Consider the following 137,510-nt stretch of genomic DNA (forward strand, 5'->3'; position numbering starts at 1 on the left):
CAGTCTCCACTTTCAAAGTCCAAATGCATCCTAACATCCACTCTGAACTAATTAAGAACTTTCTGCTCATTACCACCTAACAGAGTGAAACCTTCCTCTTGAGTGGTGCATGATCTTACAGATGGTGCAGTGTTTATACGCCTTCCCACAATTTTCATTCGCCTCCCCGATTCATTTTCTTAACTTTAATAAGCAACACAGTATCAGTGCCATTTCTGTACAAGTGCTGGTAGCAGAAAGTGAAAAATCATTTAGAAATAAACACACATTAAGATTAAATGATCACTTAACTCTGGGATGCAACTGAAATTGCTAATATAAAAATAATAATTAGAAATTCTACTCTAACAAAGTGTTCATAAGAAGGCAGTAACTGACAATTTCAAAAGCCTAAACATCTAATGTATGAAATTCAATACATTATTTTAAGCACTAGACAATTGGAAAGATGTGAAAACAAGTCCAACTCAAATCCAGCCTTATCCAAAAATGAATGCAATGTATAGACACAGGTGCCTTGTTTGCTGACCACGTGACATTAAGGATTTTCTACCACTGCAAGTCTGGACATGAAGAATTCCTTTCCCAAACAATACCACAGGGGTTTACTTACCCATCTCTCTCTCTTCCCCTCCTCACTTTCTCTCTGCCTCACTTTTCACAATTCTGTAAGACAGCTTCCTTTTCCTTTCATCAACCCCGAGCCCCAAGTCCAAATGATGGAAATGGGAGGGACAGGCACCAACCCAAAGGCAAAGTAGCAACAAAAAGCATTTTTCTTTTTCAGACAATCAGGTGTCTAGATATTCACACCTGCTTTCATCAAAACATTCAACCATTTTTGCAGGAAGAATGACAAGCTAGCACTGCACAGAGAATTTCACTGCCACAAGATAACACAAGTGTTCAAGACACAGCACATAGCACAGGGCAGGGAACTATAGAGAAGAGCTGGCTTTCCACACTATGAAAACATGACCTTTACAGTTGACTAGATCTTGTCCGGTGGTTTACACAGTGAATAAGCCCATTAAAGCAGAATTGTATTACCTTTGTTTTTTGCTAGTGGAGATGGGGGCTGTTCTGTAAACACATCAGGGGAAGGGGATTCTGGGTGGTCAAAGTCTTTTTCCATAGTTTCTATGAGCCCAGTGAGATCTGAATCCTCGGAGCTGTGCCTTCTGCTGCTGGCACATTCACTGTGAGGTGGGCTGAGCAGCGGGAGCTGTGGCAAAGCACTTTCAGTCTGTTGCTCTTGCTGCTGGGGCACGGCTGCTGGGGGTTGCTGGAGGGGCTGCTCTGCCAAAGCTGGTGCCTGCTGCTGTATCAGCTGCTGGTTCTGCCTCGTCCCCTTGGCTCTTTTGCCTGCGGCATGAGTCTGAGCTGTGGCACCTGAATCCAAGCTAAAGGAGCCCGTTCTGTTCACTGACTGCATGGAAGCGGCTTGTGCTGAAGTCCTGTTAGGTATACTTGAATTGGTTTTGGATTTGATGTTTTCAACATCAGGTGCATTTCTATTGCTGTGAAGGTGTGCTGTTGCATTGCATTGCTTATGATTCCCTGCACCGGATCGTGAAGATGAACTGCCTGCTCCATAAATTCCTCTGGATGAACTGTGATTAGAATCCGATCCAAGTGTATTCAAGCTGGAAGAATAACACATGTTTAAGCATACTCTACAATGTTTCCATTCTTCACTATGAAAAGAGAATTACTATATTCAAAAGAAGCCTTGAACTATACTATTCTTGGCATACAACCAGCAAAAATGCCTAAAACTTGTTTGGCAAGTCAGCAGACTTCATCATTTCCTGTACTCATGCACTGTACATAGGAACAAAAAACATAGTAAAAGGACTGTTGATATATATGATGGAGGCAACACTGAAAGGAGATGAGCTTTAGTTAACTTTAGACACCTAAGGTAGGCCTGCAATTTTTTTAGAGTCTCTACTTTTTGAGAATATTAAGAGGAAACTTGGCAGGGTTTGGTTTTTGGTAGATTTCTTTCTTTTTCCCTTTTTTTTTTTTCCCAGAAGAAGAATATTCCTCACAATCCCAAAATTCATCTTTTCATCCAAACTACCTTTTTATAAGCAACTGTGAGGATATCTTTAATCATTGACCTGTTCTAGTGAGCAGTACTGTTTTTTTACTGGCCTGATAACTAAAGAAGAAATAAATGAGAAAAGTACTACAAGAACATTTACTTACTTTCCGTCAGATGAAATTCCAACTATTCTCCTGAGATCAAGTGGCCTTCCCATATCAAAGGGAGGATTTGAGGCCTCAAAGGACAAGCGTCTTCTAAATGGCTCCCAAATTCCTTGAGCTTCTAGATAGGCTGTTCCAATTACCAAGAGAAAGAGTACACTGCAGAGAAGAAAGGCATTCATCTAAGAATTTATTAGTTTTGAGCATTCTAAAGCTAATGACTCTAATGATACAGGACAAAAAGCTAGTATCTTGTACTGAAAATACTTAAAATTGCATCCAAACATAACATATACAAGACTGGCATGATATGCAGTTGCCAGGTGTATTAATCCAAAAGAAAAAATGTTGGACTTCAAGAAGCTGGAGCCACAAGCAGGTGATTATTCAAACCTGCGATTTAGGGATTTAGGGAAGGCAAAAATAAATACCATTGTATCAAATTTAAAAACATGGACTATACAAACTTCTGGTGTTCTTCCCTAGAAATTATGGCTAGCTTTGCAATGATATGGAAGAGTTATTTTAGTGGCAACTAGCAAACCCATGCATGATGGCGTCCTAAAAGTTAGAGGCAGTTTATAAACAGAAATCTTGGAATATTATGACATGTATTAGGATTCTTCTCTAGTTTGCTGCTAAGAAGGATGTTTATACTTTTAAGAAAAAGACACAGTAAGGGAAGGGATTAGTATTCTCTATTCTTTGTAAAGTCTAATTAACAATACAGTACATATAAAATTTCCCAAACTACATTTATGAGCTGACAACCATTACTTACTTTGTCAAAGAACTAAAAACAAACTCAGCCTATACACTTCTAGCAAATATATAGAAGAAATTTACCTAAGTACTCACTCAGCACTCTAAGTAATGCATTGTCAGTGACAACACAAAATTTCTTAAGTAAGAGAAATTTTCCTCTTACTTTGGAAAATGGAGTTTTCTCACTAAACACTGCATTGCTTAGGAAAATACTGAAGAGTCAAAAAAGAAAATTAAGTGGGCTGTAACTTAATCATCTCTATTTCTTTTGTTAATTCCTACAAGAAAAAACAGCCTAAGTGAACTTTTGTAAAACAGAAGAACCAATAACTTACTGCGAGGGAAAAAAAGGTAATATGACAAGTACAATAATGCCTTGGATTTGCAGCACACATAAGGACCTCTTTTTCTTCAGAGACATCTACAGCACCAATAATTTCACACAAAGATATAAGCTTAACACTAATGAAAAGAAAACTAGCATTTACTGCTACTGATAAGTAAAAACTCATACTGGTAAGTTTCCATGCTAGGGTTTTCCCTGCACGAAAGACTCACAAAAGAGTCTCACATCCAAGAGGTGAGCAGGGCAATAGGGTTTATAACTTCTGATTGCAAATAAATAAAGACAGGTAGAGGTTAGACTATGAAAACAGTGGCATTTTCAACCCATAATTCAGCCAGATATAATTAACAGATATCTGTTTGCTGAAGAAAAAAGTGCATTAATACCCTACTACGTAACCTGTGTGTATGCAGTGTTGCAAACAATGTCCTTCAGGTTCTCAGAAATCCCATTATTAGTATCAGCAGTTGWCTGTCACATAACAAGTGGCAGCAAAGTTAAATTCATCCAAGGCATCTGCTAAGCTCATTACTGTCACTGCCTCATATCTCTCTAAAGCACAATACTCCAGAAGGATACTTACATTTCTACAGGAATTCACTACCAGCAGTACTTTAATACGTAATATGTTTAAAATTTGGCTTATCTATCATAAACCCCTACAGATCACCAGGGCTAGCAGGAGTATGTATCTCACTTAAGGAAATAGGTTCAAGCAAGAAGTGTATTATTTTGTCCTTGGTTTGAGCAGAAAGTCAGTACTTCTCAGCCTTAAACACTACATGCTCAATATACAGGAGTGTTTATTAATTCAGTCCCCTTTATGATCTCACACTATTTATTTTACAACAATTACAGCATGTGCTGAATACACGTGCTGCTCTGTAACCCGTATTTGAGCAGTGGTAGTTCATGCCCATACAGCAGTAAGAACAAACACACACACACACCCCACACACACACTACCTCATTATTCCTGAGATGATTATGTACAGTGCCAGTTCCCAGTTGGGCCTGGGGAGCGCTTCTGCACACGTTGCCAACATGTGATATGGAAGCGATGCGTTCAAGATAAATACAAATTCAGAGCCTCCCGCAGTGATGAATTTTAATTCACGTATAACTCTGGAAGCAGTGAAATCTGGTGTAAACCTGGAAACAGCGTAAAGCACATTAGAACTTTTCATATGAACAGCACAAATGTTTGAGGTGATTTTTATAACTCATAAATTACAAATAAAAAAAAGCCACAACTCAACTCCATCAATTACAATACAACCTAAAAGCACTTGTGAATCTTTYAAATACCTCAAGATGTGTTTGACTACATTCATTAACACCTATGCTTAACACATCTGATACTAGATTTCTCCAGGTAATATATGAGGTTATAACYGAGAATAAGTTTTTACCACATCTGTTAATAAATGCTATGAATGCAGTAAAAATTTCACAGCAGGTCTAATTACTAGGTAAGCTATAAWTTTTTTAAACACTCCACCTTTAAGTCACAAATGTGGCTTTTCAAAAGCATCACCACTTCATCACAACCTCATCACAAGCTAAGATTGTACAGAAGTACTAGTGAAATACTATTTCACTGCAGCAATATTTCATACATCCATCCATTTGCAGAAAGAAGCAACTTTTGAATTTTTTAGATACCATTTTCTGAATAGCTAACTTTACAACAATGCACTGTTAAAACACCAGTGTTTGATGCAGAGATTTTTTTATAATAAAAACTGACAGAATGACACAGTCATTATCATTAAGACAACAGGCAAAATATTCAAGACAAAAATACTGTGCATTACAATAACAATGCTTAGACCAAAGGCTCTATTCTACATACTGCAATGCACCAAAACCATTTGTAGGTCTAGATCCCATGAGCATTCACAAGTCAAATGAGGGCAATTTATAAAATCCCATATAGTAACATTATTCCAACTCAGCAAGTTATACTCACTGGATAGTAACAGATGTAATACTATAGTCAGTCACAAGAACACAGTGTCATGAAAACTCAAATAATGTTTGCAAAAAGAGAGAAAAATGTCATAATTATGTAACACTGTATAATACGCACTGTATAATACATGCAACACTTCAGTAAAAAGCCCTCAGAATTTAACCAAGAGAGTTTTCCCCTGAAACAGTATTAAAATTCCAAATGTAAGACCCCATTTAGATGTAAGAAAAACCACTTACAATATGACAATGTCTTTAGAGGCATTGGCACTTAGTGCAAATTCTTGACAGTTAACTACTTTGAATCCATATCCTTCACATGTGTAGCCACTGATTTCCATTGTTTTCACATTAATCTGCAGCTGCCCTGTATTTTCCACTTTAAATGTTCTTCTCAGTGTGAAATTCGGTTCTTTGTATTTCATTTCTAGAAACAAACAGCAGTGGTGAGTGGTATGCTGAGCAGATACCCTTCGCTGTATTAATATTCTACAGCAGAAGAGAGTTCTGTCAGTGTTACAGCATAAGGGGAACTAGCAAGACCCATGGAAATTACCTTTAGGCAACTTGTAGGAACATATCTCTACAGCCAGATTCTCATCACTGTCAAGGTAGGGCACTCGTACAATTCCAGAGCCCTCTAACTCATTAGGGAAACAATACAAACCTCCTAACCTCTGACAGCACAACTGCCTCACAAAGAAATCACCTAAGCTGCAAAGTTCTTTGACATACTGCATGTCTTATATATACTGCATGTCTTATATATACTTCACAGCATATCACTGATGCTGTGATATTCTCTGAACAGTTCCAGCAAGAGAAGAATTAAAATGCTGGGGTTTTTTTTTGTCTTAAAAATAAAACTGCGTGGCTTAACTACATATATCTTATTAGAAAAAAAAAAAAAAAAAATTCCCTAACCACAACAGGTAAAAGGCAAAGACTAAGCTTCACTTCAAGGTTTCTTACTCCTCAAAAAAAGCAGAATAGTCTCGGATAATAATTAACATGGCACCTGAGAAATGTCTGGAAAGCTGCTAAGTAGCAAAGCAGATTTTAATATCAGATAAAACTAAAAACCTTTTACCAGTTCCTTTAGTAATATAGGAACTCTTAGCTCTTCTCTCAGAAGCAAGCCTGGGGCCACAGAGCAGAAAACCTCTGCTCTCTGGCTGGGATTTAATTTTCATTAAGTAATATAGCCATTGGAGAAGAAAGACTGGGGTATGTGTTTAAAGATTATGAAGGTGTGAGGAACAGAAGCATACAGAAAGTTGTATCCATGATCCAATCKGTATTAAATTTAGGAATTAACAGATTTTGCTAGTAAATATGCCAGGGTCTTTACCTCCTCTCTCTTGAATTAGTGGACAAAGAGCTTCTGTTTTATCTTTCCTAGTTTTCATGTTAAAATGAAAAACATAATGTATTTTGTACTCTGACTACATAATGTAGCAATTTTAATGTATTTAAAGGAATTTAATTTCTGGGGCACTAGAAGCAGGGAAAAATATTTCCACATATTTCAAGTTTCACACATAAAACATGATTTCTTTTCTGTTCAGCATATTGGCTCAAGAAGTACTCACTTTCTGAACAGTCTTTTAATAATGCTTCTGTGATTTTAAAGCGTAAAGAACTTCCTGGACCAGGAGGTTTGCCTGCAACCTTCAAGCTCTCAGTTGTTCCTTGTCCTTGTACCATTATGGCATCTACTACAGTCAAGTTATTTCTGTGTAAAAAAAAAATAAAGCAGGGGGGAAGATTACATTACAGGGGGGTTGGACAAATGACTTTTACAAACCCCTTCCAAACCAAACCCTTCAGTGATTTTGTGGTAACAGAGGATTATGTATTTCTATTATTGAATATGTACTAAATACAGTCAAAATACTGTAAAACATGTCACAATTACATTTAAATGAAATCTTTCTGCAGACAGACAGGATATTATGATTTTCCTTGTAAAAGCAATAGTTTCTTGACAGCTGATCACAAATATGATTTTACAGATAAATAGAGAAAAACACAGAAAAACCTCACACTTATTTCAGAAACATCTATCTTACCTGATAACAATCAGTGATGAAACAGTTTTATTAAGAAGTGGAGTGAACTTTACTTTGACAGACTTTCTCTCACCAGGTTTTAATGTTAGACTTAAAATGGAATGGCGAGCCAAGCCCTTTGTAAGTCCCACAGTGCTATGTAGTGGTTGGACCTTAAGAAGATGGGGAAAACAAAGCAACACTTTAAAAAACAGGACATTTTTACATGCACTTGATAGAAATGGTACCATTTTAGCTAGAAAATTGGTCTTGTCATAAAAAAGGATACGAYTCATTGACATAATCCATTTTTTTAACCAGAAATTTTGATAGCACAAGAATTTYCCTACTGATTAGTAAACTGCTTATGTTTCTGGAGAAGCAGAACAACACAATAAAATAGAACTGAGCTAAACTTCAGCCATGTAGATTCATGAAGTTCCAGCAGAAGAAAGAGATCTGAAGTTCTTACACATATATTTTGAACACCAAATTAGTAAGAAGCCATTATAGAGTACTTTTTTCTCCTCAGAATTTTCCGCTGTTAAGAAAGCAAAATAGAAGAACTACTCAAAAAAGGGTATTTTGCTAAGCTTGCCATTTGTCTTCAGACACTGAACAAGCATCAAATGTTAATCTAAACCAAAATGCAAATGGAGGGGAAAAGTCAGATGAAAAAAGAAGTGCTTAGGATGTAGCATGCTCTWTATGAAAAAGCACACACCTAAAAGTAGTCCACAAAACTCAAATCACTTAAAAGAACCAACAAAGCAATGGAAAAAGCAATACTTTACTAATTTTAGTACTAATAACCACTATGCTGAAGAAAATAATCCTGTCAGTAAGGGAATGAGCAAATGTAGTTTTCCTGTAACTTCCACAGTTGTGTCATAATGTAAGCAAGTAGAAAAAGTGGTATTTCATTAGTTTCATTTGAAAAAAATATTTCTTTTCCCAATTTCCTGGTATCCATAAGAGGCATCACATTTTTCAGACTAATATCTAAACTTAAAGACATGTATGGCTGAACTCTTATTAAAACATTAAAATATCTGAATTTAAAATTACCAARATTGTATTGAAATACTTACACAATTTCTGAAGACCTGGAACTCTAGAGTCCTCTGATTGAAATTAGTTGGTTTACTCAAATTAAACCTGAAATGAAATTGCAGGTTTTTTTTCTTTCTCATAGATCASGGAAGGTAACGGTATCAATTACTTGCATTAATGGATTTTAGCACAAATCAAATATCTAAGGTAGAGCTCAACATGCAGCTGGAAGCATCACTTGATTTTTTTTTTTAATTTACTCTCCTTGTACATCAAGTTAAAGAAGAAATGTAAACACATTTTAGCTCAGTAAAAAATAAAGATGTGCATTCAGTGGCAATAGATTCAGTTCTCAACTGGCCTAATGATTCAAATTCTAGAAGTGGCCAACACAGCTACCATATCATGTATTTATTCCTTGTAAAATGCATTTTTTTGGCCAAGTGGTAACACCCCAAGGATTCCCCAGYACTTACCGTTCTAACAGCTTATCAACAAAAGTGGATGGGTTGGAATACAGAGCTACTGGAAGAAACTGAATATACACAGGAACATCAGCTGGATTTTCTAGAAAAATTTCTTCTTCCTATTCAGAAAGAGAATTTTTTAAAAGTTTACATTACCATTAGTCCAATTAGAAACATCTGTTAAAATGATACTATCACTAAAATAACTTACTGATGAGCTATTTGTGTTGGTAAGAGGAAAGTTTAGATGGCGTGGTGAACTAAGGATGGAAGGCCAGGCCATTTCTGCTGTAATTTTCAACCGGACATCCTTCTGAAGATCTGTGTCTACTTCAAATACAGCATTCAATCTGGAGAAACAGTTATACTTTAACATTCACTTTTCCATTTTGCAGAAACTAATTTTGAGAATATAAYTGATATTCAAATCAGTAAGAAAAATAACCCAAAATGGATTTGATGATTTGCAAAGGCACAAACAGCAAAAAGGAAAAATTCCAATACAGCATCCACAATCCAGAAAATGTATTTTGCCTGCACATGTGTAATGTACCGTAAATCAGTACATCTACTCTAAATGCAATGGATATGCAGACCATGTGCCTGCAATCCTGTCTAAAAAACCTAAAGCAAATCTGAACTAGTCACACTCGGTGCCAGCCACTATTTCCATCAGTGAATGAAGCTCTCTGCTATTAACCAGCCTCCATAACAGACAYGGTCCCATTCTCCAACAATCTCCAGTATGAACTGAAACAAAACTAACAGCACTGAGCTCTCCAATCAGCAAAACAGATGACATWCTAGATTTCAAGAGAAGTATTTTGGAGAGACTGCAAATGTCAAAACCCTTCTGTATTCAGAAGYCATCGTCTCTCCTTTCCCTGAATGATCTTTTGGATGGCTGGGTAATTTTAACTCTCTTTAAAAGTATTAAATACTCTAGAATATATTATAATAAAACATATTAAAGYATATATTCAAGCCAGAACTACTACTTATTCAGAGCTAATCTTTAGTAGAATTCTCCTTTACTGCTCTCTTACTGTAGGGGATAGGACATTCTTGAAAGTTACTGGTGTGGCTAAATGGAGGATTCTGTTTAGATCAGATTTTCTCAGGAGTTATTACTATATCAGCATTATAACACAGAAGTGATCAAGGGGGAATGCTTTCATTATTCTGTTCAGTTGCATACAGACATTTTGTTTCTTCACATACCTTTTTTGAAAGGGTAGTCTGGATGCTATCAACACAAGAGACAAACCCACTTGTTTATGTTAACTTGTGTCTCTTGGAGATTAAATCAACTTTATGTATGTGAGGGCAGATGTTTAAAAGGTATGTAGCAGTCTACAGAGTTTGACTTTTTCTAAATATTAAGTAGCAACCATTAATCTCAAGGTAAAAGACAAGAAAACTTTGCAATTCACTCAAATGCRATAGTCTTGGTCCACTGACAACAGAAAACCTTACGAAATCTTTAGAGGCATATTGAGGATACCATTTTAAAACACTTTAAGCAGGGATACTAAACAAACAGTATAATCTGGTTTGGGAAATTTTTGTASAGTACAGGTGGGATTGCTGTTATAATCTTTTCAAGAACTCCAGCAACTCCAGTGAATAGTAACTTCAAGCGTTTTATTTAGTTTGAGGAAATGATAATTGTTTTTTAACCCTTTAAAATGCTCTCTTTAAGGGTTTTGCAGAGAAGGCCACGCAATTCCTTCTTGCCCCCCTCTCYAAGAGTTCAGAAATATTAACAAGCTTTATATTCTGTAGGTGCATACATATCACAGAACTATTACTGATTTAAGGCCTGARAACACAATATGATTAAAACAATTACCTATGGCTTGAGTTCTCCTTTATTTCTGTCCATTCTTTAAATAAACTCTCATGCAAATCCCAGTCAGAATCCCATGCATCTTCTTGCATTGCTACACTGTGCTGAACTTTAGATTCCGCTGTAAGAAATAATGTGGTTTTTTAAATCTTCATGTAAAATCATTACTTAAGGAGAAAACTGATTTTAAATTATTTTCATTATGAAGTTGAACATTACTTACATTTAGATAGAAAAGGCAGTCCTACATAACAGTGATCTCCRCATTGTAAACCAGGATCAAAATAAATATTTGCAATCTGCAAAACAGGTAAGACCAGCTCAGTTAAACAAGCACAGTGAAGCTCATGACCAAAGAAAAAAGAAAGAAGATTTCTGTTGAATACTGAAACTTAACATATACTATATAGAAGAGARAACTTATAAATATTTAGAAAAATGCATAAACATACCTTTGATTTTTTTCCTGGCTCTAAATCTTCTTTATTACTTCTAAGCCTCTTATAATAAAACCTTATATCTTCTGACAGGGACCGTATGTGTTGTATTTTCACTTTCTGAGAAAAGGAGTTCATAATGTTCAGGCTCTGGTGAACTACTTTCCCCTAAAGAAAATAAAAGGAAAAACGTCTGCAGGATATGCATTTTTCCCTAGCATATGTGTCTATGCAGGCTGGCAAAGACCACAGCTCTGCTGAAATGTTAAACTGAGACTTTAAAGTATGCTATCTTACAGAAATGCCACTTGTAACACTTCCAGGTAGTAAGTTTCTCCATCTGCTTCCAAGCACAGTTCAAGCTTCTTTGAAAATGAAGAACACCTGAAGTATCTTGGAARAGCTAGTGCAACAGCCCTCCTTAATCAAATAATCATCAAAAAGTACCAAAAGAGGAAAGTCAAGAGAAAATTTTAGTTTTCTGAGCCTCTTATGACCAAAGGGAAACTATCTTTTTGTAAGAGATCAYTGCTAGCAATAAGAAATAGTAATTATTAGTTATTAATTAGAAATAATCTGAAAAGAACAGTAAGGGGAAGCTATGATTACAAACACTGCAGGTGATGGAGGGCATTTAAACCCCTCCTTCCTGCTTCTAAATGCAATTAAAACATCAAGACACCCAAACTGCTTTTAGGAAGAAAACAGAAAGACTTTTCCCCACACCTTTACACCCTGCCTCCTTTTCTGAGTCAAACATTATTTTAATGTTTATATTTTCATGATCAAAATCCTTACAATGCTCAAGTTTTACCCCCACCTTCAGCTGTAAATCAACAATTCTGTTTTACACCCTACCTCAACACCCAACCCTGACRTGTATAGACAAACAATTAAGAAAAAGAATAACAGGCAATAGAAAAGTGCAACTTAGGGAAAAGAAAACCCATATGAACAAATATAGATAGCCAAGACTATCTTTTAATGATCATGTTTCTCACATTCCTGCTAAATCAATACTTAAGCCTTTTTAAAAAATTCTCTAAGTTTAAGTGGAGACATGGGAGAGGTCTTTTGCAGGTTCAAAATGTGACTGTGCCTCAGGAAAGAGTCACATATTGCAACAATCTCAAMAGCAGTAATTGCAGAGGGAAAGAAACTACAAGAATAAAGCCTTAACCATACAGTCCTGTTAAACTGAACAGGAGGTATGTCTGAGCTGCATCTGTGGATTCCTATGAGTACCAAACTCATCAGCTGGACAATATACAGGTTTGTTAAAGTCTCTAGAACAAATAAATAGGATTTAACTAAGACTTTTGCATAGCACTTCGACAGGAAAYGACAAGGGACAAAATTTTCTTCATCAGTAATGAGAAAGCAGAACACCATTTAGCATATGGGTTCTCAATGTTGAGCTTTGATCAGGGAAGAGTTGAGAGGCAGCACTGGGAATTAAAGATGACACTAAGGAGCAGAAGTCAATGCAGCGAAGATTTGTTTAAATCAAAACACTGACCTTTAAAAGGCATGTATGCGCTGTCAGTGTATTGCTGACAAACTTCAACAGAATACCAGAAATCACACTTAGGTGCAAACACACTAAAATTCTAAACAGACAGACAGCTCTGGGAACCAGGCAGCTGCAGGAGAATTACATCTTAAATACGAACTGAAAAGCATGTGTTACTAAAATAGTAGCACCTAGTTATTCCTGGTATAGCTGTCAAGTTTCTCTACCAAACATTGACACAAAAAGAACTGATACTATTTTAGGCTTATTTTCGTAAGTAATAGAGGCATTACAGAATAACTAAATGCAAGAGTAACATGAATTCCATGAGTACAAGTTTAGTTTGAAATGAATCCAAGAAAAACCAAAAGCAAGCTTRCTGTTAATGTTCTCAAATAAAGAAAGACCTAAGTGATAAACTAATGAAAATAGTAAGTGAAGCTGACTGCTCTGAAAACTTTAGGGCTTGAACACAGTAAATAGTCCATAATCTTGTCAAAGGTGACAATTAATCTATAATCCCAAACAAAATGCAGGAGKCCAAAGTTCCCCTGAATGAATAATTGACTGGAAACATAACTAGAAAAACCATGAAGACAATAAAAATCACAGCAATTTGGGGAAGCCAAAGAATAATGACAGCAAGGAAGCTATGCTTGAGAAAAACTGTTAGAAATAGTATCTCCCAAAACAAAATAAAGCAAATAAAAACAAACAAAAAACTCCAAAACRAAACAAAAATCCACAATCAACAAACTAACAAAATATTCCCCGAAAAATATCAAGCTGACCAAATAAGTTGTGGGCTTATTACTATGAAATACTGAGAAATTCTTTAGTCATTTCAGCTAGAACAAACGCAAAGGATATTAAAAAATATTACTTCTTTATGGTCCAACATGGAAGAAAATATTTTAATGTGGTACTCAAAAGGGACATTCTTGACAGGAATTCCTCTGCATAGTAATAGTAATTTCTAATAATTCTAGTTGATCAAGATATAGAATATAGAAATTGCTTTATCTTGAGTGAAAGAAAGCGAAGCGGACCATTAAGCAGTTCATAGACGTAGTTCTAGATATGGCACTCAGTGTAATAAATATCCATATTATGGTGAGGCTGTACAGTAAATTAAAAAATAGATCTTAAAGATAGAAACAACTAATGATCTTYGCAATTGTAGGTATGACTGCTTGACCTCAAGAGTAGCAAAAGACTTTCTGTGACATAGAAGATCAGAAGGAAGACTGAATATGTTGCAATTGCAGCAAATATTCACTGAAGTCCCGCTGACTGACCTATCTTCCGCTGATGAGACCTATTCCATTACATCAACATTCCAAGATCTCATTTAAGTGGGCTGTAGAGGAGATGTAGGGACAACTCATGCTTGGAACACGTGCTAGGAGGGAAAGAAATCCCCAACCACCCCCAAAATAAWGACAAATTGATCATAACAGTTCAGTAGCACAACCTCTACAGCAATTTGASATATAACAATTCAGGACAGTGGTCTCCCTTGAAAAGAGCATATTAAAAAAAACACAGCAAGTAAACATTTAATCCCCCCAACTCTCTTACCGGAAAGGAAGGTGGAAGAAAAACATGTTTTGGGGAGCAGGTCAGTGAGCCTACAGCAATCACAGCCTTCACAGGTATAGTTAAAATCTGTACCAAAAAAACCCAAGAAAAATTTAGAAAAAAACCTTAAATTTCAGCCTTTAAGTGTTCCATCCACTTTTACATTGCATAGAATAACAAAACCCTGAAATTCTACAATTAATGTAGTCTAGGACTATATGCACATTTAAAACATGTAGACATGAATTAAGATTTCAACAYATCATGGTATTCTGAACAGTCACTTCATACTGTCAGGAAGCACACCTTTACTCAGCCATCCTTGGTTCTACTCTACATGGAACAGAAAAGCATACTGAAAACATAAGCTCCCCAAAGGGGTATTACATAGGTCTCACTTGAATATGGCTTACTTKGTTGGAAAACAGGAGGGTAATATCTTTAAAGTAAATGAGAGAAGATGATACACCCAACTTCTCAAAAAACTAAGATGTCATTGTAATACCTCAAAACACATATAGAAAAAGCAGAGTGGATGGGATGGCAATGAGATTCAAACAGTGTAACACGTAACAAGAAAATRAGAACATTTCAGAATCTGTAACTGAAAAATTACAGATTAAAAAWTTTTTTAAAAGCTTAAAATCTCAAATAACTAATAGAAATTGGGAATTTTCTGTAGAACCATCAAAACCACTCAATAAATGCTATAATTTTGTGACTTCCTAAGCACAGAGTCACATTTCTTTTTTTTTTTTTCCATATATCACACTAAGATTGCAATATTCATTAGACTCTGTCTCCTGCAAAAACAAGGCATATGCAGTTGAGGCAACTGGTTGTTCCCTCCATAATAATCAGTGTAAGGATTCTGTTTCATCAACTGCCATCAACTGTGGTGAACTGCAATATGSTTTAGTGGGCATGGTGGTRCCCACTCTTTTCCAACTTCAATGATTCTATGACTCGCCAAAACAGCTTTCACATTGTGTTTTGACAAGAAAAGTCTGATAATATAGCTCAATTTCAGTAACTGATAATTAACCACRAAGCACACTGTCAGTACACCCCAAGATCCAGCACTGATGCCTTGAGGATGTGCCACCTCATTGAAGAACCCAAACTGCAAAGCATTAGGTCAGATTTAAATAGACATTTCTGAAAGCTGGATGAAAATCATGATAAAAGCGTAAGTAGCATTACTATTGTATGATGCAAGGTTAACATGCAAAGATAACCTGACCTCCAGAGTTCCCTTCCAACCCCAACTTCTCCATCATACTACAGTCTGTCCACTAATACAACACTTAAAGACTGAGCATAACTTTTGGGCAATACCCATTTATTTTACGATAAATATACCTCATAATCCGTCGTGATTTGTACAGCTCCATCATGAATTCCTTCAAGATCCTTCGCTATTAGATTTACTCTGAACACTGCATAATAGCCTGATGCTAGGATCACCTRTAAATGGTAGAAAAAGTCACCACTGTATTCCTTTACACAAAAAGAAATTTCACTAAAAACRGACTCAAAATCCATTTAAAACCACTGACAGTGAAAAACAAAGAGTTCACATACATAAGTGATTAACACAGTGTATTCCTTATGGTGATAAATTTCCACTCATCCCAGACTAATAATAAGCATCATCTGAGGGTTACATTTTGAAAGGGTAAATTTCAGAAACAGCAATTTGAATTTGAATACAATGCTGCTCTTTAATATTAGGAAGTTTACATTCTTTATCATACTCAAATTCAGACAAAAATTAAGAATTCTTATCTCTCCTCTCCYAAAATGAAACTGAAAGAAGTTGCAGAGGTTTCTCCCTCCTAAATCTAGCTTTAAGCAATGGATTCAAAGGATTACTTACAGAAGATTGATCAGATGCAGTAGCATTTTGTAGTTCATGSTGATTTGCTATTATTGTTGTTCTGTTTCCCTTTTCAGCTGTTAGAAGTTCTACAGCCAAACCATCCCCTATAATATGCCAACYTTTTATAGCCAGCTTAAAAAGAACAAAAGGTACTGTTTTCAGTAACAACGYTGATGTAAATTTTTTAAAAGATAAACTAAAAATAAATGCATCCTTACCTCTATTGGATTGCTGTTGATKACTGCAAATAAAATGCTGGTAGCTTCTGTTGCACTCAATATGCCGAAATCTATAAATCGTTCCTCAGCTTTTGGAGACAGTAMAAAGTACTAGAAAGATAGATAAAAGTGTTTTAGCATAAGTGAAATATAACGTGTGCTCAAACTCTAAACTCATTAGAAAATGCATTAATAACTTTAATATAACATTACCATGACAATCTCAAAATTCCASATGATTATATTTCCTATGTAAAACTAAAGCTTTTGGAGGGAACAAAAAATAATTTTTCAGCAGACACCAAAACAGAATAAAGAATTAAAGAGTCTGATGAAGTCTGCCTCTAATTAGACAGAAAAAAAAAGGAAAATACTTACATCTAGAAATCCTGTGTAAGCTCGGACAGGTAGGTGAAATTTAGAAGCATTGGTGATAAGTAGAATATTGTTATCTATATGAACAGCTGATGTGGAAGGCATAAAATGAAGTGTAAAAATATATCTGGATTCATTAGGTGGAATTAAGACTGGTTTGCTGAAGTTCTGGACCTAGATCAGTGAACAACGAAGACCAAGGTTACAAATAAACAAAGTCCAACACATTTAAGCATTTATTAATAGGTAAAAGCATTTACTGGAATGGGACTTACTTTAAACATTGGTTTTGCTTCTTCTGGTAACACAACATCATGTATAAGGACTGCAAAACTGAAGGTGTTTGTTAGATAGATCAGTCTTTCCACGGAATCAGCAGCACTGTCACGGATGTGAAAGAGTGTGGCAGCATGATCAAATCCTAAATATCTATTGAAAGAAAACAGTGTAAGGAAATAGAGATTTTCCTCAAAGTGTTTTCCTTACACAAAGACTGGAATTCATGATTTCAAACAGCAAAAAAAGTACATACCCCCCTGCATGCTAAAACGACATTATTAGCACTATATGGATGTTAATAACTAAGTAATTCAAATAAGATGAGAAAACAYGTAAATCAGAATAATAGGAGGACTAAAAGAAAGTGTTGTAGTATTAAAGATAATTTGCAAATCATGCATAYATCTTATTAACTAATCATGTGTCTGCAGCATAAAAGTTCTGATAGGTAAGRTTTAGTTTGTTTGCCTTTAAAATACTCTGCCAGTGATAAAGTAGCAYCTCATTCAAAATTTTTTTTAAGTCAACTTAGCCATACTTTGTAAATAACTAACAAAGCCCAAGGAAACACRGAGAGTTCTTCCACAATTTTGCCTAAAATATTTTCTCTACTCTTACTTCATACAGCAATAGAACAGCAAATGCAAAACCAAAAGATTTCCAATACTGCATTTTCAAAATGTCTCATCTACAGTCCTTAGCTGCTCTAAAAAACAACTCACTAAGGTCAATTYAAACTCAAGTCTCGAAACCAGCTTATGAATGGCTAAGACAACCTCATCCATGTTTAAAAACAGGAATATTCCCTGCTGATTTACAGCATTTAGTTTTTTAATTACTTTCAGTTACTGGAAGCTTACCCATCCAACACTTCTGCTTGATACGGTATTTCAAGTTTTGAATAGCTCTTCTCTTTTGCTTTAACAGTTATTTTCCCAGAAGACTGTGACGCTTTTTTTGCTTTTGATGCTGTATACACAAGAATATAAGTAGTTTGTTAAAGCTGACCAAAATTGATCCATTAAGTTAGAYAAGAATGAGTGGAAGAATAAAACCACAGAGCTAGCCCAGAAAATATCATGGAAGGAAAAAAAGTGGAGCTTAAGGGACTTTCAGTAAGCAAACTGACACGGTGTAAAGTCTGTGAAGCAAGAGATCCCAATTTGGAACTCCTCCCATTTAACACCAGACAGATCACCTGCCTGAATTAGAAAGCTTATCTACAACAGGGAAGCCTGATTATTCCTGTCATATAAGTAACTTGAAATGTCCAAAGGATAATTTGGATCTCAGAAGAGTTGAACTCCCCACTAAGAGTATGGAACATATCTATCCCTCCTCTAACATAAAAAAAAAAGCCTGAGATTGCTGGGCCCCTCACTTGGAGATACCAGTTGAGAGGAGCTTTGGACCWGAAACACAACAACTTCTTAATAATGAAGAAATGAAATACAAGCTAGGCTTCACAAAAATTGAAGCAGAATCCATGTAAGAATCAAACCACACAAGCACCAAGAGTGATGCTCACAGGTCTGCTCCAAGACCACAGAACAATGAATGTTAGCCTGGTAGCAATAGTGCCAAAAAAAACCAACCAAACAAACAAACAAAAAAAAAAAAACCAAAAAACAACCCCAACCAAACAAGGGATTCAAATACTAATTAAGAGAAACCACCAAGCCCCTAAAGCCCCTCCATGTAATTAGGACAATTGAAACTGCAAATATTTAGGGCTGGCTGCTTCACTGACATGAGTTCAATCAAGTCAATTCTTTAAACACATTAAGCAGCTTAACAGGGTATTTTTCCCAGGAACTACCATTTCTTCTAAGCTGTACCATATGTTAACAAGTACATCGTCATATAACAATTCCCACCAGCTTCAAAATCTGAATGCATTACCAACCTCAGGTTGACAGAATTAATCTATTTCTGAAATTATAAGCTACAATACTTCACTTGTCTTAGAAACCAAGAGTTATCAAATTTCTGAAGTGCTAATTAATAAACGATAATAAAAATTAATCCTTTCTCTTCATACATGCAAGTTCTAAAATTATGCCTACCACAAGTATTGTATCTGTAATGTTCCATTTTTAAGCAATCCAAGCAGAAGGACTTACAGCACCAACTAGTATCTTAAATCAGTAATATCTGAGTAGTCACCACCATTCTAACAGTTGATTAAAATCTTTATAAACACAGAAGTGCCTTTCTACTAAATGTTAACATAGTATTTAAAGTCACACTATGTAGGAGAAAATTCACAGAATACCAGGCTGGAAGGAGATCTCAAGGATCACTCAGTCCAACCTTTCCTGGCAGAAGTCCAGTTTAAACAAGATGTCTCAGATTGATCTTAAGTGCCCAACATTGCAGAATCCACTCCTTCCTGAGGAGATTATTGGCTGATTGTGAAAATTTTTCTTCATTGTAATTGAAACTTCCCCAGGAGAAACTCGTACCTGTTACTTCATTTATTAGGACTTCTCAAAAGCAGATTTTAGACTAAAAATACATTTTAATTAACCAGTGCCTTAACATAAGGATACTCCTATGTTTATTAGAAAAATTAGAMATACCTTCTCTTGTCATCTGTATTTACCAGTCTAAGATACTTGCTGATCATGAACAAAGACAATCCCTCCAGAAATAACAGAAGTTCAGAAGAATTGTAAGCCTTTTCAGGTAGGAAAATTCCATTCCCCTTCTCAAAATTACAAATAGCATATTCTTGAGCRTGAAAATAACTAATAAAACTTCAGTAAGATTTCAGAAGCACGTGACAAATTCTAAAAAGACAGGAGCAATACTTACCATCAAAGCTAATACTTGCAACTTTGGTATATTTACTTTCAGAGGCTTTTAACGTAACGGGCTTGAAATGTACTGTTATAGCTTCGTTCTGTGGTGTAGGTTTAACACTCTGCAAATAATCAAAACATGAAACACCTGTAAATTTATAATCACTAACATGCTGTGAAATCTTCAATGTGTCTTTCACAGTTGATACAACTGCAACTAGTTTTGGCCAAGCTCTTACAAGTCTCTCTTTCCTATAACAAACCAGCATTACAAGCGGTTTTAGAATTTTTTTCAGATCCTACAAATTACTCAGTCAATATACAGGAAAGTAGGTATCAGAGAGTTCTCCATAGGGATGTTGAATTAAGTGACAGGATGGCCAGAAACATATGAATAAATTAGAAAACAAGCTTCATTTAAATTAATATTTAATTTTTATTCTTAATGCTGCAGGGTTAAAATAGTTAGGCTATTTTTTTCTGGTGCACTCACTAGCCAAGCTGTTAACAGACTCGTGCAACTACCASTGATGATACAGATATCTCCCTTGTCTCTAATCCCATGCTAAATTTGCAGAGAAAAAACTAACTGTATAGAGGAACATTTTGTAGATCTGAGATGACACTTGTTCTACACTAAATTCTATGTAGTCACCTTTTACATCTGAAGATTACTGTTTTAAACTAAATGGAAAACGTAAACAGGAAGAGCTATCATGYCAATTGTCAGCCAGGGCTGATTTGYAGAGGTACTCATTGCTATGCAGCAGGATAAGGGATTCCATGCCACCTGAAGACTCTTATGTAAGATTGCTAGCACGCTGTGTATCTACATTCCATGCAGAGAAACTGGGCATGAAGCATTTAAACACCCTTATTCTTGTTTTGCTTAAAATTAGGATGGCTGCCATGGYTCTTCCTCCCCAGCTGTCTTCTGCTTTAAGAAAAGCTCAGCTGCTCACATAGCAGCTGTTAAGCCACCAATTACAGGGGCCTGTATTAGGGAAACTGAAATGAGGGCTGCCTTACCTTATGCTGGGTGCAGAGGTTTAGCACCTGCTTCATAAGCAGCTGAGCCTTTCTTGGCCAGGGAGGAACAAGGCAGACAGCTARTGGTACAAACCAATTACAGTTCTTCCAAGCCAAGCTGTCCTTGATTGTAAATTAAAGCCATAAAAATCTGCATACATAACTAAGTTCTGCAGACCACATGATCCTTAGAGGGAACAAGCWGCACTACTCCTGTAGTGAATGATCTCCATTAGCTCAACCAGAAGTTTTCTATTTTGGATTTATAGTATTGACCTTTGTCCACCATCTGCATGCATGGGGTGCAGATATTTGGTATTTCCCTTCGTAGGTCAATTAAAAACTATCTCAGTTTTTGCCTAATGAAATTCACACTACAAAACTGCAATCTTGACAGGTCTTTAAAAAAAGCCCTCTTAAAGCAGCTGATACCAAAGTTGCGATGAAGTTCAACTTTTGCGTGACAGAGAGGACAACCCTTTTTAGAAGCTCTTTTCTTGTAAAATGCTTTCTTTAATTCCTAGTTTACAAGTTTAAATAATACTGATTTAATTTAGTAAATCAAACTGGTAATATTCAAAAGAACAGCCTGTTGCCAGAAAAATGGCAGGCTTCAGAGGTGCATATTTTAAATCACAAGTGTAACAAACCTACATGTATTTACTCAAAATGTCTACAGATGGTGAATTCAGTTAAGGAAGGAATTTACACTGTTTTGTTGAAAATTTCTGAACTACATAATGCACATTTCTCATGTGTTGCTTGATTTATGCTATAAAGGGAAATATAGAATTAAGACTACTAAAGAAAAAAAAAACCCTTAAGAATCCTTCCAACTTCACTTTCCTCAAATTTCAACCTATTTCACATAAAGCTCAAGCAAAAGCTGTCCTGAAATATTCATAAAAAATAATCAGATATGTACAGGTCCTGAAAATACACACAAAGTAAGTTCCAGCAAGAATATAATACCACCAATTTTCTCAGAAAATTTCCTAACAACAACTTCTGCMGGGAAGAATAATTTTAAATAGACATGCTTCAGTAACACATGGCTCTCCCACAGAATGTCCCACTCAAGATTCCTGAACCTGCTCTGTGAAGACACATTCAATATTTAGCATAACTGCAGAAAATTAAGACCTTAAACGTTCGAAAAGGCACAAAGTGGGGCTAAAATTTTGCACTTTTGCAGCTGTTCTTGAGAAAGACTTTGAAGGTTTAAGGACTCTCAGACAACATTATTCTAATAAACTAAAGAGTACGGTTGAAAGACGGGCAAACATCCATACTGTTCACCAGTCAGAAGGCACCTGAACTWAGTTCTGTCTTGCCCACCTAGCACAGACAAAAAAGCCCTTTGGCTACAGGTGGCAGATTAAGGCTGGTTCCATTAGTGTCAGAACCACTTCTGTACTGTTTTATCCRCCTTTACACGACTGGCAGTAATTACTTGGTCTTCTGTTTCAACAGAGAAACACCTAACTAACTAAAGTCCACTTCCTCCATAAAGAAYGATCCAGAACAGCTGTGGAATAAACTATTACTAAATTGTAATCCCTCATAACTCTGAGATGCATGCACTCAAACATGCAGATGAAACCATAACACAGAAGCAAACTACTTCTTGCAGCTTGCTACAGGAAATTAACCCCTATTCTAAAGTTTAGACAGAACTAAATACTTCCTTATACAAACACTTTCATTTTCTAACTGATGTAACTCAGCTTCACTAAAGCTACCCTGAAGTTCCTGGTTCTTTACGCATCAAACATGATCAGGAGCTCAAGTTTGGAAGTATCCCTTTGCTTTTAGCAGTCAAATAKGCATTAAGTGCCTTAAGGAAACACAAAATTTTCAATACAGARAAAGGATAAAAGGAAATGTTCAACAATCTACATTTACCAGATGTTTGACAGCATGGCTTAAGTCTTGCAGTATGACTAGTTCATCCAGTCGTGAAATAAGCATTGTTCTCCCTAATAATGGAACAAATCCTATAAAATGAGTGAGTTTTTATAAGGAGTTTTAAACCCAAAAAAGAAAGTGACTTGCTCTTATTTTCCTCAACCAATTTGTTGGACCACAGCATGACTAAGTACTTGTAGGCACACAACTACAACTCTGGCAACAGTGTAAGCGGTCTCTCACACACTGATGACCTGAAGATATTTAGTTCCTCCAGCACCCAGCTTAAACATAYGCTAAATATAGCCTTGGCCTTTTCTTCTGACATTAAGATGAAATTTGTCACACAGCTCCGCCTCACTACTTTTAAACCCTAGCTCTAAAGGGTCAGAAGTCTATTTGTCAAACTTTCCTAGAAGTAAGCTATTCACCATGTTCCTTCTAAAATTTCCCTACTCTTGCTCACCACTTTGAAATTCCTTAACCGGCACAGCAGCAGAAATTCACACAGTGCTTCAAAAGCTAGAAAAGTTACAAACTTCCCAACAAAGTTGTTACATAATAAAAAGAACAATGGAGTTGATGTGCATGTGATACATTGAAAAACACATCATGCCTCGATCTATGTGGTAACTTTTTCATTCCAAAGGCTTTAAAAATACCAAATCAACTGCTTTGATACACAGTAAAAAAAAAAAATTATCTGGAAAAGTTTTGTCATGACACGTATAATGGTTATCAAGTGACAGCCTTCCATTAGATCRATATTTATGGTTTACAGCCTATAGTCCAAAGACCACAGACTTAAAAAAAAGATAGGCTTGGGGTTTTTTTTTAAATTGAGGAGTATGAACTAGGCACTACACTACCAGGTATTAAAAGTGATACTGATGGTCTGAAAATATGACTACTTGCATTTTTCTCAGCAACTATATCACACACTTAAAAAAAAAAAAAAAAAAACTGATGGTCTGAAAATATGACTACTTGCATTTTTCTCAGCAACTATATCACACACTTAAAAAAAAAAAGAAAACCTGTCAAATCTAAGAAGACAAACATGCATATTTAGCTGGAGAAATAATTTAACACATTTAGCAACCCTCTCAGTGCAAAAATCATATACAGGTCTTTTTGGTTTTTAAAGTCCTCTATGCAAGTTGTGTTACAGTTTACAAAGCAATGATTCCTATAGGATCACCTGATCTCGTTAATGAAATAAGCATTAGCACCTCAATGAATTAAAATATGTCTGCACTATACTATAAGTTTCTTTTGTTTGCAGTACACTGTAAGTTTCTCTTGACTTGAAAATTATTAGTGAAAAATAGCTTAGCAAGAACTGCAATGGACTATTGTCACTGTGAAAACTTATCTTCATCACTAAAAATGTGTCCTGTTTCTACTTTAAGTTCATCTAGCCTCAGTTTCCAGTATCCTAAGATTTTGCTAGATCTCTTCTATTAAAACACTGTTCCTCATAGTTACAGCTTCAAGCTTTATAAACACAGAACTGCTCTCCAAGATCTCAGTAAGGAACCTTTGCCAATCCTTCAGTCATTCTTCTGGCTCCTCTGGTTTCTTTTCAACACTTCAACACTTTTTGAAGTGCACTGGGACAAGATATAGCTAGCTACACAACTAAATCTGGAAAAGAAGAATACAGGAAGGGGAGAAGGAAGAAGTGAGAAAAATAGTGGGCAATGAGAAAAATCACACAGGAAAAAGGCATGAATGAACAAAGGTGGACTACCAGACTAGAGCCAAAATTCTGTAATAAAAACAGAAAGTAGAAAATCCAAATGCTAGAATTCTGAAGCTGGCTGCACTTCACATTCCGCTGCAGTGATCTTACTGCAAAGGGCCCTAGAGTGTTTGGATTCTTTTCTTATTTCAAGCAACAAAGCAGATAAGCTCAAGAAAATAAGGGTCATTTTACAGTCAGCTCTTGAAAGCTACTCTTTGCTTATCTTAAGAAATTATGTTGGCCAACCACTTTTTTTGCTGATGTGTAAATGTGTGTATGATGAGGACAAAGCATCTCACAGACTCTGTATTAATCTCTCATTTACTGAACGCGAATTACTGTTCTCAAGTACAAAAGTTTCCAAAAGTTCAGATATTGCAGGCACAGCCTAAAAATTCTGTTCAGAGCATTTGAAGGAGGCTATTAAGCAAATTAATTTTACCATGCATAAAAACTGTGYGCCCTGCTATTAAACTACATTTTCATTCATACATCACTTGGTTTCTAATTCTGAACACTACATGGTGAACCTGTGAATGATCAATCTTTATGAGAGAAAGTAAATCCAAGTAGAATGTTTCAAACTGAAAGGAAAGAAAATAAAACTTACTGTAATTGGCACATCTTTTGTTCCTGAATTTAATAAATGCAAATTTAAAATTTTTGGCAGATCTGTTAAAGAACAAAAAACACACCCGTCTATTAGGCTATTTCAACATGTAAATCTTACAAAAATTTACAACATGTAAATTACTTACAAAGTAATTTATCCTGGCTTCTCCCATAACTCCGCTGTTCAGTGTTAAAAAGTTATACTAACATGACAGAACAGCCAGTCAAAATAGCTAGTCCCAAGAATATGACATACAAACAGCATTTTTGTGTATTAGTAGGTATTACATGGTTCAGCTTACCACTCATATTTCTAACACATTAGGAAATGAACAGGCTACAAATGTGACAATGTATGACTTTGTCCGATGCACCAATGTTCAGAAATTAGTCTTACTTGAAAACTTTTACATGTTAAGGAAGTTGCAAGGAAAAGTCCTTCAAAAGATAACTTTTTTTAGTTGAAAGAGAGATAAACTGTTTTTCTTCAGCAATAAATCCCCCTTACAGTTTCAAAAAGTACCTCTGGTTTTACTACTTTTTGATAYGTATGTTTTATTTCATTAAACAATATTCATGTAAGTGTAAATTGTGAAGAACAAATATGTAAGTGGCACTTAAAAATCCTATCATAAAACATTTGATCAAGTTTGCACACTTTCCCCCATATCTGAAAATTATTAAAACTTCCCAGATATAAAGCAATCTTTCCAAGTAAGTTTACAAATGAAATGAACCAAAATGCTTTTCAGACTAAGCCATGTGCAACTGTATAAAACGTTATTACGAATATCATTATATCATTATATAACATTATGAACTTATAACCTGGTGTGCAAACTACTGCTTGCCTGTGCACCTTCCAAGTATTCTTGCATCTGTGCACTGTTGTAACACGCTGTTATCTGTCTTTTTAAAAGCATCATTCCATGAGCAACCCTGAACAGTACAAAGGTAACTGAGCTTTCCTCTCCCCACCCTGTTCCTGATAAATACTTTGAGAACTGAAGAATGGTTTACCTTGTGTTCGTAGTGTACCGAAATCTAGCATTTCTGTTGATGAATAGATTCCTGGTGCTTTAAGAAGAAAAAAAAGTTACAATTTTCTTATCATACTAAGAGCTAACTAATTTGAACAACTGAAAAAAACCCTAATCAAAACACAAAACAAAACCAAAAATCAACAAAAACACAACTACTCTTTTACAAACCTGTTGTAACTTCTACTTCAACAGGGAGAATAATAAATTCTGTGTTGTCTGAGGCATTTGTTTTTATTCTAATGAAGGCTGTATGATTATCTGCTTCTCTTGAAGAAAAGCTGGCTCTCATCACTCCTTTTGTTTCATAGGGAGGTATTTCCTGAGAAATAACCAAAGCACATCTATGAGAGCACAGTAATTACAAAAAAAAGCTGTCATACCAAATAATAATAGAAGCATTACGTGTAATTGTGTTAAGAAAAAAGCTGCAATAGCAGAAAGAGATAGGCTTCATGTAATTAAAATTACTATTAAATTTATAAAGGATAGTTGTAATCAACTAATACGACACTGATTAAAAATAGGTATATGCAAAAGAACTTTCATGTTCCATTTAATTAAGCTGACGATTGTATGATTCTAAGTTTTTACCACAAATTGAATACACAAAAGACAGTAGACTAAATTAACAGAATCTGRCAATAAACAAAAGATATTCAGAAAAAATGTTGACAGTAACATCAAATATTGACTTTGCATGTTCTACTTGTTTTTTCTCCAAAGCAGACACAAGCGATACAGTTTCAGTGCTAAACACTAACTAAAACAGTGCACAGCTCCATGTAGCCAGAAGCTTGTGGAGCTCCAGGCTTATTAGTCACCATGTAATTTACAGGGAAAAGTAAAAATGCATTTTAGTTTCTGTACCATGCCTATTTTAACAGTTCTAATCTGCATTCAGGGTTTGAAAGACAACCCTTTCTGTATTTGCTGGACATAGCTGCAGCACAAGACTAAACTGCAGCACCATAGCTGAAATACTAACATTGGATTTTTTTCCCCTCATCACCTTGCAGAAGGTTTCAGGATTGGATTTTTGGTTGGTTGCTTGGTTTTTGTTTTAAAATAAATGAAAACCTTGATTGGAAATTTTCTAAGGCACAACAACTGCAGATGTATTCTTTAAAAACTGCTGAATATCAAAGTAAGAAGATTTCAAGTTCTGTTTTCACACTTATTTGCAGACCCAACATAATGCAGCCATTCAATAATGTTTCAAAGGATGTGATCTGACTCTTCCATATGAGAAACTATGGATACAAAGTTGGTCAGATCCCTGAAGTAGCTCTGAAGAGTGATCCCAAAAATACTCCTGCATGTGCAAGCTGCTTCAYCCAATCATTCAAGCATTTGGCATCAAAACAATTGTATATAATTATSTATATCCATATGTCAAAGTATCATCACCATACTGCAAATATCTTCTACTTTGATGCTTTTCTAACTGCAGCTCTTGATATAACCAATACAATGATGTGTCTGTGTGTTTCCTGCTTCTAGTTTGATTTCTTCAAGTTGCCTTATTGTTTTGAAATACCAATGGTTATATGAAAATGCATACTAGTGGATATGAAAATGGATGGATAAGAACCAAGAGAAGATTGGTCCATGCAAAACATTGGAAACTTTCACATGTGAGTCATCACTGCTTTAACTGGCAACCTGGCTTAGTGAAGCTGAAAAGCTACATGCCCTGAAAAACATCCCCCTTGACCTCTCCTTACAACTAGGAAGGGGCTATCTTTAGAAGCAATGCAATTTGACTAAAGCAGTGACAAAACATTAGGACACTTATTTTTAAAATCCCTTTTCATGCGAACATCTAACCCTCAGCATCTGTTTCCACTGCATATTTGTAATGTTGTGATCGGTGTTAATACTTAATTAATTTTTGTCTCTAAAACTAAAACACAGCCATTCTAATGGACTTTCTCCAGAAAAGACAGGAATTAAGTATTGGGATTGTCCTTTGTAACTCACTTGGAAATACCCTGTCTTACTTTGCCTTGGAAATGACTTCTTGCAACAAAYACAGCTGTCACATGACTGTAATGATACACTTGAACAACAGACAAGCTCAGGAACCCAATGGCTCCGAAGTCTGCAAGACCTCCCGGACCAAAAAACAGTCATCAAAACATMAAATAATTCTAACTGAAAATGAAAATATGTTCTGTATCTAGGTGGACATTACCAATGGTGTGATACACAGCATGGAGCCAAGTACAGTACCTTTGGGATGCTTCTAAATTTTATTTCACTTAAAGTTATCAGTATGTATTACTTCAAATCAGATTTAATGTGCCAGACCACAAGTCCATCCAATCCACTACCTTGTCTCCAGCATCAGACATGAGGAGTAGGGAGTAGCTGCAGGGCATGCATACAGGAATATTTTCCAGAACAGTTTCCAGCCACTCTTAACTCATGATCTAGAGATTTACTTCAGCTAGACACAGTGCTGTTTTATTTAGTACTCCTTAACAGATTTTTTTTTCTTCCCTAACTTGTTCAACTTCATTTTCAACCAATGTGTGCACTCATAACAATTTGCAGAAAGCACTTTCCGAGTTAAAAAGCCCTACCAACAACAAAAAAGCCAACACAAAAACACCCCTCCTAACCAACAAAYCAAACAAAAAACACGTATACTTTTTGGGCTAGATCCAGCTCACAGGCCTCCAGGACTGAAAGCTCAGGTAGCTGTAAATTCATTCTASTGGGAATCATTTTATTCTTCACATTTCAAAAAGCACAGCTCAATACATATGGCTTATCTTAATTAAACCTTTCATTCAAATCCTACTCCCATAACATTAACAGACCCTGATATTGTTTCTATTTTTAGGGGTATTTTAATGATTACATGACAAGAAACAAAGCTAGTTAAAAAAAACCCCAAAGCTTAAGCTCATATGAAAATAAAACCTCCCCAAACAAGTACAATGAGTGYTGCAAGACACGACTACTCACCCATAGCTTTCTTGTACCTCCCTGCTGACCTGTTGGAAGCTCTAAATGGAGATCACCTCCACTGGAATACATTTCTACCACCTGAGGTGGATAACAGCAAAATGTTAGCACTCAGCTTTAAGGGGATCCTGCTTTAGTTATCAGGTATAATCATATGAAATGGCATAGGTTAGTGACCATTTGACCACTGGAACATCTTRTAAATTCACCTGAATGCTGATATAGCCATCTGCTAGTGCTTTGCTTCAACTGCTCTCTAGAACATTTTGCAATTTGTGAACCACTTAACAGAATCAGAATTTGGTTAAGTAAAGACATCAATCYTGCCTGAACATAAGAATGTTTTCAACATTACGTACAGGGGTATACTAAATCAACACCTTATGTTGTGCAAACCAGACAGAATTAATCTAAGGGGCATCACTGGATTAAAAGTACAAGATCTGTTTAACTTTGTTTGCTTCAGTATTCTTCCTAATTACCAGAGAGGTTGAAATCCTTATTTTCCAGTAATCCCAACCATTTTAAAAACAAAAATTGCACTGCAAAACCTCTGTTTAGGAAATTAAGAAATCTATGACCATAATCTACGATGCCTACAACTGATCTGCAGTTGAGCAGAAAAAAAAGTCATATAATATGAAAGCCATGACCACAACTAGCTCTAAAGTTCAATCAGCATTTTAAGGAGTACCAAAATAAACAAAATTTCAGTTTAATACTGTAAACAAGCATTTAATGATTTTTCTCTTAGGCTCACCTGCAAAGGTTCACTGTGAGGGTTATGTATATTTATTATAGGAGAGAAACTGCTATTTACAGGAACTCGTGCCCCAATAAATGGGCGCAATCGATAGGGATTCGGAACTCCAATGCCAAACACCTGGGTCAGAAAAAGAAACCACAAACTTAAGTAGCTGTATGTAATTGCTGCAGAGTCCAACGTGTTCACCCATTTAAGCAATCCACCAAGTATTCTTTGATTAATTTTAGAGTATACTTCAAACCTTTAAAACCAGTATCATACTAAAGCTCTGAAATAAAGAAACTAGTTTCGCTTGCAGTTAAAGGCAGTTCCTTGTATCTACTATTTACTTACATGTATATTGAAAAAACAGAAAAGCAAAAAACACCTTTTTTTTCTGACACTCTGCAATACTAGGTATCAGCTAAAGGTTAATGAAATATGAAATGTTCCTTTAATTATATCATWATGAAACTATCCGTATGGGAAGTATTTTCGTTGTTCACAAAACATTGTCATGGTAAGAATCATGCTTTCAACAACAGGATTTCTCTCATTTTATACTTTTCATTTTCTCTCATCTGCCTGGTTTATCTTTCTGAATCTCCAGTGAGACTTTTTTTGCCTGTTTAATGAAAAACATTGTCTTGGCACTTGATCAGATGAGTAAAGAGCTAAAGGATGAGTTAGATCACTACAATGAGCCACTAAAATAACACACATAAAAAGGTGTTGGGAGGATTTTAAATCCTATATAATTTCATTGATCTGGCTTACAGTACTGCCCTACATATCTTTACAATGGTATATCTGTGTTACAACAAACAGCAGGGATGGAAACTTCTTCAACTGGGTTGGGCTGATGAAAGAAAATAACAAATCAATAACCCACCACTATTGTGTAAATTTTCTTGGATGATTAAGCATCCCATAATAGATACTACTTTGGCTGATTCACACTTCACTTTTTCGGAAAGAGTGTAATTCTCTTACCTGATAAGTAAATACCCCATGATTAGAAGTGTTAATAAATAAAGTGTTCTCTACATTTCCCACTACTCTTGCGAGGAAAACTACATCGAAGGACGTATTCCCTCCTGGAAGAATTTTCTGGAAAAAATAAAAGCAGGCAAGTATAGGATTAAGTAAAACTGTTTTCTGAATAAATTGCATCATGCAAATGAATGAAAAATCCTTATGTGYTCTTTCTGGAAATACTGAAGTTAGAAAGTCAACTACAGATTTCAAAAGAAAAAAAGTAGAACTTTCAGACAAATGACTGTGCAACAAATAAAAATATTAACAATTTAAAACTTACATAATTGAGGATCATATTTAATTGAACTTTCTAGAAGAGAATTCTGAATTTAGAGCTCAGCTTACCACAAAAATATTTCAGACTGACAGTTCACAGATCACTGGAGAAATGCAATTGCTACAAGGCTTCCATAAATGCAAAARGTTGCTGATTACTGACAGCTTTTCTGATTTTTTTTTCCATGTTTATATGGCTCTCGCTAAGCCACAGACCCCGCAGACAAAACTGAAACTAGAGGACTCTGTCTGACAGGAATGTGGTTAGGGGTTAACGCTGCTGACACCACACTTTTGAATGTGCAAGTTCCTGCAGCAAAATTACTAACAGCTCTAAGTGCATTGGAGCAACTACTGCTCATAACACCACTTCATGTGACTCTAGAATTTTCAGAGAAATTATAGGAACAGTTTGTAGGTGCTTGAAGGAAATGTAGTCATTYCAGCAACAAAGGAGATCTGCTGTTAAACCATCAATCACAGTATACATTTTCAACATAGTGAGAACTAGTGTTTCCGTATTCAGCTCAAATTTGCTCTGATATGAGATAAACTACAGTATCTTAACATTTCTAGGTAKGTAATTATTGTAGTAAGTCACTCTTTAAAAGAAGCTTCCATTCAGATTGGAGAGGGGGAAGAAAACATCATTTTGAGAAAGCAAAGAAACTTACCCTATTTTGGAAAAACGATGCATGAAAATGTGATGTTGTAGCAGATATTGATACTAATGTAATTGTTTCTTCTGAGCTAGGGTTATGTAGGTAAACTTTTTCCATTTTTGGCATTCCAACTGGCCTGTCAAAATAGAGGAGAAAATATTTTCAAAGTGTCAGAAATCTAGACATAGAGCACTGATCTTTTACCCATTACACCAGACAGGAGCATAAAAATGATGAACACTGACAACAGCGCTTTGCATTTAATGTTTTGGTTTTTTTTTCAAGTAATATATGTAACCTGGACCTATAAGAATTAGTTAGCATCTTTTCCATTATTTTATTGCTTACTTTTCCTGAAGGCTTACCTAATGTTGCATCATACTCATGAAATTCTATTGTTGGGTTTTTACCTCAGAATCAAAAGAGGCAAAGTTTTCTATTCCTATGCTAAAACCTCTAAATAATTATCTTCAGACTGTATGGAACAACTGAAAATAAACAGAACACACTCTAAACAAAAGCTTAAATGTCAATTTTTTCCATAACAGATTGTAAATAGTCTTACTCAGAATCCAAAATTTTTCTGGTATATTTTATAATATGCCCTACGGAATTAATGCAGATATTACAGAAAGAACKATTTTATTTCTATACTGTATTTGAATTCATACCTTAAGTAAAAAAAAAAAAATAAAGGCTTGAGATAAATTCTAGAATTTAAGAACTGAAAAACATGGAAGTCACACARTCAGACAACTGCACAATTATGAGTAACAAGACACGCTAACAAATTTATTTGACACAAGCTTTAGGCTTGTTTCCTCTTGCTTACAACAGCTGAGGTGACAACAGATCTCCAGTTTCAGCAATTATTTTTCAGACATTAACGTCTCGTCAAAATTTTTTCATGCCTTTTAACTCATACATTTAAAGTATCAGCATCAAAGCACTAATAAAGTGTGCAAATTACAAACTGCTCCATTTTGAATTCTGAAATTCAAAATAGTTAACTCTTAATTCTCAGGCTACATGTACTCCATGTAACACTCTCTCCCATGTCACTTACTCCAAACATTGGAAAGACCAAAACTACTGATAAGAATTACTACCTGTAGTACCAGAGTTGATGATAAGTTGATGATGGCAGCTGTTCTGCCATCCTCAATTAACCTTAACAGACCAAATTMATACGTGCTATTGCGGTCACATTTTTTTCAGTTTAGAAGGAGGTGTGGAGTATCTCAACAGATGATGCAACATAACTTTGCTGTAAATTAAAGGCTACATTGAATGGAGAATTTAGTGACAATAAACAAACTTTGCCACAATTTACAAAATGATTGTGGTTTCAGAACTTCCTACACACAAAATGTGGGCTAAAGAAGCAGACGCTAAAGACCACATTATTAATGCAAAGACACAATTATTAACTATCAATAAGTGACACCATCACTAACAGGAAAATATATCTGCAATCTTCTACTGCACATCTCTCTGCTTGCTGAGTCCACCMAATTTCATGCCTCCATCAGCACACACTTGTCCTTGATCCTTCCTTCACTGTCAAAAAATCTCATTTTGACTCCTCTAACTTCACCAGTAACAAAGACCACAATTTCTGGCTAAAACCAAACATCCAGATTAAGCCCTAACAGAMAATATTTCTATCTCTTGCCAGCATACATGGAGATGTCAGAAAGGGAAATGATTTATCAGTCGTGACGCTTTGCTTTAACTGTTACACTGCTATCAACAGAATCAAACAGTAAACCTAYACACCTATTCTTTTGCTAGGAAAAAGCCTACCAGACCAGAGGAAGGTAAGTGAGAGCTTAAATTTCTTCATTTCTACCCCCATCCCCACAAGAAAGCCCACCATAACAACAAACATGCAAATCCACAACCACAGAGGTGCCGATAGGGAGTTACCAAGCATCCCTGAATTCTGAACACACTGCTTCAAACACTCTTTCACTGATATCACTACAGATGGCCTTGAGYATTTKATCTGAGAYGCTTCTMTCTATAGCAGTCAACACTTTTGCAGCAAATTCCTTGTTTAGACAAAGTGGTCAAGCCTTTAACCAGTACTCTGAATCTACCAAAACCAAAATGACAAAAAAAAAGGGCAGAAATAAAACAATCAAGTCCTCCAACAATGAAGAAAGCTCTTTCAGCCTAAGGATGAGCTGCCTGTAACTTAGTTCTCACTACAATTTTTCACTCTCCTTAGTAGAAGGCATGCTCCCAGCACCTTAACACAACTCTTTTGCTTGCCACAGTGCAGTTTTTGGATACTTCTCTTCCCCACAGCACATTCAACAKCTCATCAAGAGGAAAAATCTTTCTCCTCCTTTGTAACAAAGCACTCTAACCACTCTACACATGAAGAGCTTAACAGCAGCAAGTAGAATCAAACAGAACAGCTCCRTTAAAGACCAACAGCAGGAAGGGAAGAGATGAGTAGATTTTAATCAGATTTTCAAGTACTACATGTAAGCAAAAGACATGACTAATGTATCATCTGGGGTCCCTAAAGAGAAATAGCTACGTACTGAAAACTTCAGATCAGAGCTGACTTCAGTKACACTTTTTATGATGCATCATGTGTGAAACATCACAAAGCCAAGAAAACGATGTTGAATGAACTGGCAATTGCGAAGGTCCRGTCTGCTCACGTCAGAAAGATAGTTTGGAAATAAAACTCATTAGCTCAGAATTACTACAAATATTAAAAATCTTTAAGACGTTCTTGCTTTTCCTGTTCTGAAAAGGATTCTACATCTGTTTGAGAGAATAAAGTCTATAAAAACAAACTGCCATGACTAATACCACACCTCACTCATTTCATATTCCAGAATAAATTACTACAGTATAATTCTAGGTAATAAAGGCAGAAGGCACTAAAAAGGAAATCTGATTAGGTTAGGACTTTGTTTTACTTTACTGTTTTGCTGATCATTCTGATTTTGAAACAATGAGTCTGATATTACATTTGGCAGAGATACAGCTTTTCTTATATTCTTTAAGCTTCATGTTAGCCAAATATACAGAAACAGGACCTCATAAAGCTCACCTGTTTTTAATGCCATCAGACATGGTAAAATCCAGGTAGGGCAGTGTGCACCAGACATCTCTAATGAACSTGCCTCTCAAGCCATAATCTCATAAGGGATGCTCTCCAAGCTGCAGATTATCAAACCACAATGATACGCACATGTATAGCTGTAACTGATGCCAAATTTTAGAGCAGATTTTCCCAGAGCAGTCCCAGCCAGCACTTTTCATTGAGAGAAGCTGGTACAGACACAGACCTTCTGGCAAACATGAATTACCAAAGCATGTAAGATTTTGCTCCTGATCCTTTATCCCCTTCATAATGCTAGGTCCACCTACACTGATAAAAAACCTGATACCATAACCTAGATGAGAAGATGYTAATTAAAAAGGGTGAGGTGCTGGGTCAAATGGGCATAGAAGCCTGTGTTCATGTTCTTTACTGCTGCAACTCAAGTCTTTCCAAAGTCTAAATTGGTATCTGCAGTGTATTGTAAGCACGTCCTTGTAATGGAATTCATTGATGTTGCAGGGATCAAAAGGTAGATTCTTGTAAAAATGGAAACCAGCCTTTGAAAGTTTTGGGGAGCTGGGTTCTTGAGTTATTGGCTCAAAATTTACTTGCAAAAATATCTAGCTACTCATTGTAAAGCAAACACAAATTGAGAGAATGCCCTTTCAAAAGAGCAATTAATTTTTTTATTACTGCTCATAGCCTAAACACCTCTGTAAAATGCTCACTTGATTCATTTACAAGTCTATTACTTGTAGATGATACAAATGTTTCACTGAAAAGAAAAATATATTAATTCAGCAGATACATTCTTCCTCTTCCATCTCTTATTCTTTCTAAAGAGAATGGAGAGAGAAATGAAGACAACCAAAAGCTTCCCAGTTACATTTTAAAATGCTGTGAATGTAAGTAAATATACTCAGTATTCAATTCCAGTAAATTCCTCGTGAATTTGAGAATTTTACATGTTGTCCCACATGTATTTTTTTCATTTAGCATCTTTGGCAACTGCGGAAACAATTGTAAAACCAGTTGCCACACAACATATCAGAAGTTTCACAAGGGTTAAATCAGTATCCTGTCATACAGTATCCTATTAGATAGGGGTGAATAACAGATGCCTAGAAGGCAGAAGAGTAATGTAGAAACCATACAAAGTCAGGTGCCCAAGACACTCTCTTAAGCTCYGCAACTTCCTGAACCAATGAAGACAGTTCTCCAACCAGAAGATCAGACTGCGCAAGCTCCAACAACAGGAACTTGGGTGTTGACTTGTAACTTATCCAACTACTTTTAATTAAAAGAAACAAAATGAGCTGGTCTTACAAGGCTACCTCTAGAACCTGAAAGGGAATGCCTTTCATGCCCCATTCTGAAGAAAATGCTAGTTTCCTTACACAAGGGAAGCCTGCATGATGTACAAAACTAGAGAATTAGTGAGCAGAACATTCTTCCTGATTCGAACAAAATGGGCAAGCAGCTTCTTTGCCTGAAGTTAAGAGTAGCTGAAGCACATACATTTGCATTCTCAAACRTGTCTCCAACTCAGAAAAGCAGAAAGGTTTTCATTTTGTATAWGTACTAACCTACAAATCAGTTGTTTCTTAGCTTCTACATTTCCYTAGCTTTTAACAACCAGAGAAAGTTCTTTGACATAAGACTTGACAAAAGTTGGTGTCTACGTAACATACTAAATAGAGCACGTGCCCCATTTCATATGAGGAATCTTAGATGCCATACAACAAAGTCCAAACTGTTTTCCAAACAGTTATCAAAATCACATATACAAGTAGCAGAGTTTATCCAACCATACCATCAAGTGTGATTGGAATGAATCTAAGAGTGTAATGAACTTTCAACAGCACTGYGCAGTCTAGCATGATATGTGAACAAAACCTGAGGTAGATCTTGACGAAATGTCAGTTTACTGTCAACAATTTCTCACATTCAACAAACTCCAAGGGAAATGAAGTTTCCTTTTACAACATTTCTTCAAACTCTCACACATTAGAAGTGCACCAAAGGAACTGGGTAAACATATGGATGTACATAGTAGGCAACTTAGAGGTACTTTCACCAGTTGTAAATGCACTTAAAATGTAGGAAAAATAGCAATCTTATGAAATTTTCTAGTTGCTAAAATTCTTAACTATTTATTGTACAAGAAATTAGAGTTCTTGAAGAAAACAGACCATTTTGCTAAACTTATATAAACCTTACTTTACTTGAAGTAACTCCCATGGCTTTAAGGACATTTATACCTACTGTATATCTAGAAGATGCAAGTATTTTATTTATAGCTCAGGAAAACTCCCAATAGCTAAACTGTTAACAATGTAATTTCTCCATTCCCTTACCGTGCTAGCCCTACCCAAAGTTTTACAGCAGTCACATCTTACACATCTTAAGGGTGTAAATCACTGAAGTATTACAATTACTCTGCAGTATAAAACATTTGTGATATGTCTTGACCTTCAAATGCCCCCTTTTAATTTGTCTTCTTGTTCTCAGTTCATGTAATTAAAAGTATAACTGTAGGCAGGGCAGTCTAGATTCAAAGGGAGGTATATTAAGACACGTTTAGTGTGGCTGTATAGTCCAGATTTTTACCCATTCTGACAGKGGGTAAAGTATGTCCCTTACATTACTTAAAGTAATATAAGTTCTCCACACCTGCAAGATCTCARTATTTGAACACAGCCAACAAATTGCTGTCAAGCCCAGCTCAAGCTTTTACAGAATATCCTGCCAAACACTAGACCTCAAAAACAAGAAACATAAAAACATTACAAAAATCCCCTAATGAAAATACTTCAAAGAAAATGCAAAATGAGATTATCAACATAAAAGTGAAAGACAGAACATCAGAATACTGTCCTACCAATGAGAAAGTTTTGTCTGAGAATAGGACCCTGTTTAAATTGAGTGAATCTCCACTCACCACAGAAGAATACGTTGGTCAAGGATTAAAATATTACTGTAACCAAAAGTATAATTTCATATACTACCAACCATTTCTATGAAACAGGGGTAGGATGTCAACTTCATCTAAAATAATTCCATATTTAATTTTTTTTTTATAAGCAGTTCTAGCTTATATTGTGGTAGTATCCTAAAATTACTTCTACCAAAAAGCTTAGTTGTGAATAACTTAAACTTTACTTTTGATASAGTCAGAGTTGAATTAACAAGGATGAAGGCAATGTATTGAGATCTGTGAAGCTGCATATTCTCCCATAAAGCAGGTGCAAGAACTGAATATAAACTGCCCTGCAGAAGTGTTCTTCAGCCTTTACCCCAGGTGGCCACTTGTAAGACCTCTAACATGAACACCTATCTTAAACACAGAAAGTCATATAGATAATGACTGCTCTGCCAAAATAACCTCTGAGCAACCAACTCCCAAAGCTATGGAGGATACATAATGGTTACTGTTTGTAGGTTAGAACGCCTCAGTTATTCCCTTTCAACAACAGGGTAGAGGAACACTTTAAAAGTAAAAAACCAGAAGAATTCAAGTTAAAATAAAGTCAGCTAGTTGTGGAGCTGGTTTTAGGTGAGAGTTTTCCTTCTTGTTTTCTTTAAAGCCCTGAATCTCCATACCCAAGATGTTGCAGATTTGTTCCAGAAAAAGACTGGTGTTGCTTCAGAAATACAAGAAAAGGCTTACATATTAAATAACCAAATGAGTATTCCATACTTAGTCCAAGCATTCCTCTGGCAAAGTGATATGGGAGAACCTGCCTCAGTACTATCCCATTCCCAGAGGCTTAATGTATACACAGAACATCTGGGATCTCTTTAAGTGAGCTGAAGATTTGCATATACTTTTGCATATCCTAACATAYAGCATACATTTCTTTTGATAAATTTGAGATTACCTGGACTGCCTTCAAAGTGGTAGAATATAGCAGTGTTTGTTTTATATTAAAACGGCATTAAAAAAACCTCCAACTGTTATAAACCAGAAGTAGAATGCTATTGTAATCGCACCTCCAGGTGGAACACAGGGAGTATATCTATAGTATATATTTATCAACTTAATACTGGTTTTGATTTTCTGACATCCTTAGATAAAGTAACTTTTATTAAATATTATTCCTGCTTAAATTGTCATGTTCTTTGAAACATCTGATTAAACCCACACTCTCTTAGCAGACCAAAAATGTCACAGGAAAAATGGCTTGACTTACATCTGAAAATAAAYACTAAAACTTTCTTTAGACTAGCTATGACACATGTTGATAGCTCAGCACAAACATGAACTTTGAACAAGTTTGCTTTACTAAATGCTACATGCTACCTATTAACAAAATRCCCTTCGGGTAGAGTACTTATTCAGAAACTAAATATGCCTTTTATTCCCTTTCTAAAATCCCTTAATAACAAACACAGAAAAGATTGAATTTGAATGTGAAAACCCTGTCTGTTTTAAAAGGCAAAAACCTCAAAAGCTTAAATCTGCATTATGTGACCTCCAAGGTGCTTGGCACCTGCAGCTTGTTCCCACCATAAGACTGGGTTCTCAGCATTTCTTAGAGTTGGTTCAGAGATTTTAAATTAAACTTCAGGGCTCCATATCTAAATCTTTTCTAGAACTGCTTTTGAAAACTTAAGTTTTAATAAATCAGAAGCGAATTTCTGCCTGAGACTATGACCTAAATCACAACAGATAAATTAATGATATACTCCTACCAAAAAAAGCACCCAAACAAAAAAATTAATCAGATCTGACACACAGGTTCCTTATTTTAATTGGCAGAAGGCAGMAATCCCCCAGTGCAGTTTTGCATGTATTGTACAGAACCATTCCCAAGTAAGAGATCTGTGTTACTTTTAACACGATACTAGACCTATACTATTTCTTCAGCACTTTTAGCTTTCACAAGAACAGCTTACACAAAAAGCTGAAATATAAAGAAGAACAACCTAAAGTATTTATGACACTGTCTTGAATCTACTTGTAGCAATGGGAAAAATCATMTTTGGAATCCACAAAACAAAGAAGCACATGCAGCTTTCCTCAGATAAGCATGCAAATTCCAGATAACCTTTAAAAGGTATTACAGAGAACATCAACTTTATTCGTAGTGGTAAAAGGTGCAACAAAACACTTTTACAATATCAAAGTCTGGAATTATTATGAACTGAAAACTTCTAAAATTTTTAAAAGAAAAAAACTTGAATGCAAATCAATAGGTAAATTTACAGTAAGCCTAACAAAGAGCACACTCCTCTACAAGTTTGAATTCGTACTGCACTCACTGGTATAATTTATTAACTATAACCTTATTTTCAGGTAGAAAAGATACAGTACTGTAGGGCTTACCAAGGTATTTTGCTATTCAATTTAGAAACTCAGTATCYTCTTACCTAGGACCAGTTACTGACATTAGGAACAAAAACACACAACATCAAAAGCAAAAGGAAATTTTGAAGGAAAAAAGAAGAGAGGGCAGAGTGACTTATTCTGTCTTCRTTCAGAATTAACGCCACAATTTTGTTAGACTGAACACAAATAAGTTCTGTAAAATGAGGCATTTTCATATAACTTCATTATTTAGTGACATTGGCATTGGGGTTTTTTGTATAGATACTATTTCTGCAAAGCTACTCTGTGCAAACAACACAGAGTTATGGCTTCTCAACTTTCAGAAAGAGAAGTACACACAATGTCAATACACAGGAGCTTCCTTGCACACCTCTGTAGTTACCACACTGTGTAACAGCCTTTCTAATAGAAAAGGGTACTGCATTTTTATTAATAATCTGTGGCTTATCTGTAAACAAAACAGCCTTTCATCCAGCAGCAGTACTGGCTGAGGATGGGGGAAACAAYGCTGTGCACTAAGGCACACCTGGGCTGTTTTCATTTTTCCAGGCTGAACTGGTAACAAAATGTTTGAAATGCATTCATTCCTGTTTACATTGTCAAATCATCAATCATGTACAGAGGYTGCATCCATGAAAACCAACTCCGGAATCAATTTTGACTGTTGGGAAGAAGAGGGACTGGAACTACCTATACACAATAACCAGTTAATGGTAAGACAAGTTAAGAGTAAAGCAGTCTCAGAGGAACCAATTACAGCTACATTGATGAAATTTTTAATTCTTTCCTCCTCCCTTTTGTTTAATGGAAACAGCAATCAGCTGCAAGGTAGAGCACATGGTGCTAGGTTCCTGGAGGCTGTTTGTTCTCCTTGAGGCTGTATTTTCATAACTCAACATTATGTTTCAGTAATTGCAGATCCACTGTCAGTTTTTTTGCCATCAAAGCAATAGTAAAGTTGATAAGCTTGGGTACATGCTCCCTGATGTGGGTTATCTTCAAGCAGAAAGATAATCTCACCTCAAGACATTAARTTCTAGACTTAAAACTGTCCACTCTGCAGAACAGCTGTACAAGTACTAAAAAGTACAAGTACCTACATCATCAAAACCATGGCAGCTGACAAGTTGCTACACGATGTGTAAGGCAGTACAGCAGCTCTCTGTAACATGTAGGTAAATTACACTTACAAACTATTAAGGAAATCTACGTAGAACCTTCTCTATCAGCTTTAAATGTTCTTTTTATTTGTTTTCTGGGTTTGTTTTGTTGTTTTTGTTTAGCTGTCTCTTGTTTGGTTTTGGGGTTTTTGGGGGGGTTGTTTTGAGGGTTTTATTTCTTGGGTTGTTTTTTTTTTGGTTGTTGTTTGGTTGGTTGGTTTTGGTTTTTTTTTTAGACTTGTATAATTAAACAGATCAAAGACTTTTCAACTTACTGTTCATGGAAGTCCAGCATTGGTGGCTCAAACCGGAGAGGTCGGCAATTTCCCCGATACAGGGATACACTGCAAGAAAAATTGAAATGTTGTAAAAGATACTATCAAATGACACATTTTTGCTTCCTACCCATGCCCTTTCTTAGCAAAACATTCATTAATACTAAYAAAGCAACTAATTCAAAAGAAGAAACAAACAAAACAAACTTGTCCAGTCAGAATACCATAATTTTACAACATGATTATGTGGTGTCTCCAACAAAGATTATGCAAGAGCACATATCTTGAAAATGGACATAATTGAAGGGCAAACCTCTCCTCKATATAATGATGGCTGAGTGAAACAACACACTAAATAGATTTATATCATCTTTCACAGCAATGCTATGAAATTGTTATGAAAGATGKTTTGGATATTGTCCAGTGTGTAACAGTAATTCACACATCATGAGTTTCTCCATCTACTTCTATACTAGTACATAAACAATCCTGGACCCATTTGATGGCACTGAGGTCACATATGAGAAAACAACCAATACTGTTCAATACTTGCAATATCCMGAAGACAATGACTCTGCTCTGGAAACACTTCTTAGCTTGGCCTATACTAACCTCCCACTAGAAACTCTTTAGGAAAATTCTAGTAGATGAAGACCAAAACTTCACTCAAACAACCCAGCAATAAAGTCAACAAAGTACCTGGAAACATTCTCTACTACTACTCATTTTATCAGTACAGTTACACAGAGCACAAGCAGTAACCCTTAAAAAAATTCTAAGTAAAARATACAAAATAGTTTCATTCACTGAAACAATTTTTTATTATTCAGAATCATGTGACTATGATGTGACAGCTAAACATCTCTGTAACTCTAACACTTTATTTTGGGCTGAGTAAAAATCCTGTTCATATAAAAAACGAAACAGAAAGACAACAACATAAAAAAAAAAAACAGGGAAGACTGAAGTATAGATGAAGATCAATATCTCCTGAATGGCAAGACTGACAGCTTCTTGTTTTAGATCTTTGTTTTCTGACTTTGCATCAATCCCAGATGCCCAAAGAGTGAGCTGGAGCCACTTGTCCTGGGAGAGGAAAGCTACTCCATAAACCCAGTTCTACCCAGAACTACGCAATTATCCCTCAACAAGAAGGAGCAGCCAGGAAATGGGACAGACACATGTGGCTCATCTTATGAAAGCTATGGCCTTGAACAAAAATTAATCCAATTCCATCCAGCACAGTTCCAGGAAAACTAATTGTTGATCAAATTCAGGTATGTTTCCATACTCCAGAACCACTTCAAGAAGGAAGGTATTTACAGGAGTAAACATTTAAGAAGAGGTTAGGAAATCCTAATTTCCTTTAATCCTTTAATCAAAAATCAAAATCCTTTAATCTAAATCAAATCAAAAGCCTTTTAAATAAAATTACAATATCTCAATGACTCACTCTAAAACTCCATGACTGAATCTTCACACTTCAAAGATAATACAGAGCATGCTAATCAATTTCCAACTCTATGTTTGGATGTCAGAGCACCTTCAATGCTACAGAGCCTAGTCACTAAAAATAGCTTTGTCCACATAGAAGTAATAAAACACTATCAGGGCTTAGTACATCCAATCAACCTTAGTATGTATATACTTAAGTACATATGTGTGTGTGCACGTGTGTGTGTAGCAGATATGCTACATGTGTGCAGATCACAGTACAACAAAAGTGAAGATAGAAGACACTAATAGGAAAAATAGTATTCAGATCAACAAGAAAAAAATTAAAATTCTTGCTACTATTAAGTGTGGCTGTGACACATAACAGTTGTCAAATAAGAGAGTGCTTGGGTACACCTTCTCAGACTAAAGTCAAACCTTGTAGAACAAATGTTCAACAAAATAAAGTTTACAGAGACACTAGACATAGGAAAATTCAACTGGAAAATTACACCAGCAGTTATGTTTCAAAAGCAGACAGTATGTCTTCAGAGTTCACAGTCCAAGTTTAACACTATTTAGAGTGCATTTCTAAATGAAACAGGTCAAAAAGGTCATCTACCTCCATTGTCAAGATAACACTAAACAGAAAGTACTCATCCTAAAGTGATCTTAAAAATAATTCTGTCCATTTCTTCCAAAATTAAAACTCTGATCAGACAGCCCCTCTTTTGTATTGATAATTATTGGAAGAATGACATAGCAATTCCTTTTATGGAAAAAAAATATTTACAGTATTTGAAAAAGCRATAATTAATATCTTTATTTCAAATGATTGGAAATGCTGTCAAAACTAACTTGGACTGACTTGAACAATCAGGATATATTAAAACCTCCACATATACGTAAAGTTTAGCCAACATTTTCTCAGACCATAGAGCTATATTATCCTGGAAAGCCAGTTGGACAACACAGAATTTTTAAATGGGTAAAGTTTGGTAAAGGCAATGACATCATAATGAATGCCAAATATTATAATAAAAGTAACAACTGTAATAAGATTCAAATGGGAACAAGTAATATTAAGATACACAAACTCTGCCTATTGAAAGGTCCAACATGAGTCAACTTGCACCAGACTAGAAAATGATGATAATGTCTGCTCCACTAGGCACTTGCTCACCAAAGGCTGGATACGCCCATGGGTAGGGCAACTTTACAGCATAATGACATGAAGTTAATTACTATTGTATACATGTAGAAATATGGCTCCCGGTCTTATATCACAATTTAAATGTTTTTCCTTCCCTACCCCTCCAAGTTTTCTAACTTTTAAAGACAAGAACAAAAAGAAAAAGATGCATCTGGAAGAGAGGACTGCTGATACCTGCCAATAATCACCAGAAGGCTCAGAATCAGCTTAGAGTCATCTSAATCCACGATTTAAATATTCTCACCATCTCTTTCCTGCTGCAAGATTTTGATATTAAAATGAGATGTGAGAGTGAACGACACATAGTCCCCAGCAGGATCATTACCCTCCCCGTTCCATCTATGATATATCTGAGTGGGTWTTTATCTCAACTAAAAACCTCAACTACAACTAAGGTACTGCTGCTACCCAGAAGCAACCTACTACCAGATGCAATTCACTGAAGTGCGGCTTCATGTCTCAGTCACAGATGCTGTCAYGAAAATGGTCAAAATAGCAATGCCTGCAAACATTGTAGCTGATATGGGCGTCCATCTGTGCTGAACCACAATATTCTTCTGTCTTAAGCACAATCTGCAGCACTTCTACAATGTTTTGCTGTTTATCACAGAGTACTAGGCMCTCAATTTTAGATAATCAATGCACATCTTTGCATTTGGAGATGGAAGAAAATGCTTGTCACATACAGTATTTAAAGATTTCTGCAAGTTGGGCAGCAACAGTGTCTCAGTATCCTCACTTTACCTTTTTAGCTGTTCTGTGATTTCTGGAGGAGTTCTGTGCACTGTGGAATCTTATCTGTAACATCTTTAATTGCTACTGTAGAAAATTAAAATCTAAGCATACTTCACATGTATTTTTCCCACATTACTTAAGCAGTTGTTTAAAGGGTTTTATTTCCTCTCTTGTGCCATAAATTTTAAAGAAATAAAGACAGAAGCATTAAGCTGTGAAACAGAAAAATCTCATTATTTTATTTAACAACATGAACTCTTGGAAATAAAGTAGAGGCTTTCTATTACCACAAAATCAAATAAAAGTGTATCTAAAAATAACTACGAGAACCTTTAAAATGACAAATTGGCAAACGCTTTACAGTGGGTACTTTTTGTGCCAGAATCCTCGAAAGAGCCACTGCAGACTTCTTGAGCTAAAAATGTTCTGTAAGTAACCCTAGAGCATCCACAACAAGGAACATTTYTTTTTCATAAACTACCCAGGTAGTAGCTGGCTCAGATATGCCAACATTAACCTTGTATCAGAAAAACACACTCATATCAGACAAAGTTCAAAGCTAACAAATGCCAAGGGGGAGTGTCTGGGGAAAGACCAGGGAGAAGCTTGAATAGATGCACTGTAACATGACCATGGGCATGAACAAACCAAATTGAACTGCTAGTTCATTTCCCTCCTTCCAATTAGTGCTAAAAAGTAGATTAGAACACTGAATAAACTGTCTAAATAGGGATGAAATACCAGCAAGCCATACCAAGAAGAAGATATTACAATCTCTGATAAGGACAAGTCATCTAGAGAATGTAAGTATTGTTTTTAGCAATGCCACTGAAAAAAAATCACCTAGAAAAATACTTGAACGGGAAGATTGATGCAAAATCAATAACAGCAGTGAAAGAGAAAAACAGAAAGCAAATTTGGTATTTTCTATGTAACATGGTATCAGAGACTTTGTGATGCAGATTTTCATCACATTGTGACTGAACTTCAAATTGGCCAGTGCTCTGAAGCGGAACAGACTATTTCTTTTCAAATATCTAAACCAGTGTTTTAATAAAACACACTCTAGAAGGCTGAAGTTTCAGATAGCAATCTTCTCAGCTGAGAAATTAAAATAAAAAATCCTGYAGGTAATCGAGTCCATGGCCTCAATCTCAACAACCACTGAATTTAGTTGTTTTCTGGGAAACAAAAATAYTGCACCTAATCCATGGATGCCAAGAGAGGCACTTTCTTTCTGGCATTGAGATGAGATGATTTAAACAAGATACTATTCCATTTAAATAATCTCAGTGAAGTCTGGCCCTACCCAAGACACAGAATACACTAATCATTGTTATCTTTAGTTCAATTGTCATTCCTATAAATTCATGTTCTCATATTTGTAATCTGACTGACATACTGCAGCACATAGCCACAGCTGTTTGCATTCCTGTCCCCAGCTGGAGATTTCATCGGTTTTTCAAAACTTGCARAAAGAAGGATCTTAAGCCCACAATTAAGCAACGATACACATAGTAAAACAGGAACTCATCTGAAATGGAAAATTCTTTTACTAGATTTCCTGAAAAGGAACAGAAAACAGGTCATGGAAAAAAACATCGCTGCATTTACTGAAAATGCACTATGACAGGTTGTTGAATGATACCATACAAGAAACAAGCTTCATTATTACTGCTCAATGCACTCATTAAATAAACAAGAATATCTGAATCATTCTCTAGAGAAAAAATTAGGGACCGGGGAAAAAAAGAGACCACTTACTTTCCTTCTCAGGTATTATACACAGCAAGTTCTTTAATAACAGATTATGTCTTCAGGACAGGAGAGGACAAGATGGGTTCATGGGTTATTTAGTCTTAAGAAGTGGAGGTTCAGAGGTGACCTCACTGATCTCTACAACCACCTGAAAAGARGTTGTAGTCATGTGGGGGTCAGACTCTTCTCCCAGGCAAGCAGAGACAGAACAAGAGGAAATGGCCTCAAGCTGTGCCTGAGGAGATTCAGGTTGGATATTCAGAAAACAGTCGTAACTGAAAGAGTGGTTAAGCATTGGAACAGCCTCCCTAGGAAAGACATGAAATCACCACCAAAAACCAMGTAGATGTAGAACTTTGTGATACAGCTTAGTGGGCATGGTGGCAATTGGCTGAAGGTTAGATTTGGTGATCTTGGAGGTCTTYTGCAACCTTAATGATTCCAAGATGGGACAAAGGAATGCGGCGAAGAATCTATCAAAAATAACATCAACTATTTCTTCAAAAGGACACCAAGAACTTATGAAACAGGCAAACCCACTTCCTGCTCAATAGAAGTAACCACAGTAAAATGATTTTAAAAAATCCAAGCAGAGTCTCAGTTTAACTACACAAAATTTCTCTATCATATACMCTACAAAGTGAATTAGAGAATCCTTCAATTTTTTATCCCACATGCGAAGTTTCTTGCTCAGGAAGAGCCACAAAGATGATCAGAAGGACAAAGCACCTCTCCTACAAAGATAGGCTGGGAGACTTGGGGCTGCTCAACCTGAAGAAGAGAAGGCTCTTAAGTGAYGTCAGAGCACCTTCTAGCACCTAAAATGGGCCACAAGAGAGGTGGAGAGGGACTTTTCACAAGGTCATTTAGTTAYAGGACAAGGAAGAAATGGCTTTAAACTGAAAGAGGGCAGATTCAGATGAGATATGAGGAATTCTTTATTGAGAGGGTGGTGAGGGACAGGAACCCTGCCCATGGCAGAAGGATGGAACTAACTTATCTTTAAGGTCCCTTCCAACCCAAACTGTTCTATGATTTAGTTGCTCAATATTAAAAACTGTCCCACATCTTAGTTTCATTTCCTCTGTATGAGAAAAATAATTGAAAAAAAATCACATGGTTTGGATTTGATTCTTTTTACACTAAACCTTGATTTTTCTTATGAAAAGTATCACAAATCTTACAATTCAAGTCTGTATTAAACTTTTAGAAAAATGCTTACCTTTTTTGTTGATACGAACTGAGGCCTAAAGTCGTCTCAGTCTGTAAAAAAAAAAAAAATTAAATTTGAGACACTGACAGCATTATACCTCCAGCAGGGGAAAAACCCCCACCTAACAACTTGGCAACCACAATGAGTTAGTAAATCAGATCTTGAAAGACAAAAGGAGACGTTCTGAACAGGAGCATAAAATGCAAATTGGCTTTTTCCAATTAAAGAAATTAAGTTTGGCCCCGGACAAGAACTGTGGTCAGTTCCAGTGGTAGGAATGCCCACAAAATGTAAAACAAGCAGCAACTTAACAACCTAAAAACAGAAGAGAAAAAAAAAAGTCCAGGTGATTATAACACTGTAAGGAGCAAAAGAAGAACCTGGCACAGATGTAAGAAACAAACTACAAAGTAAAGCATATAAAACAAGAAACAGTCCAGCAATTATCTCACTGATGTAATTTAACACCTAGAAAACAAAGAAGGCTATAATCTCCATTTGACTAGGAAACATCATCTCCTTCTCTGCTAATGATCTTCTAGCCTCTATTATTCATATCCTTCCTTCCACTCTGATGGACATTACAGTTAATTACCTGAAAACAAGGAGGTTAGGTTGACTAGGGATTTCCAATTAGTTTACTCTTGCCTAAGAAACATCAACTGGTTTAGAAGCCTGCATATGGAATGCCCTTCTAAAACATACCAGACTTGGAAAACTTCTGTCTTCCCACAGGATTTAGAAATTGAATTGAGGATTTTAGTTCCCCTCTTCAAGACATTTCATGGCCASCCTGAATATTTATCTCCTGAGCCCCATTCACCTCCAGTACAAGGATGTCACTTGTTTGCAAGGGGAATGCAAAGTTGTCATATTTCATTTCAGAAATAAAAATCAAGTCCCTTTGCTTCACTGATTTCTATTTTAGATACAAATCACACTTTTCTTCTTGTTTGTTTTTTCTAGGYTAAAAGTATTTTTTAAACTAGTTTCTTAAAAATTAATTTTATTAGAGAAATTTTTATTTTGCTATTTGGAGAAGCATTTTGGAAATTTTATAATTACTTCTATTAAATCACGGAGCCTACAAACATTAATGTTTGATTCATGTCAAGGATCAATTATGAACTGTAAATCTAAGTAGTGTTCCAGATTTAAAATGAAGTTATTTGGTTTACTCACCCTCAATTCGCATCAAACTAAAGAAAGCAGGAAGTGTATTATTTACTATTGTAAAACAAAGCTAATCTCTTTGTAACTTGAGGATTTATTTGCAATTTTGAAAGACAATACAGAGCATTCATTAGGTTTTTTCTGTTTAAAACCTCCGAAACAGAGTTGGACTGCCTTGCTAAAGGGATATTCTAGGAAAGGGTTCACATGAAACTACACTTTACAGTACAGAATAATCAGTGCAGTTTTTCCTCACTGAAGAAAACACTAAAAAACAAGCTAAGCTGTTCYATACTGTGTTATTGTAACTTGAAAGTCAGAAAGCTTTCCTTTAAACTTACCTACCACGATTGTACCATAATTAGAAAAACAGTCATTTTCTTATTCTTCATTAAAACACCATTTTTTAATGAATAGGAAAAAAAAAGCTTACATATCTTTCCATGTTTTCCTAGCTCAAGTATACTGCTCATATACTGACAAGCTTTTAGTTCAGCTTCTTAACTGCTGATGTTACACTCCATTTTCTATTTCCAGTAAAGTACTGGAATACAAAAATAGTTACTACACTGAACCAATCTACAACAGGCTGTAAGAGAAATTAAATTAAAATGAAAAATGAAGAAATTTAAAATCAGTTTTAATTAAGTGAGAATTCTTAAGGTACAAAATGTTTTCCATGTAAAATTTTCTAGGAAGTACAGCCTAACAAGTTAATTAGCTCTGAAAGCTAAAGAAATTAAACAGAAAAATGCAGAACTCTTTCTTCTATACCTTATAATTTCTCCAGAAAGGAAGACAAAGGCAAATCTTCCCGTTTTAAACTGGTACACATTATTTTCTCAGTTCAACCATGAAAACTCAAGAGATAAGGACTGTGGGTGTACAACTTCTGTGATAGCATTTGTCTGCAAAGGCTTAGGTTGGATACTAGGGAAAGATTCTTCACCCAGAGGATGGTTTGGCACTGAAATAGGCATTTAAGAAATGTTTGGACAACATGCATATGGTGTGAGTCTTGGGGCTGTCCTCCTGGTAGGGCCAGGAGCTGTATCTATTGATCCTTGGGGGTCCCTTCCAACTCAGAATATTCTGTGATTATACCTATAATTTCTTTATTTTGCTATTAATTTTGCTRTTAATGCTATTTATTGCTTTAATAGATACCTATTTAAGTATCTTTATCTTATCCCATGAGTTTTCTCACTTYAACCCTTCAGATCATCTTCACCCATCCATCCCAAGGGGGAAACTGAGCAAGCAGCTGTRCAGGGCTCAACTTCCACCAGGGTTAAACCACAACAACCAAACTTACTCTCTGAAATTAACATATATATAAAACCATATATAAAACTCTGTAATCCTTACCAATACCCTTGAAAGTACATTAATCACTAGAATTAAATAAAACCTTTCTTTCAAAAATGTAGTGTCTTCTTTCTTTCAAAACATAACTAAAGCCCATCATTARGTTACCAGCAGTTACCTGACAGTCAGATGTTGAAGCTAACAGGTTCAGATCCTATGATGAGGCAACTAAAATAGCCATTACCAGCACTGTCCCATCCTTGACAACTAGCTTTGGTTTTAACAAGACAGCGTGCTCTATTAAGTTTTAAATAATTTAATAGAGAAATTGTTATATGTATTCTTAAGCATCGTAATTGGCTGTCAGCGCCCCTAATATCAGACTTAGTCTAAGACCCCCCTCAGGCCAACTTTTAGACAGAGGGCAGTGGAGATAAAATTTTACTTCAGAAAAATGCAGAAATAAATGAAGTACGCATAATACACAAAAGTGCAACTACTACGTTGCCATGAATGTAGTTAACTGCTGGGAGTTGAATTATCTGACTGCACACCCAAGCTTTTCCCCTGCATTCTGAAATTACAGATTTGCTACGAAAATATTAAGTCCAATATGTGTAGATCAGGTTTACAATCACAAATCACTCTGCCAGGACTGGTATTTCTGAGATATATTTAAGAACAAAAAACCATCAAAGATTCACGCTTACAAGGAAAAGCCTGGTTTTTGCTTTCAGATGTCCATTAAACACAAGTAACATACTAAATTCATTTTAATTACACTTCCTGATTTTGAGCAGGAGCTGTKTACTTTTTGGTTTGATTGTGGGCATTTTGTTGTGTGGATTTTGCTGGGTTTTTTTAAGTTTGTTTGTTGTTTTGGACCAGGGTCAATCAAGAGCAAAGAAATAGCATACCAACTTCAGCAGCAATAGCATCATGGAACTAAACCAAAAATAAATCTCATGTGGCAGTTTCTATAATTACCACTCATTTTTATTACACGCCAATCTTTCAAGTCATGCAGTAAACAAAAACATACAAACTGTGTTCAGTTACAAGTCCTAAACACTTCTAAAAAAATCTGGTCTTCAAGTATAATTGTGGACCTAATTGTACTGCAGTCTGGCCTGCTATTTTTCCTGTGTGACGGCACAAAGCTCAAACAAAACCGCCAGAAACTAAAGCCATGTACTTGATCAAKCTATTTAAAGTGTAGGTTATGCTTAATTCTGTTGGTTTATCAGGTAAAGAGAAATACAATTATGCTCCTTAAAAAATAAGCTTAGTTTTTTTCTTCCATAAAGGATACAGTGTAAAAGAGCRGAATTTGTAAAATATTATTGATATGAAACATTATTAAATCTTATCTGTATTGGAGAAGCATTGCAAATAATGATATTGCCATGTACAATCAATAGTATGCACATGCATTGTACTTCCTAATATTTCAAGATACATAATAAGCTAAATTACAGGGGAAAAACACCTTCAATGGGATTAATTTCCTGATCCAAATCCCTAACAACAAAAACTAAGGTCAGCACAAAAGAAACAGTAGAAACATACAACTGAGTGGGGGAAAAGTGAAAGWGGGGAAAATCACCACTTTTACCAGTACTGGGCACTTATGATCCTTCCGCCCAAAAGGCTATGTTCAAGTCTTGAAGACAGATGATTATTTATTTTTTTTTTTAAATTTAAAGACAGCATATAATATTTAGGCTGTTGCTACTAACAGTATCATGCCTTAATTTAATCTCTTATATAATTGTAGAAGGATTAAACTATAAACCAAGAGGATTTCAGAATAAAGATCTTGCGAAAACTTGCACACAGTGAGCTAAAAAATTTGAAGGCAGTCAGCCAATGCSACCGTTTCAAGACTTAAGAATAGTTTCACTCCACAGGCTTATATTCTCAAAACAGACTTCACAGAGAATCTGTACCTCAAAGTACACTTTAAAGACTGCRTATAATTGTGGAAGACAGCAGACAATCTTGCATACATGGAGAACCAAAACCCATACCTTACAGGGTGTCTCTAAAGAAATACCCATGGGTGTTAACTACAGCCAGAACATTAAAAAAAAAAAAAATCCCACCAAACAAACAATCACAACCACCAAGTTAATTTTAATGTCTCACCAATTTGTTATAATAGCTATTCTTCACTTCTTGGTAAGAGGTCATATTACCTAGCACTACATTCAGTCATCTAAACATAGGCATCTGTTGCCACTTGAGATAAATGTCCTAGGGCAGCCTGCCTGGTCTCAGACTGACATCCAGAAGGACACAGTTTCTCCTGCGTCCTGTACTAAATCTGCCAGGTCCATGTAGATGTCCAGGACAGACTCAGCACATCTGAAAAAGCACTAGTTACCAATGTTTAAGCAAGTCAACTAGAGCTCAGAAGTCTTCAACAACGACAGTGGGGGCAAAACAGGGAGGCAGACCCTCTTAATCAAGACCTGGGGTTTCTGTACACCAAGAATATTTCTTTAATGTTARCAAAATTCTCAACAACCAAAGTTTTCTGCATTCCTACATGAGAGTATCCATACCAATTTAAAAGACTGTTGCAGTCTGAGAGACTCAGAACATTTTACATCTTGCTATTTCATAGTAAGGCTGGTTCCTTCTTGTAGAAGACATATGTGCTGCTTGCAACTAAATGCTGAGAGACAGCTACAAAAGTGATATGTAAATGGCAGCTTAAATCTTCATTGCTGTACTCAGGAGCTCTGTGTTAATAATTAGTATAATKAAAATCAACATAATGAGGTCTATGTTGCTTAAGGTAACCAAAAAATGAACACTGTAATGTGAAAGGTAGCCGAGAGTGGACTGAAGTAATTCTACCAACACTCTTTCATGACCCAWACTCATATAAGGAAACAAAAACCTTAGCTGACTGTAGCTGATGCAACACATGCTGTTGACATTGGCCTTGCAACAATCACTCCTAGGCACCAATTGTTTTTAATCTAAAGCCTGGGGATGGCAATTCTGCTCAAGAAGTAGAACTTCAGCTGCTCACAAGCAATGGCAATGAACTAAGATGGCTCTTACTCCATTATAAAATCACACACATGGGAAGGAAAGCTCAAGAGCCCATCAAGTCAGCTGTTGCTCAGGGAAGATCTCATTAGCACAGGCTGCTCATAGCTTTGGGCCACCAGATTTTGGGTGTCTCAAAAGAAAAATTTTACAACTTCTTTTAGCAACCTGGTCTAGTCTTTGAACACTTTCAAATTTAAAAGTAGTTTGTTTTTTTTTCTTACATGGGTTTGGGAACTTGGGTCCAAAGCTTCTTGTCCTTCCACTGTGTGCAATGAAAAATCTGGCTCCTGTTAATTCCAGGCTGCCACAACAATCAGTTTTCCACTAGATCTTTTCTCCTAATGGCTGAAAAGATATGTYCTAAGATGAAAAGCCTTCCAGCCCCCGATCATCTGGTATTCTTCCTCTGCTGTGCCTGCTCCAGTATGTCAGTGCCTTCTTTACACTGGGTATTCCAGGCTGGACACTATACTCCAGCTGCACCCCTGCCGGTGGGGGAAAAATCACACCCCTTATCTTCTGGGTTCACACAATTCAGCAGGCTGGCAGCTGTCTTGTCTACAACAGCACCTGGACAACTTATGTTCAACCTGTTGCCTATCAGAACCACCCCACGTCTTTTCTGCGGCGCTGCTGTTGTGGCCCAGCCAATCCTGTCACACAGGGCTGTTCCCTCCCAGGTGCAGACCTTGCATTTGTCTTAGCTGTCAGCCTGCTGAAGTCCCTCTGAATAGGAGCCTTGCCTTCCACTGTAACAGCTACTTTGGCCAATCTGCTCTCCAGTAAGACATCAACATCTCTGAGTACCACAAAGGTAATTTGGTTCCACATCTTCTGTGTTATAAAGCCACTGCAAGTCATGTTAAAGTCCTGTCTCTTTCACATGGAAGACCATTGTAATTCTCACTACCAGTCTTTGTAACAAGCAGTTTACAGCAGTTTATGAACAGACAGAAAATATGTGTTAGGTATATATAAGCACATAGGTTTTCCATTTTTCCTTATTTCAGCTATTTTGCAAACCAGTAACTATCAGTAAAATAATTTCTAGGAGTTTATCTGTAAAAAATTATTTYATACACTTAATATTACTGCAGAAGATTCATGTTAAGATAATTTGACTAAAAAGTCACAACGCTTTCCTTTTTCATTTTAGCAATATACTACTTTAAAGACACTACTACATATGCAGAAGTGCTTTATAAATGCTTAGTCGGCACAAAAAAAAATTCACTCTAGAAAACAGTGGTCCCAACTACACTGTGCAATAGAATATTAGATACCTAAGGCAAAGTATCTAACAACAAACAGAATTACCTGGGAAGTAGACACTTATTAACCAAAAAAAAAAAACAAAACTTTGCTCCAAAAAATAAATTTTCCTTTACTGTTTGCTTTTCAAAGTAAAGTCCTCAAAAAGTGAGACAGCATGTTGGCTTAACATGAAAGTACAAATTTAAAAGTAACAGTTGTAGTTTATTTCAGCCCTCCTAATAGTTGCAGATGACATCATTGTCAGAGACATGAAGCATCTGTCAGGTCTGGACAAGAGTTCAAATAATCAGACCACATGGAGGAGATGGCCTGACACTGACACTGTKAAGTTCAGCTGAAGGAGAGCTTAAACGTAAAACTGGGAAGGGAACAACTGACARCATGCTAAAGAAAATAATGTGCCTGGAAAGCACAGTGAAATACAAACTATACAAGCAAACAAAATGCTGTCAGGAACTTACAACTCTTTTATTAAAACAAGTGTTACTAGACAGGGAAAGAACCACTCTGTCCTCTCTCTGAGCACGATGTCCCAAATAAACACTACACTTTAAGTAGCGACAAATAATCCAGTGGAGAGTTTTAAAAAACTTGCATGAAGAAGCTATAGGTAGATTTTAACATAAGATTATCATGAAGAGGTAAAACAACCTAACAAAAAAACCCAAATTAACAATTTTGAGAAAAAAAAGCAGCATCAAAACCAGCTTAGGCATGAAACAAGTATATACTTCTCTACAGGTTTCAAGAATAGAAGAACCAAGCACCTGCCAGGCACAGCCCATCTACACACACTACCACCTGAAAAACATATACACGATCTCCTAAGGCCCATTACAATCAACCAAATCTATGCCCCTGAAGTGACAAACAACTATACAGACATCTGCAAACCACCTGCTCTGGAAAAAAGCCAAACCCTACACTGAATTTACATTAATACTACATTCTTACCSTATGTTCAGGTTCTAAATTATTTGAAGATTTCAAACAGTTGAGTTCTTAAAGGGACCAATCAATGTGATTAGACAGAATTAAGAAATCCTCTCACAGTTTCAATGTAATCCATGGGCAGAACTGGCATAAATTTATTTAGATATAAACCTTTAATCTGAACACAAATCAGAAAGAATAGCATTCTCACTTTTGCTCTGGCAAGACATTAGGTTGATATTGCACTAAGTCACAAACTCTAAGTCCACAACCARGGAGTACAATCTCTACTTTTGCCAGTTATTCAGGAGCATGAGCTCATGAAATTTCCATTGTCAGTTTATTTTTAGCAATGAAATGTTTTTCTACTTAAATAGTTAAAGATTTACTCTCTTTCAATAAATAGCTATTTTCAGTCAGACTGGTCAAACCAAACTTTTCAACACATTTCATTTATTTTTTATGACAAAATTCCTAAATTGTGACAGAAATAAATAATGAGTATTTCACCAACAGTATAAACTCCAAATAAGTACAAAAAAACAGTATCAAGAGGGTTGACAGTAACTGGAAGGAGGTGGCAGGAATCCCTAACAATAAAATTATTCAAGGCTTGGCATTTGATTTGCCTTACCTAGAAAGCAAGTATTTAAACAATGAAAAAGCTTGCTTCCATTCTAAAGATACAAAATTCTKGGGYGAAGTAGGGATAAACCAAGACTGGRGATAGCTTTGATACCTCAATGATTACTAGTCACTTCATGCACKGAATTGGTTATTTTTTATATTAAAAGAAATAACTTGAAGGTGACATAACATTAGACAATACTGGTTTACTACTACATCATGGGATTTGTAATAAACAACAAACATTTGTGAAAGCTTATGGAAAGCCCAAAAGAGAAACCAGTGACATCACAGTAGGTTTAATACTTTAGTAACTGCTGTTCACAAGACATAAGTCTGGCTTTACAACAGTGTAATTGCTTTTTTATTAAATTGCAGTAAGTAGTCACAAGAGGTCACCATATTAAAATCTACATTAAAAACCCAAATAATTTTAATATAGAGAAAACAGCATATGCTATCATTCTAATTAAAAGTAAGCAGTTCCACTTAAGTAGGTATGTTTGGCTTAAGAGCCACAACCATAATACAAAACATACAAACCACTTACCAGAAATTTTGTCTCTCTCGTTTTGTTTTAAATCAAACATTCAGCAACATATTAAGGGAAGTGGTAGCCCAATGTAATTCTAAGCCCTGCAAATTTTATGGTGCAACATGCAGAATTGCTTGACTTTGTCCCACCATAGTATTGCATCTTGCAACAGTTAGTGTAATAAACAACCCTTTAACTTTCCCATCTGTATTTGACTTATTGAGTGGCTCACAGCAGTACCATTACTTTCTAGTTTAAGAACTAATGATTAATRGAAGGCTAAAATGAGTGAGATAATTACAGATTTGTAAGATTAATTTTAATTAGTTTATAAAAAAGAATCCTGGTGAAAAAGGAACACCTAAAATATAAATGAGTGAATGTGATGACATCATCTTTACCTTRTACACTGGGACAATGATGTGTCTTTTTTTATTAAACCACTTGTGTTAAACAAAATATATTCTATTAGAATATGTAAAAGAAAGAAACTAAGCCTTGTAAGTTTTTTCCTTTATATTTATGGTGATATGTGGTATCTCCATGCAAGTTAAAGAAATAATCAGAGTCAAGCTTTAATAATTGAGACTGTAACCACTATATGGAAAACTTCCACTACTCTCTACACTTTATGTCCAAACATAAACCTACACGATTATCTGTAATGAGAATATGCTTAGTACATGACAGCTAATACAACTGGCTAGTGAGGAAGCTAGGGAATTTTTGTTTGCTTGATGGCAGGGTTTTTGGTTGGTTTTTCTTCTGTTTTGTTTTTTTGGGTTTTTTTTTGAGGGGTTTGTATTTGGGTTTTCTTATTGCATTTTAACTGCAATGTTTCCTGTCACCGGTTTACATAATTTTGAAGTATCATACATTATGTTTTTGGGTTTTTTTTTTTTTGAGGGGTTTGTATTTGGGTTTTCTTATTGCATTTTAACTGCAATGTTTCCTGTCACCGGTTTACATAATTTTGAAGTATCATACATTATAGTCTTAACATCTGTAGTAAGATACTCTGTAGTAAGATATTCTTGAGTTACATTAAGGACAAAGCAGTGAAGAAAGAAAAAAAACAACCCAAACAACTTGGTAGGCAGGGGTAAAAAAAAAAAAAGACACCATCACAAATCTGAAACACATAATATGTTGATGCATACATTAATTTTTCTAGACTAGATAGGAGTTAGGAGCTATAAATCAAGAACTGCCTTGATAACTCCTCTGCTCCCTTTCAAGTAGTAGACTACCACCATCAAGAAATTTAAAGAAAAATATTCTCAACATACATACAATCCACAAAATGCATACATATGAAATCCTAGTCAATAGAACTTCAGAGCCATGTTGGTCTAATATCAAGGCATGTTGCTATGCATGTCCTCCCAACTAGTACCATTATCCCAAAATTTCAGCATATATTCTTTAAAATGTAACTTTATTCCTGTTTTGATTTACACCAAAAGAAAACTGACMGGAATGGCAACATCATACATGAAAAAAAAACCTATTTGCAACAGAAGCTACTTTACTGCAGTAATTAGAAGTTCTTTAAACCCAGTGGTAACTTGGTCCCAAGTACTGCCTTGTCCCAAGAACTGACTTTAGTTTTGGAAATCTTGCAACAGTTGCAGTTCCTACAGATGAGTAAGCCAACTGCATCCCAACCCTAAAACGAGATGAGTCTTAAACACAAAGTATCCCTCAATTTTTCTGAGAAAAAAAGAACTGGACAAACAGGCCAGAGAGAACCTGTGGCAAAATCCACTGGTTTTCCCAACACAAAACATCAAAGAACCAGAACCTCTGGACACACCAAAGAATACTGCTGAAAATAACTTCAGCAAGTCCAAAGGTTCTACAGATTTGAGCTTAATGCTTGATTACTTTCAGAACTCCATTAACCYATGAGTTTCAAAAAGCAGCTATCAAAAATGAAACATGGCTAATTCAGATGATTTACTCAGACCACATACCTGCAATAGGTCTCCTTCATCAAAACGTAGCATTTCTATTATGCCATCCGACTGGATGAAAGCTGCAAAGAAAAACAAAAAACTAAGTAACTTAACAAAACCCATTTTGTTATTAAATCAAAAGAACAATTTAAACWTCCAAAATCTGTTGTATCTCATTTTGTAGACAGAGCTTTGACAAAGCAAAATAATGCAAAATGTAATAAAATACCAAACACAAATCTGTGACAGTAATTTTCCTCAAGAAGTATCACACTTGGCAAATTAGTCTTTTAGCTTTAAAATGTTTAAATCCARAGGGAAAAACTTCTTCTGAGGTCCCTAAAAAGAGTGACTGTAGCAAGCTAACTCCCTACTTCAACGAATATGACAGGCTGGGTACCTGAACAAYTGAGTTTAATATATCTAAGCCCACAAAGAGTCCAGAAAAAAAAGATTCTTTTTCTCATTTACACACCAAAAATCTTAACGGTACATCTGGAAAGCCTCCTTTACACTAATCCTTGGCATAGCAACAAACCTCTCCATCTTGACGGTAACATTAAAATTTGAAACAGTTTAGAAGTGTTTGCACCATAAGACTAAACTTCATGAAAAGTTCATATCTCAGTCACATACATGATCCTCAAATGCTCCACTTATTTCCCCTTCATGTTTGGCCAGGCAATTGTTTTTCAATTCTTCTTAAAATGTAGGGAATGCTACTTCCTTCTAAAGACAAAGAAATAATGGCATTGCCCTTCCTGTAAAATGTAATGAACTGAACAAAAATGAATATGATTTTAAAAGTTCAGAGTTCTACATTTTGCTCCCCAAAAATCTATTCTCACACAYACACAAAAGCAGACCTTTAGAGTACAATGCAGTAACAACCTCAAACAAAAAAACTGCATTTGAAAAAATGAAAGTGCCATGTAAATAACATCTCCTCTACCCTACATCCTTTTTCTGTGACTGTCTTTACCATTTGCCATTCAAGCTACACGAACCTGAGCGAGAGGTAATACACCTCTCTTTCCACAATGAGGAACAACTTCAACAGGAAGAAATTAAAGGTTTCCCAGCACACAGAAGCACAGTGCAGGCTTCTGGAAGATGGATTTTGAATCCCAGTCTGAAAAAGGAGGTTTAAAGTTTAAGACTTTGAAGCTCAGTGTTCTAACGAAAACAATTATTATAAGGTTACCAACAAGGGCACTCTATGATGCTTTAAAAGAAAAAGTGYCAGTACTTTCAGAAACCAAAAAGCAATCTTGGCACACGGGAGTAAAGGCACCTACCATGCAGAAGAAACCTTAGTTTTGAGAAATATTTGTCCCAAACATTTCCTCACTGGCTGCTTTGGTGACACATCACTCAGTACCCAAAATTCACTATGCTGCTYAACATACCACTGTTTGCAAATCCCATTACGCATTACTTGACTTCCCAAAACACCTCGATACCTTCTTAAAGGCACAAGCTCCACAACCTTGCTTTCATATGACCCAAAGTAAAAGTTAAGATAAAACAAACATTGCTGTTGTCATCTCCAAAACTCTTAGCACACAAAAAAGAAAAAAAAATTGAACAAAATCCCTAAACAGCAAGGTTTTATACAATTACTTTTCAAGCTACCATACCTCATATTTCTAAAGTGCCACAGGCTGAGAAAGTGGTCAAGATCAGGTGAAGTGTGAGAATCACCACAGAGGACAAAGTGGGAGCTCAGATTATAAACAATACGCATGTCCTGCAATATTTATWGCGGCATGAGAAGTCCTAGTCAATTGTGTCAGCAATACCTTAGTATTTTCGTCTGTGTGTTTATTGTTATTAACTTAACATCACCCAAAACAAACACAATCCATCCCTGATCCAAGAATCAAGAGTTTGGTCAATCATTTATGACTGAAGAGCTATAAAGAACATAGGGCAAGAGATTAAAAAAACAAACAAAAACCCCCARCAAACAAAAACAGCATTTAAAAAGCTGTTACAATCAGAATCCTACAGTTTATGAAAGTTTGGGCTATTGCAACTTAAAATCACTGGAATAGTTTAAAGTTTAATGCTAGAACAAAGAACAAGCAAATCCTTTTCAATTTAACTGGCAATACATATGATGCAAGACATTCAGTGCACTGTTTAATTTTGGTTTTAAAATAACAAAAAAAATATGTCAGTGAATTGCAGTGCAAGGTGTAAGAAAATGAAGCTTTCACATGTTAGGTTAAAATGCAAAGTACAACAGTTAATCGTGATTTCACAGAAATGTCATGCTTATCCTCTGTGCAAGAAACCCAAATCACAGATTAACTGACACTGAGTGCAAATTCTCAATTTTTAACTCAGGGAGAAATACAGAATGAAATTATGTTTTCTCATGTATTTGATTTATTGCAAGTTCAGCAACCACAAGTAAAAAAAAAATTACAGATACAACCACACCTTCCTATTAATCAAAAGAATTGCACCTATGAGGTTGGACTTTCCGGCATTCTATTGCTCTCTAGATCTCTGCTTTGGAAATAAAGAATACACAGCACTTGATTGTGAAATCAAACACACAAAAAAATCCTTAGAAAACAACCTTTTTGAGTAAATAATCTATCAACAACCAGCAAAGCATAAAAGGCTATTTCATCAAATCACAAATTCTTAACGTTTGAGGCTTTCCCCCAATCTAAATATGATATACCATCAGTACAAAGAGCAGAAAGCAGCAACGATTCTTCCACAAGGATAACACACACTGAAGTCCCCCAAAAATTAGTCCAAGCTTTCTACCCAAGCATCTTAAATTCAGACAGACCTTCTGTAAACCCAAACAATTTTCCAGCCACTTTTCCTGTTATTTCATCTTTGAGACAACTTATGAACAAAGCAACAGACATTACAGAACATTTTGAGCAGATGACACTGTTAAATAGAAGTGCCATTCATCATTATATCATTTAAGAAATGTTTTCAGAGAGCAGATGACAGTGCTAGGTGAAGTCAGATGCACTGCAAAGCCTGGCTGCTGGCCATTTCACAGCAGGCACATCTCAACCGAGACAATKATGAAGTTGCTGTGGTTGTACCTTTTACTTTGGTTCAGACTAACTTTYAAGCCTGTGTTTCTCTTCATTGGTAATTTCATCAAAGCAAGGAAATGGCAAGTAAATACATATACCTTCCATGAGATGAAAGCTTGTAGCAACAAGTCACCTCATTCAAATGAGGCAAAGCTAATTACATTTAGAAAAACGTCCTCTGACGAGTCATAAAGAATCASCAGAATCCCTCTAAGAGCAGCTCTCAAACTGTCCAGCATGAGAGAACAAAGTCTTCTTCAAAGTGAAATGCTGACAGTGCCCTTCTGGGTATTTTTTTGTCCRTTCAGAAATTAGAATCAGTTGCTCACCTTTTGCACTTGTGCTACCTGACCTAAGCAAGTTCATACACTTTGCAATGCAAGTCAGAAAACAGTTTTGTCTGTCCTTTTACACAAAACAGGTATGTCCCCAATAGACAATAAGTTATTAGCAATGAGCAAAGTCACTGTAAGTAATTAAGTATGAGATCATTTGGGTATGCTTTATTTGGTGAACAATTCCCCATGCTACAGAGGGAGATGACTCTTTTCTGCAGTCTCTAACAATTTCTCCTGGAAAAATCTCTTCCCAAAGCTTTAGGTGATACCATCATTGTCCACAAGCAGTCTAATACTGTAGCAAATACTTTAATACTCTGGAAGAGTAAAATGCAGCAAATTAACTGCTGCCCGTGCCATTTCAGTCATCCCTGCCACATGACTGGTGAGTGCTACAAGATGGGCACGACGTAATATTTGGGGTAGGAAGCCGCTCAGCTGTCCCAGTGTGATGCGCTGCTGCACAAATCAGCAGCCAAGAAGCCAAATTACATGTTAAGAAAATAATTTCTTCCTGGCCCTATRGGCAATTGAAGCCCTGAAGGCTAATTATAATAGCTGTTAGTCAAACTTTAAATGTTCATGGACCAAAGAAGGAAAAAGATACATATTCATATCCACACATTTCAAGGCCAGAAGAACCATAGYCTCTTTTCCTTTTCACCTATGCTGAACAGAATACTTTCTTCTGAGAGTTATACACAAACTTCTCAACTGAAAAAATCCATCCTTTCAAGCTTCCTCAAAAAGCAAATGTAACAGATTCATGAGACTCTGTAACAATTTMAATCACTCTCATTACTAGGATATTACATGATTTCAGGGTCACATTTTTTCAGCTTCTGGCTTGTGTATTCTTCRTTTCCTCTTTTCAGACAGTAGGTCACTATTAACAGAATATATAGACAYAAATGCTAAAAATACCCATTTTCTGTTTGCTTTCAATCTACAACCTTTAAAATGCAGCTTCTTTGATTAAGTCAGCTTTACTATGAAAAGCCCAGAAAAGATACCAGAAAAAGACCATGAACCTAGTCTTTCCACTTGCTCCAGAACAGCTTGTTCTATTGACAGTTTTTTTTTCTACTGAAAACTTTCCAAGCTTTCCAAACTCTTTAAAAAATGGCAAAAGAAAACCATAGCGCCCAGTCCTCAAACCACAAAACCACAGCTTTCTGGAACAGTAAAAGCACTATCTAGTCATTATTGCCAGTATATTCCTAAGTGCTTTCCCCTGCTCTTTCCAATAACATCACAACGCTTGATGGTAAACACCTAACACAAAAAAATTAAACCAGCAGTGGCTGAATTCACTTAAATTCCTCAAAGCYCAAGCAGCATCTTCCCACAAGTTTATCTAGCTAGTAGACAGATCTTACTCAAACACATCCCTATTTTGACTGTCTCTTGTCCAAACCTTTCATATTTGGGGCTAAAAGACRTACAAACCACCAAGTAACAAGAAGAAAATGTTAAAATTCTACACATCTCCAAAGAAAACAGGAACTTAATATCAAAATCACTTTAGCCAACATCAGTCTTTAGCTATGACTGAACTACAAAAACCAGAATAAATTTGCATGTAATCAGAGAGCAGTGAATATTCTAAAGCTCTTGATGCACAACAATAAAAAAATCTCCATGGCTCACAGGTTATGAGGCCTACTCTGACTGAGATCTGATTTTTAAGGCAGCTTTGCACACTTTTCATTTATCCACTGTTAATATCTTTATTTTAATAGGAAAGTATATTCTGGCAAATATGCTTCTAAAAACACTATTCAGAAATATAACCTAGCTCTGGAATAGCTACTCAGTAACACTGCACTCATTTATTTTCATTTTATGACCATTATACATTCTCTTACATGCTTGCAAGAACTGTTTTCAGCTTGCAAGAACYGTTTTCTTTCTTAACTATTGTCTGAACCAGTTTTCTTTCTTATAAGCTGGATTTATACCAACCTGTATCATCTAGTCTATGAATTTTCTCCAAATTCTGAAAATGGTGTCCTAATGTACAAAAATAGGGACCGATCATTTATTGAAATCATTCCTAAATTACACTAATTTTTTTTTAAGTACAGTTTCCAACCCTTCATCTTAATGGCTAAGCTTGCTTCAAGGTAACAGTAACCAAATGAGCCAATTACAACATGCTAAATGCCACTCACCTCTCTCTATGTAATTGTAATTACTACATTTGTATCATTACTGGTTAAAGTGCAGAACTAAATTCGGACAAGTTATTTTTAAAGCTTTGATTATGAATTSGCTGCTTATGCACAGTCACACAATTTCAATCATCCTGAACCATGGAAAACTGAACAGCATGTGGAATACAGGCGGGTGGATAGAGAATGRAAAAAAAATGTTATGGATGGACAATTATATTGTAAAAAATACCATAAAGATAAGGGAAAACTGTATTACACTGTTCTGCAAGGAACCATTTTAATCAGCTTCAGGACTACAAAAGTCTGGTGAGCCTCAAGAAACATGTACCACTTTAGTGTTAAACACAAATCAGTTTAAAGAAAGGCCTGTTCTCCAAGACAGAAGAGTCAGTGTAGCTGTCAGCCTGGATTTCTGCCTACACCSCAACAGGTGACTATTCGCTGGAAATCTAAAAGGCCATTCTCTAATGGGACAGCCARTGTCAGGCAAGTAACAATCACCAGCCAATAGCCATCAGCTAAATACCCTAACATTTACCTAGGCAATTTGCTTGTTTATTTTCCAGTACTCCATAACAAGGGGAAATTAATAACTTTTCCAAAGGACCTCAGGAACCGCCATCACAACAAAGAAAATACATACAAAGCAGTAAAGATCACATGCACAAATGTCACACTTTCAAGTCTTTTTACAYAGAAACATATTTATTCTTCCTACTTTATTAAGTTAATAAACATCACTCAAGAAGCCCACTAGCCAAATTTGTATTTTCTATTTATATATTAGATTTGAAATAGAACCATTCTTAAATAACGCATTTTAATCATCATGTAAAATGAAAAAGCMATACATTAAGCTAAATAACAAAAAGACAGAATCTTCAAACACCTCATTTTGTACTACTGATTAAAAAAATATTCTGACTTTACACAATACATACTTGGGTAAGTTCATATGCATCAACCGATGCCCAAGTTAATATAATCTGAACAGAGACAGCAGATCACCTGAACTGCAATACCTGTGCACACTGCTATTTCACAGCAAGGGGACAAAAAAGTCAGCAAAACTGAGCATATCACTGGCACCCAACTAAGTCTGCATACAATCTTGCACTAACTTATTTTTGTCTCATTTCTGCCTTCAGATAAAAGCCATCTTCTTTACACAGCAAGGCCCTTCCCTAGTTAAAAGAGCTGTCACACTGCACTCATTCACTTCTCTCTTTTCCCCTTAGTTAAGACTGATGCAGATTTTTAGGAATTCAGTCACCAATTCAGTTTTTAAAGCCAGCCACAAARCAGAAAGTTACAGAAGGATTCTGATTCAGAACACAGGCCCCAGACAGACAATGAAGCTACTGCTCAGACTGAAAATGGAAGAAAATGGGACTCCACCCTGAAGCCACTGCTCAGACATGTGGCTCACAAAATTTGTTTCACGCTTCAAAAGACAGTGCAACTGCTTGAAGGTTTCATTTACAGTTAACTCTGATTGGATGTATTCTGTGAGACATATCCTTGCAATAAAACTACACAAACATACATAGAAATGAAAAAGCTCACAGAAAGAAACATGGACTATACCTAAAAATCTGCTTTTGTTTAGTTATTTTCTTAAAAAAAATTACATTAGGTGAATTCAGATTAACACACACAAAAAATTGCATATTCTTCAAATACTTTTATTCTCAGATACTTTGTATTCAGCCTGTATTTCCACCTTACAGAAATGTGCATTTCCACCCACTTCAACTAAACCAATTTTTATTTTCATCTAATTTTTTTGTAATGAGTTAAAAACACATTATCTGCTATTGGCCAAAATGGTGGATTTCAGGTGGTAGCAATAGAGATCATGAAACTTCACTTGGGAAAAAACACCAAAATATTACTTTGACAGCAGCCAGATGCTTTAAAATACCTATGAAAAAACATGTGCTTCAAGTTGGTGCTTTACTTTTAAGCTTTTTAATAATTTCATTTGTTTCTCCAAAGATATTTATTTGCTGGCTCCAAAATCCTTCTCAGGAAATAATACTCAATTCCATTCATAGGGGAGTATGAATAAGGAAACTTACTTTAAAATAAATTTTAAAAAATTAAATAAAAAGGAGAATTAAAAAAAAAAACAAAACCGCTTTAGTGATTTAAGCCAAAAAGAACAATATTTCTAATGGAAACTTATCAGACACCATTTAAAGAGAATGAAAAATTTAAAAGGAAGTTAAAGAGAAAACAAATATGTGCAAAAAGCATCCTTTTTATGGCTTTGGGCCATACAAAATGTGGCTTTCTATTCTAATGATGGCAATTTAAAAATTTCAATCTGTTAAGTTATACGGCTATACATTTTTTGTTATTGAGCTTGCATAGACATAAAATTAATTGGAACTACACTCAAAAACAAGATGAAGTTATCCTGGAATTAGAAGGGGAAAACAACCGTCTCTCCGAACTACTCTAAAGATTTATCTTACTTTGTTTCTCAAGTTTTAAATCAGAAACTTTTCATTGTTGCAGTTTTAGTACTCATGTAGCACTGCAAACTGATGCAAAAAGAGAACATGCAGTTAATGGAACTCTAATCTTTCTGGCATATAGAAACATTCAATACATAGCTTGCAAGAAATGGCAGTCAGTTCACGGCTTCYGGAGCCTTGGGAGAACAATGTATTAAAAGACAATAATTTCAGCTATTACCATTAACATCAGTCTTCCTGACTTATGAAATGAACCAATGAACAGATCCCCACTTACTAAAAAACACAAACAAAAAAAAACCAAAAAAAAACCATTACATCAACAAAGTGGAAAAACCTAATTAACAGTTACATCCAGGATGATTAATGACCTTAATAAACACAGACAGAGAGGAACCATTGTTCTCCACACCATAGAAAAGAGGAAGGAAGAAGCAATTTTCGGAGTTTCCAAAAAACTTTCCACAGAACAAGATGACAGAGCCAGGGAGATACTTCCTAACACCTAAATGGCTTGCTGGCAATGTGAATGCAATCAGGCAAAAACCTTATGCTCTGCTTATGCTCTGTGGATACCRCTCAGTTTTCCATCCTTACTCCTACCTTGCTACCCACTACAGAGGATGCTATAACTCATGGCACAGAAACAGCAGAGAGAGAGTTCTRAGCAGAGAACAGAGTTCTGCTCTCCTCCCTGCCTCAATTTTGTCTCCCTCCCTTTTTTCCTTGGTCAGTTATCAGGGCGTTTTAGACCAAGAGTAAGTGGATAACACAATCATTTAGATTTTGTCGTGTAACACTTGCAATTTGGGTAATACCAAGTTACTGGAGAGAARTGTCATTGGGAGGGAGGAGCACAGTATCTCCACCCTCCTATGCTCATGTGGTAACACACAAACGTCCACTAGAAACAGCTATTAAGCCTGAGGACAAGTAAAAGAGCTGCAAGATAATGCTTGTTCGGCTACCATATGAAGTTTAAAAATACAACCATTTCAGGCCAGGAAGAGGTAGAAAAGGCCTGATGTTAAAGCCATAGCGTTAATGATGTGGCAGTAACACCACTTAYTGATTGCTGAGCAAAGCAGTCTGCTGCAAGAGCAAGAAAGAAAGAGCTGGCTGCAAGGGTCTGATAAAACCAGAGGAGAAATGGGTGGAGAACTGCTGAAAATTTTGACAAAAGATAAAATACAGAGCAAGAAGAAYCAAACAATAAAGGCAAATTTCAGTTTGGGGGGAAAACTCCCCCATTAATAAGACATTAATCAAAATTTGAAGGTGCAACTAGGCATAGGGAAATGAAATGCTTGCAGAAATGCAATTTAACTACCTACAATACCTTGGAAGCAGTTGCCTCTCMGAAGTAAATAATCTCTTCTGGTCAGACTTTTTCACAAACAGCTATGATGATCTAAGATGACATCCTGTGCAACACAGATCATGATTTCACCCAATAATTCCAAACCCTTAGGCTGTGACAGAATATGTTACAGAGAGACATCTAATTCTATTCTGAAGATTGCAACAACCCCTCATCACAAAGCTGCCCCCTAAGACAACAGTCTTCACTCAAAAATACCTCTCATTTCTACTTTGATATGGCTAGTGCCCAGTCYGAACCTAAACACGCACAGCTCTGTTAAATTCAATTCAAATTAGAGGGGATTTTTTTCACAATGCGGGTAGTTTCAAAGCACAATTAATTAAATAATGTTAAATAAATAAATGTTTTATTCAATTTTTGAGAGCCTTACTCTAGTCTTTTTCCCTAGAGAAATTTCATTTAATCAAAGAAGAATTCACAGCACTCATCAAGTACTGAACCTGATCAAATTTTCCCTGAAGAACTGGAAGTTCATTTCAGTCTCTCCACCATCAGATAATGATATTCAGTAGTACTGATTGGCAGAGTGACTTCACCTGTGAAGATTCAGTCTCTGGCAATGACAAACATCTCTCTTTTAGCATCAAATGTAATCATGTTTCTCCCAAAATAATGAATTTATCAATCTTTTGATTATTTTGGAAGATACAGGTCGGCCAAAGCTCTTTGGGCACATAATGACCTACTTATGCAAGACAAAAGACAATTGACAAGGTATATGATTATATAAAAGCAGCTATATAATAATACGAAAATTACACRCATACATAGCTTCCTTACCTTCTCATAGTTAGGAAACACAACTTAGAAGGGCAAGAGTAGCCACTGTGCTTCCTAGTACACACTAGATAATTTCTGGTACCCTCTAAACTATCCTCTTCACAGACTGAAGGAACACACAGTTTCAGAATACCAAAGCAAACAMACAAGAAGGAAATGGTTTCCAGTAAAGACCAAGTCCCCCACTGCAAGAAAGGAATAGTGAAAAACTTTGCAACATTAAATATCCAGATCTTGCAGTATTTGCTCAGACACACTAGCTGCACAGATTGTTAAGTATTATTTTAATATATCTTGATATTAACATGTAAACCACGATTCAATGTATTGTTATATCACCAGCAGCTTGCAAAAATGAGACCTAATAGTCACGTTATACTTCACAAAAAAGATGGGATAGAAATTCTCCTGTTGAAACAAATTTTTCAAGAGAAAGAACAAAAACTAGGGGACAAATAGAGCCTATGTGATCCATGATTACAGAAATAAGGAATGGGCGACACGGTCTTGTTTTTATCTATGATCATACTTTTTTTATGATGAAGCCCATGAAGTTTCCTGCTACAATTACAACTCTGCTTCTGCCCAAATTATATCTAAATTCCTATTACCATAGCACCGATTTTACCACAGAGTTACCAGGAAAGTCAGACTTCTCCTGTCTTACAGATATTCCCATCAGTTGCAACAAAACTATTGCAAGCTCCAACCAAGTTTTAATATCACACAGAAGACACAAACTATAGACACAAGGAAATTGAGGAACAGACCTTAAAATGTCATTAAGCTCAACCTTCTGCAGAAGTACAGTGAATGCCGAATTTGGATGATGATGTTTAGGCTGTCATTTTGCTGAGCCCTGAAAACCTCCAAGGTCAGACATTCCAAAACGTCTCTAGAGAACCTATTTCAATGCCTGATCATCCTTATGGTGAAACACAGACTCGTTATGTCAYGCCAGATCATAGCAATCCTGACCGGAAGCCCATGACAGATGGAGGAGTCAGTGATCCATGCAAGAGCCAGGCCAAGCAGACCCACGCTTTTGCTGCGCTGCATGTCTGGGCTGGCCGGCAGTGCTGCACGTACCCCGCGGCTGCAGGGGGAGCCCAGCCAGCCCTCTCAAACAGACAAGCTGCAGCCAGCTCCACCGACTATTATGCCACCTGGGTGGCCTTGCTTTATCTAAAAGTGCAGATGGAAGTTCCCACGTGAGCAACCTCTCTACCTGACAGCAAAAATCATGAATACAGTTATCTTCTTGCAAGGAAATACAGCAGTAGAACAACATGGGGTAACCTTTCTATAGATGGGGTCTGCAGTGTGTTGCACATGGACTCTTCGAAGGTCTGGGGGGTGCTGCACAATTCAGGGTTCCTAGCMTCAAAAGAGATCCAAGATTATCTATACTATTCTCTACTTATATGGTCAGCTCTMATAAACAGAATTTTCAATACTATTTTACAGTGTTCAAGTGCCTCTCTTACTCGGATCATCACAGAACACATCTTCTGGCACAGAAAACCCGTTTCACTTTACGGCCACTGTCTCTCAGGCTCCTGCCATGCATCTCTGAGAGGAGTCTGGCTCCATTCCCCTCCATAAACTACTCTGATACTGGCATGCTGGCACAAGATCCTTCCTMAGCATTATCTCCATGGGTCCCTCAGCCTCCATTCATACATCATGAACATACTGACCAYCCTTGCAGACTTCCAGTGGGATGGCAGAGAGCAAAACTGGACACAGTGGTTTAGGTGTGGTCTAACAAGTGCTGAGTAAACAAGAATAATMATTTTGTTCAGTCCTGTGGCTACACTCCTGTATGTTGCAAGGGCACATTGCTGACTCATGTATAGCATTTCCAGGTTGTATTCCCTGCAGGTGGTTATTCTGTCCCATATGAAGGGCTTTCTGTTTGTCCTTTTTGGAATTCATGAAGGTCCTGTCAGCTCACTGTTCTGTTCTGCTTAGATCTCTCCAAAATGCAGACTTGCCCTTGAGCATTGATACATTCCAACTCCAGATCAGTGACAAAGATATAAAGCAGGACAGGTCCCAGAATAGAGCCAGCCTYTGAGGTAAAGCATGAACCACTGCTGGGAATAAACCAAAAACCATACACCCCACAGTTTATCTAGTTGCCTGGATAGTTTTTATCATTATCTACAAATTCCACCTGGTATTTTGGGGTAAATCATTGATTCACTAAGACTTCTTCTGTATTTACAGATGATTTCAGATTTATTTACAAGCTTAAACATATTGTATTAGATTGAGTTAACACTTATTAGGAAATTAGTGTTTCAAACTATTTAAATTGGTACCATGTTTGCCTACAACTTTGTCTCCTATCATCACTCCCTCAAATGGTAATTTAATCTGTTTAACATCATATTAGCTGTGCTTCCTCACTTAAATAACTTCTAAAAACCCAACCCCATAACCAAGGCTTGCTCGAAATTTTTTTAAGGAACTTTAAAAAGACCATGCACATCCTTATTACATCAAACCCATACAGTCCAACATAGATCTAGGTGTTCAAATGAAAAAAAAAAAAAATTAGACAACCCTTAAGACATTGCTAAGACAAACTACTTTATGAAGAATAGTTAATGAATCCATTTATCAAGTAACTTACAAAAACTAAAGATGTTGCATTAGAGTCAGCTGAACATTTCTATTAAATAACATTTTGTGGCTTCATACAGTACACAGACAGAAGAAGCTGTTACGTATATACTTTTATTTCCTGTACACTTCCTTCCACTAAATTTCACTCAGGTGAAAATCTGTTTGATAAGGACAGCAAAACTGTTCTCAGACGGTTCTCTGCCACTAGCTATGCCAAGCAAAAGGAGGAGAGGTATTAAAAATGATCTCACTAAGTCTACCATAGATGCAATCTGGTAATTGTAGCAGGAAAATCTCAAACTACTGAAACACCTGAATTTTTTCCTTCTTTTAAGAGACTGGAATTATATGGCAATCCTTCAACTCTTTGGTATTTTCCCATTACATCCAAGGTTTTCAAAGAGAGAGGGAGAGCACCAGATTGTGGTTTAGTCCCTTCAATATTCCAGAGCAAAAGTTATCCAAAACTGCTTATGAGAAAATATTAAAACCATATTTTAAAAATGTTAACTTTAAATGCTGTATCACATCCTTGCAGCAGTCAGTAAGTCACTAATTATTCCATGAGGATAGTTGAGAAAAAAGAAATACACAACAATTCTGCATCCCATAAAAATTTAAACACCTGCCTCTAACAAACCCATTTCTGACACAAGATTATTCTTAGCCTGTATGTATGACTAGAAAGATAAACCAGAAGTATTTAGCTCTAATGGTCATTGATTCCTTTGGTTTCCCCCATGTAAGAAAAAAATCTGCATCCTCTGCCTTGGTATAAATAATTTAAAATGYTAAATACTAACATAATTTTTTTACAAAACAGAAATTGTTTTTAAAATAACTGTAGTTTAAACTCAACTTTCGTGACTCCCACAGTGTGAATGGAATTGCTTCTATTGTAAGGACCAATTGTGGTCAACATTTGGAACTACAGGACAATGCAGGCTGGAAGTGACCCCAGAGGCTCCACCCCAATCACCTGAGCAGAGAATGTCCAGTTAGAGGAGGTTGCTCAAGGTATTACTCAGTCCAGTTCCAAGTACCCCCTATTACTAGGAAGAGTGGAAATTTAATTCAACTGCTGTCTTTTAGAGGAAAAAAAAAAAAAAAAAAAAAAAAAAAAAAGATACTTTCTTAGGCTCCTGTTGTAAGAGAGAAGGTCACACAGCAGACAAAGTCAGGGGCACTACAATGGATGGAAGGTACAAACAAGAGATCATTATAGACTTCTATTCTAGCCAAACCCACAAACACAGGAACAAACCAAACTGGTTCTAACCCGGGCTTCAGTCACATAACTTTTACTGCTAGTTATGCATGAACCACAGCATCCACCATTCACTATCATTCTCCCAGGTCATTCACCAAGCTTACTGTATGAAAAGATACTTTGAACTTACTCAGTAAGTTCAGTAAGACTCAGTAATCACACCGTGGAACCATAATACGTATCACTTTAAGCAGTGTAAAASTGGGTAGGCTTTGACATAAAGTGCCATACAGCAAATGCCCAAGCTTTACTGCAAACAGCTGAAAATATATCCAAATAACACAGAGCAATCCATATTTCAACTGTTCACCAAAAGCACAACTGAAAGCTTTAAATAATGCAAAGCTTATTGACTTCTGCAAACTCTGGTGGGATTTCATAAAGTTAGGCACKACACAAATACACAGCAAATTCCTTCAAGAGATGACAATACAAGGCCCTGAACTGAGCACACCACCCTTTAATGGACCTCTACAGGTGAGGGGACCCCATTCTGCTTCACATACGCAACATAACTGGACGCCAGTGAGAGAGAAAGAGAGGCAGGGAGGGAACAGCACTCACTCCAAGATTACATTGAAGGTCATAGAGAGCATGGGATCTCAACTTCCTGTCCACTGCAGTAAATTTTTTTTTCTTTAATTTATTCTGAAGACTTCACAAGCAAGTAAGAGACTATTCAATCCAAGCACATGGTCAATAGTTTTCATTCACAAGAGCAAAGACACAGCGCAAACCTAATCAACTCTCCCACACTTAAGTTTCAAAACCACAGTGAGATAGCATGTTCAATTTTTATTCACTGTGTTTTCCTCACACTCTTCATGTTTTTGATGTGCTACTTCAACTGCTGGAGTGTTTTCAGTTTGATTGAGGTCATTCTTTCTGAATCACATTTTGATTTAAGTCGGGGTCAAAACATCAGCATAAAAGTAAACAGTAACATGCTGTAGATTAGTTTTGACAGCAGGATATGACAAACAAGCAGTGTATGTGAAGAGATTTTTTTATAATATTATTTCAAGCATATAAGCTTTCTCCCACATCATCTTTGAACATTAATCTACTTTTGAGACTTATGTGAAATTTCCTGGTGTGCTATTTTAGACATCAGTAAAAACAAAAAGGAAAAGTTACTTGTTTGAGATTAGAGACAATGACAAAAACTAAAMCAGAACTCCAAACATCAGTGGACTGTACACTATCAGTGTACTGCTCTGATGACAATATCTCACACTCAGTAACTAACTTAGTTTCTAGGAAGCTAGCAGAGAATACATCAAGCATTAGGAAAAAAGAAGTCCTATTTGCACTGGTCTATCTGGTATCATAATGTACACATTTAAATAGCAATTTTTTCCCAGATCCAGCACCAAAACGTAACTTCAAAAATTATCGTCAGGAATTAAACAGCCTAAACATCAATACTGCTCTACCTGAACCTATCTTGTGAACAAATGGGTAGGTAAGAGAATGATCAAAGTAGTCTCAACAGGCTTTTAGTCAGTTGGCCAAATAAAAAGAGTTGCATAAAATGAAGATTTTCTAAGAAAAATAAACAAATATAAATGTATATAAATAAAGGAACAAAACAGTTCAGGTAAAAAAGCATCCTCATGTTAGACACTCTTCAAAACATTTTACTTACGATGGGGTTAGGGCTTACATCAACCTAAAACCCAGAAGGCTGCTCTGTGTATGTCGTCTATCCTTCCACCCCAAAACAACCCCAAACCACAACAAACAAAACACAAAAGAATCCCCACACCATTACAAACTGATAGCTGTCTCAATCTATGCAGCAGTACAGAATGGATAATTTACAATAGGAAATTATAAAACGTACAAAAAGCCTGAAAATGATACATATTTGCCAAAGAAACTCTATAGTTATTTTCTGCCCCTCCTAAATAGCAAGAGGCTCTTTGAGACCAAAATTTTTTCCTGCCATGTCATTCTTTTGCAATGGTTCACAGATTTCCTAASTGAAAAAAAACAAACATAAAATTTTACAACCTTCTCAGTCTTACTCATTCCCCAGCAATACATGGGCACTGAGGACCCAGCTAGGCACAAAAAAAAGTCACAGATCAGTGTTTAGTCTGAAAAGGATGTTTAAGGTTTTCTGGCTGGTTCATATGCAGTGTTCTCTGCTCTCCTATCTGTTCAGACACCAGAYAATTTCCACAAATTCTGTTTCTCTACCACAGAGAGAGTATACAGCAATGTCACAGTTCCTCAAGACCCTAATTTATGGCCAGACCACACAAASTGCTTCAGTTTTGCTTCTTGCTGATAGGCAAAGATGTCTATGCCAYATTTTTGTCCCTCAAGCTCCTTAACTAAGACTGGATACTAGAAACAGTCATGTCTATCTASAATACTCCAGTATGAATCTTTTTTCTACTTGTAACAGCTCCATCTATAAAGAACTGCTTGCTAATCCTTCTTCACATGAAGCCAGCGTGATCTTCTCTCCATCAGCTCCATCCTTCCCCCAGTTTCTCCACATGYATATGCAAGGTAAAAGGGAAAGTGTCTTCCACCTCCATTTTTCACTTTCTTTTGTCATATGGTGATCTATTCTTCTCACGCTATTCACCTGGCACTTGCTTTTGTCAAGTTTTTTCTGTAGCAACTTCTCTGGAGTGCCTACTGCATTGTGTCTTACTATAGCCACGTTCAACTTGGCGCTGCTCAGGAGCAACAAAGCACAACCTCAGCCCTAATCCCTCTCCACAACTTCCTTCCTGCAGCTGTAGGGAAAAATGTATGCCCACATTTGGGAGAAGGAAAGGATATTCCTAGCTACTTCCCTGTTTCCTGATTATTATTTTTAAACTGTGTTCTACTAAGTTTAACTTGACACAACCTGGTAAAAGCTAAAGCGCTTAAGGACAGAGCCTGAACACTCTTCCCCCTTTCTTCTCAACTGCTGTTTTATTTTGAGCTCCCACCTTGGTCTAAAGGCGCACTGTCCAAAGTTGTCCTTCCCCTCCTGTGTTCAGTTACTACCCCTTGCAAACAGGCACTTATATTGTAGCTTATGATCAGTGGGACTAGATCTCACAAGTACCTTTAATCTTTGTCTTGCTTTAAAACTATTGTTTGGATTATGTTTTGCTTTTTCTAAATCCAAGGTTTAAACAGCTATTGCACTCAGCAAAAGGAAGAACTGCAAGACAACACTTGCCCACATGTGATCCACAAGTGCAGTGCAGRTTGCCAATGAATTCTGCTCAAAAGTCCATACAAGATAAATAATTAGGAAAAAAATGCACAAACAAACAACAAAAAAACCCCAAACACCAAAGAAATACTTATTAGTGCCCTTAAATGTACCACTCATAGACTACATGAAGCAGCAGAAAACCTGGCAAGAAAAGCAAATGTMAGAAATCTGAAGACTTAAGGAAAGTCATTGTCTATTTGAGAAACAAATTCCCCTTTTGAAAATGACAGATGTGCTGCTGGGATAAGTTTAAAGTAATAGACTGCCTAAACAGAAGGAAACATCAGTACAAACAATTCCCTTTTCTTGAAGGGCTTCAATCATATCTGTTCAAACTCTGTGAATCTCAACCTGCCTTTTTTTTTTAAATGTAGGAATGCCAAGGAAGTCAATAGAGAAAAGACCCTAGTATTTTCTTCACAAATGAACCAAACCAAACCATGGCCCCAGCCATCACAACTTCTAGGGCATGAATCAATTCTATCATACCAGTAYGTGACATCCCTGACAAAGCTTATAAACACATATAATTTATTACCTGTGAATGAATGCAATCACAATCAGAGTTAAAAACAGGAATTTCTCAAATATTTGAACTTGTTCAGTACTTCAAGACACTAATGGCCACACTGACAAACTTACACATTCTTATCACTCTAAGGATATGGGCTAATATTCACACTGTTTTATGAATGTTTCATTCCCTGCAGACAAAGTCAAGCAAACAAGAGTGGCTGTCCAACAACTGACTGGGGTTTTTAATCACCTTAATATCAATAGCATCAGACCTGTGAAAGAAGTACTAGGAAATGACTGAAACTGAGCTCTTCTTTAGAAAGATATATTCATATTTTTTTTCCATACATTTATTATTAGGATGTCTTTCTTCTCTTGAATCTGGTATAGGCACATGACCAGTCCCTCCTCGCTAAACTCCTATTCCATAGCCTTATTATTCTTACTCTTTTTTATTCTTACTCCATTTTTTCCTGTCAGACCTCAATCTCCTCCCTCCTCCGGTGCAGCAACTTGCCTGGGAAGCAAATTCTCCTGTTCAGCCAAAGTAAATCAGTTCCACCTACTTCTGTACTACATTATATTTACCTGCTGCTTTATAATGCTGCCACATASTCATGCTTTCAAGTAGACTACGAGTCTAAACCTTGGAAATGCTTGAAAGCTGTTCTCAGCAATGCTACAGAACATGCTTAGGTGTTTTGCTCGGGGCTTTCTTTCCTTGCTAAACCACAATGAAAAGACTTCGTGCCAAAAATCACAGACACTACATGTTAGGTAAAGTCAGACAGGGACTTTACAAAGTTTGGAGAAAATGCCACGGACCCAAGAACATTCTGGACACCTGTCAAAAGTTAGGGGAGAGTAAGGGCTGCCTCACTTGGTGAGGGAATCAAAATCCGATCCATGAAAAAGTGTGCATTTCTGCCCTTTCTCAAGCAGCTTCGCCCGTCTGTTTGGTTTGGCTTCGTCTCCCGCTGGAAGCCTGCCGCAGGGAAACCAGCTCAATGCGAGAAAGCCTTGTATTTTATCTATTTATTTATTTATTTATTTCCCTTTCCCCTATTTAATGAGCAGCTCCAGCTCTATCCCCATCCCCAGCCACCGTCAGGGAGGAGAAACCCCCGCCAAACGTCAGCGACACACACATACACACACACGGACGGACACACAGCCGCAGCCCGGCAGCCGCGGCGGCGGGGCGGGGGAGGCAGCGCCGCGGTTCCCCGCACACCCAGGGCAGCGGGAGCCGGCGGATGCGGGAGCCGGCAGGATACCAGAGCCAGGGGGACACCAGAGCCGGCGGGATGCGGGACGAGGGGCGGCGACCCCGGGGCGCCTCCCCAGCCGCCCCCCCCCCACCCCGCCGCCGCCGGGGAGCGGGCGCGGGCCGCGGCCGCCAACGGCCCCACCGCCACGGGAGGAAGAAGAGGAGGAGCGGGGAGAGGGAGAACAAGAAAGGGAAGGGAAATCTGGGTCTCACCTTCCTTCTCGGCCCGGGCCGTGTGGAGAAGCAGCGCCAGCGCGAAGCGCAGCGCCGCGCCCCGCCAGGCGGCCGCCCAGCCGCCAGCGCGGGGGAAGGGGCAGCTGCCGGGGGAGCAGCGGGGGCAGCGGGGGGAGCAGCGGGGGCAGCCGGACGCCGCCGTCATCGCGCTGCCGCCACCGCCACCGCCGCGGGTCCACCGAGTGTCCGCGTCTGTCTCCGGCCGGGCCGCGGCGCGCGCGCGGAGGAGCTCGGGGAGGGGCGGGGCGCGGGAGGGGCGGGGCGGACACCCCCGCGAGCGCGCGCTGCGGCTCTTGACGCGCGTGTCACGGGTYGCCCGCCCCCTGGCGAGGCCACGCCTCTACCGGGCCAGAGCGGCGAGCAGGTGCCATTTTAAGTGCGGGCAAAGCGTCTTTCTTTTCATCCTCCTGCCCTGGGCACGGGGTTGGCGACTAGATCGCTTTGTCTTTTTTTGTTTTTTTGATTTTTTTTTTCAATTTTTTTTTTTTCGCATTTTAGAATGCATTTTTAGATCTTCTGTAAGCGCCGGCTGTTCGCGGTGAGGTCACTCCGCCTCTTTAGCGCTCTCCTCTCGCCGTCTCTGGCAGGCCCGGGGGACGCTCTTGTTTCCCTGCGGAGGCTGTCGGGGTTTCTCCCGGCCGCGTCCAAGATGGCGGCGGGCAGGCCGGTCTGGCTGTGCGCGGCGCCCTGCGGCTTCGCTGGAGAGACTGSGGTGTTTCTCTCCGGTGCTCTATACTTTTATCGTGTTTTATCTTCCCTGCTGGAAGCCCCARGTGTTGTACAGTAGGGGTGTCAATAGTCCTCACCCTGAAGGAATCCCCTCCACCCCAGCTGCTGGGCCGCTCCGGTGCTATCGGCGTAGCACCCTCGGCCGCAGTGGAAGCGGAGGGCGGGGAGGTTTTGCACGCCTGAGGCACAGTGAGGGTCTGAGCTGGAGCCAGGGCATGACACCACGCGTCTGCCGCTGTTGAGGGAAGACACGTACCTATCRCTATCCGTTGGGTGACACACATGGCCATAAGGCATTTGGGAATGCACGGAGTGAGTTTGGCAGTGGGGAAGAAGGCACATTGTTATACGTATGAGGTTGGTGTCTGTCAAGAGGAGGTTGCAGTGGATAATGGGTCCCTGGAACCAGTGTTGACAGCAGCTTTGATACCAGGTGTGCCATGTGGTGATGCTCCCAGTAAGGGATGTGAACTGAATATGGTCTGGCCAAGACTGATAGTCCCAAAGTCATCTTGGGTATAGTATCAGAAGAAAAACTCTGTAGTACAAATAGTCTGTCCACTGAAGAGCTGCCTTAGCTTTTTAGACTGTATGCACCTACATGCTGTTCTTAAGTGCTCACTTCACCAACTGATCAACATGTCACACTGGGTTTGAAGGGGTTGAACACATCATTGAGTTTCAGCTGTCACAACAGCATAACAGAACTTGGTAGTGTAATAGAWCCAGAGTCTCTCGGGGACTGACTAACAGCTTAACTAAAAATAGTAACGTTTGTTATGGCTCTTACACAGTCATAACATACACTGTTCTTTATTGTTAGAACTCCCCRAAGACACCTTGAAAGTCTGGATATGGTTGTTTTGTTGAACTATGGCTACAGCATAAACTAGGTTTATTTTCAAGGGAGAAATGGAAAGTTAGAAATTTTGGGTTGAAACCTTTCCTGGGAATAGTGATCATTTCCAGAAAACATGTGAGGAGGAACCAAAGACTTCTGTGTTATTACTAATCTTTCAAAGTTGCATAATGTTTTGACTACTGCATTGAAAACGGGTATACACGAATAATTGAAAAGGGGTATATACAAATCAGTGATTTATGAGGATGAGTCTCTGTTCATAGCTCTCAGACCACCCAAACCACAGTAAATATAAAGCTTGGTCACTGCTGTGAGCAGAAGCCCACATGTTGACTTCTGTGGGGGATAGGTATGTACATCATAGAGTATGATCAAACCCAAGAACTCAGACAAACACAGTTAGAGATGCTTTCTTATTACTGTGGACCCTGTATGATCTTGATTTTTCCTTCTTACTGGGCTTGCATTACTCTAATGGAAAAAGAAGTCAACTATTTTCTGTTTCTCGTATTTAAAATTCAGTGTTACGCAACCAGGCAGCCAGACTTTCTCGTAATTCATGCTGTAGAGCATCCTGCCCACTAAAATGAATGGGAACACTAATGAAACTAAGATGTAAGCATGGCAAAAKCTGCTTTGGAGTAAAAATGGAAATGCCAACTGTGCTATTAAGAAAAAAATSTCCATGATGTAAATGAGAGAAGAACCATGAGTCCTACTGTTATGGTATCTATGACTCTTCAACCTTAGAGCATTAAAACATGGGCAGTTTTTTTATTTGTTCTAAATRCAGAATGTCTTTTGCAAAAGATCTTATGAGTAGGAAACAAGCAGCTCAGTACATATTCTCCCTTTCATCTTTGTCCAGGACTCCCACTGTTTTCTCTGCAGGAAAAGCCAATACAATATGGTTCAATGTCTGTAAACGATAAATCAGAAAGCATTCCATTAATTTATTTCTGCTTTAATCTGGATCATATTATTTCATATGTATTTGAGAGTCTTCAAGTTGCTTTGTTTATATATGCAGTGTGTATAAATATTAACACTTAAATTTGGACACTGCAGTATCGCTTGAACCTGTTGAACAGTTTTTTAAAAACTATTTCTGTATTGGAAAAAWAATCTTATAAACTATGGCAAGACATAGAATATAGTTCTTAGGAAATGTATTTGTGTTCATAAACAGAAATTATATAAATGCTTAGACACTAAAGTTCAACAACTGACTCATCAGATGAAGAAATGCTGTGTTCTACAGGAGAACACTTCAGAAAGACTTTGAAATGGGAAGCTGTACTCTGATTCCTGCAGGTACAGTCARATTTGCCAGCGTGACTGCTGGAACAAAGTTAACACCAGAAGAGTGTGGTGGTTGGTCCACCCTCAGTGAAAAAGTGTGTACCTTAAGACTGCTACATTTACTGAGTTAAGTAAATGTGGTAGTTTAAAAATATTCCTCCTAAGAGCACCAAAGTGTGGCATTGAATTACTGTGTAAGATACCTTTGTTGATAGTTTATAGGCTTTTTTTTTCTGGGAAAGGAACCAGGACTGCTAAAATACAGAGTGGTTTCTGCCACCTTGATACGGAGGCAGAAATTTCTGGGAGACTGTCAATCTGGTTAGTTAGAAGCTGTAACCTCTTCAACTGCAGTACTCATTAGAGATTATCTGCCTGACAGACTCCAAAAGCAATAATCCATTGTTTGAACCACCTTGTCTCTCCTGCAGGGTGTTACCTCTTCTGTGGGACATGGATCAAATCCAAGTGATGTTGCACTCAAATAAATGAGAAATTTTTGTGGGGTCTATTTCTCAGGATGTGGGAGCACATGAACTCTCTTAAATCAGCATTGAGATTTCTGTCATAATGTGCCTCAGGTTACTTCCTTTTTGYTTTAACCAGATGTTGTACATCAATAATTGGTAGAAGATAAAMCAAGCAAAGGAAGAAATGGGGATAAAGGAGGCTGTTGTGTAATCCAATCAACTCTTCTGCTAGTACAGACTTACTCCTAATAGCTTGTTTATTAGTATTTTTCAAACTRTTTTTTAAAATAACTTATAGAATTCCTCTGGAAAATTTGCACGGGCTCTGCTCTTCACTGCCAGCAAGATTTTCTGCTATTCAGTCTTTCCMTGCCCTCCTCATTTATTTATTCCTACTTGTTCCCATATGTATAAGCACAAGTATTTCCTCTCCATCCTTAAGGTTTGCATTACTTAAGCATTTGCTGGCTGGAGACATGCCTCCATCTACCTCTGCTTTAACAAAACTGGATGTATTAAGCTCTTTTAACCTTTCTCTATAAAACCACTCTTCCAGATAATGCTTGTTGCTGTTCCTCAAATTGTTTCATTTGCCTTGATGTAATGATGGATGACACAGAAGTGATGCACATACCACCACTTTGTCTGCTAGGGAAAAGTTGTCCTTTTGGAAACATTTCAATAATCTTGATCTGTCAAAATGACTTTGCATCATTTCAGTGCTGTGCATCACTTGGCTACGTTTTTGGGCACCCTAAAGCAGCATTTACTACCCAGTGGGTCTGGGGTGTGTCTTTCACTTGCCAATACAGTCTGAACCTCTGTGCTGGAGRCAGCTCTGCATTGAGGACCAGTGGCCCAGGACTCCACCACTGTTTCATTTTCTGTGTCAGCTTCAAGTCATTGGAGGGCTTTATTTCCAACATTGGTGGTGTTGTGRAACTTGTGCATGATGAAAACAGAAGAGATATGATACAGTGGGATTTTAAAATTCAGGATTGTCTACAAGATTTATTTTCAGTGAACCCTTGCTACTTTTTGGTCAGTTATTTTATTTTCTAGGTAAACAATGGTAAATTGGTGGGAGGTGTTATTATTATCAAGCTCCTAAATTAAAATCCAAGAAATGTTTTATGTTTTTTGTTGACCCTGTGAGAAACAAAAAAAAAATAAAATAATAATTTCTTTAAGAATTTTACATTTTAGGAATTAAATTTAATGATCCAGAAGTTATTTTCTTGGAGAAAGGGATGATGACCTTCTGATTGGGCTCATAATCTGATGCATACTTGCCCAATGAGAGGCCACTTTCACTTTTGCCTTGATAAAAGCCATGACAGTCTTTGTGATTTTGGTTTGTCACTTCTCTCTAATAAAAGAAATTATGCAGTATTTTTTGGCCATAGTGCTAGCTGTAGTATCACTGTTGTGAACTGGAATGTGAACTGTTGCTGTGCAWAAATACCTGAAAGATGCATAAAATATGCACTACCCTCCTTTTTTTAGCCACCAGTTCAGGTTTTCCTACTGTTACATCATTGTCTTTCAAATGCCATATCATTGTCTCTCTCTTGTCGTGACCCTGGCACCAGGCAGAATGGGCTGGGCAGATCTTGGATGAACTAATTAGTTATGTCTGGTATGCAGATTTGATATATGAAAGGTAAAGGCATGGAGGAGGMTGGCTAGAGAAGTTGTGTGGCTGTAGCATAGTGACTGTTGCTTGACCTAATGCATTTGCAGTGTTCTCATGCCTTCTCCCATGCAGTGCTGTGCACTGAGTCATAGTGAACTTGGGAGATAGAACACAGAGGGCTCTATCCCACCTCAAAACTTGACACAGCAAAACACTTTAACACTGGGTTAGCTTTGTGCATAAGAGTAATGTCAGTGAAGGGAACTGCTCCTGTTTGACAGTGCATTTTTTAGATGCTTCGCTAGTATACTCCAAGCTTTCCAGATCCATTCCCCAAGGGTGTGGCAATACAGCCCCATTTGCTGTCAGCACAGTATTATTGCCTCTCCCGGTAATTGGCAGCCTGGCACGATTTCTGGTGCAGTTGATAGGTATTTTGGTGTGACAGCAATGTGTGTGATATTTATTCACCTGTACTGCACACTGGTTCAGCAAAGCTGGAATTTTCTAACACAGCACTCCTGTCTGTCATAGTCTGRTAGAAATCCAAGACTGCTGACATGGTATCATAGTGTGGTACTAGAATCATGCTAGATAGCTGCTCATTTTATGGTAAAGTCTGTGTATTGAATTTTCTGCCATAAGAGCAGACATGTCATGCTAAAATATCCGTGACTGCAGAAGTAATTTACTGATGCAATAGAAAAACAAAAAGGAGAAAGAAAGGAAAGAGGCCTGAACAAAATGGTGATAAACCAAATACCTTGTTCAGCCCAAAGATACAGAGCTGCCTCCTTAAGTTCCAAAAGCATTTCTGAGTATTGAAACTTCACTAGAAACCTGTTCTTTCAGTTAAATTGGATTCTGCTAAAATGGTGATACTCTCAGCTATGTGCTGTCTTTCCTGATAAGCACACGTGACAGCATTGCAATGATGTGCCAGTGCTAAAGGGTTTCTGTGCTTGAGTGAAAAGATTTTAGTTAATAGTCAGACTGGTGAAGTGCAACTCATTTTCATGGAAAGTTTAAAATCTCAATACACTTGATCATTTATCCAGTTGCCTCCATGCAGATTCAGAAACTCAGCCACAGACACTTCCATCTGATATTCCTGGCCAGAGTTTATCAGTCCCAGATTAACTGCCAATATATGTGGAACCTATGTTATAGGAGGGCTTTTTTCATGAGGTACTGTTGATTTCAATTCATAAGCTAAACAGAACCATAGATGAAGCGTGCAAAGAGGGTGCACGTCAAGGGTTGTGGATTCAGGTTGCTGCCTGGGCCCCTCATATTCAAAGGAGACTGAAATCAGACACATCTGCACGTGAAGATCAACTTGCAGGATGAAATTCTGATGGTAGAATTTGATTAAATGCCTTAAAAATTGAAAATGGTTCCATCTGTTTCTTACTGCTTTCTGTGCACGTGGTGTGTCTTCTGCTCTGTGTTTGTAATGTCTCACTTCTGGAAGAGCTCGAGGAGTTTGATGATTACCTTATTCTCAYTGCCCTCTAGACAACACTAAATATTTTCTCCATCTTATCTGAGTCATATGCGCTATGATATGAAGTATAATTAAGGGGGTGTCTGGACTTTCCTGTCCTTTCGAGCAGTCTAGGTTGTCATTAGTACTGCCATTCTGTGTACACGTTCTCAGATATGCACTTCTCTTTTGCCCTGCTGTTGTCTCTTTCATTTCTGTTTCTGGGTTGATTGTATAAATGATGGCTCTTCACTCTTGTCTGACTTCCCTTTGCTGATGTGGGTGAAGATCTCTTTCACTTCTGCATGTTAGAATAGAAAAAAAAAAAAAGATGAGACCAAAGGCTAGAGTAGACTCTCATGGTACAACTTTGTAGTTTTTGGAAGATCTTCCATGACACTTTGTGGTTGTGAATTGATTGGCATCACTTTAACATGTCTCCAAGTGCTTATTATCTTATCTCTCATACACGAAGTAAAGACTCCCAAGAAGCATTACAGAGATATCTGTGGGTGAGGGTTAGCCCCAGTACAGATTGTACCAGTATGAACATTCAAGATTCTATTCCYTTAGCTTCCATGTTTGTTTGTGATCTCTTCATCTGCTCTTGAAGTGTGCTGTACAGTCCTTTTTGTGCTATAAGGSTCCAGGGGAAAGAATGAGGTCTGCGGAGATGAGGTACGGAGCTCATGAGTGTTGTCTCCTCCCTTTCATGAGTGTTATCTCCTTCCTTTCTCCCTTCAGAGGAGACACCATGCAAAGCAGAAAAAAAAAAAGGGCAGAAAAAGAGAGAAGTGGCTCACCAGCTGAGCAGGGCAGGACTAGCACAGCTCCTGCAAGACATATGTAAGTAACAGCATGGGGCTGAGCAAATGGGATATAGCCAGTACTTCAGAAATCTGCTACAGCTCCCAGTGCCAGCTCATCCTAACTGGGCTAGCATGTTTTACAGTCCTCAAAATTCTATCTAGTGTCTATCAAATCCCAGTCTGCATAAGCTTAAATGTGGCTAAGTATGAGACACCCCAGATTTTTTTCATACAGTATAGTACAAAACGATTCAAAAGATGAAGTGTTTCCTTGGATGAGGAGCTGTGGCTGGTTGGAGGGCCCAAGAAACCTCAGTTGAGGCTCCTGCGTAACTAGTTTATTTTTTTTAAAGAAGCTTGTTTTTAATAAGAACCTGCTGCTCTTCTTCCAGGTGCTGCTTTCCCATCGGGGAACACAAGAGCTGTCAGCCTTGCCTGTCCAAACTGAGGTAYAGACGTCTGGGCATGCATCAGGGTGGAGGTGGAATTTCATCTAACAGAGAGAACTGAGAACCCAGAGAAGACAGAGCATTTTGGAACTGCTGTTCTCTCTGGAACATCTCTATTAAAAGACCTTATACATACCTCAGGGATTATATCTGTATGAATGGGTGTGGAGGGCTGCTTGTCTGCTCTTACACTTTCAGCTATTAGGCTGCAGGCCTGTTCTGATATGAAAACTGAAACCGTGACAATGTGACACTGTGTGTGCATTTACCATAACTRTTCTCTCTGCAGGACTTATCAACACGGCTCTGAGCTCTTGGTTAGTGCAGCTACCTGATACCACACCAGTCTGGCTGACATCCATCTGGCTCAGACCATAAGCAACTGCATGCACCRTCCTGCATGAGCGTTTTTGCTCAGTTGCAGTAGTCAGTTCCCACAATGGCTACTGCAGCAGTCATACAGAGACACAGAGTGAATTGCTAGTCACTGTGCAGTGGAAGCAAACTGTTCCTGAGACAGCAACACTCTTAGTATATAATTTCRTATTTTATAGTACATAATCCTTTTGGATTGTTCAAATAAAATGCAAAAATGGCAATATATTTAAACCAAAGGAAAAAGAAATTAAAACCAGAGCAGTTCTAAATTGTCATGTTTGAAATTACTTTGAAATGAAATTAAACTTTTCAAAGACAAATGGGTTTCTTGTGGCTCCAAAAGAAACAGTAAGCAATAAAATCCAGACTTACTTGTGTGTAAATGATTTAGGTGGTGAATGGGGAAGAGTGGGTCATARAGTGATGAGCTGAAGAAAGTACATYTGCAAGTTCTTGAAAAACCCAYGTGGGAGAGTGTTCCASAGAAAGACTGAATAGTATGACTCAACTTGATCCAGATAAGGTTTTCCTAGGGGAATAAAAGACAAAACCTTTGATCTTGGTTGCTGTGATAGAAAATTGAGTAATAAATAATGGTTCTGTTAATGTCTTAATCATAGCTTATACATGATGTTCTCTTGCCAACCTTCCTTTGCGTCTCATTGTACTTTGACACGGTGTGATTGCATGACTGTATYAAGTAAACTCAATAACTCTTCCAGAGAAGGCCTGTCTCCTTGTAGTGCATCAAAGCTGGACATGTCAGAAGAAAGGGACTAGATGAAAAGCAGCCAAGGGGATTGTGGAATCAGCCATCAGCCTGCTTTCATAGAAATACTATTAAGAGAAACATCCCCAGGGAACCATTTGGGCAAACGATGACAGATGGATCTGGGGAGTCAAACTTCTAGCTTAAGCAACATCTGCTGGGGTTGGAAGTATCCAGAAAGCCATACTGTGCTTAAAAATGAAACAAACAAACCTGCAAGAAGAGCAAACCAAGATAAATTAGCTGTGACAACCTGCATTTTAACCAGAACCCTGCACGGAAAAGGTTGCATAGCAGCAGTCATGTCGGGTAGAAAGCAGAGATCTTTCAGTATCATCAAGCCTGAGCCAAACAAGGGCTGGTCATGTCCAGAACTTCAAGATATTAAACTCTCAATCCTGCTCAAAACATGGTTATTTACAATGCCTTCTAGTTTACTTGCACAGTGCTCCTATAGTATGGGGAAAGCAAAAGACTTAAACATTTTGGTAAGTGAGGTTTTGTTAGATTATTGTGTGGTTCATGAGTCTTGTGACCTTTTTTAAATCAGAAAGCTGGGATAGAGAATAGTTAAACTGATCAAACAGCAGGAAGAGAGAATATCAAAGCTTTGAATAGAAAACATATAAATTCATAAGGAAACGTATGAGGAAGTGTATTTTTGACGCTATTATCCCTAATAAAAACCCAACAAAATCTAGTGCTACAGTGATGTTCTGTGAAATTCTCACACTTTTTACTACCTTTCACCTAGCTTATTGATCTAMCGACTGAGTAGACTGTAGACTTTTGCTTAAAGTTAGTAAAGACACAGGACCCTGCTCCAAGATGAAAATATTCTGTGGCTACACATACCAGATTAAGGCTTGTTCCACTGGTGTCAGAACCACTGCTGTATTGTTTTATTTGCTTTTACAGACACAATTGTCAATAATCACTTGGCCTTCTGTTTAAAAAGGGAAATATCTGGTCAGTGATGAGTTGGTACCTAAGTGGCTACATGTATAGGAAGCTATGCAAGTTTCTAGAGGACAAGTGAAAATTTGATTTATTTATAGTTTAACATTTCATTTCTTTTCATGCTTCATATCTTTGAAACCAATGTCATTTTTAGCTCATCAAAATACAGAGACACCAGTTTCATTTTTGCAAACCTACATATTTAAAGGAGGATGTTTAAACAGTGCTGGCAACTTTGTATTTCTAAATGTTAGTGTTCTGGTTTTCATCTAAATAAAGAAAGCAGGATTTGCAGTTGAAATGTAAATTTGTAAGCACAAAATATACAGTTGGGAAAAATACATGGAGAAAAAATGCCAATTAAGAATATCTGTGTTAAAATTGGACCATAATGCCTGCTGCAATATTGCTGTTACCAATGCAGTCACTGTARAAAGCAGAGTACCAGGGCCAAGAACAGAAGCAAGAGGAATTAACTTTTAGCTACTCCAGCAGGGCAGAGCCCTGTGAATCACACTAGGAAACACAGATCAAATCCTCTTATGTAAACATCATACGGGGCTGGCTCTAATCCTCTGCGCACCCTAGGAGGACTGCTGATGTGGCATTCTCCAAACACACATTTGCTTTGCGTAATTGTGGGCAGTTGCCCTGGGGTACAGGAGGCCTAAGTGTGAGCTTTCATATTGCCTGGTCATGGTGAGCAAAAATAGATGAGAGCAAGCAAACTCTGAACGTGGCTGAGGKCTCCCAGGGTCACCCCATTTGCCTCTTGTCATCACTGCCCTCCCCAGAGACAGGATATTCTCCCCTTAGTACACCAGTATCTCATGCCTGGGTCTAAGCCYTTGAAGAGCCAGGCTGCCCATTCCAGTCCCAGGTTCTCCTGAATCTCCAGTCATGTCACTGGTGTTCCCCTGCTTTTCCCAGCATTGTGTGCTTCAGTGAAGAATGCTGAGGACCCATCTCCTGTTTCACACCAGTGTTTAACTTGCTGAATCAGGACTCCATGTAATGATTCAGACCTGGTTTCTGGTGACTAATGCTGGGCACTCCCTTCCTCCTGGGCAGCAGTAGCTCCTCAGTGCTCCCAAACCCTGTTCAGCCAGGCAGCTMCAGGGCTGGAGGCCAGATGTTCTGCTTTTTCCCACTGAACAAGTGGTGACTGTTTTTTATTTACAAAGCAATGTCAATTTTTAATCTGATTTTTYTTTTCAATCTGCATAGKTACATGATCAAAAAAGTATAATCCCTGCACACACAAGTCCTRTAGTTTACAGAACTGATCTTGAAGTCTGGGTGGGGTACTGTGTAATTTCTGTTGGTGTTCTTATTCAGCTGGGATAAAATGTGAAATAAAGCAAATACCTTAGGATGAAGACCTTATTGTAGGCATGGTTTTATCTATGTAAAGCTTTCTTCTTCCAGGTTATTTTATAATTCACACATAGAAGTCTAAGACTTAGAGGAGCACTCTGAGTAAAAGCTCTGGCACAATTTCCGTTATTTTCCTCTTCTCACTCATCAAACACAAAAAATGTGATATAATACAAACACAGCAATTTCTCACAGAGACAACCATAGAGCATTACAGCCAGTGACTCTCTGCAACTTTTCCCTATTTTGTTCAGCAAGAATTTAAAAGCATTATGARTTTGAAAACTGTTGTGATTTCTGTGGTTGCCGGAAGCTCACCAGTCCTCACAGGCTCCAATGTCAGAATGCCTGCTCAAGTCGGGACGATACCCTGAGTTCTTGATTCTAGATTACTGGTGAGACAAAATTGTTTGATCTATCAGCCAGCCTCATCCATCGTGTGCAATTTGTCTCTTCAAGGTTTCAGTGCAGACACCAATGACACCCCCAGAGATTTAAAGCCTTCTTAACTAGTCTTCTAAAAAGCTTCAGAGACCTTTTGGCTTGGTCTGAATCTTCCTCCATGGGTTTCCCCAGGTATCTTCAGTTTTCATCTCTGAAATTAGATGATTTCTCATCCTCTGAAATATCTCTGCTATATGTATTATATGAAAGGTATACTCTGCAAACCATGTGAGGGTTTGTGCTCTGTCTTAATTTRTCAGTGTCAGTGTAACTGGATGATGCAGACTCCCAGTCAAAACCAATAAAACATTCAACTCCTGACTTCAGGAAAATTTGCTGCTATTTTGAATTACATTTCTTATAGCTATTRCAAAGCTTTGACTCAGTTGTTGGTGAAGCAGCTGAGTAGGTTTTTTTAATAGTTCCATTATGGGACGTTCAAGATGATATAGATGTGGTCAAGCCATTTTCCACCACCCAATGTAATATCTCACACATACCCACTGTGACAAGAAAAAAAAAGCAAAGKCACCTTGTGGTATGTCACCTGATACTACACCCAGTTGTATTGCTCAAATTCTTGGAMATTTAAGGTAAATGGGTTGTATTAATGGCTTCTATTCTTTGTCCTCTGTGAATATTTCCCTAATAGCTAGACAAAGTGGGATTTTTCCAATTCTTTGCCATGACATGCTGTGAAATGTTTGGCTGTTGTCCTTGGAGTCTGGTAATGTCAATCATGTTTTTGTTGTTACTTAGAGCTCAATTTTTGATGCCACATGAGGCAGCAACCTGACAAGGAGAAAACCTGATGGCACAGCTGTAGTTTCAAATACTCCACCAGGTTTGCTTAGCATACTATTACACAWTGCCCTAGTTTAGAGCTGTCATGGGGAGCAATTAATCTTTGTCACTCCATACTCATTCTAGAAGTGCCTGAAGCCCAAAGAACTCCCTGGAGCCACATCTGTTTCTGTCAGCTTTCTGTGGAGGGGCTCAGTTCTGCTCCAGAGCACATTTACTTCAGTAGCTTCAGTAGCCCAGAACACCTTCAGGGTCCCTAGATGAAGGTGACTCTCAACACAAGAGCATTAGAAATACTGATCATACAACATAATCTGCTGACTTTTCACACCCCCAAAGTTGATGGGAGATAAATTTCTTTTGAACTCTGCATAAGCTGATCATTAGTAGCTCCCAGTGTTWTTCAGGCAGTACATTTCCTTCCCCTCCAGCCTTGTAAGTATTTTCCATGGATCATATTTTCACCGAATCACARCTCTTTTCAGCTGTTGATTTCTGCTTAGAGCAGCAGGTGCCTGGACTGCTCTTTACATGTTACTGTGATGATTGTTGGCTGCTGACATCTCTACAGCTCCTGAGCTTTTCTGGATGAGGTTTCCCTCTATATGGGCAACTCCACCTCCTTTGGCTTTTGTCTCTGCATCATCTGCAAATACCATCTGGCTTGTGGGGCCCCTAAAACAACTTCTTTCACCTGACCCATGGGATGCCTACGAATGCATTGCAGTTGGGCCTCCTCCAACTCTTTAGTCACTTCACTAAAAATGTTTCCTTGAAATGCTGCATCTGGTCTAAATGACTCACCCCGAGGCTGGGAATTCACAGCTGATACCTTTAGAAAAACACCCTAAATTCCTGTCTCGATGTTTATAGCTCCGTTGCTAGCCTGTCCATATTATCTTCTATGGCTAGCAAAATATGAGTTACCTTTGTGCAAACTCTTTCAAAAGTAAATGTTAACACAAAAGTTTCTGTTAGTCTCCCATTGGGCACACAATCTCCCTGTATTACTCATTCTAAATTCAATACACAAAGTTTTGCCTCATTAAAACTATCTTTTGGTCAGAAGAGGGAAACCCCCAAAAAGCTTCCTCAATGCAAGTAACCACCCACCTCTGTGGAGATTGCCCTTTTACTGCTTTCTGGTTTGCTGTTTAGTTCCAATTTCCAAGGAGCCACATTTCTGCTTTTTTCCTTCCTGCATCTCAAGAAAAGATTTGTAAGTCTCTGCTTTGCAGGATGCGCTGCTTACACATGAAAACATTTGCCAAAAGCTTTTGGCCTTGACGCACTGTCAAGATGTTGTCCTGCTTTCCCTTTCCCTTTAGCTTAGTGACTGGAAAGCCTTCCTACTCAAGGCCAACAAATTTCTTGTTAGAAGTGTTTTTTTTCTGTTTTGAGCCCACTGCAAAAGTCCGAAGTACACAATGGCTACCAGGGAAAGGCCCAGCACAGGGAGCAGCAGTGCTCTCCTTTACTGCCTCTGGCTCAGAGGCAGCAATTACAAGTATAAAGCTGCCTTGCATGTTAATAAAATACTGCATCATCTTTTGGAGGAAGTGCTGTCTGGCCTAATATTTTTAAACTAATTATTCCCTCACCYGTCTAGGAAAGAGCAGGCACTGGGTGTTGCAACAGGGAGGCAACAGTGTTGCTAGCAAGGTAATGGTTGAGTTAAAGACCTGCTCAGGTTTTTGCAGAGGAAGGTTTAAATCAAGTCAGGGCAATGATGGAAGAYGTAGAAAATTCTTCAGAACCTGTATCTGGCCCTTGAACCAGGAGAATCTTGCAGAATCCTGTTTTTAGGTGRCCAGGCTTGCTGCTGATACACTTTTCTCAGTAGACAAGAAGCAACCAAGGCAGTTTGCCGAACTGCGTTGTCCTCTTTATTACAGTGAAAGAATATTGACTCATACCTCTGCCAGCTTGTTTGCTGCGTGGTCAAAGATTTGTAGGGTGATCTAAGGCACTGATCCAGGCGGTTAGCAATACCTTTGCAATAAAACATTTGTTTAAGTCTTTGTCTCAAGTAAAATAGATGTTCTTTTGAAGATTAACAGTAGAATTGTACTTGAGGGATTTTTTTTCTCTCTTTCGTTACTTCTTCACAGAAGAGAAAGGCCAGAAGAATTTCTTACTGTGGCAGTAAAATCTCACTTAACTTTATAAGATCTTTAATATAGAATTACTTTCCTATAGCACTATGGTTGATGTGTTAAGATAAACAGCATTATTTTATTTTTTCTGTGACTCACTGAACATCAGTCCACATTTATTCAGACTTTGTGGAGCACAGTAGGAAAATTTATTATAGTTACCAGGCAAATGAATATTTCAGTTCATTTAATTTATGTTGTTTATCTACCTCTATAATAAAATGCAGACATTTGGGACAAAAGTCTTGTCTGAGGCCCATGGCTTGTGATCTAAGATTTGTAGACAGCAGGCAGAYTTTTTATTCCTTTATGTCTATGGGAGAACTCAAGTTATTAATGCTGGTAAAGTAACAGCTGTTGAATGTTATTTCCATATAATTTAGCAATTGTAGCACATGCCATCACCTGATAACTTAGTTGTTCTCTTTTACAGTCCTCACTGTGATGGTTTCAGATATTTAAATTCTTTATCCTTCTCCCAGTGTATCAGATAACTCTAAACAGTCAGTGTGGTCCAAAACGCCTTTTGCAGAAGGCTCTACTTTTTTTCTTTTCCTGATAGGGAAATTGCTTTGTAAGCAGGGCCTTCTGGGCATATGAATAGAAACACTGGATGTGTGTCCTGTCTCTGTGCTTGTCTCCTTCTTGCTGAAGGAAGGCTGTTTTAAATTTTTTTTCCATTATTCWGACTATGAGAGTTACTGAAACCCCATTATCAAAGATACCTGAAATTTRCCCAGCCATCTGCTGTACCTCTGAGACTGTGATGCTGCACCTCCCATACCTSTGGTGTGACTCCAGTGCTTTCCTTTTGCAGAGGGGGCAGAAGGGCCTTTGGAAGCCTCTGGTCCCATCACACCTGGTAATCCAACTGCCTYCTATTTACCTAGCATACTGTAAAATTTTATTAACAGTATAGGCTCTGGCAAAAGAGGAACCCAGGAGGTTTTAACCCAACTATAAAAGCACTTGTTTTCTAAGGTGATCAAGACATCAGTCATAGACTGATCTTACTCTTTGTTCCAGTTACTAGACACTCAAGCAAATACTTTATAAAACCAATAAATGCTGTACATTGCTAAAGAATTGATATATGCATGTTTCAGTTTTGCAATCTGTTCCTTTCCTTGAATTCAGGCATGGTGAAGAAAAACAGCTATATTTTAAGAATTCTAGAAGAAATCACTTAAATACAACTATTTGAAGTGGAGCAAAGGACACCAGCTACAACAGGGAGGTAAACTCTCTCTGGGTGTTCACRAAGTTATGCTTTCTGCTGGTCTTACTTTGTTGATTTTCTATAACTCCATTGTCCCACTATTCTGTGCTTGACTGCTGAACAGCTTTTGGTCATGGGCTTCTTTTGACTAAACAGATACAGCTGAAGTTTTCCCACTGCCTGGATTCTTTAATTGGAAAAGACTCAAGACAAATAAGGGAGGCCACCAGATCCCTTCCTGTCATCTGTAAGTAATTTTCAAAGACTACAGAGAATGTTGTAGACATGTCAAGTTTTCAGTAATCTCAGAAGAAGAAAGGGTATATCCTAAAGTAAATACCAAGTAGTGTATGTTATCTATCCTGGGAAGCCAGCATGCCAGTCTAACCGAAAATATGCTCTTCATTAGAAAACTGCCTGCAGCTTTAATCAGCTATAGCTGGGTTTTTTGGTTTTTTTTTTTTTTTTTTTTTTTTTTTTTTTTTTCCAGAGTGCCATATTTATCAAGGTGTAGGGCAACCTTGAATGGAAGGTGGCCTCTCACTGTCTGGTTTAGCAAGCAAAAAAAACCTAAATATCATTGTGGGCTGAAAATTTCCTTAATTATCATTGTAACACAAAATGATCCCACCTCTGACAAGCCATCTCTAATGGAGACAAGAGAATTAATGTGGAACAGGAAGTATGCTGGTTGTAAGGGCTGGGCTTGTTCTCAGATAGATAGTCAGTAGTTCCATGTGAAATCAAAAAAAGTCAGTAAATAAAAGTTGTACTTCTTTAAATCTTGTAGAGTATTTACAGGAGAATTTCTGGAGAGAAGAGTTCAGAAATTACAGTAAAGACTTCTTCAATAAAGAGCATGTGGTTTTGTGCCTATGATACATGGATAATAACATGAATACTACCTGTAGGCAATAATGTAGTTTATGGGTTTCTAAATAATAATCCATACATTGGTGGAAATAATTATATCAGTAATTAAAGGTATACCTTACAAATAGATCCTAGGATGAACAATTGTGGGAAACCACAGCAGTTCAGTATTGAGTCTGGTAACCAACTGTAAAAGAAGGAATCATGAGCTCCAGATACTCCTTGTTAGCAGCAGTGCCTTCAGCTGGCATTTCAGGGTGCTGTTATAAACAGTACTATCCTTAGAGATCTTTTGAAATATTCTATAAAATAAAATAGGTAATTACATTTTTGTCCAATCTTACCAGGAAATAAGGAGACAGTCATGCCTTTTCAATATGCAGCCAGACAGATCCCATGCAGAAGCACTGCCTTCTGTCTTTGAGTGCTGCTTTGATCTCTTGTGATTGCAACATGAATTCCAGATATTGGCTACGAGTCCTAAACACAATACATTCATCTCAAACTCTACGCATTCTGAATATTTCAGCACCGGTATGAAAATTACTTGTTTTAATTTGGTTGATTTATGATGTAGGCTACAGTTTCTTTGGGAATCAGATTAATACTGAAAAAAAATCCAAGTGTCCAAATTTCCAAGAAGTCCTCTCTCTTCCTCCCTGCCTCACGCCTGGTTCTAAAATCTGAAAGAAAAACCCCCAAGCCATTACAAGTATAGAGTACCATAGACTCATTAAGGTTAGGAAAGACCTTTAAGATCATTGAGTCCAACCATGTTTAGCTAGCAGTATGTAATAGCAGGTCTGAACAGAAAGACTACTCACCTCTATAAAATTTCACAATTCTTCTGACAGATTCTAACTTCCCAGAAAAGTCTGTAGATAGGTCAGATGTAAGGTCCTGATTGTGGTCATAATTATGTGATTGCCTGGATTAAGCTATTGCATTTAGACTGTCAGTTTATAAGCTCACAAGTTTGTTGGGGGGGGCCATTCCCAAACATTTCTGTTCACTCAGGCAAGCAGAACATAAGCTGTCCTCTAAAAATAGGGAAGCTGATATAAAATTATTTTGTTTGGACCTGTATGCCAATATTGCACATAGTTAAAGTACTCAGAGCCACATGAAAACACAGCTTTGAACCACAGGAGAAAAGTCATGGCTCAAGGATGTATTACACATACATGAGGACTATGCACATGACTTGACAGCTTACAGATGCTTGGGAGGAATACATTTCAGGCAGGCCAGGGCTGCAGATCATTGCCTGGCGTCTCTTCAGCTCTGTAAACTGTTCTCTCCAGGATCAGGTTTCAGAAAGGAATGCCGTCACAGGAGATTTTACCCGATGACTAAAACTGCTGACTTTCCAGTGCAATGTTTAACCTCCCATTCCACGCTCCACGCTTCTTTATTTACTAATCCAGCCTCTAGTTGTGATGTGGTGGAAGAATGAGGATAAACTATGCCTTGAGAGCATATGTGTGAGTGGAGAAAGTGCCACCCATCTCCCCAACACCGTGTTGCAGAAGACCAGACAAGCTGACTTTCAAATTCTGATTGTGGTGTAGGTTGTCACAGTAGCCKCTCCTCCAAAACAGTAGGAAGAGCCCTCATCTGCAGTCAGGGAGCTATTACAAGGAGAGAACATAAACAGGAATTGGACCTCACTCTCAGCTGAAAAAATTAACTATAGAATAGAGCATCTCAGGCTGCAATATAGCTTCTGTTCACATTCTCCATGCTGGGAGGGAGGATCTAGACAGGGTCCGCTGCAAAGGCAACAGCTGCAAGGAGGTTTTATAGCCACATGGTTTTACTAGATGTGGCTTTCTGGTGTCAGGAGACTGATTTGGGACAACTCCAAGAAGATGTATCTTTTGCTGTATTTCAACAAACCACCAGCCAAGGGTAARAACCTCTAGCTGCTCAGAAAGATCAATAATACTTAACGGATAACAGTTTCTTAATGTCACAGAAATACCAATTTTCTCATTACCTGCTCTTTTCCTCAAGATAGAAAAGTTCAAAATGGGAAACCATGTAAGCATCGCTGACTCGTGCTGTGGACTTGGTTCAGTTGCTGTCAATGATCACATGCTCTTTATGAGTGACAAGGTTTCATCCTGAATCCCAGCTAGGTCATGGGATTTTATGAGATTCTTCCTTCTTGTCCTTGCTCTCCTATCAAAGGATGATGTTGGCAGCCATCATGGAAGAATTTGAAACCAGAGGCTTCCTGAAGCCTAAAAAAAGAGAAGGCAAACAAACCCACATTTAATGTGTGTATACACATACATATACACACCTACAGCACAGGTGTATGTGTAGATGGTGTGTGTGGGTGTGTCCTTGTGTCTCTGTCTATCTGTGTGGAGGGAGGGAGGGAGAGACACATTTCATGATTGTTGTGATGGCGAGGATTTCATATTTGCCTAGGCAATCCTGGACAATGCCAAGCCTCAAAAAAAAACATTAATGAAGGATTACAGATACACAGCCAGTTTGGAGAAGACTCAGCCTGTTGCCAGACTAGGTCCTTTAGGAGTCAGACATTCAGGGCTGGATCTTGCAAGCGTTTGATCCACTTGAGTTGTTCTGTATGGATAGAGGTGTCAGTCAGTAGAGAGCAGGAGCTATCCAAGAGGGAGCACACAAGCTCCATCTCTTCCACCAAGAGATTCCTGTACCCTGATATTGCACCTAGTTTTCTCACTAGTGGTGGTAGTTTGCATCATACTTTGTGAGGTCAGATGCTAAGGATCCAAAAATTACATTCTTCCTCATGAGTAAGCTTTAGTATGATCTGGAATGACTCATCAGGCTAAAAGGCTGTAAGGTCAAGCTATTTATGAAAATACTCTTTTAAATATTGGCTGAGTTTTCTGAGAAGCATATTTTGTCTAAAAAGCATGAAGAATTTAATCCAGTAGATATTACATATTTAAASGTTTTTCTCAAGATTTGTAGTTCCAAAAGCTGTAGACTTTCTTATTTGTTTCTTATTTTTATCTATATGTCAAAATAAAGTATAAAGCAAAAAACCCCAACATAGATGCTGGCAAGTACTCATACTAATATATTCATACTTATTTAATTAACTTGTCAGGCTTGGTTTTTACCAAGCTAATTCTGTGGCTATGACAAATTGTATCTTCCAGATCTGATTATTCATTAAACATCTACTGTGAATTTCAGGTTCTCTCATGCTTAAAATACAGTACATGTATAAAGGGATTAAGAATTAAAATATATTTCTTAATCTTATTTAATTTATGACTTTCAATTACAGAATTTAAATTCCGAGGATGCTGCAGAACACATCAGCTAACTATACTGAGCTAATTAACAGTTGTAATAACTTTTTTTGACTGCAGCACATGTATTTTCAGACCTGAAAGGAATTACTGGACTGCTTATTAGTGGTATTAGTTTAAAAGCTTTGTTTTAGTTTCAGTGGTGGGCACATTTTAATCCACTTTTGGAGTAAATAATGAATGACTGAATCATCATTGCATTTATCAGAAGGATTCAATGATGAAATGAAACATTATTTTAGAGTATTGTTTTCCACTGTTTCTTGAGTCGCACAGTGAGATCMTGGGATGAGCATTTTCCTGCTGTGCTATAGTACAAAAACTTTGCTGTCCTGTGGCTGGGGAGCAGGATTAGAGTTGAAGCTCTTGGTAGCTGCTGCTCAGAACCCCCAGCCTGGCCCAGTGCACACAGATGGCTATAGGGAGGTTCCCTCAGATTCGTATCGATTCTGGTTTAAATGGGTAAGCCCTGTGTTCTGGTTGGTACATTATTTCATTATTTTTATATGTCTGTTTCTCTGGAAAAAGTTATTTCATCCTTTCTATCGTGAAGATGACATATCACACACATAAACACACATATATTTATAGCAAATTTTTTATATAATGAACTATTGTCCCTGTGTGGCTGACTTTATTTTCTCCATTCAGGGCTATAAGAGAACTGTAGCCACAAWCTAAGGTAAAATTTACATGAGAAATTATCTGCAGCAAGCATCCAACCACCACTTTGTTATACTCACAGGAAATCTCCTCCCCTCTCAACGAAAAAAAAATTTAAAAATAGTACTCTGTATGCAGAGCCTGATGTTATCACTGCTGACTTCAGCTGCACCCCTGTCATTCATGACAGTTGTGTAGTTTACACAGGTCTTCACAGGCTGAAAATATGCAGAGAGAAAAGCAACATTTTTGAAAATGCCATTAAAGTAATAAGCAAGAAGGAGGGCACAGTGTTATAAGTTTAAAGAAGAACACAAGCTTCCCAGTGTCAATCTGACAGATCTTTTAATCTCAGGAGGAAAATCACACCTGGACAAGTTGCCAGAGATTGCTTTTCCTTCACAAGTAATGTCAAAATCCAAATGAAAGACTTTTCCAAGAGATATTTTCTGCTTCAGCTACTGCTAGCAAACTGGGAAATGCATTAATTCAAGCAAGTGCAACAGCTTGTGTTAAGAAGRCCTCACCAACTCTAAAATGAACTAAAAATCAATGAATCTTTGTATTTTACCAGGCAAACACCTGTCAGGAGGATTTGATGTCAATAGGTTACACTTCTTGCAGCCCTTTTATCTGTGATGATACCTATTTTCTCCTTTCCCTCCATAACACCTTCCTCCATGGCATCCTCTTCTGCATGGAGGAAGCCCCCTGAGGCCATTTCATCTACTTGTAATATGTTTCAAGTCTCTTTCTGCGGTATAAGAAAGAAAGTCCCATTTTCATAGAGTCTTATCTATGAAGGGCTACTCAAGTACAATACAGAACACTAAGAACCTCTGGGAAGTTCTTGTAAACATTAATTAAATATTTTAAACCAATTATATGAACACCCAGCCCCAGTTAACTGAGGGTGATTACATAAGCAGACATTTTGCTGCTGCTGGTCTTTCTCCCCTGCTTGGCAAAAATAGCTGGAAAAGACTTTTTTTCTGATTGGTAAAAGTAGTTTGTGCCACTGCCAGTTTCATAGTAACATGAATCCAAGTTTCACAGTCTGAGATGGAAAGACTTGTTAAAGCCATAGTAGGCAACAAGTCCTGACTAGAGGCAAAATAATCTTTAAGGGCTAGATGTTCCTCAGTGTCAGAGTGAAGGGGCTGCACTTCAGGCATCCTTGGCACTCATAGTGAATTTTGCCTTTTAGTTTCTGAGGAAAGAAATTAGTTCTGCAGTTACAAATGGTTTCAACAGAGAAAGATTCAAAAAGCCTTTCTGTATTCACTCCCTGACTCTGCTCTGGTGACTCCACGTRTGCAGCTGCACAAATCATTTGACCTTGGGCAGAAGATAACACCTGCCTCCTCATGCTGCCATGAGATTAGCCCCACATTTGTGAAGCACTTTGGCAAGATTAGGAGCTAAGTGTTATATGGGAGCYCTATGCTCCTCTTTCTGACATCACCCCAATATCCAGGGCTTCAACAGGAGGCAGACGTGTGCTTCAAGCCCACAGCAAAGCCCACAGTCTCCACCATAGCCATCCTTTTGAGGAAGCCACCTTCCTCAAAGGTAAGGAAGGCTGTGCTTTAAAATTACACCCTAATTTGCTCAGCCTGTCATTGTTAATACACAACTTTATATATTTTGTTGTCTCCCATTTTGTGGTTATATTCAATGGGTTTATTTTTTGAACAGCAGCTCTGATCAGTGGGAATAAAAAAATAGAAGTAGAAGGGCAGAATTGTTTTACTCTTAGTGTCATTTTTTAGATGTTTCACTTGTCCGCCTCTGCTTCTTTGGGAAGTGGGAAGYGTCCTTCCTCTCTTTTTCTAAGCATCTGTGCATTTTCCGGTGCTTGTGGGAAAAGCAGGGGGGCAATGACCTAATTCAGTGCAAATGAAAGGGATTTYCTAGCAAAGGATGGTAATTGGACCAGTGCTGCAGGTATGTGAAAGCAGTGAATGGCAACCTGGGACTACTGAGAGAGGAAGACCTCTGCATAACAGAGCTATAATCACCTCACACTTTCAYKAATTGTTGAGAGCTGGAGCTCTAAAGTGCCATTCTATTTTTCTATAAAATCTATTAAATTGCTACATCTCCGTCATTTTATCCAGCTGTTCTTATCAGCCCTCATTATCACTGTCCCTCAGTAGCCAGTCTCAAAAATGACTACAGTTCTGGCAGCCTTCCATTCATGAAACTGCTGTGGTAGAGGACAGCGTAAAGRATAAAAAGGAGACAACTGCTCAGCACAATATAATGAAACGAGCTGCAGGCCTGGCTTCCCCTCTCAAAATTAAACCAGGAATGTTCTTCCAAACACAATGCCTTACCTCACTGCAGATGCTTATATATCTGTTGCTGATAATATTCCTTGTGTTTTTGTAATAGTTCGTCATTCTCAGACGTGAACATCTTCTAAACCTTTATCTCTTATTAATTTTATYAATCTCTTCCTTTCCCAAAAAGTTCTGATGATATAGTTGTGTATTCCAAGTATGAATTTATTCAGAGTGATAGAAATCACAGGACAATATATAGCAAATAACTGAAAGAGAAGACTCTGTTGGAGCATTGAAAAATAATTCTATTTTTCTTGCTACATGTGAAGATCCATCCAAGTGCAGACAGGMGCAAACGTGATTTTAGTGCTGCTTGCTTATAGTTTGTGCCCAAAGATGGAACAGGGGCTGTTACAGAGATTTGTTCTGTTTCTTTGAGACTGCTCTGGATCTGAAAGGGGAAGACTGATGGACTCTCTGAGAGGACACTTTACCAAGAAGTCAAAAGATGGAGAACAAGACTTTCCGTAGCAGCTTACTAAAAGAGCTCCTTGTTTGCTTTTGGAGGCAATAGCATTTTCTATGCTTAACATTGTGACACTGTAAAAATACCAGAAAAACAAAGGTACTCGATAGTTGGGTGTACCTGTCACCATGTGCTTATTTAAATACTTGTCAAAACAAATGATTTCACAAAAAAAAAACCCAAAACCTGTAAAACTACCCTTAAATTAACTACCCTTTTGCTAGTTACCTACATCTTGRAATGTATTTGTGCTTACTTTTGGGGCTAAACTCAAAACCTTCTTTAGCATTGAGACCCTTTATTTTGCTAACACAGACCCCAAAGTGTGCACACAGTATGCAGTCACAGCTTCATATAAATAATCATTGCAAAATAACTTCAAGACAGACAATATTTAAGTGCATCTGAAGGCAATGAAAGACCTGCAGGAAATGGCATCTGATGTGATTATTGCTTGCAAGTGTCCTGAGCACACTGGGGACTACTTGATGACACAGATTTTATTATTGAAATGGATSTTTGATATGGAATTCACAGCTTTTAGGTGCAAAGTGGTGGAAGGGCTTGTTGCAGTATTTTCTTAAGCAAAGTAGAATAAAAAGTAAAATACAGTATTTCTCTGTAGAAAAATAGATGCYGTGGGCTTCAGCATAGTCTTTCAGATAGGCTGTCTCCTTACTTCCCTCCTKAATAGTCCTTTGGATAGTATTTGAGAAAGGGTGAGGAATAGTAATGATAAACTTCTAAGAATTAAGAAACAGGACATAAAGTTATTAATTTTATGGATGAGTAATAGATGAATCACAACGGAGGCTTGAGTTGGCAGACCCTTTGAATCTCTATTCCAAGTGAAATTCCAAAATAAGAAGTCACTTCAAAACAAAAAAATAAACTTGAGGTTGCCCATGGAAGTAGAWTTTTGGATTTTTTTTYCCCCCAGGACWATGTTCRGAAWGATACATTCRCTTGTCCTTTTACAAAATTTCCCTCGAGTTCTTTGAAAGGCCAGTAGTTTTGGCTCTTTACCATGYAGTGATGTGGGAAGGTGAAGAGAAGGAAACTAAAAAAAGCCTGATTTCCTCAGATTTTTGGACTGTTGAGGAGCCAGCTCTTGGAAGTCCTGGAAAAACCTTCACATGAGCATCTGTTTTGGAACCTGGAGCCGAGGTATTGTGGGATAATTCACGCACCACSACAGACTAATCACGAGGGCCTTGTCATTTAAACGCTCCAATTACTTTTTTTCTGCAATAGCTTCTGCTCTCCTCCACATCCCACAATGCATTCCAAGGCTACTATGATAATTGGAAGTATATTCCTGTGTGTGAAGTGGACTTTAATTAGCACCTAWGGGGCACATTCTGGTGTCTTGACTCATGCCACATGGATGTCCAGCCTGTGGGACTGCTCATGAAGAAAGGTACTTCCTGGCCCGGACAAAGGCTGRCTTGGGAGCTCTGAGCCACCCAGATGGGACAAGAGGCTCCACTGAATCTCCAGCATGTAATGCCATGGCCCGGGGCCCTGTAAAACAATAGTTACGCTAACGCTTCTAATTATTTTGCTCAACTAATAAGCAATATGAGTGGCTCCAGATTTTAAGTCTGTGAGCCATGTAAAAGCACTGTAAAAATTGGGATTGCAGTCAGCCTTGTAACAAATTAATAACTTTGACTATTACGTGAGTCATCTGTAAAATGGGCCCTGAGTTCCGAAGAGTTTCTGCGGGGGTACAATGGAAAATTAAAAATAATGTGACATAATACTATTTCATTTACAATAAAAGTACTGCAGAKGGAAATGATGGGAAAAGTGGGAGGGGCAAAAGTCCACTGATYAGTATAATTACACCCATGCATCTGCTTCCAAAAGGCAGGTTGCAATTTCAGCTCAGWATCAGCACTCCTGCCAGCCATGCAGCAAGACAGCTGTGAGCAGACATCCCGGCTCCTGCTCTGTGGGATGAAGCTGGCAGCCAGGGTGAAAAGTAACAAAAGGCACTGATTAAAACAAAAAGCCTAGTCGGCAGGTTCTTCAATCATGATGTAATCAATCTCTTTTTTTTTGTCTTGATACTRTTAATTGCCTTTGAAAGCCTGTGCAAAATGCACTTCCCTGATGATAATAAAATATTCCCCTCAGGATCAGCTCTCTGGTTCTTTCCTTATTCTAAATCCACGTGCACTCAAAATCCTTGCCTGGRGGACTGTAGGTGCAGATGTCACTAAATACAGCTTCTTTGATGGTTACTACAGAATGATGCATGTCACTGTCCTTTTCACRGACATCCTATGACAATCCAGCAGAAGGGACCCAGATCAAGTYACAAATCACCTGGGCAGTGTCTCAATTGCATGTCCTGCCCATAGTGACACCTTGGGATTAAAATGTCAGCAAGTACTTCATGAAAGTTGTTATCTATTAATTATTTCATAACTCTGTAGAATATTTAAGCAACTATGCTGTAAAGAATTATTTAGACTTGAGAATTATTAACTTAATTATACTTAGACTATAATTACAATGCACTGAGGTAACTGATCTCTTCTGAATGAAATATTTTAAAATCCTTTAGAGTGAGGAAAGAACTGAAGTTGTTTAAAAACAAACAACTGAAGTTGTTTGCAAGCTTCCTGCCTAGAAGTACTCTAAGTAACATGTCCATCACAAATGTAACAAGGAAATACGTGAATACTAAAAGGTGAAAAACAGGTCTTAATTGTTTAACATATTTCTTTCCCGTATTATTGAAATGTTGTTCAGGATTTTATCAACATCAAATTTATTTTATATTGTTAAAAKACAGTAAAATGTTTTAAAATCTAGCATTAATAGGTTCAATGTCTCTCTCTCATTGGATCTAATGTAACTTATACAATGCRAAAGTCTAGTTATCTGCCAGTGAGACAAAGACAATCAAATATCCTACGTTTTGCAAATTATACACCATTTTTTTCCTAAATGAAATAACTGTCCAGCGTACATCCTGCTAGGTAAAGAACTGTCACCTATGATATATTTCTTTTGGCTAAATAACCCTTAGCAAGAATGAAGGTAATTATTTTATTGTTCAAAACACAGGTCTTGGTATGAACATGGTGACTGGGTATAAATGGTGCTTTCAGGATCAATATTTATRAATTTCTCAGTGATTGCTGTTAGACTGATACTGCATTTACAAGTGGAAACGTATCATTTTTAACCCTTTTTATCAGCAAGCCTGGCAATCTCAGTTTAAGATTTAGGCAGYGGCTTTGAGACCTTCCCTTTTGGCACATAACCCCCAGCAGCTYAGATCTGGCAGAGCTGTGAGGCCCTCACACAGTCTCCATCCCATCTTCCCAGTCCTATGGAAGATTGGGGTGGATGGGAATGGTGAGACATGGTGAACAGCTGAGCTCTCTGCTGCTGCAGCACAGGTCAGTGCCTCTGAAAGCAGGGTCCTCTCTCCCCAAGACGCAGGAAGGTGCGTGTGCCTCGGCCCCTCGCACAGATCAGAGCCCACTGGCAGGATCACACCTGCCTAATATTCCCACCATTTCTAACACTGGAGAGACTCCAAGCACTCCTCCTTCACAGAAGTGCAAGCTGGCACACTCAGCCTGGGTAGCCAGAGCAATGTGGGTGTGGGGAGGTGGCTAAGTCATCTCCCTCCGCTGACTTGCCAAGGAGGGCAGGTGACTAGCTCTGATTAATCACCCATTTCATAGATAACTGAAGTCATATGAGGCAAACCCTTTTTTRTGGGCCGAAGTGATCAGCAATATGCCACCTGCATTTCTCACCTCCACTTACCCCTTTCAACAACACCATGCTATACTATACCCTGCAAAAAAGAAAATAATACTACTTAAATAATTTTTCAAGCTTATGCACTGTCCTTTGCTGTACATTTAATGTTCAATGAGGAGATGAGTCAATGTCAACTTTACCTAAAGTGAAAAAAGCTGGGTTTACCATTGTCCACAATAAAATGTCCAACCTAGTCTATACTGGAGCAGCTCACCGATCTAGGCTTTTCATTTGTATATTAAAATGTTGCATTTATTGTTACATAACACYATATATCTTGCCGAATGGTAGTAGGATATTTTGGGGCAGCTCCCATTCCTCTGGATGTTCCCATCTGTCTCCTACAGTACTTTTCATCTGTGGCTGCCTGCTGCTCACCTTCATGCTGCCTCCCCCTGCAGCAGCCATCGCTTCAGGGTCTTGCACTTATTTGCATCTTCTTCTCTTACCCCACCCTTGCTCTCTGTAGTTTTGGCAGTTATACAATAATATTACAGTAATTCTTGTCTAGGCTTGATTAGAAATCTTAACATAACCACTTTGATTTGCTGTTGCAATGAACATCCTCTGCTGTCTGCCATACAGGGTGGGCAACTTGTTATAAAAAASGTTTTTAACAATTACTGGTCATTTTTTCTGTCATTCCAAATATTYCCTAATCTCATAGGTTTAGTCACTGTAACAAGGATTTCTAGTGAATACATATTTCTCTATAGAAGGCAGATGATGTGACAGAAAAGTATGTAACACCCTAGCACGCAGTTAAGAAAATAAAACATAATGGCAGAATGCCTTGTGCATTCACTGATGATTTGATTTGAGTATAAATAGTAGGGTCACAGCACAGCTAAAGTACTGTGGGTGCAGTGTGGCTCTAGATATTTATAMATAAAACAACTTGACTTTCGTAAGGACTGTACCATTATAAATCAATGTCCTTTGAGTTAAATACAGCCTTTAGATATAATCAAAAAATTGTCTCCAACCTGGCTGGAATCCCAGGGACTCTGAGGTATCTTGATAACTTTGTCACACATGACCTCTTTCTACTCTTTTACACCTGATGCTGCCAGAAAGATTTTGGTGTTTTTGAAAACAAGTCAATCTGTTGGTTTGCACAAACCGCTGCACAATTTTATCACTGCTGCTCCCTAGTATTTATGATAAACCAAATCTTCCCTTACTAGAGGAAATTGTTCATTCTCATCTTGCCTTGAAAGAATGAACTTTTAGCTTTGGCTTATCCTAGTGTATTCAGCTTGCTAAGCTGTTTACTGGCTTTTAAATGTGTTGGTAGAAAATTTGTTAGATTTTTGAGCTCTTATGGTACCCAAACAATTGAAGCATCTTCAGCATAAACTGTCACAGCTGTGCCCCAAATGTTCACATTCAGTGTTTTTATGATGGTGCAAAATGAGTGTCTCAACCCAAAGCAAATTTTAATAAGGGTTTTTACAAGCTGTTATTTCAAATATTCCATAGAAAATTTCCCCTCCAGTGCAAATTAATCCATTCATTCATTCATTTATTCATTCATCCATTCATCCATTTTCTCACTCCTGTTTCTCCATTTATGCCATCATCCTCTTTAATTTCTAYCTTGCCCTTAGCATCCCTACTCCTAAGAACACAGGAATGGGCAGGATCTTCTTGGTCAGTCTGTTCCCTTGTTTACTAACCTCTGTCTTTTAAGCTGCTTGTGTCCCACCAATACATCAGCTTTAAGTCTGTTCCAGATCCTGACTTTTCTCACATTCAAGAATTTTGTTCTGTTTTCTAAACTAGAGTTATTAATGGTCACCTTAGTCTCCTTCCTTTGCATGTTGTACTAGCATTGGACAGAAAACAASCACCTTATATTCCCACTTCTGCTCTCTGTGCTTCTCAGCCTCTTTATCTGTACTGGCATTCTTCATTTATTGACAAACTACTAGGCTTCAGTGCCCTGTCTTGGGGGTTCACAGACCAAAGGATATTAGCAGGCAGATGCCAGAAGAAGTTRGCAGGGACTTCCTACACATGTTAAAAAGAATAATCTTGTTATGGGAAGACAGAGACAGGAAAGCATCATGGCAAATAATGAGACAGTTCCTCACTGGAACAAAAAATCAGTATCATTCTTTCCACTCCCCTTAAAAGGAACCCCTCWGTTCAAAGACAAGCTGTAAACAAGAGTTGACTTCCAAAAAGGGAAGAAGCACATCACTGACAATGGACTTGGGAAAGAACAAGAGCTTTGACAGCCTCTTCTTTATTTGCTGAGGAAGACAGGAAGCACTTTCAGGCAGCTTAAGCCTAATACTCCTTTCAGTACAGTATCTCCAGTACTGGCACAGTGCCTGCTAGCATGCTTTTGAGCTTGTGCAAGCAGGCTACCTGGAAAGAAATTCATGTGATCTAAGTAAGGCAATATCACCCCAGGGCAATAAGGAATCAGCAGTGTTTGTATCTCTCATCCTCCATTCCAGAAGACACAAACACCATGTGGGTACCAGGGAATGGCAAACCTTCATGTGCGGTGCCTGTCTTAAAAACAAAGGTCATGGTGCCCTGTGATCTTTTAATTATTTTTTAATTTTGAATTTAGACTGATTTGTTATGCACTGTTCCAAGCAACATTGCTTCTTCAGTGACAACGTCACCTCCACCAATACCTGSTCATATTACATGTGGTGACAGAAAGACAGAAATTTGCAGGAATGGAGAAGTATCTGTTTGCTTCTGTCAGTGTAGAAACACTTCTAGTTAAGTATAGATCCAAAGAAAAGTAAAAAAAAATAAAAATAAAAGATGCAGAGTGGTATATGCATACTCAGCAACTACGCTTCTTGCAAGACTGCACTTGATGTGCAGGAAGCAGCAGTGTATGACTAAGCAGAGGAGATATGCACAACTCAAAAACATGGGTGGGCTGGTGAGGACAACCAGTTGCTGGCTTCTGTTGGGAATATGACTCTCTTTCCCCAAGGCCTGAAACCAGATTTTTAAACATGGGCACTAGACATTCACAAGAGATGCCCAGCTTTGCATTATTACTATATGGCTAACAGTTTGGTCCTACAGCTGTTACAGTTTGTTAGACCTTTGTGCAGTGACATTAGCCTCCTACTTCTGTGCCTTCCTTCTCCACTKCAGTGCTCCTACAGTACAGGACCATTTGTTTGGTGCATCCTATTTGCTATGGAGATTGTGGGTCAAGAGATAAAACCTCTCTATTCACATCACTTCCACTWTGACAGTCCAACCCTTCCCCATTTTCCTATCAAGTGTATCCACGCCTTCAATGTGGATCCCACTTTTACAGCTTGAATTCTTGCTTCTCCCTGCCACTGAACATCAGTCACATTATTCTTGGCTTCCTTCCTGCCCCTAGCTTTCCTCCCTAAAATTTTAGTTTATCCCCAATTGCCCATCTCCATGCCTCCCTTCACCCCCAGGCCACAATGTCTGTTTCTTTCATTTCATGCCACCTCTGTAAAATGTCCTCACCCAAAAGAGTGATTACTCCTSTGTTCATAACAGATAAACTTAAGGTACCCATGGACGAGAAGCCAGTTCCAAGCGGTCGGCTTCACAGTTCTGATATGCAAAACTTAAGGGCTTACCTTAAAAACTGAAAGAGCAATTTAAAGAATGTTTAGAAATTTAAAATACTTCTCTTCAGGTACAATGCAATGCTGTATAGATGGGATTGGGCCTGCTCTAAGTCCAGCTCTTCTGCCCGATGCTCTGTCCTGCCTTGATTGCCTGACTTCTGGGCAGAAACCGGTGAAATCCTACACTGATGCCAGTATACTGCTGCTGATTGCAGTAGCAGCTCTTCTATGACTAACTGATTTACCTCTGGTTTTTACATACTTTGAGGAACTCTTAAAAAGAAACTTTAGGAGGCTTTTGAAGGGTGAGAACAACATACACTTGAAAGGAGCATTTTACTTATTTGGTGATTTCTTATGCTTTATATATTCTATGCTGATTAGCTGKTTTTAGGTTTATTCTTTTTTAGACAATCACTGTAAACAATGTATAAGATAGCATTAACCCAGGTTCAGTCCAGCTTGTTTTTTTTCTTTTCCTTACCCCTTGCAACTGATTCCTGTTGCTCTTTGTAAGGGAGTCAACAGGAAGCATGACACTCTGGGGAAGGATGTGTGACAGCACTAAACTTCCTGGTGAAGCTTCATTCTTTGTTCTACCATAGCCATAAGCATCAGTGCCATGAGTATCCTTAGCTACTGATCTTGTGTACTATATGAGAGAAAGACTACATTAGCAGTCAGATTAGATGCACCATGTACACTGCTTTGCATGGATAAAGAAATTTTGCAAGTTTGTGTTAAATGTGGTTTTAATTATCTAAAAAAAATAAGATACTATGTTAAAGAGTTGGATTTTTTTTAAATGAAAGAAAGAAAAAGAATGGATTATGTCTTTATTTTGGTTGAAAAGGTATCATAAAACACAAGCCAACAGTCCCATGTTCTAAGCACCACAACAGAGAAAATGCTGAGAATGCTGATTTTTATGCATAAGAAAAAGCRATCAAATATATTTACTGATAGGTGAAGTACTTCAATCAGGTCAACGTCATACTTACTAAWGCAACCTCAGATGCATTTTACAATGACATAATAACATGCTTTCCACCCGTCAAAATCACTTTGTCATTCAGCCTAAAGGTCAGATGACAGAATGGCTCCAGATTAAATTTTATCATCCCTATTGACAAGGAGTCAATTCCCACTTCCAAATTATTTGGCTCCCTCATCTCCTTTATTATTCAGCTTTGCCTCATTCAGCAGGCCGCATCTGGAGAATACATTCCTTGTTCTCACAAGTTGCAGAACAGGCAATGGCCAAGGCAGGGCTTCCACATGAATAATGTTTATGAGATGTGCCATGAGTGTTTTATTTTCTTAAGAATTTTACCTAAGAGACAACAGCCAGTTGATTACAAAGCCCGTGGGAGCCAGAAGTAGCTTTGCATTTGTCAGCCTTTGCCCCTGGGCTTGTCAGGTGGTTCTATAAGCCCTTCAATTCAAAGCATTTTAAGGAATGTTTCTTGCAACATATTTTGTTGAGCACAGCCAAGCCTCAAGTGAAGGTTTCCAGCACACTCTATGCAGAGAAATTTTCAGCACACATATTCACTTTTTAAAAAAAACCTTGTAATTAGTACATTTACAGACATCTATGCATGACAATAGATGGAACTTTCCTTTATAGTGCATAAAAAATTACCTGAGTGAAGAATACTGAGTGTTGGATAAAAAAAAWTCACTGGAAGCAGCAAAACAAATTAAGAGATTGACTAGTTTGATTTTTGGGCACCTACCTAAAAATCCATTGCACTTACACTTTCAAGAGAAATTTTTTAAGCCTTCCCCCAAAAATATGGGTCTCAACAAAAGCTTGTGCTATGGCAGCCATGGTGTCTGAAAGGATCCTGAGAACATTYAGTACCTACTATTTTTAATTATATAATGGGAAACTGTTTCATGCCTGAGAAATAAATGCCTTTTCTATACCTCARGGAAAGAGTTGTGCAATCCTGAATGACTTGCCATGCCTAGGCTAGTCTTGAAACCCTTGGTTCCAACCGTATGAGAAACTAAAGCTCCAAAAAGTCATGCTCCCATCACAACCTCATGCCTTATAAGGAACTTTTCTTGCCTGTCCCTGTTCACCAATCCTGGAGAGTTGGAGCCAGTGCTTTGGTGGGCTGCAGGATGGCTTGTGGGTTACTGTTTCCATCTGAACATCAATATGTAGATAAGGCTGACCTGTTGATCCTATAAAGTGAGAGATTTTTTATTATTCTCTGATTGCATAGTAAACCAGAGGAAAACAAGGAAAGTGCAAWTCTCAGTCCTATCTGTCTCTCAGCTGGAACTTACAAACATTTACAGGCCAAATACAGTAAACAAAGACCTGGGSTTCTGGCTATCTTACATCAACAGGAGCTTTTTAATACCAAGTTCAGTTTTATGGTGCACATATTTTTGTATATTTTACTACACTAGAATGGTTTTTATTTTGGCTTTTCTGGGAGAAGGGTGAAGGAGTTGGGCCTGTTCAGCTTCGAAAAGGGATGACTTAAATGGGACCTCATGGGTGCATATAATTAGCTAAAGGGGGGATGCCAAGAGAAGGGAGCCAGGTTCTTCTCAACGGTGCCAATCATTAGGACATGAGGCAAGGAGTAGAAACTGATGCACAGGAAGTTSCACCTGAATATGAGGAAGAACTTCTTTACTGTGCTGGTGACTGCACATGAGAACAGATTGCACAGAGATTGCACAGATTCCACAAGCTGTGGACTCTCCCTCACTGGAGATATTTAAGAACCAGCTGGACACAGTCCTGTGTAATGCACTGACCCTGCTTGAAGAGGGAGGTTGGAACAGATGACCAATTTCAACTTGACCAATTCTGTGATTATGTGAGCACAGGAACTCCCCAGCCAGTATATATTGTTCTTCTGATTTAAATGAAGGACATGCGTGGCTGCTCTTGTTATAAATATTGTCAACGGCTTAGCCTAAATTAAGAATTAACGAGACCAGAAGGCTCGAGTCTGCTATATATAGATTTCTGTAACTCTCCAAGTTGGCCTGTGTATTTCTGGCTCCCCAAGGACTGAATGCACGGCGTTGTGCCGGCGCCTGTTGAGGATGAATTTATTCCGCATCGGTTTCCTTGCGGCAGCAGTGGCAGGGAAGGGGCAGGGCGGGGATCGTGGCAGGGGCAGTAGCAGGGGCAGGGGCTAGTGACAGGGKCAGGGGCTAGTGACAGGGKCAGGGGCTAGTGACAGGGGCMGGGGCTAGTGACAGGGGCAGGGGCTAGTGACAGGGTCGGGGTCGGGGCCAGCAGCGCCGGAGGAGCCGTGCCCAAGCCCATGCCCGTGCCCGTGCCCGTGCCCATCCCGCCGGCCGCCCTCAGGCAGCTCAGCCCTCGCACAGGCCCTCCTCCGCTCTGTGGGGCCGCGGGGTGAGGCCAGGCCGTGCCGTAGCAACCGGGCGGTCTCCAGGCTCCCGACGGCACCGAGGGCGGCCGGGCAAGCGGCGGTGCGGCCGCGGCCGGAGGAAGGTGAGGGCGGCCGGGCGGGCGCCACCGCGCTGGGGGAGGAGAACAGGCGGCGGCCCGATCCCGCCGCAGGGCAGCAGCAGCCCGGCCCCGGCGCTGGCACGGAGGAGTGCCGCCGAGCCGCGGTCCTTCACCCCRGAGGCCCCGGCTTCCCTTCCCCGCCCGTTCCCATGCGGTGTATCCGGGGACGCGGCCCGGATACAGGTGGGCGCTGCGGAGGTGCAGCTCTGGTGAGAGACATTGCCGGGGCCCCCTGTGGTCTTTGCCCCTCTCTCCCCTCTTTCACAGGCCCCGCTGTGGTTTTGCTATGACACCTCTGCTCTGTTTGRGAAGGGACCTCATGCATGTGTATAAATGGCTAAAGAGGGGGAGTGGGTTGCTAAGAGGAGGGAGCCAGGCTCTTCTCAGTGGTGGCAATTACWAGGACATGAGGCAAGGGGCAGAAACTGATGTATAAAAAGTTCCACCTGAGTATGAGGAAGAACTTGTTTACTGTGCAGGTGACTGAGCACTGGAACAGATTGTCCAGTGGATCCAGTCGGGATCCAATGCTGTGCCATGTGCTCTGGGATGACCCTGCTTGATGAGGGAGATTGGACCAGATGTCCCACTGTGSTCCCTTCCAACCTGACCCGTTCTGTGATTCCATGATTCCATTTCCGCAGTGGGCAGTCACCAAACTCAGTGTTCTACATTTCCTTTTTCTGGGGTTTGGCACTTCAGGTGGTGTGAGGCAGTTCTCTGGGCTGTAAGGCATGGGGGCTTTCCTGAGGCATTCCTTCTGTGAAGGGTGGCCTGGTGGAATGGCCTCAGCAAGCATTGCCACCTGCACGTGTTGCACACTCGGATCTGGTGATGGGTGACGGCTTAAGCAGTTTGTTTGTGCTGGCCAGAGCAGAAAGGGTAGAAGTTCCCAGATGAACTCTGGTTCACCTTTTGAAAATAACCTGTTTGGATTCAGGTCTTGGGCCGAAGGTTATCCCAGCTACCGTTTGTTTTGAGCTTGCTATTTCCAAGACTTGAGGTAAAACTCTGTTTCCACTGGAAGTTGCTTCGTCTGCTTTCAAATGCTCCTTTTCATACAGAGATGGCMTATCATGTCCAGGTGTTGTTCAAGCAACTGGGGGTGTTGCTGGAGGCTGAGGCAAGGGAAAATCTGTTGCCATACCCCTGGGCATCTGGAAAATGTGATAGCACCTAGGATTCATTCTCTAATGCAGGCTRCTGCCTCTAATGTGTCTCAGCTATTACCGTGAGAGTGCTGTGGTAGTACTTCTTAATTCTGAGAGAAAAGCGGCACAAACCCTGTRCCTTATTGTGGCCTTTTACTATAGGCATTGTCTGTCATGGCTCCCCTGTGGCAAGGGCTTCCTTTTACTGCTCCGATGCCAAGGCTAGTCAGGAGTTGTGCTGCACAACACCTGGGATGTTAGGGTGCAAAACAGAGTCCTGTTTTTTAAACTCCTCCCTGCCCTTCACACTGTTTGTGTCTTTCTTCATGAGCAGGACAAAGACTGGAATGGTTTATATGTTTTCATATGGCTATTTAAACTCATACGAGAAGAATAAATAGCATATTCTGTTCTGTAGTGAAGGAAGAGGGAGAAGGCTAAGTCTCTGGGTTAAATATTTTATCCCATTTTCGCTTTTCCTGTGGGAAAAACTGCTTGATGACAATAGCTAAGAGCTGGCCTGCAAGTGATTCATAAATGTCCCTTATTCATGCRTCTTACTTATTAAAAGAAAAACCAAGTCAATGGCAAAGCATTATGTCTCAAAGCAATACACTGTGCTGTGTCTTCTTATTCACAGTTGGGCCTTATACCACATTCACATRCATAATTCTTTTTCTTTGTGAATCATCTTGTAGTCTTACAGGCAAAGTTATGAATCTCTTCACAAAATTGCATCTCAGATACTCACAGGTTTAGTCATAAATTGAATTACAGTAAAGGTAAGCTATACTGCAAAACAATAATAGAATATGATACAACTGGCTGACAGCAGGCCAAAACATGACACTCATTTTTCTAGCATATTGGCTCTTTGTTTTTGTGATAATTTAGAGTGAAGGAAGTGGAACAATATTGCCAATTTCCTGATTTTCCATTTTTGAGCTCGTGGATCCCTGTCAAATCTAACTTCAACCTTTCTAGAGATGGGGAGTAGCTGTCCTTTTTATTTTATAATATTTTTTTTTGCTTGAATAAAATTCTGATCTCATCCTTCAGCAGTTTAAATTATTGGAGGGCATGTGGAGGTGGTCTGCAGTTCATACTGACCTCTGGGTGGCAATATCTTAATTGTTTTAAAACATGATGATTCCTCAGGGTTTCAGCATAAAGCAAAGAGGAGCTGCCAGTCAAGAGATCTGTCATGACTTCCAAACCATCTAAGAGACTTTCCTGGAGTGACTGTGAGTATTTCATCACTATTTTTGCATAGATTCCCTGTTTTTCTAGATAACTTCCAAGCTCTGTGGCGTTCATGGTGCTAGCTGAACCATTGCCATTCTGAAGCTGTGCCACTCTCACCTGGGCTRTGTATGGCATGCTGTGCTGGCCTGTATGTATTTTTGGAGAAGGAAACTGGGAYTGACTGTTCAAGCGACTATGAGTAGTGCCTGACTATATTCAAAGCTTGAGCAGCTGCAAAACCTTCACCTGCCTCTCTCTAGAGTTAACATCTGTCACTGCTGCTTCTGCACAGAGCAAAGGAGGGCTGCCAGCCCAGCATCCTGTTTGTAGGACTGATGGCTGTGAAAGAAGTTGTGCCAGTCTACATGGTATAGAAGCCCTCTGTCACTGAAAGATGATTTCTGAAGATAACAGTCTCATTTCCTTTCTGTAGTGTTAACTGAGGAGCTGTCTATCTAAGGAGCCAAGGTTGGTTGTTATAATGCTTGAATTTTGCAGGGAGTTCTGATCATGTGCCATGCTAGACTGAAGGTTATTTTGTAGGCGTTAAAGATGGAAGTACCTGTCTTTGTATTTTGGACCAGTTTGATACCTGCAGTACATATACAGGCAGCTTACAGTATATAGGCAATGGAGGATTGGGAACACTGAATGGTGCTGGTGCTGGGGAAAATGAACAGAAATTTCTAAAGTCCACAGAAGGTAAACTTAGATACAGAAAGGGTATTTAATCAACTAGAGCCAGCTTAACTCAGGCAGAGTATTTTGGGAATGAACAGGAAATACCAAAGTCCTCCTAGAACCTCTGTGCAGAGGAACAGAGGCATATTGTTGTCATTGCTTTCATTTCTGCCTCAGCACTCTGGACTCTGAGCTGCCACTGCTACCAAATGCAAGTGGAGCTAGCCTAGAAAACCATACTTCTGTGCTGAGGTGTGTTCCATGTCCTGTAGAACTTAAAATGAACCTGGACCTTCATGTCCATGATTTCTTGTGCATGCGCATGATCCATCACAGCCCAGAGCAGAAACTGACAGAATCATCACTTACACTTGGGGCAAATGATGTAACCAGAGGGAATTTCACCAGCCTGCAATGAAGTCAGGATCTTCTGGGGGCAATGCTATTGCTTATAGGAGTTCATAGTGCTATTGCTTATAGCAGGAGTTCAACATACAATTTTTAGGAAATACTTGTTTATTGCATAATGTTTCTAATGTATATGTAGTGATGATCTGGCAATCTTTGAATGCYTATTATGTGTTCTGATTCCCAAGACTTAGGAGGGATGTCTTAGAAGCGGAAAGAACTGCCATTTGGCAAACTGGTCTTAGAATTCAGGGCTTGAATTTCAGCRTGCAAGAGACATTGTCTTTCATAAATTGAAGGTGAATGTATATGGATGAATAAAATGATATAACAGCAAGTGGATGTGTAGGACTGAGAGCAGCTTTCCAGATTAAGAACATTATTCAGTATAAAAAGAGGAAAACAAGAGGTGAGCTATATGTGTGCACAGGACCATGGAATACAGGTAGAGAAAGGTGAAATTAATCTTGTTTGGTTTTGAAATTGTTTGGTTAAAATACAGATGTTATATTTCCCTCATTTGTCTTTACAGCAGATGCCTTTGATTCAAAGCACAGACAAGATCCTGAAGATTCCCGTAAGGCTCTCAAGAAGAAATCAAAAGAGAAGGAAGGAAGACTGGCAATCAGTCAGTGGAGAACAGATGTACAATCCCTTATTTCATCTTCTAAATGGCTTCAATGTTATGGTCTCAAAAGAAACAAATTGTCCCTGTCCCAGATTTTGTCCCAAGTTGGATTCCAACACAGGAAAGGTATAAGAAAAATCAATAATAGGATAATAAATCCCCCAACTTTGAATAGTTAAGAGGGTCTCATTCTGCACCTGAATGTACACAGTGGAGATKCTCACATTGTCTATTATGATAATGGCAGAAAAGGAAGTTGTATCCACAATTGTTAACATTGCTGGTTCTGAGAACTGAGAAACTCCATCTCCTTTTGATATGAGAAGGACTTCAGATCTTGAGAATAYCTTTCCTTACTAACTTTACTGTTTCTTTACCCTAGGCTGCAGTTCACATCCTCACCAATTTAGCTGTAGCTGGGAAATAGCTGGTGGTGCTGAGACTGTCAATATTTTTCTTTCGAATAACTCACAGTAAGATCTCTGTCTGCTTTTAGGTGGCAAATGTAATGTATGCCATGCCATAATCTGTGATCTACTATTGGTCATCAGGGTTAGTTAATGTGCTTGGGAATAATATAATATTTCCGGGTATCCAGCTTTAAGGAGAAGGTTAAATTTAATTAGAATTCAGTCTGCTTTTCATSCAAAGTCACACTATGGAGAAATGTTCCTTTGCAATTATCTGACAGCTGGAGGGAAAGAGTTTGCTAAAAATTATTAACCACTGCCATAATGGTGCTTTGCAGAGCATGGTAATATATTATTTTCTTTGAACATCTTGCTGCCTGARAAGTAGGAATTGTAATGTATTGCAGTAGTTCTAAGTTGCATAATTTAAGATTTTGGCTGGCTTGTGTCCATGGGGCATTCAAAGATCACCAGTGCAGTTCCTGAAACCCTGTATGCTGCAGATGAAGGAGAAGCTGTTAAGCAGGGTTAAAGTTGTTACAGTGTTAGGAGCAGAATGTACTAGTTTGGCAGGGCAGCATGGTGTACAGATAGCTGTTTTGTGACGTTAACTCTTCCCACCCCTAATGTTTTCCTATCAGTAGAGATCCTGGAGAAGATTTCTAGCTACTGAAAGTGCAGAGTGCAACCTTTTCCTTAGATGCACTCACTTCTGCACCCATTTAGTTGTGTAAGAGAACAGCATTATCTGTACCAGATTTTGTATTTTGTTTGACAGACAAATATTTGCAAGTCCTGTTGTGAGGTTGCCTAAACCTCACAATAATTAAAGTTGCATGTTGCTTTTTGGCCTCTAAATAATTAGATATGCATCTTTTTCCTAACTTCTGACTAAACTAGCAGGAAGCAGCAAATGCAGGGCTGCTCTATGGGAGGAAAATGAACCAGGAGCCGAAAGGGACTGCAGCCCAGGCAATGTCCTCACTGGATACAGTCCTGCAGCAGGGTGAGGTGATTAACCATGTCTAGGGTCCAGCCAGGGAATGCAGCCAGGAACAACAGGAGATGCAGCCAGAGGCTGAGAGCCTCAGACTCCCATGTTACATGTAAGCAGAAAATAATTGTAAAACAAAACAGAGTTAGAACTTCTTTTAAGTTTCTTAATATCAAGAGCTCAATACAGATGCATGTGCCTCACACATGGATGACATACACATCAGCCTGAAAAACACCTGTTTGAAGTAGTTCCAAAGATTAGCAACTTGATCTTTTGTAAATTTTACTGTAGATTATGTGACCACCTTGGGGAAACCTGTGGCTTCTCGGTATGCAGATGGTCTGTTTCCTCAATACAAGAGAGCACAAGATGGCAGCGTGTATAATGTAAGTGTGACTGACTTGTAACGTCCTATATGCTTAGAAGTTATTATCACTGTAGCAGAATAATATGATTAAAATGCCTTTCTGTGGCATTAAATGCTTACATTGTTTGTGAGAACTTTATATTTTTATAATTTTTAATTCTGTTTTGTCAGACTTAGTAGTAGCTATCGGTAGAAAAGCAGGATATCTTTTTTCATTTCTAAGTTTTAGTGTCTTGCCCTGGTGCAGCTTGCAGTAAATCATTTTCCAGACAAGGCTGCAGTTTCTAAGCAACATCTACCCCTTGAAATATGGAACCGTTGAAGAGAAGATGCTCGAAATGAGTTAAAAAAAATGTAATCAATAAAACAAATGGGGACGCTGAAATAAGAAGACATAATGCGCTGTCTTGGCCAATGCAAAGCAGTGCTTTGCTTAGTGCCAGCAGGTCACAAAAGGCTCAGCCTACTCTATAGAGACAGCTAACTGGATCTCTGCCCAGGCTCATGTTCTAAAGAATGTCTTAGCAACAGCTGCTGGCGGCCCCATTGTTAAGAGGATGGATTCTGATTGAGGAGATGTGCGTGTGCGTGTGGAAGGGAGAGAGTTAATTTATAAAGGATTTTACAAAAGCAAATGCTTTGTCATTTTTTATGATGACTAAAGTCACTTCTGAGGCACAAAGCTTAAAAATGGGTTAAAAACCATTTCAGAGAGCCTTTTYCCATCATTTTATTCCTATAAATTCAATATGAAATATCTACATAATGTCTTTTAATCCTACGACATGTTGTGAGCAGCAGGAAAGACATTTTTGCTACTATACAGGATCTTGTCAGATCTCTTTAGGATATTGAGTATAATATTGTATATAGTTACTACAGGTTAAGAAAAAGCAATTCAAACTAGAGCAGGCACTGAGAAGAGCTGATAGGATGAACTGCAATGGAATGATGATCTTATAAGAAGGCTTGGTTGATGCTGAAATATAAGCCTGAAAGAAAACAGAAGAAGGGTAGTATTGCCCTTGAATGCTACAGAAAGGCAAATTACAGGGATAGGGAAAAGCTGTAGTTTTCTCTGCTAAAAGGCATTCTAGTCCAAAAATAAATGGGTATGAACTGCCATGAATGAAATTAGGCTGGACAGTCAGAAGTTTCCTGGTTCTCAGAGAAGTGGAAATCTGTACTCGCTTACTACAAGTGAGGGGATATTCTAAGAAAACAGCTTTATTTTAAGATGGAGTTTGGTCAGTATAGTGCAATAAACTTCTATGTATGAGTCTGACTGTCCTAAGAGGAAACTGGATTTCTAAGTGCTCCTTCCCAGGCCTACATTCCTTTGGCAGACTGCCTGAGACTCTGTATCTGAGAGGCACATTACAGGGCCCAAGCTGATATTAAAGAACACGGGAAAATGAGGRAGAAGTGTGCAGACTGACACACAAAATATCTTCTCCCTGTAAAATRTTCTTGTATAAAAACCTTTTTATTTCCAAAGTTCTGTACTTAGTCCTGGAAAGGAAGTTAGATGTAGAAGGCAACCAGTAAATCAGCTCACATGGGTCAGAGATATGGGGGGARTCTGTGGTACATTTTTAGACCCACAAGTCATGGTAAATATGTATACACTTACTTGAAGRGAGAATGTGCTGATTTTAATTTTAATACTGAATCTAATTTTTTCTTTACTGAAATGGTRTGGGAAGTTTTAGTTGTTGATTGCAGTTATCTGAAATTAATTTGCCTAAGCACCTACCCACAAATAGTTAATCTGTAATGGTGGGCATTGTTAGTGAAATAATAGTACAAACAAGAAACATTTTACATTTTCCTTTCAAATGCTAAAGACAAGGTGGAGATTGAAGTGCCCTAGAACCAAACCGTATGCTGCCTTATATTGCTGTAATTTTTTTTTAAAAGCTAGTCAAAGTTCTAGTCTAAGAAGGTACAAAGTTTCTGTGTCCTTGTTTGTTCACCCATCTGCTCTGCAGCCCTTTCTACATCCTTGCCTGTGTTCAGCTCATTCTAATTGCTCCAGTTTTGAGACAGACAAGTCAGACAGCCCACTGGCACTGTCCCATGCTCATATAAAAAGATTATGAAAAGCAATTAGGACAAAATGCAGTGCCTTTTCTTTATAGCTTAGATGCATTTGTCAAGGATTTGCTCTTGAAACAGTGGAAGGAAAATGGGTTGTTTTCACTGCTACCTTGGCTGGCATATCTGACACTTACAAACTAGCTATTGCAGCTGTGCTGAGCTTGGGGCTGCATTTGTATTATTTGTTTTGATGTTCAATTTCCTTCTCTCCCTTATTTGAATAAAGCTGACAGCCAAAAAAGAACTGATTCTTCATTTTGTGGATTGTCTAATGGGAGCTATTGAGCTATATAAGCAGCGAATGGAATGGTTAACCAGTGAGAGCCGGCAGATATTTGGAGTGATTCAAGAACAGTGCATTGTCATTGTGTTGGATTTTGGCACTGCAGCTCCAGCTGAATTTGATCTATGTCGGGATGCACTTTCCATGGTACTTGTTGAACAGGTGATTCAAATTGCCAGATTCAACCTCATTCGGTAAGCAGAAATAATCAGGATCATAGAATGGTTTGGGTTGGAAGGCACTTTTAAAGATGATCTGGTCCAGCACCCCTGCAAATGGGCAGGGACACCTTCCACTACACCAGCTTGCTCAAAGCCCTATCCAGCCTGACCGTGAATGTTTCCCAGCATGAGGCATCTCCCACCTCTGGACAGCCTGCTCCTGGGTTTCAGCACCCTCATTGTAAAAGAATTTTTCCTTTTGTCTAGTCTGAATCTAGGTTCTTTTAGTTTAAAACCATCACCCTTTGTCCTGTTGCTACAGGTTCTACTAAAAAGACTCTCCCCATTTTACTTCTTGCAAATACTGAAGTGAAAGTGAGGTTCTATCTGACCACCTTTGCATGCTTGTGTCTTTAGACATTACAGGTTTCTGCCTTGCAGCTAAATGTGCACTCCCCCAAGTGCCATAGGCACAGGCATAGCTATTTGTATTTCTATTGATTTCCATGGCCACAGAAATCAGTAGCAGCAGTAGGAAACAATGGTAGATTTCCATAACAAAACTAGATTTCCATAACAAAACTAGATTTCCAAGAGCTTGTTCCCTAAAAGGAGTAAATGAATTTGCATTTAGTTAGAAGAATAGAAGCAGCTATTCAAATTTTACCTATCTGCAAAATTTCTCATACATCCATTAGAGTTTGAAGTGCAAGCTTGGGTTTGGATAGATGAGTGGAAAAAACTATGCACAAATTCGATCATACAATTTTAAAATTGGTTCCACAATGTTAACTTGCAATTACATGGTGATTCTTTATGTTATTTTACCCAAGCGTTACAGATTTGATTCTGGTGCCCTATCTTAATTCTCTAGATTGTGATACAACTGAGATGTGAAAAGGAGAGTAATAGAATCACAGAAGAGTTTGGGTTGGAAGACACATTAAAGACCATCTAGCTCCAACCCCCTGCCATGGGCAKYGGTGCCTTTCACTAGACCAGGTTGCTCAAAACCCCATCCAGCCTTGCCTTGAACACTTCCTGGGATGGGGATCCACAGCTTCTCAGGGCAATCTGTTGCAAAAGTAGGTATTTTCCAAAGAAGATACTTTCCAAAAAAGGTATCTTCCATAGTTTTTGAGAACAGAGAGCTTTTTCTTTAAAAATTAACTGCAAAGTAAAGTCAAAATTGAAACAAAAATTATGTTCATCAATTGGTTTGTTTTTGGAGGAGGGAAACAAGGAACAATATAGCATATAAATTACTACTTTAAAAGAATCGTGGGAAACATATTTGTCCTTTAGATTTGCATGAAGCTCTTCAAAGTAGTTCTTGATGTAATGTCACAGATACTGGAACCAGTTGGTTTTTAGTTCCTTTCTGTCTTTTTRTGTACCAGTTCACAGGCAAAAGTGCTCATTGGCTTTGTAAATCTGTTCTTCCATTAAGACTTTGGTCTTTTATCAATTAAAATATCAAAAAACTTAGCATCACAAATTTTATTTTTGATGGGTAGCTAAAGATCAGCTCTACTGCAAAAGAAAAGTGTCAGTTAAACTGCTCTAACCCAAAGGTCATGGAGCACATTGTGGAATSAGACCTGTGGAAGAGACTTTTTTTAATGCACGTATTTTAAAAACCTGGTTGTGTTTTTATGATAGGGAGAGTTATGAATCAGGAACTCTTTTTAAAAATACAGTATCTCTCCTGACGCTGCTTTGGAAACAATTGTCTCCAAAAAAATCTTATAAAATTACAATATTTTTCTCATTTTTTCTCTGCTTACTTTATTGCAAGTCTAGATTTAGTACCTATGGTATATTGTAATTATTAGTTAAGATTATAAAAGARTTTTAACAATAGCAGAGCTCCACTGTCTTGTTTTGCCAGCATTATCCTCATGGTTTCTGATTTATAGTTAATCTCATTTTCAGGGCTGCTCAGGATCTTAGGAAGTGGCAACAGAAATGTACTCCTGTGTCTGAGCATACTGTAAAGTCTGCGGTTACGTGGCTCTGGAAGCTGGACCATATGACAGCTGTCAGCCATACCAGCTCTGCTGAAGCCCTGCTGGAAGCCATGGGTGATGAAGCGGTAAGCTCATACATCTTTTCAGAAGCCTCAAGTAAATCCAAAAATATTCAGTGCTAGGCTGGCTGCTGTGATTTGCCGTGATCAGTGTTGCAAAGATAAATATTAATGACAGCTTTTGGAAAGGTTTATTTTCCCTCAAGTGTAGCTGCATACTATGCTTCATGATTGTCTTTTTATGTAAATGTACTGTATTTTGAATGCAGAAACTTGTTTATTTTCTTTTCTAGAGTACCCAGAATAAATAACATTCAGTCGTTAAGGGAAAGAGAAAACATCTGCCCTTCCACTTTCTTTGCCATAGAAGTTTTTCAGGGCTTCAAATTTATAACAAAATTTCTAGTATCARCATTATTGAAAGCAGGGAAACCATTTTTGTTTTGTTCTGTATCCAACTTTCTTATGAAAAGTTATATTTAAAATTCAAAATAGGGAGTACAGAGATTTATGTAGTATTAGCTCATGATAGGGCTATGCAAATTCTTTTCCATCAGCCAGGTGATAGCTAGACTTTCTTCCAAAGAGACAAAGCTTGCAGTTATTCCTGCAATTAAATGCTATTTATTTCTAAAAGYGCCATATTACTTTATTCATTAAAGCAGAGTCACAAGAAATAAAAATTATATGTCATCATTTTAAGCTAGTCACTTAAAACTTGTGTTATTAAAGAGATATTTTATGACATTTCCTTACAMTGTATATTCTTTCATTTCTTTGATACCTGAATTTAATGGAAATTTTGGCCTACTGTCTGCAGTAGAATCATTGTTTTTTACTGCCATTAACATCCATTCCTGTGCACAGATCCAATCTTAACTCCTTTGTAAATCTCTTTCTTGGACATTGCATGAAGGAGAAGGTAAATTTGGTTTGAGTTACCTTCCAGTTCCCTGTGCTGCTGGATTTTCATCCAGATGAGACTTGATGTTTGGAAATGAATATTAAAAATGARCTGAGTAAGGAACAAATTTTTCACCAGTGAATTTTTTTTAATGAATCTTTTTTAAATGCCCCTTCCATAGATTTTATTAACATTTTCAATTTGCAGTATAATGCTGATTTCCTGATGAGTAACTTAAAAGTTGTATTTAAATTTCAGTATTGTCTGGGTAAAAGAAATATTGGTGGGCCAATAGRCAGTCTGGGGGAGTCAATTGTGACAGGTGCTTAACATAAAACAAACTTCTGTTACTCCTAAACAGAGTCATTATCATTCGTTAATTGACAGTTCACTTAAGTGCAAGCTTCAGTGTAGCGCAGCTGGGGAATATCCCATTCAGTCCTAGGCAAAAGTTGTCTACTTACTGAGGAGTCCATAAATAACTCATTCCTGAGAACTGGCTTCATCCACAGTAGTTGCTCCAAAATAAAANTTTTTTTTTTTTTTTTTTTTTTTTTTTTTTTTTTTTTTTTCCCTAGGCATGTCTCTTTTCATTCCTTTAGCTGGTCTTTTCTTCCTGTGCATGGTGACTCCTTAGATTTTTTTGTGACCTGTCAGTCCCAGGCTCAAGATCACTCTGCTGTAACATTGCAATCCTTTGAGCTCTACCTGCCACAAATGCATCCACAGTGTCTATCCTRTAGTTCTGTACAGGTGCCATTCCATGAAGCGTGAATCACTCATCCAAAACACCTCCCCACCAAGATAAAGACTATTAAGGACTGTTCATTTTGTTCTCCTTTCTGTTCTTGTATGAAATTTGTTTGCTTGTTTAAATGCATAAATTACAATTTTCAAAATATGATGGACTTGATTTTAACATTTCCCCACTAATCTATAAGAGACATTTCCTTTGTGGTATATTGCTGTGTTTGTGGTTAAGTACAGTGAATTATCTGTGGTTCACGATTTTTTTTTTTATTTTCTTGTGAAGGATTGGTTCTGTATCAGCTATGCCCGATAAATGTCAGCATTTTAAAAGCTGCAGAGGCAGGCAGTAAATCCCTTGGAGAAAGTGTGAAAATTTCTATTCTTGTTGAATATCAAGTTTATGAATTAATGACAGTCTTAGAACAGAGGGGAAGATGTGAATCTGGAGGAACACAGGGAAAAATGGTTGTGCAATATGCATGCATTCCTCTGGGCCAGGAGCCTCTTCAGCAAAAGTAGCAGGAACATGGTGTTGTCCAAGGGCTGGGTCTCACCTGAGAGATCTGTGCACAGGCTCAGATAGCTTTTTATCTGCATGAGGCAGACAGGGAACTTTGTAAAACTGAACTAAAGCACAGATTGGTGCAATAGTTCATTCTTTTTGTTTCTGTTTATCTTTTTCTAAAGCTAATGAGTATTTTGTTAATCTTCCACTTTAATAAAACAGTCATTTTTCTYTTTACCCTTGGTATTTGTCTAGAATTACCAGTGGTGCTAGGACACCCAGTCAACCAYAAACCTGCTTGCTTCCAAGCAAGTGGAGTCTGTAACTATGGCCATYGCCACCCCCATGGAGTGTCTCATGCCTCTGAAAGATCCAAGAGAAGTTCACGATGGCAAGGTGCTGCTTTGTTAGTTTGCCTGATCCAGCCTGAAATTGGGTTGCTKCTTGGGAGAGACATCTTCCAGAGCTGAGGAAGGTGTCAAAAAGTAGATGATGGAGAAARCTTGAAATGAGAAATATGCCAGTTTTTATCAATAAGTTTATTCTATGGGACAGTAAAGGGATCCTACAGACTGGAGGCTTTGAGAAAAAACTGGATTAAACATGTTCATGTGCTGGACTCAGGGAGCTGGAAGACAAATCAGTATCACAGGCAGTAGTGGAAATGTGTGAGCACACTTGCAGGTGACACTGAATTTGCTTTAGTACTGCTTGAAATTATGTGCGTACAATTATGTGTGTTTCCTCAGTTCCATCCCAGACTCAAATAGGTGTGTTTTGTGGTGCACATCTTGGGATTCCTAGTCATATTCATAGAATCATAGAGTCTCAGAACGGTTTGGGTTTTAAGGGGCCTTAAAGATCATTTATTTACGACACCCCTGCCATGGGCATGGATACCTTTCATTAGATCAGGTAGCTCAAAGCCCCATTTAACCTGGCCTCGAACACTTCCTGGGATGGGGCATTCCTAACTTTTCTGGACAATTGTTCCCAGTGMCATGCCATGCTCATTGTGAAGAATTTCTTCCTTGCATCTGATCTAATTCTACCATCCTTTAGTTTAAGGCCATTCTCCCTTGTCCTTTCGAAAAGTCCCTCTCCAGCTTTCATGTCAGCCCATTTGGGTCCTGGAATGTGCTATAACATCTCCCCAGAGCCTTCTCTAGCTGAACAGCTCCAATTCTCTCAATCTGTCTTCATGAGAAGGGTGCTCCCTGTAATCATTTTGTGGCTCTCCTCTGGATTTGGTACAGCAAGTTTATGTCTTCTTATTTTGGGAGTCCCAGAGCTGGACACAGTGCTCTGGGAAGGGTCTCATGGGTCTAGACTAGAGGGGCAGACTCACCTCCCCTTGACCTGCTGGCMATGCTGATTCTGATGCAGCCTTGGATACACTTGGATTTCTGGGATTCAGGTGCACATTGCTGGGTCATGTTGAACTTCTCATCAACCAACACCCCCAAGTCCTTCTTCTTAGAGCTGCTCTCAATCCATTCTCCACCCAGCCTGTACTTGAACTTGGGATTRCTCTTACCCAGGAGCAGGACCTTGCATTTGTCCTTGTACTTCATGGATTTCACTTGGTTCCATGTCGCAAGCCTCTCCGGGTCCCTCTGTATGGCATCCCTTCCCTCCAGCACATCAGACACCACACAGCTTGGTGCTGTTGGCAAATTTGCTGAGGGWATAGCTGGTCTCACTGTCCATGTCACCAGCAGGGATGTTAAAAAGTGCCAGTCTCCATACCGACCCCTCAGGGACACCATCCATGGGTATTCCACTTGGACATCTAGCTGTTTGCTTCAACTCTTGGGGTGCAACATCCAGGGAATTCCTTATTCATTGAGTGGTCCATTCACCAAATCCACATCTCTCCAATTTAGAGACAAGGGTGTCATGCAGAATAGTGTCAAATGTTTTACTCAAATCTGGGTAGATGAAGTCAGTAACCCCATTGTAAAAGGTTACCAAATTTTCAGGCATGGTTTGGTCTTCATGAAGCTATGTTGGCTTCTTACTTCATGTGCCTTAGCATAGTTTCCAGGATGATACTCTTCATACGGGGCACAGAGGAGAGTGTATTCAAGTGTATTTTTTCAGTTAAACWACTATTTATTTGGTATTTATCAGCTGGTATGTACTATGCTATAGGACTGATACATGTGAGATAGGTGTTTGTTACATTTGTTTTTAATGATGGCGAAAATTCAAGAAACATATTCACCATGAGGATTGTTACATGGATAASTGCAAGTAACATAAAACCTCTAATAATATAATATTGAAGCAATAATTAAAGGACAGTTCTTCAGCTTCTCTCTCTTCTTGCAATACAATTTTCAGAATATAAGTGTGTGTGGTTATAGTAAACCTGCCAACTTCCTTCTGCCTTGGGAAGTATTAAACTTCCCAAAATAAAAATTATTAAATACAAATTATTTGTAAATACCAGCAGTAGCATTCTAATAACCACAGAATGTGCTAAGTTGGAAAGAACTCACAGGCTCATTGAACCCAACTCCTGGTCCTGCACAGGACCATCCCCAAGAATCACATCATGTGCTTGAAAATGTTGTCCAAATGCTTCTTGAACTCGGCCAGGCTTGGCGCTGTGACCACTTCTCTGGGGAGCCTGTTCCTGTGCCCAACCAGCCTCTGTGCCAAAAAAAATTCTGATATCCAGCCTAAACCTTCCCTTWCACAGCTGCAAGCCATTCCCTTGGGTCCTGTCACTGGTCACCACAAAGAGATCAGTGCCTACCCCTCCTCTTCCCCTTAGGAGGAAGTKGTACTGAGGAAGACTGCAATGAGGTCTYCTCTCAGTCTSCTTGTCTCCAGGCTGAACTGACCAAGAGACCTCAGACACTCATACAGCTTCCCCTCAAGGCCCATCTTTGTTGCTGTCTTTWGGACTCTCTCCAGTCCTGTTTAGTATCTTTCTTATTTTGCAGTGACCAAAGCTGCACACAATATTCAAGGTGAGGYTGCATTGGTGCAGAGCAGAGCAGGACAGTCACCTCTCTTGACTGGCGTATTTCCKGACTTCAGAATACATGCTGCCACTAAAACTATATCTGTTATAAAAATTCCAACAGATTTTCAGCCTTGGCAAGTCACCAACATAGCCTGTCTCTTGATGAGAGTGGCATATGGCACAGAGCCTTTTTCTGACTAATGATGCAGTTGTCTTTCCTTACACCTCTCTTTGGCTTCAGTTAACTCCTGTGAAAAGAGGCTTGCCTTGGGCAAAATCAGACCCAGGGACTGTGGGACARTTTCTTTTCTCACATTGAGGAAATTTTGTATGGCCTTCCTAGAATTACTAGCATAAACAAGGGGAAGAACCAAAGGTCTGAAAATCTTACAGCCCAAGTAATGCATCAGCTTCACCAAATTTTCCTACCAATACTGAGCACAGGACAGTGCTTGAATAAGYATCAGAGATTTATGTAAAACAACATTGCCTCTTGTATTCCAATTACCTTTTTTTTCTGTTTAATGACAGGTTGAAGCTGTTTATTACTTTGCTGTGGGTGATGTTCCAGTGGACACAAAACAGCTACTCTTCGAGAAGGTTTCAGATGGCCCTTGTCCAGTCAACGCAGTGTCTTTCAATGCAAGGGAAGATGAAACTATTATTTTTCTGAAGGAGTTGAGCCGCTTGGCCTCTGGCAGGTATGACAAAGAAGGACAGTAAAGATTTCAGTACTCATGAAGTGCTTTGCTGATAGGAATGGTATTGGGACATACCTGAATATAATCCATGAGGAAAATRAGACAAAGAGTTCAGTAAGTGATCTGGGGATGGGGAAATAGTCTTAAGCGAAATGTCTAGAATGCAGACCCTACTTAAACAGACCAGCTTTTTTCCACGTATGTTCTCACTGGCTTGCAGAAAGGCCATTCCCTTTTTATACCCCAAATTGTCTGTTATCTGCCTCTCTCTTGGAGTCTGGAAAACTGTTCAGGAGAAATGATCACAACATAAAATGAAATAAGTTTTCATTATGTTGCTTTGTACATTACAAAGTATCTACAAACCCCAGAAAAAGATYTAGAGTTTTGTTAAATCAAGTGCCATAGAGACATGTACTGAAAAGAGAATGCCTGTCCTAAATGAGCAGCTCATGGAATAACAGAAAATTGATGGGGTGTTATTCTTCAGGCCTGGTTGTATGGAAAAGGAGTTCGGTACCATGCTCTTTAACGTCCTTTTGGTATGATTGCTGGAAATTGATATATTCCACATGGCTTGTTGACTACTTTATCCTGGGAATCAGCCATGTGGTGAGAATCAGCCTTCAGTAGAAAGGGATAAGATGACTTAAATCTTGATTCAAAATAAGGAAAACAAATGAACAAATAGAAAACCCACAATACCAAACTCATGCTGAACAGCAGGAAGGCAGTAGGAGTCAGTAGGTGTTTGTCTGCTTAACAGAAGTCACCATACAGTGACACAGACTTGTGAAATGGCTGCTAGCTCTTTCCGTTTCACTGTTGTTTGTGCAAGAGTGGGAAGACCTCCAACAGTAAAAATCTCCCAAATGACAGCCGAGCAATTGGTAAGATGGCAGCTGCTTAGTTCTTTTATAGCCATCTGTGTTTAGAAATAGCTTTTAGGAGATGGGAGCGTCTGCCAAAAACAAGACTGTGGGAAAGTGTCATGTTTGCTCTTGTCTGATGTGTGTTTAAGATTATTGTGGTCATTTGGAACCATGGTACCTCTATAGTACCAGGTACTTTGTCAGTCAATATTCCTCATTTTCTTTTGCCAGTGTTTTTACCTTCATTAGAGGAAAGTGAATRTTTCTTGTATGGTAGAGACAGAGGCAAAAAGGGTTGTGACAGGGAGCTGGGAGGAATTGTTTTGTTTGATACGATTCTCACTGTCATCTTTTTACATGAGTGTAGCTTTTGTGCAGAGACTTACAGATGGATATTTGCCCAATAACTGTCTAATAGTTTAAATCAGCTCTCCCACAGGAACAGCTAAGTTCGCAGGCTTTTCATGGCTTGAACCTGTTTCTCRTGCAGTTCTGTGTTAAAAACGCATCCTTTTCCCGCTCTGAGAGCTTCTCTGTTTTGACAATGAGAATAAATGAAGTCTGCTCATCATCCTGATTTGTATGTCAATAATGAAATAAATGTTCCTGTTAGGCTTTCAACTGAGAGGATAATCTGATAAAAAGGTGTTAGTGTCATCTCAGACATCTCAAATTACATGCCTGCTCAGCCTCTTAAAAGCATTAATTAAAAATAGATTTCCAGGAAAATGAAAAAAAAGGTGCCTTGCAGTAAGTGATATCAAAATGAAAGAATATTCTACATGAGAAAACTTCAGAAAGTACATAAATGTATATAAAAGATTTGATAATATTAATAATCTTATTGTAGTTGAAGTTTTAGATATAATTCTAAAGTTGTATGTGTGAAAAACATCCCTTAAAAATTAGAGAGTATTTTTGTAGTTTGTGTACTGGTGGAAACTCATTTTGTATTACAGGTTCCATGCTTTTGCTCAGAAGAATGACTGTAGAGATGCTGCTCGACCTGCACTAAAATATGAAGAGGATGGAAAAAGTTTAATTGCCCTGGACTCGAGGAAAGTGAAAGGGCGAGTGCCACTAGGTAGACAATATAAACCCCAAGATTATACTGATATTATCAGCGACATGTCAGAATAGAAATGTAGTATAGCAACTCGATGAGTGTAAAATAAAAAACACCTGTAGGTGTGGGTGAGATGAGAACAGGACTGGTCTAATGGAAATTCTTTGGGTGGGAGGGAGAGGACAAGGAAAAGACAAAAAAGAAAAGATTAGAGGATGTGCATGTGAGAATGAAAGAGAAGTGAAAAAAAGGGAGATAAAATAATTCATTTAGGAACATGAACTTGTGTGCTTATGCCAGTGACCTTGTGGAAATGTATAGAAAAATGGTAGAAAGGAAGAGGAATAGTGTGGCAGACYATATGATACAACAGCCACATCAGTATAGGCAAAGTTCATACACAGTATAAGGGGATTAAATCAACATGAGGTTTACTTGTTTCTTCCAAGAACTCCTCACAAAGACAGGCAAAAAGCACAATAAAGTGACCATAGAGTGGGCAGGGCAAAGTGATGGTGGAAGGATTGATAGAAAAAAATACCAGGAGGAAACAACYAAAATAAACAGTTTCACTGGTGGGTGGACCGGGCTGAAAGCTCGGTGTGTTTCTTATTAGTCACAGTGCTACTTCCTCTGGGTAAGTGTTCAGCRGGACTGAACTGTGGTTTCAGCCCAGTTGGGAGGAGACTGGCTTGTGATGTGAAGTGAGGCTTTGTGTGTCAAATCTGATGTCTTTCTCAGATTTATTTCTTTCTCAGCAGGAGAGTGAAAAAAAACCCAAAAACATTTCTTTTAGATATCAGGAATCATAAGACTTCTTCAGTCTAATGKCTCAACACCCCCCTGCCCCCCTACACCTGTTTTGCTGGGGGCATAAATGATGCCCCAAAGGCAGAAGAGTGTTATCCTCTTCTCACTGTAGGTGTAAGGTGGATTTGGTGGCTCATGTTAAGGCTGTCTGTCAGTCTTGGACTAATTGGTCCATATTTGGGTTGTAATAAAGTTTCTTGTGTACTAACCTGTCCTTTACTAGGACCATGATTATAACAGCACAAGGGAAAGGACCATTGTGGAGGGCCAGAAATAAAGGAGTGAGGTATCACCTGCTTTTTTTGCTTTGTGAAGGGACACTCAAGCTTCACCCATCCAGACTTTCGAAACCGACATCAGAATCTGCTTTAAAACACAACCGTTTCATACTAATGCAGAGCATAATGATTGCCTTCAGTCTACCATGAGTGCTTTCTTGCTGTGCCACATTTGGGGGTGTGCATGAGGGAAGCTGGCTCCCTCTTCCCTCGGGGCAGTCAGCCTGATTCAATAGATGAATCTAGAGCTCCTATATGACTGAAATTACTTCCTCACCACTGTTTCTAAAGCTAAAAGCTGAATAGCTTTAATCGCTCAAAAGGGCAGTAATCCCCTTGAAGTGCATTGTCTGTTGTGTCTTATTGCTATTATGTAGTAGAATTTACACATTAAAAAGGAACACAATTAGCTTTCTGCATTTACTGGGTATTACAAGCACAGTCATGACATCACTGGCAGCCAATTGGAGCATTTCAGTCATGTGCAGGATCTGAAGTCCTTTCAGAAAACAAAACACATTGAAGAATTATTCTGGTCTGTGTCTGATTTCTCTTGTTTCAGAGACTCATTCAAGGGTGTAATAATAAGCAATAAAAATAAAAGTGTTGATTACTCACTAACGGGCTCTGAAACTGGTTCTTGGATGTATGGCATAAACTACACAAGGAAATAAATAGAGAATTAGCCAGAGATTTAATCTTCCAAATGTGGTGTTACTAGAAAATAAAGGGAGAGACAGGAATATTTTGATTATGTTCCTTTTTGTACCACAAATGCAACAGCTGGAAACTGAAACTCATAACCATGTTTTATGGACTGGAAAAGCTGTTTTAAGGGCATCCGATAGTTTCTGGATATCCATGAATATCAGCATTTTGCRAATCTGTGATATCTTCATGTTCACTCCTTTTTATTTGCTTAAACAAAACAAATCAGAAGTGAACTATTTAAAATTTTAGATGAGAACTCAATTCTCCCCTGTTTTGCATGTTAAGCAGTCATTTAGAAAGCAAGTGTGAGAAACTGACAAATTTGAAATTTTTTACACTCATTTTGAGTGGGTGCTTGAGATCAAAACAGGTGTAAGTCATTGAAGATTTAAGGTCTTTATGCTGGCAGCCTCAGATTTACTTATGGCAGAGAAATGCTTTTACATAAAGCCTAATTTCATCAATGTAATAATATCTCCTCATCCAGCACTCATTTTCCTATTATCGTTTCTGCCTACATTCTTTGTGCAGTTTATTCATATGCAAAAAACTGTAGAATTAAGCAATCTTGTTACTTAGTTAAAATTGTAAGTGGAAAGGAGGTGACATTTAAGTTGGAACTTGAAGACATAGAGGGCAAGGAATGGTGGAAGCTGTGGAGAAAGGATGTCTTTCTGGAAAAGGGCACATTTGTATCTGCTTGGAGTAACAGGGCARTAAGTGCTACAAAGGGCTTGAAAAGCAATGGTACTTTGAACTAGATCTTGAAATGAATAGAGGGTCCTCAGTGACTGACATAGAAACGGTAAATCTCTGTGTAGTGGTTTCTCTGTGGTGAAATAGATGAGCTGGCATGTGAGAGAAAAAAAGAAAATGGACTGMAATCAGGATTTTACTGATGTAATAAATCCAAACAGGGAAGTGTCTGACCTCCTTGTGAACTGTGTAAGGCTCTGTTCTTAGTTGTGCTTGATTTTTCACATTTACCTGATCATCACAGGGAAAAATTCAGGTTGTTTTGTGTAAAAAAGGGAAGCTTAAGAGCGTCATTACCCTGTTAATGTACACTGACATGGGAAAGATCGAAGCGTCCCTTTGGAGAGCCAGGATGATGACTGAAGAGTAGCTACTTTTCCTAGAAGCTGTAATAAAGATCACTGCTTCTGGTTTTGTCTTGCATGTGCTTTGTCTAGTCTCAGCAGCCTAACCTTGGCCTGGCAAATCTCTTTGCTAATGTGTAGAGAGTGATGCAGATAGCGGCTCTGCGATACCACATGGGATACAAAGTTCATTTGCTTTGTCCATTTGCCCAGTGGGAAAGGGGCAAGTTTGGGCTGCAGTGAGTTTCAGTGCTGTTTGACCTGGCAGTATGCAGGGAAAAGCTGTGGGACTACCCTATTATGCGCCTTTGTGCCTTCATGCACCCTCCTCTAAGTGGAGGTTTTAAAAATCAATCCCTGAGGGTATATTGCTGTGCTCTGCTGCCACGTGGAGGCTGAGAAAGGGACTGGCAGTGAAGAAAATAAATTTCCCCATCTTCCTTTGCTCCCAAATTCATCTTCAAATGGATCTTATTCCATTGTATTTGGATTTCCTTGCTCCCACATTCTAAGTCAGATAGTCAGATGAGTAAGAAATGCTTCTGTTTTCCATGATTTGTTTTTGTATTGGTATTTGCTTCCTGTTTCAAAGGTATTGTAGATATTTCGTAGGGTTCTTTTTAATACAGGAATTTTTATTAGCAGTATGCAAGTCAAATAGGTTACAGTGACTTGTCAAACTGGATGAGTTTGTTTGCAGGGAGGTACGTGTGGAGAAGCTGCTTCTTTTGAGATGCCTACCAGTTAAATTASTGGGAAATGGAAATGAGGGCAGTTATGAGTTTCCGTGTACATGTGCAAGTGTGTCTGTGGTTTTGCTTAGATCTATCATTTTGCTTCTCAATTCACGGGTGTCAGCAAAATGCTTCTGCCCCTTGCCCCAGGCTCTCCCCACACCCTTCCTCATCCTCTTCCTCTTTTCCAGGGCCTCCCTTCTCCAGAGCAGAAACACCTTTACCTACAGGCAGGGTACTCCTGGAACATTATCCAGTGCGTGGTGCTCTGCAGGGTCAGGATGACTGTGGGGACAGCCAAGGGGAAGTGACTGCACTTGGTGCAGGCTGGACATGGACTGCAGGGTGTTCAGGACAGTCCCCTTGTGTGGACTGGTGGCCACCCTCCTGCCTTTGCAGTGGGGTGGGTTTTTATCAGACACAGGGTGTCCCAGAGATCTGGCTGTTACACAGCCAGGCAGGGCAGCTGGGAAAGTGCTTCCTGGCAGGAGGAACCAAAGAGGGCCCTTTCTCTYCCTGGATAAAGCAATTTTTAAAGACAAGCTTATTCCTGGGACATGGATGCCTGAATGTGTGCAAGAGATGGTGGGCTTGAAGTGGTAGTGAACTGAACCCTCCAAGGGGTGGCTTTCCTCAGTTGGTGGTCCCCCAAAAATTGCACATCTGAGGTGTGAGCAGGGGGAATTTAAGTCAAAGTGAGGTTTGTGCTTTCTTGGTCATTTACCAGTGATGTGTTTTGAGGGATGGGTCACAGTTGAAAGCCACATCTGGAAGATATTATGCCTTGCATGTGTATGCATGTTTTGATTTTGGGGGTTCAGTTTCAAAAGTTTTTCTTTTCCACTCCTCCTTAGCTGTAAGGGAAATGAAGCCGAAGTGGAGGCGCAGCTGAGCTTCTTGTGGAGAGAGAGAGAAAGCTGTTGTGGATATCACTGCTTGCAAGCTTCTCTCCCATTGAATTCAGGAAAAAATGTGGTCAGAAAAAAGGTTTTCTAAGCAACTGGAATTTCATAATGTCAAGTTCTTGGTGCCTGCGCTTGTCCTGTGTAGCAAGTGGCATCAAGCATACTTGCTTTGAAAGGGCGTGCAATTTTACTTTGCTGTGCTGCAAGTATAAATAAGGAAAAAGTATCTTCTCATGCAATAAATCTATCTTAATGGGGACAGTAACAATAATCCTGTAAAATTCATGAGTCCATAGCATCAATTTAAATGGAAATGAAGCAATGATATAATTGGTAATGTTTTAGAGGTAGTTGAAGTATACATATTTTTTCCAATATTTTCAAATATTACATAAAAAATTCATAAAATTAAATCTGGATGACAGTAATTGACAGCTTGTTGAGAATATCCAGATTTAGCTGGAGACAGTGCCACTGGAATTGCATTTTAACAGCCTTAAACTTAGAAATATGTGCATGTGTGTGAATGCATGTGTTTCGTGATTTTAATTGTGACCACATATGTATATATATATAGATATGTATGAATTCAATTACTCAGTGCTCATCAGAAAATCTCTAGCTCCCCAGATGCTGGAATTTTTCCAATGTTCAGATTTTGTATATTTTGCATTTCTGGGGAGAGGTTTCTTATAAAATAAAAATTGATTTCTTTCTGAAGTTCTTCTTTCTTAAGTTTAACAGGCAATGATTACAGACTGYATTTTTCTTTTCCCTTTTGTGTTTTATATTGTGGAATGCTTGTTAAAGCTTTTTGTGATTTAGAGAATGTTGATCTTTGTCCTAATGGCTGCAACAGATGTTTTTGAAATGCAGGAAGGTCCCAGGAGATGGCAGTGTACAATAAGACAATTCAAAATACTTCTTGGAAACTGAAAGCATTTCACAATTAAAACTGAATTCTTGCTTTGTGTGACTTTAATTTTATTATTATTATTTTCAGAAAGTTTATCAAAGAGCAAAATAATTGGGATTGTTTGTTTAATGATAGCCTACTTTAGTGGCATGTCTTTTGTACTGTGAATCATCACTGTATATTAAGTGAACCACTGGATGATAAGATACAGGTTGCCTTGYTCAGCATTTTTATGTGCAATTCATTAATAGGTTGTAATCTGCAATAGGTTGTAGCCTGTATTTGTGGTTAGGATAACTGATAATTCAGGTTTTTAATATTTTTACTGTAACACTAAACACAGTTTCTCTKCATTGTCCTATATTGCAGTTAAACTCTGAGACTAACCTAATTTAACAGATTTTWAAAAGTGATCATGCTGCTTAGGTATACAAGGTATCTAAGTTTTAGTAGTTACTCTTTATGAAATAAATATTTTGATTATTTTCATCAAGAAAAACATATTTATCAAAATTAAGAAAACCTTGTCTCAACTCCAGCTTTGGATTTTTCCAATTTTTTTGACAATATAGCCTCATAATAATTTTTTTTTTTTATAGCATTAGTTTTTGACTGTTAAGAATGTTGGGGATGAAAATAACCCCATCTTTAGCAAAATTTCATCAGATAGTCATCAAGGAATGAAGATTAAAATAAAATTAATTATTTACCTTAGGAAATAGAAAGAGTCAAAAATGTCTTCTCTTTAAAACATCAAAATTGAGTTTAATATTTGGAGCCAGGTTTTTCAATGAAGCCCAGGGGGCAACAAGTGAATTTCATTGTGTAGTTTCCTTATTRTTTTCTGAGAGTGTTAAAATATATTTGCCTCCACTGTGGGAAAGACCTGTGGCCAACTTTGGAAGTTAGTTCCRGTATACTAAGCACCTCTCATGCCCTGGAGCCAGCTTTGAGCCCTTTTTTGAAGTCTATCAGAGAACAGCATTTGTCATTTCAAGAGGACCTCAAGAAAACAAGGTTATGTGGCAGCATCTGGATATACCATTGACTTTGTGGTGATTGAGGAGTTATAAGAAGTGGAAATTGTACAAAAAAAGTGAAGTT

General features: G+C 38.3%; 2 protein-coding genes and 1 long non-coding RNA gene across 3 annotated transcripts in view; 2 read left to right on the forward strand and 1 right to left on the reverse strand.

The window, feature by feature from the left end:
* Positions 1–966: 966 nt before the first annotated feature.
* Positions 967–78,502, reverse strand: LOC130584684 (transmembrane protein 131-like). Its single transcript, XM_057384808.1, has 31 exons — positions 78,281–78,502; positions 58,925–58,986; positions 48,041–48,081; positions 41,679–41,747; positions 31,854–31,977; positions 30,859–30,975; positions 29,881–30,003; positions 29,121–29,201; positions 26,316–26,466; positions 26,125–26,181; positions 25,103–25,164; positions 19,822–19,930; positions 17,865–17,973; positions 17,001–17,154; positions 16,729–16,899; positions 16,351–16,461; positions 16,130–16,264; positions 15,613–15,717; positions 14,251–14,337; positions 11,172–11,324; positions 10,943–11,018; positions 10,723–10,840; positions 9,082–9,220; positions 8,880–8,989; positions 8,442–8,508; positions 7,372–7,523; positions 6,892–7,034; positions 5,540–5,726; positions 4,292–4,477; positions 2,215–2,373; positions 967–1,646 (listed from the first exon to the last, which is right to left on the reverse strand). The coding sequence occupies exons 1-31, from the start codon at positions 78,444–78,446 to the stop codon at positions 1,031–1,033; spliced, it is 4,140 nt and encodes a 1,379-aa protein (XP_057240791.1). The 5' UTR covers positions 78,447–78,502; the 3' UTR covers positions 967–1,030.
* A 6,665-nt stretch (positions 78,503–85,167) lies between these two features.
* Positions 85,168–87,095, forward strand: LOC130584686 (uncharacterized). Its single transcript, XR_008966526.1, has 3 exons — positions 85,168–85,632; positions 85,988–86,044; positions 86,334–87,095. It is a non-coding gene; the product is annotated as an uncharacterized LOC130584686 (long non-coding RNA).
* Positions 87,096–112,762: 25,667 nt separating this feature from the next.
* The window catches only part of VWA3B (von Willebrand factor A domain containing 3B), a 63,306-nt gene continuing 38,558 nt past the window's right edge, over positions 112,763–137,510 (forward strand). The window contains exons 1-8 of the mRNA XM_057384809.1: positions 112,763–112,926; positions 115,027–115,112; positions 116,738–116,956; positions 118,529–118,623; positions 120,931–121,181; positions 123,084–123,243; positions 128,845–129,014; positions 130,846–131,024. Coding sequence (XP_057240792.1) covers positions 115,073–115,112; positions 116,738–116,956; positions 118,529–118,623; positions 120,931–121,181; positions 123,084–123,243; positions 128,845–129,014; positions 130,846–131,024 — 1,114 coding nt within the window. The 5' untranslated portion in view covers positions 112,763–112,926; positions 115,027–115,072. The remainder of the gene's footprint in view (positions 112,927–115,026; positions 115,113–116,737; positions 116,957–118,528; positions 118,624–120,930; positions 121,182–123,083; positions 123,244–128,844; positions 129,015–130,845; positions 131,025–137,510) is intronic.

Source organism: Malurus melanocephalus, unplaced genomic scaffold, assembly GCF_030028575.1.
Source record: "Malurus melanocephalus ecotype Western Australia unplaced genomic scaffold, MMel_1.1 scaffold_747, whole genome shotgun sequence".
NCBI classification, from domain to species: Eukaryota; Metazoa; Chordata; class Aves; order Passeriformes; family Maluridae; genus Malurus; species Malurus melanocephalus.